General features: G+C 47.3%; 4 protein-coding genes across 7 annotated transcripts in view; all 4 read right to left on the bottom strand.

Moving 5' to 3' along the window:
* The window catches only part of pigs (phosphatidylinositol glycan anchor biosynthesis, class S), a 45,955-nt gene extending 40,015 nt beyond the window's left edge, over nucleotides 1-5,940 (bottom strand). The window contains exon 1 of the mRNA XM_068010817.1: nucleotides 5,859-5,940. Within this exon, the coding sequence (XP_067866918.1) occupies nucleotides 5,859-5,886 (28 nt within the window). The 5' untranslated portion in view covers nucleotides 5,887-5,940. The remainder of the gene's footprint in view (nucleotides 1-5,858) is intronic.
* Nucleotides 5,941-16,206: 10,266 nt separating this feature from the next.
* On the bottom strand, nucleotides 16,207-52,578 carry aldocb (aldolase C, fructose-bisphosphate, b). Of its 3 annotated transcripts, none has more exons than XM_068010814.1 (9): nucleotides 52,473-52,578; nucleotides 37,562-37,698; nucleotides 35,459-35,670; nucleotides 33,539-33,593; nucleotides 29,820-29,980; nucleotides 29,057-29,140; nucleotides 22,073-22,247; nucleotides 17,935-18,134; nucleotides 16,207-16,979 (listed from the first exon to the last, which is right to left on the bottom strand). In XM_068010814.1, exons 2-9 carry the CDS (start codon nucleotides 37,671-37,673, stop codon nucleotides 16,884-16,886), a joined length of 1,095 nt encoding a protein of 364 aa, XP_067866915.1. In that variant the 5' UTR covers nucleotides 37,674-37,698; nucleotides 52,473-52,578; the 3' UTR covers nucleotides 16,207-16,883. The 3 variants fall into 3 exon arrangements, with proteins under 3 accessions (XP_067866915.1, XP_067866916.1, XP_067866917.1); XM_068010815.1 differs by having other exon boundaries at nucleotides 52,445-52,572; XM_068010816.1 differs by having other exon boundaries at nucleotides 52,454-52,572.
* Nucleotides 52,579-79,735: 27,157 nt separating this feature from the next.
* On the bottom strand, nucleotides 79,736-124,049 carry spag5 (sperm associated antigen 5). 2 transcript variants are annotated; one of them, XM_068010005.1, is made up of 24 exons: nucleotides 123,657-124,049; nucleotides 122,049-122,241; nucleotides 120,645-120,764; nucleotides 120,385-120,477; nucleotides 119,777-119,911; nucleotides 114,859-114,978; nucleotides 113,023-113,115; nucleotides 110,572-110,706; nucleotides 108,332-108,425; nucleotides 106,638-106,785; nucleotides 106,458-106,520; nucleotides 105,562-105,736; nucleotides 102,611-102,723; nucleotides 101,734-101,908; nucleotides 100,442-100,532; nucleotides 99,810-99,893; nucleotides 91,596-91,679; nucleotides 90,899-91,022; nucleotides 89,169-89,301; nucleotides 87,958-88,059; nucleotides 87,330-87,482; nucleotides 82,578-82,652; nucleotides 81,385-81,465; nucleotides 79,736-79,870 (listed from the first exon to the last, which is right to left on the bottom strand). In XM_068010005.1, exons 1-24 carry the CDS (start codon nucleotides 123,947-123,949, stop codon nucleotides 79,784-79,786), a joined length of 2,964 nt encoding a protein of 987 aa, XP_067866106.1. In that variant the 5' UTR covers nucleotides 123,950-124,049; the 3' UTR covers nucleotides 79,736-79,783. The 2 variants fall into 2 exon arrangements, with proteins under 2 accessions (XP_067866106.1, XP_067866108.1); XM_068010007.1 differs by lacking the exon at nucleotides 110,572-110,706.
* On the bottom strand, nucleotides 124,033-129,571 carry LOC137346448 (uncharacterized). Its single transcript, XM_068009898.1, has 5 exons — nucleotides 129,507-129,571; nucleotides 128,268-128,337; nucleotides 127,224-127,373; nucleotides 124,154-125,134; nucleotides 124,033-124,041 (listed from the first exon to the last, which is right to left on the bottom strand). The coding sequence occupies exons 2-5, from the start codon at nucleotides 128,331-128,333 to the stop codon at nucleotides 124,033-124,035; spliced, it is 1,206 nt and encodes a 401-aa protein (XP_067865999.1). The 5' UTR covers nucleotides 128,334-128,337; nucleotides 129,507-129,571.
* Nucleotides 129,572-143,687: the final 14,116 nt, after the last annotated feature.

The following is a 143,687-nucleotide window of genomic DNA, read 5'->3' as shown; positions in this document are numbered from 1 at the left end:
ATTTTTTGTAAACTATTTAATATTCCCCTCCAACTGCCCGTCAATGCTAGGGTGAGCCAGTGACAGGAGATGAAATCCCTTACAATTTTCCACATCTCTGTGGAGGCACATCTGGCCTCATCTCCTCATCTGTCCTTGATAATGGAACAGAAAATCTCTGTCTCCCTCATGTTCCGCACTGCCATTCAAAAATTAAGCTATAATCTACCATTGGTGCAGCAAAGGTTCACTAGGTTGAATTCTTCAAGTGAGAACCAGACCTTATACAATAAGTTGAGAGGGGAGGTGAAGAGGAAACTAAAACTGGCAAAGAGAAAATATGAGAATAGAATGGCAGACAACATAAAAGGGAACCCAAAAGTCTTCTACCATCATGTAAATTGTAAGCGGGTAGTAAGAAGTGGAGTAGGATCTATTAGGGAGAAAGAAGGTGATATATTCTGAGAAGTGCAGGGCAAAGCTAATATACTTACCGAGTACTTTGTATCAGTGTTCACTAAGGAAGTGGAATCTGACAAAATATCGTTAGAAGCGGAGAGAGTAGAGGCAATGGATAGGGTAAAAATTGAGAAGAGAGAGGTACTGAAAAGGCTGGCTATGCTTGGGGTAGATAAGTCACCTGGTCCGGATGGCTTGCATCCAGGTTGCTAAAGGAAGTGGGGATGGAGATAGCAGAAGGGCTTGCCATAATCTTCCAATCTACCCTGAATATGGGGGAGGTGTCAGAGGATTAGAGAGTGGCAAATGTGACACCCTTATTCAAGAAAGGGTATAAAGACAGTTCCAGCAACGACGGACCAGTTAGTTTATCATTGGCAGTTAAGGTTTTAGAAAAAATCAACAGACACTTGGAGAGGTTCAAGTTAATTAAGGATAGCCAGCACAGATTTGTAAAAGGTAGATCATACTTGACTAATCTAAATGAATTTTCTGATGAAGAAACAGAGAAGGTTGATGAAGGGAATGCAGTGGATGTTGATTACATGGATTTTAAGAAAGTGTTTGATAAGGTGCCACATAAAAGGCCAGTTAACAAAATTGTTATGGAATAGGACAGTCAGTGTCCAATTGGATAAAAAAATTGGCTCAAGGACAGAAAACAGTGAGATGTCGTCAATGGTTGGTTTTCAAACTGGATGATGGTAGACAGCAGTGTTCCCCAAGGATCAGTGGTGGGACTGCTGTTTTTTATGCTATATATAAATTACTTGGATCTTGGAATAAAGAGTAGAATTTCAAAATTTGCCAATGATACAAACTTGAAGGTGTGACAAGCAATCAGGATATGCACCGCCTGCAAAGGGTGGTGGGGGGCACAGAGACAGACAGACAGACCTGAAACTTTAACTCTGTTTCTCTCTCCATTGATGCTGCCTGACCTGAATATTTCCAGCACTTTCTGTTTTTATTTTAGGTTTCCAGCATCTGCAGTATTTTGCTTTTATTATTATAGCAGAATGGGCAGACAGGTGGCAGATGTAATTTAATACCGACATGCTGATGCATTTTGTCAGAAGGAATGGGGAGAGGCAATATATACTTAATGGCACAGTTCTAAAGAGTGTGCTGGAACAGAGGGACCTGAGGGTGCATCTTTGAAAGTGGTAGGACATATTGAGACATATTGAGTGCTTAGTAAAGCATATGGGATCTTGGGCTTCATAAATAGAAGCATAGAGTACAAAAGCAAGGAAGTTATGCTGAACCTTTATATAGCTCTGGTTAGGCCCCAAATGGGGCATTGCGTCCAGTTCTGGTCACCACACTTTAGCAAGGGTGCAGAGGGGATTTACCGGAATGGTTCCAGGGATGGGAGATTTTAGTTAGGTTGGAAAAGCTGGGGTTGTTTTCCTTAAAACAAAGGAGTTTGATGGGAGATTTACTAGCAGTGTACAAGATTATGACAGGCTTAGATAAGTTATACAAGGAAAAACTGTTCCCGTTAACTAATGGTACAAGGACTAGGGAACACAGATTGAAGGTTTTGAGCAAGACATGCAGGGGGAATATGAAGAACTTTTTGTTACACAGTGAGTGGTCATGACCTGGAACTCGAGGGTGGTGTAAGTGGAGACAATCAATGACTTCAAAAGGAAATTGGATGGGCACTTGAAGGAAATAAACTTGCAGGGCTATGGGGATTGAGCAAGGTAATAGGACTGACTGGATAGCTCCATGGAGAACTGGCATAGACTCTAGGTTGATTCCTGGAATGAGAGGGTTGCCCTAGGATGAGAGGTTGATTACATTGGGCCATACTCTGGGTTTAGGAGAGAGAGGCAATCTCATTGAAATTCTCAAGATTCTGAGGGAGGACTTGACAAGGCAGATACTGAAAGGTTGTTTCCCCTGGCTGGAGAGTCTAGAACTAGGAGGCACAGCCACAGAATAAAGGGTCAATCATTTAAGACTGAGATGAGGAGCAATCTCTTCACTCAGAGGGTTGTGAATCTTTGGAATTCTCTCCCCCAGAGGGTTGTGGATGCTTTGAGTATATTCAAGAAAGAGGTCAATGGATTTTTGAACTCTCAGGTAATCAAAGGATATGGGGGAGTGGGCAGGAAAGCGGAATTGAGGCAGATCAGCCATGTTGGTATTGAATGGTAGAGCAGGCTCGAGGGGCCATGTGGCCTACTCCTTCTATTTCTTATGGAGAGGTTGTGGCCCCTGATCCTGGGCTGTTACTAAATCTGCTCTGTGGCTTTGGGGGGGGGGGGGGGGGGCGGGGTGGCTGTAATTTCATTTTCAACCCATGGGGTAGCATTTGTTCTTTGCTTAGTCGCTCCTCATGACAACAGTATCACAAGATCACACTGCAGAGTTTCATTTTATTGCTCTGTACTGCTATATAAGAAATAGGAGCAGTAGAAGCTCGTACAGCTCCTTGAGCGTGCTCTGCCATTAAATAAAATTATGGCTGACTTTTTACTTCAACTCCATTTTCCTGCCCACTCCCCATATCCTTTGATTACCTGAGAGGCCAAAGATCTGTCTATCAGGCTTAAATACACTCAATGATGGAGCATCCACAACCCTCTGGGGTAGAGTGTTCCGTAGATTCACAAATCTTTTAATGAAGAAGTTTTTCTAATCTGTCCTAAATGATCGACCCCTTATCCTGAGACTGTACCCTGTGTTCTAGATACCCCAGCCAGGGGAAACATTCTCTCCAGGTCTACCCTGTCAAGCCCCTTCAAAATCTTGTATGTTTCAAGAGATTACTCTCATTTTTCTAGAGCATAGACCCAATTAAGTCAGTCTCTCATCACAGGACAACCCTCTCATCCCAGAAACCAATCTGGTGAACTTTCGCTGTCCTTCCTTCCATATGGAGACCAAAACTGCACACAGTCTCACCAAAGCCCTGTACAACTGTAGCAAGACTTCCTTATTCTTGTACTCCAAACCCCTTGCCATAAAGGCTAACTTTCCATTTGCCTTCCTAATTACTTGCTGTACCTGCATGGTAGAATGTGATGCAGAAAGATGCCAACAGCATGGGTTCAATCCCCCTACCGGCTGTGGCAGTTTATGGAGGCTTGCCTCCTCGCCGTGCCCCTCAAGCTATATATTACTAACTGTCTCTCTCTAATGGAGAGAAATGTTTCTGGTCCTTTAGGACGATGGCTACAACCTGCATGGTAACTTTGTGTTCCTTGTATGAGTACACCCAAGTCTCTCTGAGCAACAACACTTCAAAGTTTCACACCTTTACAAAAAATATTCTGCTTTTCTGTTCTTACTCGCACTTCCCCACATTATATTCCATCTGCCACCTTGTTGCTCATTCATCCAACCTGACTATATCTCATTGCAGCTTTCTTCCATCCTCCTCACAGCTGACATTTCTACCTAGCTTTGTATCGTCGGCAGAATTAGATACATTACCCTCAGTCTCCTTGTCTAAGTCATTAATATAGATTGAAAATAGCTGAGACCCCAGCACTGAATCTTGGGGCACTCCACTAGATACAGCCTGCCAACTTGAAAATGTCCTGTTTATCTAGAATAGCGGTGTTACATTTGCTAACTTCCAATCTGCTGGGACTGTTCTCAAATCTAGGGAATTTTGGAAAATCAGAACTAGTGAATCCACTATCTCTGCAGCCACCTCCTTTAGAACCATAGGATGTAAGCCATCAGGTCCCGGGGGTTTGTTGGCTTTTAGTCCCTTCGGTTTCTCCAGTACCTTTTCACTGCTGATATTAACTACCTTAAGTTACTCACTCTTAGTAACTCTTTGTTTACCCTCTATTTCTGGTATGTAATTTGTGTCTACTACTGTGAAGATAGACACAAAACATTTGTTCAACATCTCTGCTATTTCCTCATTTTACATGATTAGTCCTCCTGAATCTGCCTCTAAGGGACCAACATTTACTTTAGCTACTCTCTCCTTTTCATATACCTGTAAAAGCTCTTACAATGTTTTTATATTCCTGGCTAGTCTACTCTCATATTCTACTTTTCCCTCATAAACCTTTTGCTGGATTCTAAAACACTCCCAATCCTCAGGCTTACTATTCTGTGCAACATTTCTTTTAATCTAATACTACCTTTAACTTCCCTAGTAAACCACTGGTGGATCTTTCTTGCTGAATTTTTTGTTTTTATTAATGGAATGAATTTTTGTTGAAAATTTTGAATTATTTCTTTAACCGTTTCCCACTGTTTATTTACTGTCATACCTATTTACCCAATCAACATCAGCCAGCTGTCTCCTCATAACCTATGTAATTGGCTTTGTTCAAGTTCAAAATTCTTGTTTGGGACTGCAGTATCTCATTTTCAAACTTAATGTAGAATTCAATAGTATTATGATCACCTTTTCCCAGAGTATCTTTTACTAGATTACTAATTAAACATGACTCATTGCACAATACTAGCTGTATCCCTAGTTGGTTCCACAATTTATTGTTCCAGGAAACTGTCACAAAAGCTTACTACAAATTCATCTTCCAGACCACCTTTGCCAATTTCATTTGTCCTGTGTCCATGAACATCCCCCACAATTATTACATTGCCTTTGTTTCAAGCTCCAATTATTTCTTGCCTAATACTCTGTCCAACAATATAATTAATGAGTGGGCCTAGAAACTACTGAAACCAGTGTTATCTGACCCTTAATCTCCACTTACAGACCTGAAACATTAACTCTGCTTCTCTCTCCACAGATGCTGCCAGACCTGAGTATTTCCAGCACTTTGTTTTTACTCCACTTACACTGATTCTACTTCCTGATCGTCTGAGCCAAGATCCTCTTACTACTGTCCTTATGTCATCCTCTATTATGGGGGCTACTCCTCCTTTTCCATTCAGTCTGTCTTTTCAAAATGAAAAAGAAAACTTGCATCTATGTGACACATTTCACAATCTCAGGCTGTCCCAAAGCCCTTTACAACCAATTAAGTACTTTTTAAAGTATAGTCACTGTAGTACAGTCACTTTTCAAGGGAAGATGCTTCACAGGGAGACAAATAAAATTAACAAAAGAAAATACATTGGCTTGATTTGTTCTTGTTATCTATTTTCAGTGACCAATATATTCTTGCTGAATGGAGCTGTTCAGGTGAATATCAATAAAGACACAGTCAGAAACACTGGGCACTAGCGGGATTTGGGGGAAGAGTAACTAGGTGGGGTAAAGGGAGAGGTATTGGGGGTGTTAGACACAGCAGGGAGACCAGGAAGGAGTGGTGAAAGGGTCATTGAGGCCCATGGGTGCTGGTTTACTGAAGGGTACTCTGGAGTTTATTGCTAATATTGGGGATGTCGGCCAAGCCTGCAAGAGAATTACCCGCATCACAACTCGCTTTGGGTGTTCCTGCCCACCTCCCATTTCCCGCACAGTATCACACCTTCAAATCTTGCTGCCGCTGCCGCCATCTTCCCTTCTGCTTCCTTGGCAACGGAAGTACTCCTGGACTGACAAGCCCATCAACCAATCAGCTTTACCGACGTCAGGCCACTCTCCACCAAGAGGATGATGGCGGGGGCGGGACGGGTGGGAGTTTCCGGAAATCGATTGGGCGGCAACATCCGGGTCCTGCTTTCAAATCTCCCGCGTTTATGGAGCTCGGCAATCTGCGCATGCGCTCGCAGATCACATGCTCCTGCCCGTTCGGGGGTCTCCGTGGGGTTGTTAAGGGAAACGTTGGGCTGAGGCTCGACCGACCTTGGAGGGCCGGCACTGTCTGCCTCGCCGGTAGGATCTAAACTGTTCATGTTTCTGCCCCGTGAAGTTTGAGGTAAATGAACGCTCAGTACTAGGTGGGCGTCTCTGGCATTGCTTCTGGGCGGTGAAGAGTGATCTGGAACCTCGGATGGTGGCGGTTGGGGGAGAGTGAGAGTGAAGGAGATGGGGGGACTTCGGAGATTCGGCTTTAGATCAAGGTATAGGCAATTAATTCCATTTAGTCGTCACTTTGTTATAACTTCTGACTTCACTTTTATATTTTGATTATAAATTCCTATAGTTTTTCTCTCTACATGGGATGTGGGCGTCACTGGCCAGGCCAGCATTTATTGCCCCTCCCTAATTGCCCTTGAGAAGGTGGTGGTGAGCTGCCTTCTTGAACTGCTCCAGTCCATGAGGGGTAGGTACACCCACAGTGCTGTTAGGAAGGGAGTTCCAGGATTTTGACCCAACGACAGTGAAGGTTTGGTGATATAGTTCCAAATCAGGATGGTGTGTGACTTGGAGGGGAACTTGCAGGTGGTGGTGTTCCCATGCATTTGCTGTAAAGGCAGGCTACCCAACCCGAACCTGACGGGACCCCACGACGTGTCGCTGTCGGGTCTGGTGGGTTCGGACACACACTATCACCACCTCAGGTAAGTGACTCTAATGTTAATTTACTTTTTGGAAATTAAAGGTAGTTTTGTTAGTTATTTTAAGCTTACCAATCTGAAATGAGGAATTAAGAGGGCTAAAAGGGGTCATGAAATATCTTTAGCAAACAGGGTTAAGGAAAATCCCAAAGCCTTTTATTCATATATAAGGAGCAAGAGGGTAACTAGAGAAAGGATTGGCCCACTCAAGGACAAAGGAGGAAAGTTATGCGTGGAGTCAGAGAAAATGGGGGAGATTCTAAACGAGTACTTTGCATCGGTATTCACCGAGGAGAGGGACATAACGGATGTTGAGGTTAGGAACAGATGTTTGATTACTCTAGGTCAAGTTGGCATAAGGAGGGGAAGTGTTGGGTATTCTAAAAGGCATTAAGGTAGACAAGTCCCCTGGTCCGGATGGGATCTATCCCAGGTTACTGAGGGAAGCGAGAGAGGAAATAGCTGGGGCCTTAACAGATATCTTTGCAGCATCCTTAAACACGGGTGAGGTCCCGGAGGACTGGAGAATTGCTAATGTTGTCCCCTTGTTCAAGAAGGGTAGCGGGGATAATCCAGGTAATTATAGACCGGTGAGCCTGACGTCAGTGGTAGGGAAGCTGCTGGAGAAGATACTGAGGGATAGGATCTATTCCCATTTGGAAGAAAATGGGCTTATCAGTGATAGGCAACATGGTTTTGTGCAGGGAAGGTCATGTCTTACCAACTTAATAGAATTCTTTGAGGAAGTGACAAAGTTGATTGATGAGGGAAGGGCTGTAGATGTCATATACATGGACTTCAGTAAGGCGTTTGATAAGGTTCCCCATGGTAGGCTGATGGAGAAAGAAAAAAAAAAGCGGGCTGTTTTGTCCTGGATGGTGTTGAGTTATTTTAGTGTTGTTGGAGTTGCACTCATCCAGGCAAGTGGAGAGTATTCCATCACACTCTGACTTGTGCTTTATATATGGTGGATAGGCTTTGAGATGTCTGGGTGCGTTACCTGCTGCAGAATTCCCAGCCTCTGACATGCTCTTGTAGCCACAGTACAAGCACACCAGAAATAGGAGTAGACCATATGGCCCATCGTGCCTGCTCTGCCATTCAAAACGATCATGGGTGATTTTAGGTTTTAACTCCTCTTTCCCACCTGCTTGCCATATCCCTTGATTCCCTGAGAGTCCAAAAGTCCATCTATCCCAGCTTTAAACGTATTCAATGATGGAGCATTCACAACCCTCTGGAGTAGAGAATTCAAAAGATTCACAACCCTTTGAGTGAAGTAATTTCTCCTCATCTCAGTCCTGAATGATTGGCCCCTTATCCTGAGACTGTGTCCCCGTGTTCTAGATTCTCCGACCAGCAGAAATAATCTGTGTCTGCCCTATCCAGCCCCTTTAGAATCTTATGTTTCAATGAGATCACCTCTCATTCTTCTAAACTCCAGAGAATATAGGCCCAATTTACTTGGCCTCTCATCATAGGACAACCCCCTCGTCCCAGGGACCAATCTAATGATCCTTTGCTGCACTGCCTCCAATGCAAATTTATCCTTTCTTAAATGAGGAGACCAAAACTTCCTTATTCCTGTACTCCAATCCCCTTGCAATTAAGTCCAACATGTCATTTGCCTTCCTAATTGCTTGCTGTACCTGCTTGCTAACTTTGTGTTCCTTGTACAGCACATCCAACTCTCTTTGAACATCGACACTTACAAGTTTCACACCTTTTAAACATATTCTGCTTTTCTTTTCTTGTGACAAAAGTACATATTTATGTAGCTGGTCCAGTTAAGTTTCTGGTCAGTGGTGACACATAGGATATTGATGCTGGAGGATTTAGTGCTGGTAATGCCTTAGAAACATAGATTTACGGTGCAGAAGGAGGCAATTCAGCTTGTGTCTGTGCTGGCCGAAAGAGCTATCCAGTCGAATCCCACCTTTCAGCTCCTAGTCTGTAGCCCTATAGTTTATGGCACCTCAAGTGCATATTTTTTTTTCAAATACATTGAGGGTTTCTGCTTCTACCACCCTTTTGGGCAGTGAGTTCCAGACCCATCACCCTCAGGGTGAAAAAAGTACTCCTTATCTCCCCTCTGATCTTTCCACCAGTTAGTTTAAATCTATGCCCCCTGGTTATTGATCTCCCTGCCAATGGAAATAGGGCCTTTCTATCCACTCTAACTAGGCCCCCTCATAATTTTATACATCGCAATTAAATCTCTCCTCAGCCTCCTCTGTTCCAAAGAAAACAAACTCAGCCTATTCAATCTTTCCTCATAGCTCAAATTCTCTGTTTCTGGCAACATCCTTGTAAATTGCTTTTGTACCCTCATGTCCTTCCTGTAATGTGGTGACCAGAACTGTGTGCGATACTTTTGCTGCCGTCAAATTAGTGTTTTGTACAGTTCCTGCATAACCTCTCTGCTCTTATACTCTAGTCCTTGGCCTGTAAAGGCTTTTTGACCACCCTATTTCCCTATCCTGCCACCTTTAAGAATCTGTAGACATATATTCCAAGGTCCCTCCGTTTCTCTATACTCTTCAGAATCTTACCAATTAAAGTGTATTCCCTACCTTAGTTTGCCTTCCCCAAATGCATTGCCTCACACTTCTCTAGATTGAATTCCATTTGCCACTTTTCTGCCCATTTGACCAGTCCATTGATATCTTCCTGCAGTCTGCAACTTTCTTCCTCACTATCAACCACATGGCTAGTTTTCCTATCATCTGCAAACTTCTTAATCATGCCTTCTATATTTAAGTCTAAATCATTGATGTATGCCATGAACAGGCAGGGACCAGTACTGAGGAGGTGCAGAGGGACCTAGATTTTCTGTGCATAAGTCATTGAAGGTGGCAGGACAGGTTGAGAGTGTGGTTAATAAAGCATACAGTATCCTAGGTTTTATTAGTAGCGGCATAGAGCACAAGAGCAAGGAGGTTATGTTAAACTTGTGTAAAACACTGGTTCGGCCTCAACTGGAGTATTGCGTTCAGTTCTGGGTGCTACACTTTAGGAAAGATGTGAAGGTATTGGAGAGTGAAGAGAATGGTTCCAGGGATGAGGAACTTCATTTATGAAGATAAATTGGAGAAGTTAGTACTGTTTTTCCTTGGAGAAGAGAAGGTTGAGAGGAAATTTGATGGAGGTATTCAAAATCATGAGAAATAGGGAAAAACTCTTCCCACTCGTGAAAGGATCAAGAACGAGAGGGCATATTTAAGGTAATTAGCAAAAGAAGCAATAGTGACACTAGGAACAACCTTTTCATGCAGTGAGTGGTTAGGATCTGAAATGCACTTTCAGAGAATGTGTTGGAGGCAGGTTCAATCGAGACATTCAAAAGGGAATTAGTTATCTGAAAAGGAAGAACATGCAGGGTTACAGAGAGAAAGCGGGGGAATGACATTGAGTGAATTGTTTATTCGGAGAGTTGGTGCAGACACGATGGGCTGAATGTCTTCCTTCTGTGCTGTAGCAATTCTAAGATTCTGTGAGCTCTGCAGAACCCCACAGGAAGCAGTCTTCCAGTCACAGAAACACCTATCAACCATAAACCTTTGCTTCCTGCCAGAGCTAATTTTAGATCTAACTTGCCACTTTCCCTTGGATCCCATGAGCTTTTAATTTACTGATCAGTCTGCCATATGGGACCTCGTCAGAAGCCTTGCTATAATCTATGCAAACCAGCATGTTCCTGTGAGGAAGAAGGATAAGTTTGGCAAGTTTAGGGAATCTTGGATAACGCAGGATATTGTGAGCCTCGTCAAAAAGAAAAAGGAAGCATTCATAAGGGCTGGAAGGCTAGGAACAGACTAATCCCTTGAGGAATATAAAAACAGTAGGAATGAACTTAAACAAGGAGTCAGGAGGGCTAAAAGGGGTTATGAGAAGTCATTGGCAAACAGGATTAAGGAAAATCCCAAGACTTTTTATACGTATATAAAGAGCAAGAGGGTAACCAGGGAAAGGGTTGGCCCACTCAAGGACAGAGATGGGAATCTATGTGTGGAGCCAGAGGAAATGGGCGAGGTACTAAATGAGTACTTTGCATCAGTATTCACCAAGGAGAAGGACTTGGTGGATGATGAGCTGAGGGAAGGGAGTGTAGATAGTCTCAGTCATCTCATTATCAAAAAGGAGGAGGTGTTGGGTGTCTTGCAAAGCATTACGGTAGATAAGTCCCCAGGGCCTGATGGGATCTACCCCAGAATACTGATGGAGGCAAGGGAAGAAATTGCTGGGGCCTTGACAGAAATCTTTGCATCCTCATTGGCTACAGGTGAGGTCCCAGAGGACTGGAGAATAGCCAATGTTGTTCCTTTGTTTAAGAAGGGTAGCAAGGATAATCCAGGAAATTATAGGCCGGTGAGCCTTACGTCAGTGGTAGGGAAATTATTAGAGAGGATTCTTCGGGACAGGATTTACTCCCGTTTGGAAACAAATGGACTTATTAGCGAGAGGCAGCATGGTTTTGTGAAGGGGAGGTTGTGCCTCACTAATTTGATTGAGTTTCTTGAGGAAGTGACAAAGATGATTGATGAAGGAAGGGCAGTGGATGTTATCTATATGGACTTTAGTAAAGCCTTTGACAAGGTCCCTCATGGCAGACTGATACAAAAGGTGAAGTCACATGGGATCAGAGGGGAGCTGGCAAGATGGATACAGAACTGGCTCGGTCATAGACAGAGGGTAGTAGAGGAAGGGTGCTTTTCTGAATGGAGGGATGTGATTAGTGGAGTTCCGCAGGGATCAGTGCTGGGACCTTTGCTGTTTGTAGTATATATAAATGATTTGGAGGAAAATGTAACTGGTCTGATTAGTAAGTTAGCGGACGACACAAAGGTTGGTGGAGTTGCGGATAGTGATAAGGATTGTCAGAGGATACAGCAGGATATAGATCGGTTGGAGACTTGGGCGGACAAATGGCAGATGGAGTTTAATTCGGACAAATGTGAGGTAATGCATTTTGGAAGGTCTAATGCAGGTGGGAAGTATACAGTAAATGGCAGAACCCTTAGGAGTATTGACAGGCAGAGAGATCTGGGCGTACAGGTCCACAGGTCACTGACAGTGGCAACGCAGGTGGATAAGGTAGTCAAGAAGGCATACGGCATGCTTGCCTTTATCGGTCGGGGCATAGAGTATAAAAATTGGCAAGATATGCAGCTGTACAGAACTTTAGTTAGGCCACACTTAGAATATTGCGTGCAATTCTGGTCGCCACACTACCAGAAGGACGTGGAGGCTTTGGAGAGGGTACAGAAGAGGTTTACCAGGATGTTGCCTGGTCTGGAGGGCATTAGCTATGAGGAGAGGTTGGATAAACTCGGATTGTTTTCACTGGAACGACAGAGGTGGAGGGGCGACATGATAGAGGTTTGCAAAGTTATAAGCGGCATGGGCGGAGTGGATAGTCAGAAGCTTTTTCTTAGGGTGGAAGAGTCAGTTACTAGGGGACATAGGTTTAAGGTGAGAGGGGCAAAGTTTAGAGGGGATGTGCGAGGCAAGTTCTTTACACAGAGGTTGGTGAGTGCCTGGAACTTGCTGCCGGGGGAGGTGGTGGAAGCAGGTACCATAAAGACGTTTAAGAGGCATCTTGACAAATACATGAATAGGATAGGAATAGAGGGATATGGACCCCAGAAGTGCAGAAGGTTTTAGTTTAGGCAGGCATCAAGATCAGCACAGGCTTGGAGGGCCGATTGGCCTGTTCCTGTGCTGTACTGTTCTTTTTACTTGGATCAAGCATGCTACCCTCATTGACCCTTTTTGTTATTTCCTCAAAAAATTAAATCAAGTTACAGATATGACCTTCCTTTAACAAATCCATGCTGACTGTTCTTGATTGGGTGTTTCTGTGACTGGAAGACTGCTTCTTGTGGGGTTCCACAGAACTCACAGAACCTCAGAATTGTTACAGCACAGAAGGAGGACATTAAGCCTATCGTGTCTGCACCAACTCTCCGAATGAGCATTTCACTCCGTGCCATTCCCCAACAATTTATACTCTGTCTCAGAACTTTTTTCAATAATTTGCCCACCACCAAGGTTAGGCTGGCTGGCCCGTAGTTACTCGGGTTATCCCTTCCTCCCTTTCTAAACAACGATACATGAGCAGTCATCCAGTTCCACGCCTGTAGCCAGAGAGGATTGGAAAATGATGGACAGAGCCTCCACTCTTTCTTCCCTTGGCAGCCTGAGATATATTTCATCTGGGCCTAGTGATTTATTCACTTTTAAGGATGCTAAACATTTTAGTATTTCCTCTCTCACTATGTTTATCCCATCCAATATTTCACATTCCCCCTCGATTACAATATCTGCTCTGTCCCTCTTTTTTTTTGTGAAAACAGATGCAAAGTTTTCATTAAGAACCATGCCTATGTCTTTCGCCTCCACACACAAGTTACCTCTTGTTGGAGATGTGTGTGGTGTGATTGTTTACTTACCACTTAACAGCCCATGCCTGAATGTCTTGCTGTATGCGGGCAAGGACTGCTTCATTATCTGAAGTTAGTTGCGAATGGAACTGAACTCCGTGCAATCATCAGCGAACATCTCCACTTCTGATCTTATGATGGGTTGAAGGTCATTGATGAAGTAGCTGAAGATGGTTGGGCCTAGGACACTATCCTGAGCAACTCCTGCATGATGTCTGTGGCTGAGATAACAACCACAACTATCTTCCTTTGATATGTATGACTCCAACCAGTGGAGAGTTCTTCCCCTAATTCCCATTGACTTTAATCTTACTAGAGCTCCTTGATGCCACACTGAGTCAAATGCTGCCTTGATGTCCAGGGCAGTCACTCACACTTCACCTCAAATTCAAATTTGTCTAAGTTTGGACCAAAGCTGTAATGAGCCAAGTCCTGGCGGAATCCAAATTGAGCCAGTGATGAAGTTCTTCCTGAGTAAGTTCCACAATAGCTGTGTTGATGACCCCCTTCCATCACTTTGCTGATGATTGAGAGTGGACTGATGGGGTGGTAATTGGCTAGATTGGATCTGTCCTGCTTTTTGTGGCAAGACATACCTGGGTAAGTTTTCATTTTGTCAAGTAGATACCAATGGTGTAGCCATACTGGAACAGCTTGGCTCGAGGCCTGGCTAGTTCTGGAGCGCAGGTCTTCAGCGCTAGAACCGGAAAGTTTTTGGGGCCTGTCGCCTTTGCTGTATCCAGTGTGCTCAGCTATTTCTTGATAATCAAGTGAACTGAATTGAATTGGCTGAAGACTGGCATCTGTGATGGTCGGGACCTCAGGAGGAGGCCAAAGTGAATCTTCCACCCAGCACTTCTGGCTGAAGATGATTGCAAATGCTTTGGCCTCATCTTTTGCACTGACTTGCTGAGTTCTGCCATCATTGAAGGGGATGTTTATGAACCCTCCTCCTCCAGTTAATTGTCCTCCACAATTCACAACTGGATGTGGCAGGACAGCAGAGCTTTGTATGATTGGTTGGCTGTGGGGTCACTTAGCTTTGTTTGTAGCATCTGCTGTTTAGCATGTATATGTTAGAGCTTCACCAGGTTGGCATCTCATTTAGGTGCCAATGCTGCTGCTGGTATGCTCTCCTGCACTGCACATTGAACAAGGGTTGATCTGCAGCTTGCACAAAAGGAAAATACTGGAGATGCAGGAAATATTCAGGTCCGTGCCGAGAGAAACAGTTAACATTTCAGGTCATGACCTTTCAGGTTCTAATGAAAAGGTCACAACCTGAAACATTAACTCGATTTCTCTCTCCATAGATGCTGCCAGACCTGTCAGCATTTTCTGTTGATCTCTGCTTGATGTAATGGTAGAGTAGGGATATACCAGGCCATGAGGTTACAAATTTTAGTGGAATATAATTCTGCTAATGGCCCACAGCGCCTCATGGATATCCAGTTTTGAGGGCTAGATCTGTTCTTAATCTATCCCACTAAGTACAGTAATAGTGCCACACCACATGTTCGGGCATATGTTCAGTGTGATGACAAGACTTTATCTCCATAAGTACTCTGAGGCAGTCACTCCTACAAATACTATCATGGACAGATGTATCTGACAGGTTGGTTGATGAGGATGAGGTCAAGCAGGGTCTTCCCTAGTGTTGGTTCACTTGTCACCTTGCGCAGGCCCAATCTAACAGTTATATCCTTGGAGCTCGGTCAGTAGTATTGCTAGCAAGCCACGCTGGCTGATGGACTTTGAACTCCCTCACCCCAAGTGCTCAATGGAAATGCATATTCATTGAGAATTGTGAAATATTTCTTTAAATGTTCTCTAACGATTTTCTACAGCAGACCTTTTAATCTGATTTGCCCATCCAACTTGCCCAACTCGCCCCACATACCTATGTAATTGCCTTTGAGACCCTTGTTTCAAAATGGCAATCATATGATAGCTCTTTCCCAGAGGATCCCTTACTGAGATAACTGAATTAACCCTGTCTCGTTACACAAGCCAAGATCTAAAATAGCTTCTTCCCTCATTGGTTCGATGAATGGTTTCCATGATCTCATCTTACAAACTACTATTGCCAATTTGATTTGTCCAGTCTGTGAAGAGTAAGGTTCTCCGGGATTACTGCATTGCCTTTGTTACAAGTTCCTCTTATTTTACCCGACTATCCCCAGAGTCTAGATGTGCTAAAAGCAAGGCTGAGGGTTTCGGCAGAATCGGGGCGGAGGTGGGAAATGTTGCACAGGTAGATATACAAGTGGATTTCTGAGGGATAAAACATGTGGTTTTAAAGCTCAACTCCAGGCTAGAGGGGCCACCATGCTTTCAGACAACCTTATTCTGTCCAGTGCGTGAGGGGGTAGAGAAATGGAAGCAATGGCAAAGTAGTTTGTGGCAGACAAAGTGCTGGCTTCAATCTACTTGACAGTAAATCAGAAGCTTTGCCTCATCCATTACTTGATATCAGACAGACAAGAAGAAAAGCTGGGAGTTATCAATGTATGTGTGTAAGATGATCTCATATCTGGGGATATTATAAACCCAGGGGCAATGTGCAGACAAGGAAGGATGACAATGCAGTAGTGGGAAGAGAAACTATTGCTGGAGTTGCATTGGTCATGTTCGACTAGATCCGAAGCACCAACCAAGGACATTCTCAGGCAAGGGTCACTATCACACAAAGGTCAAAGAAGAAAAGTGCACCAGCGTCAGGATTCACTGGAGGCTTTGCCCAGGGCTGTCTCAGTGCTGTGAGCAAGACATTGACTGGAGGAAGGAATTTGAAAAAAGAATTTGAGACAGAGAGAGGGGAAATGGTTAGAGATGGGAGTGATGACATCAGGTTTAAAAGAGAATGAATATTGTCAGAATATTGAGTTAATAAATATGAAATTTGAATTAACAAAAGACTAGAGTTTGTTCCATATCTTTATTCTAACTATATTTACCAGATGGAGTGAGTACAATAGAATTATATATCACAAAATACTTTTGAACACACTCAATGCTCCCACGTAGTCACAAGTATTCTGAATACACAAAAATACAGTGGGTTTCTGATTTGGGGCAGGGATAAAATGCAATGAGAACAGTTTGGAACCAATTCTGACTTGCGTGTTAGTTATAATTACCATTTAAATGTTGTGTGCAGTCACCTTTTTAGGTTGTCATGCTCACTTTGGAAGTCACAGCAACACATTCACATTGTGAAGAGGCAAAGTGCAGGTAAGCTCTGATCTACAAGTGATTATGCAGAGAGATTAGTTGTTCACCACAAGCCCAGCTGATTGAGGAGCAAGGCAACTAACAAAATCTTTTAAATCTTTCAAGGAAGTGATTAAACACCATTTGTTACATTTGAGGTTGCAGTACATCATTAGAGGGTATCAAAGTATATGAACCCGGTGAGGAGGTTGCAGAGCATGTGTTGCTGCCAGCACTTCTAGGGTTAAATCTCAGCTACACAGCAAAACAATGCAGGCAGTGAGGACACTATATACAAGGTAGCAGGTTGTGGGTCAGTTAATCACGAGAAGCCGAATGAGAATTTAAAACTTCCTTGCTTTTTTTTGTTTATTTGTATTTTCCTGTGGTTTCCTTTCAGTAGGCATGATTTTCTACATAGAGAGATTGGCCAGCTGCACCTTCACTCTCGCCACTTGACTCATACTGCCCGAGTGAAGCCAAACTGTTAACCTAAAAGTGAATAAAGCACAAAGTATGCTTAGTGTATTTTTTTTTAAAAAGCCAAAAAACCCATAAAACACCAATGATAAAATTGCAATGGTAAAAAAACAGGAGCCCTGGTAACACTGTCCTCTGCGCTACTGAAACAGCATTCTTGTCTCGACACACACTAAGTCCCATTTTCTCATCACCTGTGCTCACTGACCGACATTGACTCCTAGTCTGGCAACATCTCAATTTTAAAAATTCTCACCCTCATTTTCAAATCCCTCCATGGTCTTGCCCCTCCATAGCTCTTAACTCCCCCAGCCCTATACTCCTCAGATGTCAGCGCTCTTCCAATTCAGGCCTTGCTCATCCCCGATTTTAATCATTCCACCATCGGCAGCATGACTTCAGCTGTGTAGATCCTAGGTTTTGGAATTTCTTCCCTCAACCTGTCTCTGTCCTCCTTCAAGACACCCCTCAACACCTAACTCTTTGGCCAAGCTTGGTCACCAGCCCACATTGCCCTGTGCCTCAATGTAAAATTTGGTTTGATAGCATTCTTGTAAAAGCACCTTGGGACATTTTACTGCATTAAAAAGGTATAAAGGCAAGTGATGGTCTTGTTGTAAAGCTGATCCAGGTACTGCCTGCACCAGAGGACAGATCAGGAGGGTAAAAAGGTTCTTTAATCGAAAAATCAAAAGACTTGGTGTAACATTGGACCCAAGCCTGATCCAGTTGGTCATCACCAGATCTTCACACACGTGGTGTCTGGATAGTTATCAGGGTTGGATTCCCCAGCCGCTTTTACCACTATAATGCATTGAACAACTTCACAAACCAGGGATCAAACTAGTAGGTCTATATACCTACTGACTCACTGTGGAGACATAGGCATAGCTTTATAACCACCACCACCGCCCCCTGCTCCCCCAAATAATTATAGGCCTGCAGATCAGACAGGAACCAAGATTACCTCAGCACGCTTCATGAACTCATCCTGTGCTGCCTGCAAGCTCTCCTTCTCCCCGCGCCAGGCATTCAATGCGGAGGCCTGCAGAGCTCGGCCGTACGAGAAGGTCAGCGCCCATGGTTTTGGCAGTGGGCACTTGTTGATGGCATTGAGGTGAATGGTGGCTTCCTCCTCACTCTGCCCTCCGGACAAGAAAGTGACTCCTGGGGGAAAAGCAGAAGACAAGACCGTTAGAAGCTGCAGTGTCTAGATGTCTGTTTGACATGCAATGTGTGACTGCCATGTAATTTACAATACAGCTACTAGGCTGAAGAAGCTCAGTGCATCAACTTCAAACTCTTAGGTGACTTTGTATGAGTGGTCAGTGGGGTGCTATAGGAGACTAATATATTCATATCATAGCCCCATGACATTCATAAATCCAAGAGGTTTCTACTAGTCTGTATATCTTTAATAAAAGCAAAATACTGCAGATGCTGGAAATCAAATAAAAAATTAGAAATGCTGCAAATACTCAGCAGGTCTGGCAGCATCAGTGGAGAGAGAAGCAGAGAGTTAACATTTCAGGTCAGTGACACTTCATCAGAACTGGCAAAGGTTAGAAATGTAATAGGTTTTAAGCAAATAAAGCATGGGTGGGCAAGAGATAACAAAAGGGAAGGTGTTAATAGGACTGGATCACAGAATAACTGACCAGAAGGTCATGGAGCAAAGGCAGATGGTATGTTAAAGGTGTGTTGAAAGACAAAGCGTTAGTGCAGACAGGGTGTTAATGGACAGAAAAATGAACAGCCCTGGCCTAAAGCACAGTGGCGCAGTGGTTAGCACCGCAGCCTCACAGCTGCAGGGACCCGGGTTCGATTCCGGGTACTGCCTGTGTGGAATTTGCAAGTTCTCCCTGTGTCTGCGTGGGTTTTTTCCGGGTGCTCCGGTTTCCTCCCACAAGCCAAAAGACTTGCAGGTTGATAGGTAAATTGGCCATTAGAAATTGTCACCAGTATAGGTAGGTGGTAGGGAAATATAGGGACAGGTGGGGATGTTTGTTGGGAATATGGGATTAGTGTAGGATTAGTATAAATGGGTGGTTGATGTTTGGCACAGACTCGGTGGGCCGAAGGGCCTGTTTCAGTGCTGTATTTCTAATCAAACATGAAAAAAAACAGTGGGCAGGCACATGGTAAGAAAAATGAATGATGAATCAAAAAGAAAATGTCCATCACCAAGAGTGGCTCAGTAGCACCACTACCGATCTGGCTGAGTCCTAAAGGACATAGCTGCTAGACTGGGTCTGCGGCAGGTGGTGAGGGAACCAACAAGAGGGAAAAACAGACTTGACCTCGTCCTCACCAATCTGCCTGCCACAGATGCATCTGTCCATGACAGTATTGGTAGGAGTGACTACTGCACAGTCCTTCTGGAAGTCCCTGCCTTCACGTTGAGGATACCCTCCATCGTGTCGTGTGGCACTACCACCATGCTAAATGAGATAGATTTTGAACAGATCGAGCAATACAAAATTGGGCATCCATGAGGTGCTGTGGGCCATCAGCAGCAGCAGAATTGTACTCAACCACAATCTGTAGCCTCATGGCCTGGCATATCCCCCACTCTACCATTACGGTCAAGCCGGGAGACCAACCCTGGTTCAGTGAAGAATGCAGGAAGGTGTGCCAGGAGCAGCACCAGGCATCTCTCAAAATGGTGTCAATCTGGTGAAGGTACAACCCAGGACTGCTTGCATGCGATTGACAGAGCTAAAAGTGATCCTATAACCAACGGATCAGATCTAAGCTCTACAGTCCTGCCACGTCCAGCCGTAAATGGTCGTGGATAATTAAACAACTAACTGGAGTAGGTGGCTCCACAAATATCCCCATCCTCAATGAGGGAGCCCAGCACATCAGTACGAAAGATAAGGCTGAAGCATTTGCAACAATCTTCAGCCAGAAGTGCCGAGTGGATGATCCATCTCAGCCTCCTCCTGAAGTCCCCAGCATCACAGCTGCCAGTCTTCAGCCAATCCGATTCACTCCGCGTGATATCAAGACACGACTGAAGGCACTGGATACTGCAAAGGCTATGGGCCCTGTCAATATTCCAGCAACAGTACGGAAGACCTGTGCTCCAGAACTTGCTGCACCGCTAGCCAGGTTGTTCCAGTACAGCTACAACACTATCATCTATCCTGCAATGTGGAAAATTGCCCAGGTACGTATGTGCACAACAAACAGGACAAGTCCAATCTGGCCAATTACCGCCCCATCGGTCTACTCTCACTCATCAGTAAAGTGATGGAAGGTGTCGTCGACAGCGCTATCAAGCAGCACTTGCTTAGTAATAACCTGCTCTGTGACGCTCAGTTTGGGTTCTGCCAGGGCCACTCAGCTCCTGACCTCATTGCAACCTTGGTTCAAACATGGACAGAAGAGCTGAACTCGAGGTGAGGTGAGAGTGATTGCTCTTGATATCAAGGCAACATTTGACCAAGCATGGCATCAAGGACCCTTAGCAAAACTGAAGTCAATGGGAATTGTGGGGGGGGAACTCTCTGCTGGTCGGAGTCATACCTAGTGCAAAGGAAGATGGTTGTGGTTGTTGGAGGTTAATCATCTGAGCTTCAGGACATCACTGCAGGAGTTCCTCCGGGTAATGTCCTAGGCCCAACCATCTTCAGCTGCTTCATCAATGGCCTTCCTTCAATCATAAGGTCAGAAGTGGGGATTTTCGCTGATGATTGCAAATGTTCAGCACCATTTGTGACTCCTCAGATACTGAAGCAGTCAGTGTAGAAATGCAGCAAGACCTGAACAATATCCAGGCTTGGGATGATAAGTAGCAACTAACATTCGCACCATACAAGTGCCAGGCAATGACCATCTCCAACAAGAGTGAATCTAACCATCTCCCCTTGACATTCAGTGGCATTACTATCGCTAAATCCCCCACTATCAACATCCTAGGCGCTACCATTGACCAGAAACTGAACTGGAGTAGCCATATAAATACCGTGGCTACAAGAACAGGTCAGAGGCTAGGAATCCTGCAGTGAGTAACTCACCTCCTGACTCCCCAAAGCCTGTCCACCATCTACAAGGCACAAGTCAGGAGTGCGATGGAATACTCTCCATTGCCTGGATGGCTGCAGCTCCAACAACACTCAAGAAGCTTGACACCATCCAGGACAAAGCAGCCTGCTTGATCGGCACCCCATCCACAAACATTCACTCCCTCCACCACTGACGCACAGTGGCAGCAGTGTGTACCATCTACAAGATGCACTGCAGCAACTCGCCAAGGCTCTTTAGACAGCACCTTCCAAACCCATGACCTCTACCACCTAGAAGGACAAAGCAGCAGATGCTTGGGAACACCATCACCTGAAAGTTCCCCTCCCAGTCACACACCATCCTGACTTGGAATTATATTGCTGTTCTTTCACTGTCACTGGGTCAAAATCCTGGAACCCCCTTCCTAACAGCACTGTGGGTGTCCCTACCCCACACGGACTGCAGAGGTTCTCGAAGGCAGCTCACCACCACCTTCTCAAGGGCAATTAGGGATGGGCAGTAAATGCTGGCCTGGCCAGCGACACCCACGTCCCAGGCAACATCTGCAAAGAGTGTTACCGTTTCAGGTTGATGATCTTTGATGAAATGCTAACTGTTTTTCTCTCCACAGATGCTGCCTGACCAGCTGAGATTTGCAGCATTTTCTGTTTTTATTTGATTTCCAGCATCCATAGTATTTTGCTTGTTTACTCTGGTGACACACTGCTGGGGCAGGGGTATTATTCTTCTGTTAACTTTCTACCCTGAAAGTGTTGACCTCTTCAGTCACCATTTAATGCCGTGTGTGTCAGCTGGCTGCCAGGTGCATTGTGAATAACAGTATGACCATCTTCCATACCACGAAGGATAAATACTGATCCTCTGATTTGCATCATGCCTTCAAGCATTATCACTGCTCTCCACATTATAGCATTATAACACGGGACACGAGTATAATTCAAAAGGGAAGGAGTAATTTATACCCCGAGATCACTCATTGAAACTACAGAAACATTCCCTGCTCCTCATTTAATATCAGACAGCTCACGAACGAGTACCAAACTCATTAAATTCTTCAACTGAAATGCACATACCTGGTACAGCAGGTGGGACAGTGCGTCGCAGGGCAGTAACTGTGGAGATGGCAACCTCCTCGGGGCTGTACTTGGTGGGGCAGGCATGGCCAGCAGTCACCATGTTGGGCTTCAGCAGAGTGCCCTCAAGATAAATGTGGTGATCACTTAGGGCCTTATAGACTGCCCCCAACACCTGAAACACAGAAAATAAACACTTAATTCACAAAAAAAGTCTGGTACAGAGAAATGTCTCTCTTTTTCGCACCCCAGTCCCCTGCTAATTCTCTGATGGAGATTAACAGGAAGAAATTTGTCTGGGTCTGTTTTCCGGTTGTGAATTAGAGCTGCGCTCACACACGTGCCCAACCAGGAGGCCCAAAGACTGGCCCAAAACCTGGCCTTGTTGCAGTAGTTCAAGTGAGTTCCACAGGCAGCTCACCCACATCAGCACATGAATTTTATGCAACTTGCTGTACAAGTATTCCTCAGGAAAGGGGTGGGTGGGTGTGACCATGGCCAGCAGTGGTATGTGGAGCTGGGAGGGGTTCTCTTGGTCCAACTGGCTAAACGTGAATTCAAAAATAAATTGGACTAGCATTTTTAGTGTCAGCTAATTCCTAGGTGACATTCACATCAGGAAAAGCCCAATGGCTGCTCCACTCATGCAGGCCAATTTCTTAGAGGGGACCCAAAAGAGGCCAACAACCGTAAGGCCTCTCGTTAACATGTTCAGGACCGAATGCCTGTTTAGGTGGCTACTCCAGGTGCCTGAAAATTGGCCACTGCCAAAATTATATTGGACTTGTTTTTTCACAGAATTGCCACAGTGCAGAAGGAGGCCGCTCGGTCCATCATGTCCGCACTGGCTCTCCAAAAGAGCAATTCACTTAGTGCCATTCCCCCGCTTTCTCCCCGTAACCCTGCACATTCTTCCTTTTCAGATAACAGTCTAATTCCCTTTTGAATGCTTCAGTTGAAGCTGCCTCCACCACACTCAGACAGCATGCTCCAGACCTTAACCACTTGCTGAGTGAAAAGGTTTTTCCTCACATCACTTTTGCTTCTCTTACCAAATACTTTAAATCTGTGCCCTCTCATTCTTGATCCTTTCACGAGTGGGAACAGTTTCTCTCTATCTACTCTGTCCAGACCCCTCATGATTTTGAATACCTCTATCAAATTACCTCTCAGCCTTCTCTTCAAAGAAAAAAAAAGTCCTAACTTCCTTAATCTATCTTCATAACTGAAGTTCCTCATCCCTGAGACCATTCTCGTGAATATTTTCTGTACACTGTCCAATGCCCTCATGTCTTAAAGTGTAGCACCCAGAACTGGACGCAATAGTGCAGCTGAGGCCAAACTAATGTCTTATACAAGTTCACAGAAGCTGGCTAGTGAGTCATCAGAATTCTTATATAAAGCAGACCAGTTTCTTAGCTGAACACAGTGAGGGGACACAGTTGAAAAGAGACAGTTGCCTGAGTGAGAGATATCTGCCAGAGTGAATTTGGAAATTTTGTGCACGTGGGAATTCGGTGCAGAGCAGGGTTGGTGAGAGAGAGGGGGGGGGGGGGGGGGGGAAAGAGGGGAAGAGGGGCTCCTTTTCCTAGCTTTTTCAGCCTCTAGCAGTTGGTGAGTTGTCTTCCTCTGACTCCAAGGTAGGTGAGTACAACTTGCCATTACTTCAGCTTGAATTATTAATTAATTGACTCAAAAGATTGTACAGAGATGGCAGGGCTGGTTGTGTGCTGCAAATGCAGCATGTGGGAGTATGGGATTGCAGTGCATTCCACAGATAACCATGTATGTAGCAAGTGTCTGCAGTTGCACGACTTCAGCTCAGAATTGCTGAGCGGGAGACCAGAGTTGCAGACATTGCGGAGCATCAGGGAGTGGGAGTGTTACCTGGACACTTTGTTCCAGGAGGCAGTCATACCCCTTAGAGTAGGGAGAACATTAGAGATGGCCAATGGTCAGGGACAGGAGGGTGGTAAGTGAGACAGGTAGGGGGGAAATCAGCATGTAGTGATGGAGAAGCCTCAGCCCCTGACCTTGTCCAACAGGTAGGAGGTCCTTGCTACCAGTGTGGATGAAGAGAAGGACTGCAAGGTGGATGAACAGACTGACTATGGCACCATGGTGAAAGATGCCTATCCAGTGGGGGAGTGAAGAGGAATGTGGTAGTGATAGGAGACAGTACAGTCAGGTGGATAGATACGGTTCTCTGTCGTCACGACCGTGAGCTCCGACGGCTGTGTTGCCTGCCCGGTGCCAGGGTTAAGGACATCTCCTCGCAGCTGGAGTGGGAGGATCCAGTTGTCGTGGTCCATGTGGGAACTAATGACATTGGTAGAACCAGAAATAATGTTCTGCTTGGAGAATTTGAGGAGTTGGGTTTCAAACTAAAACATAGAACAAAGGTAATCATCTCCGGATTGTTACCTGAGCCACCTGCAAATTGGCACAGGGTCAAGCAAATTAGAAATCTAAATTTGTGGATCAAAGAGTGGTGTGGAAAGAAGGGGTTTTGATTCTTGGGGCACTGGCATCAGTACTCAGGGAAGAAGGAGCTATTCTGTTGGGATGGGCTTCACTTGAACCGGGCTGGAACCAGTGTCTTGGCCAATCGTATAACTAGGGCTGTGGGCAGGGCTTTAAACTAACAGAGGAGAGGGGAGGGTTTGGGTAAAAGGAAATTTAGAAATTTAAAGAGAGGGGTCAGGGCATCGGAGCAGGATCGTGATGTGGGTAACTCCCAACAGAATGGGACAGGAAGGGACAGAGTTTAACAAAAATTGTACATTGGCAAATAAGGTCATTGCAGGCAATAGAGGTAAAAATGAAATTAAAGTTCCTTTATCTGAATGCACGAAGCATCTGTAATAAGATAGATGAACTAGTGGCACAAAGAAGTAAATGATTTAGATCTAATTGCCATTACAGAAACATGGTTACAAGGAGATCAAGGTTGGGAAATAAATACTCCAGGGTACACAATATTTCAGACAGATAGAATGGCAAAGGAGGAGGGACTAGCCCTGATAGTAAAGGATGGCATTAGGACATTAATAAGAAGGGATCTGGCCTCAGAAGATCATGAAGTAGAATCAGTTTGGGTGGAAATTAGGAATAGCAGGAGCAGAAAACACTGGTGGGAGTAATTTACAGGCCCCCTAACAGTAGTTATAATATTGGACAGAACATTAAACAGGAAATTATTGGAGCATGTAAAAAAAGTAATTAATTGTGGGGCAATTTAATCTGCATATAGACTGGGACAATCAGATTGGCAACAGTGGTCTAGAAGAAGAATTTGTAGAATGTTTTTGTGACAGTTTCTTAGAGCAATACATTGTAGAACCAACTAGGGACAAAGCTATCTTAGATCTCGTATTGTGTAATGAAGCAGGGTTAATAAGCAATGACATAGAAAAAGATCTACTTGGAAATAGTGATCATACCATTGAATTTCATGTTAAGTTTGAAAGTGACATTTCAATCACAAACATGAATCTTAAAGCCAATTACGAAGGCATGAGGGGAGAACTGGCTAAGGTGAATTGGGTAAATAGACAGGAAAGTGTGGCAGTAAATGAACAGTGGGAAACATTTAAAGAAACAATTCAAAGGGTTCAACAAAAGTACACTCCGTTCAAAAATAAAAATTTGTCAAGAAAGACCCATCGGTGGCTCGCTCAGGAAGTTAAGGAGCGTATTGGACTAAAAGAGGCTTACAGTGTTGCAAAAAATTGTAGAAGGTCTGAGGATTGGGAGATTTTTTTAGAAACCAGCAAAGGGCCACCAAAAAGTTGATTAAAAACGGAAAAAACATAATGAGAGTCAACTAGCCAGCAATATAAGAACCAGATTGTAAGAGCTTTTATAAGCACATAGAGTCAGAGAGATACAGCACTGAAACAGGCCCTTCGGCCCACCGAGTCTGTGACGACCAACAACCACCCATTTATACTCATCCTACATTAATCCTATATTCCCACCATTCTCCTACCACCTACCTACACGAGGGGCAATTTACAATGGCCAATTTACCTATCAACCTGCAAGTCTTTGGCTGTGGGAGGAAACTGGAGCACCCGGAGAAAACCCACGCAGTCACAGGGAGAACTTGCAAACTCCACACAGGCAGTACCCAGAACTGAACCCGGGTCGCTGGAGCTGTGAGGCTGCGGTGCTAACCACTGTGCCACCCATAAAAAGGAAGACAGTAGCTAAAGTAGTAGTTAGTCCCTTAGAGGCAGGGACAGGAGAAATCATCATGAGGAAACAGCAGAGGCACTGAACAAATATTTTATGTCTGTCTTCACAGTAGAAAACACAAGTTCCATACCAGAAATAGGCAGTAACCTAAGGGCTAAAAAGAGTGAGGAAATTAAGGATATTGATATCAGTCGAGAAAAAGTATTGGAGAAACTTGAAGGACTAAAATCTGACAAGTCCCCAGGACCAGATGGCCTACATCCTAGGATTCTAAAAGAGATAGCTGCAGAGATAGTGGATGCGCTGACTATGATTTTCCAGAAGTCCTTAGATTCAGGAATGGTCCCATCAGATTGGAAGCTGGAAAATGTTACACCGCTTTTCTCGAAAAGCAGCATGAGAGAAAACAGGTAATTACAGGCCAGTTAACATAACTTCAGGCGTTGGGAAGATGCTGGAAACTATTATTAAAGATAGATGAACTAGTGGCACAAAGAGGTAAATGATTTAGATCTAATTGCCATTACAGAAACATGGTTACAAGGAGATCAAGATTGGGAAATAAATATGCCAGGGTACACAACATTTCAGAGAGACAGACAGAATGGCTATTAGGAAGGCAAATGGCATGTTAGCCTTTATTGCAAGGGGATTGGAGTACAGGAATAAAGAAATCTTACTAAAATTGTTCAGGGCTTTGGTGAAACTGCACCTAGAATACTGTGTGCAGTTTTGGTCTCCACATTTAAGAAAGGATATATTTGCACTGGAGGCAGTGCAGCAAGATTTACTAAATTGGTCCCTGGGATGAGGGAATTGTCCTATGATGAGAGGCTGAGTAAATTGGGCCTATATTCTCTGGAGTTTAGAGAATGAGAGGTGATCTAATTGAGACATACAAGATTCTGAAAGGGCTGGATAGGGTAGAAGCTGAGAGATTATTCACACTGGTCAGGGAATCTAGAACACAGGGACACAGTCTCAGGATAAGGGGACAATCAATCAGGCCTGAGATGAGGAGGTACTATTTCACTCAAAGCGTTGTGAATCTTTGGAATTTTCTACCCCAGACGGTTGTGGATTCTCCATCATTGAATACATTCAAGGCTGGGATAGATAGATTTTTGGTCTCGCAGGGAATTGAGGGACATGGGGAGCGGGTAGGAAAGTGGATTGAAGCCCAAGATCAGCCATGATCGTATTGAATGGCGGAGCAGGCTCGATGGGCCATATGGTCTACTCCTGCTCCTATTTCTTGTGTTTTGTGTTCAACATAACCTCCTTGCTCTTGTACTCTATGCCCCTATTAATAAAGCCCAGAATACTGTATGCTTTATTAACCTCTCTCTCAACCTGTCCTGCCACCTTCAATGACCTTTGCACATATACACCCAGGTCCCTCTGCTCCTGCACCCCCTTTAGAATTGTACCCTTAATTTTATATTGTCTTTCCATATTCTTCCTACCAAAATTAATCACTTCACATTTGTCTGCATTGAACTTCATCTGCCACCTATCCACCTATTCCACCAACTTATCCACGTCCCTTTTTCAGTTCTACGCTATCCTTCTCAGTTCACAATGCTTCCAAGTTTCATATCATCCACAAACTTTGAAATTGTGCCCTGTACATCAAGATCTAAATCATTTATATATATCAGGAAAAGCAAGGGTCCCAACACTGACCCCTAGGGTACTCCACCTTCCTCCAGCCCGAGAAACATCCATTAACCACTACTGTTTCCTGTCACTCAGCCAATTCCATATCCATGTTGCTACAGTCCTTTTTATTCCATGAGCTACAGGTTTGCTCACAAGTCTGTTGTGTGGCACTGTATCAAACGCCTTTTGAAAGTCCATGTACACCACATCAACAGCATTGCCCTCATCAACCCTCTCTCACCTCCTCAAAAAAACTCCAGCAAGTTAAACTTGATTTTCCCATAAATCCATGCTGGCATTCCTCATTTAATCTGCAGTTGTCCATGTGACTTAATTTTGTCTGGAATTATTCTTTCTAGAAGTTTCCCCACCACCTAAGTTAAATTGACTGGCTTGTAGTTACTGGGCTTATCTTTACATCCATTTTTAAACCAGGGTGTAATGTTTGCAATTCTCCACTCCTCTGGCACCACCCGAGACTAAGAAGACTGAAAAATTATGGCTAGTGCCCCCACAATTTCCATCCTCACTTCCCTCAGTATCCTTGCATGCATCTCATCCGGTCCTGGTTCTTTATCCACTTTAAGTACAGACATCCCTGCGGCATAGGGCATAGCTTTGTGAAATTGGTAATTTTTACCACTTTATTTCACCTGGAAAATTGCTACAATCCTGACTGATTTCTACCCTGACAACAACCACCTTAGATTTGAATCTGTCTGTTTCTCTTCTCTGCAGCATATCCAATGCTTGTATATCCTTCCCATGGACTTGTTAGCAATATCCACCGTTGGGTTGCCTCAGCAGTGTGTAAACATTGAAAATGATGGGGTTCCCTTGAGAGTCTGCTTCCACTTATTTTGTTCCATTAGTTTTATTCTTTGATTACATTATTTTCGGTCACTTTACTTTGATCGATTTTGCACTTCATTTGTCTTTAATATGCATCCTCTGTTTTTACCTGTTGCTGTCATTTAGTGTTAATCTCTGGCTCCAAGTTTTAGACTCTGATTTTGGTTAATTACATTATAACAGGGACTGCATTGGCTATAAAACACTTCAGACATTGAAGCTGTAGAATGCACTATATAAATCCATGTCTTTTTTTTTTTCCCAACCAACCTTTTCTGTGACATACTGGCATCGCTTCAGATCATGATCACCATCAGGAAGGATCTCCGGCTCCACAATGGGAACAATGCCATTCTACAATACAAGGAGGAAAAGTGGTGAAGACACGCAGAGACCCAGAACCCCACCACTCGAGGAATCACAACCTCCAAGTTGCTCATTAGTGGTGTTTTCCCCATTACCATCTTGCCTCCCAACACCTTGATTAACATTGCTGGATTGTTTCTCCATTAGAACATTAGAGGTGCCTCCAACATCCAAGGCAATCCAATCCCTCTCTGCCCCTTTTATTCCTTCCTCTCCTGAAGCCATCAATTCTTTTTTTGGTACAAACACCTTCCAGTACTCTGCCCAAGTGATCAATCTTCACTTGCCAGCCTAGTTAGGAATTTGGCAGATTACTCGGTCATGGAAGGGATCACAGACTTCTCAGCAGCATCACTGGATAGTGATCAGGCTGCTGATTTTTCCACTCCCTAATGCAGAAGTTCAAGGACATGTTTAACCACTCTGGCCAAGATGAGCTCATTTAGGACAGAACACAGGTCTTCCTAATCTGTAGGGTTGTTTCCACATTGGTTGTGTGCTTTACCAACAGAGCCTATGGGGAAGCTATTCTGCCTCATTATTTATGGCATGTTGAAAAAAGACTGAAATGTCCAATAAGGCTGGTTAGTGGCAACTAGAAACTGATTCTATAACCATCATCTGCAGTGCTGTATTGGTATTGGCTGACTATTTTGTTCCACTTTACCTGCTGGCAGATGCTGGCATATCGTGCCAGGACATTGGCATTCTCAGTGATAGCGAGGGAGGATGGGGTTGTGTCACTGATCTTCAAGACACAGCGCCACTTTGCAAAGTCTGCTCCATCCTTCTTGTACTGAGCACAGCGTTCGGACAGTCCATCCAGGCCTATATTGAAGGTTGAGGGCAGGTTGAGAAAGTGGTTAATTAAAGCATAGGGATCCTGGGCTTAATAGGGGCATAGACTACAAAAACAAGGAAGTTATAATAAACCTGTATAAAAGATTGGTTCAGCCTCAAATGGAGTATTTTGGGCAGTGTACTTTCGGAAGGATGTGAAGGCATTAGAGAGGGTGCAGAAAAGATTTAAGAGAATGGTTCCAGGGATGACTAATTTCAGCTGTGTGGATAAATTGAAGAAGCTGGCTCCTTGGAGAAGATGAGATTTGATAGATGGTCAAAATCATGACGGATCTGGACAGAGCAGACAGGGAGAAACTGTTCCCATTGGCTGAAGGATCCAGAACCAGAGGCCACGGATTTAAGGTGATTGGCAAAAGAAGCAACAGTGACATGAGGGAAAAAACTTTAGGCAGTGAGGGGTTAGGATCTGGAATGCACTGCCTGAGTGTGGTGAAGGCAGATTCAATGGAGGCCTTCAAAGAGAATTTAACAATTATCTGAAAAGAAAATTTGTAAGGCTACAGGGAAATGCAAGGGAATGGGACTAGGTGAGTTACTCTTGCAGAGAGCCAGCATGGACACAACGGGCTGAATGGCCTCCTTCGGTACTGTAACCATTCTATAAAACCAACAGACACTGTCAGCTGTTAAGCACTGCCCAGTTCAGATACGGATACCCACAGGAACAAAAACATGAATGCAAATCTATATATTATAAGATTTCTGTATTTTAATTCTGTAATGCAAGACAGGAAAAATCATATTAAAAGTTGGCCTCAGCCAGCTGTGCCTCTGGAAGGATCACATTCTTCTGTTCCAGCAGCAACTAATACAACTGGCTGCACAAATCAGACTTCAATGGAAACATCAGTCTTCATTTGTTAGTGAACAAGGGCCTTGAAATAAGAAAATGCATTGAAGCTGAAACAAAATTGCTCAATAGCTGGAATACTTGAGTGTTTAATTGGAGCACTCTCACCTCTTGTTGTGGGTTCAAGTCCCAGTCCAGAGTCCTGAGCATTTAAGCCAGGCTGACATACCCAATGCAGTACTGAGTGGCCATTGCACTTTTGGAAGAACTTTTTTTTTAAATACAGCGAGTGGAAATGACCTGGAACTCCCTGCCTACGAGGGAGGTGGAAGCAGAGATGATGAATGATTTCAAAACAAAATTGGATGTACACTTGAGGGAAATAAACTTACAGGGCTACAGGACTGACTGGATTGCTCGACAAAGAACTGACATGGGCTGAATGGTCTCCTACTGTGCCATTATAACTATGTTGATAAAGATCCCATCTGCCCCTCAATTGGATGTAAAAGATGCACTGACAATATTTGAAGAGCAAACGAACTCTGTGGTGTCCTGGGCAACATTTATCACACAACCAACATCACAAACACATTATCTGGTCATTATATCATTACTGTTTGTGGGACTCCTACATTACACCAGTGACTGGACTTCAAAAGTACTTAATCGGCTGTAAAGCCAGATAAATCAGTGGCTGAACTGGAATTCACAGATGGGTGAAGCATCATATCTGAAAGTGCTGAAAGGACAAAACAAATAGTCAGCTTGGTTCAGATGATAGCATTGTCAGTGCAAGATCATAAAATCCACCGCCGACAGATTCTAGGTTAGTAAAAACATAAAATACTGGAAATATTCAGGATCGGCAGTGTCTGTGGAGAGAGAAACAGAGATAATGTTTCAGGTCAGTGGCCTTTCATCAGAATGGGTCTGATGAAAGGTCACTGAGCTGAGACATTAATTTTGCTCTCTCCATAGACGCTGCCTGATCTGCTGAGTATTTCTAACAATTGCTGTTTTTATTTCATGTTTCCAGTATCCCCAGTATTGCTTTTGTCTAGTTTTTAAGTATTAGCCTAATATGATATTTATTTACACATTAATAAATACATTAACTTTTTGTATTATTTAAAGGTTAATTTTCAATTTAAGCATTACTAACCCATAAGTAGCACATACAAGGACACAGCTTTCTGTTCATAGCAACAGAGCATTTTGAATCCATACACTGAGGCTATGAACTCAAGGCAAAAGTGTTGGGAGAAACGTGAACTGCAACATCTGCCACCTCCAATGAGAAATACCACTAGATACAGGAATGAAAGCACATTCCCATTTATTCCATTAATATAATAAAAGCAAAATACTGCAGATGCTGGAAATCTGAAATAAAAACAAGAAATGCTGGAAATACTCAGCAGGTCTGGCAGCATCTGTGGAGAGAGAAGCAGAGTTAACGGATCAGGTATTTATTCCAACACTGGGTTCAGAGTGGGTCCTCTTTCCACCCCCACCCTGGCTCTGAAGGTGCTGGCACATGTTTACATACAGCTCTGTGGGAACCATCTGATACCTCAAACAAGCAGTGATTTGCAGAAGGATTCCTGCTCGTTCCCCCCACCCCCATATCCAAATACACATTGCCTTTCTAGGGCAGGGGGACTGAGGTCAGCATAGCTTCACCCTGATTGCTTTCCAATCAGGGTGAATTGGCAGAACTCAGAGACTTTCCTGGTCTATGGAAGGGCCACACCACATTCAGTTGCCAGTGATCGCCAGAGCTGGTGGACAGCCATAAAGGCGGGGCTTAAGAGTGGCGAGTCGAAGAGACTTAGCAGTTGGTAGGAAAAAAGACAAGCGCAAGGAGAGAGCCAACTGTGTAACAGCCCCGACAACCAATTTATCTGCAGCACCTGTGGAAGAGTCTGTCACTCTAGAATTGGCCTTTATAGCCACTCCAGACACTGCTTCACAAACCACTGACCACCTCCAGGCGCTTACCCATTGTCTCCCAAGACAAGGAGGCCAAAGAAGGAAGGGCTGCACTGGCTGGGGCATTTCTTGAGACAATAGGGAAGCCATTGCTTCTAGCTGGCTGCAAGTCAAGCTTAGTGTTGTGTTGGGATGAGAACCTGAGACCCACAGGTGCCAGCACCCTTCTCTGCCTCGTGGCTGCTCTATTTGAGCACAAAGAAATTTTGGGGGCAACCTATTAGATCCACACCAAACTCACTGAACGAAACAAGGCCACAATCAGCTCCTCTATCAGACATACAGTTCAGTGATAATAGTTACTGGAATGCAGAATCTGTTCTCCAGTGTCTCAGGGAATGTGCAGCCAGGTTCTAATGAAACAAAGGAACTTACCCCAGGAATGGTACTGGGAGGCAAGAGTGGGAATTGAGAATTTCAGTGGGACAGAGTAGACTTTAATCTTAATTAGGAATCCCAGAGATTACAAGTGACTGGGAAAGGCTGATAGTCTATTAAACAATAATGGTCAATATCTAGAATTCCAATCAGTTCATTCACAAATGGATAGTAATTGCTTTAACATATGCATATGTAAGCCCCATCCTTCCCTGTAATGTATCCACATTGTAGAACCTCTGGTGACAACCCCTTGCAACACACTTTACAGATCCTGCCCGCTCTAATCACACCACAGATCTTCTACCCTTTGCTGATTACACCACACAGATCCTGATCACACTACACAGATCGTCTACCTTGAGTGGTGGTTTCTCCGTTGGTTCCAGCCAAGGGGACAACACCTTTATCAACCTGGAAACAATATAGTTGTTAGTCTGAGAAGTCTTAGATTTCAAATAAAATACTGATTTATAATTTGTACCAAATGTTCAACAAAACATCTGAACTATTTTTAACACAAGGTGTTTTGCAAGATTTATTTATAAGAGTTATGTACCCTGCTGTGTTGTCTGACTTTGTACACTATTTCAGTGGTGATATTTCAGCCCTCTAAAAACAAATTCCTCCCTTTTGACTTACACATATCATTTGAAGATATGTACTAGCCAAACCTCTAGACTGGTGAAGGGTACATTACTGCTTGTGTGACACAGGACTGAGTATTTTATCAAATACACAGATTCTAGTACTCCACAGAAGGGATCACCCTCGACCTCAGACTGCAATAAAGACTGCAGCTCAGGAACCCGAATCCTAGATTGATTTTTGTTGGGCATGGGTATCGAGGTATATGGAGCAAAGGCAAGATTGTGAGTCGAGATACAGATCAGGCATGATCTTATAGAATGGCAGAACAGATTCAAGTTTCTTGGGCAAGTATACATGTACATCATTTACACATTGCCCATTTTAGTTTGGATTCAGGGAGATTGGATCCGCGAGCCGGCTTTCACTGTTAACACTACTAAATCTGACTCGCTTATCCCAGCAACACAATCTCATATATGATTTGTTCCCTGTTCACCAATCAATTCAACTTCTCAGCTTTACAAATTGCTGTAAGCTTTTGTAATATGCACCCATAAAAATATTGTATAATTAACAACTTATCTACCATCTTTAGCGTAATAAAACGCCCCAAGGCACTTAACAGGAGAATTATAAAATAAAATGACACGAGCCACCTAAGGAGATATTAGGTCAGATGGTTGCAGGGAGAGATAGGATCTGGCAACTAACTACTTACCTGTCACAAGAGAGACATGCACATAGAAACAGGAGTGGGGAAAGAGAAAGCAAAAAACACAAATTTGAATTATTTGGCACAGAGTACCTACAAACACTTGGACAAATAGCAAAGCTTACTAGTGTTCTGCTGCTAAAATATACCTTTTGAGCTACTTCTAGTCCAGCAGTAACCCTGTGAACACTTGGGAATTCACAAGTCTTGGTTCTGCCAAGCTATATCTGCATTCATTGGGTTTAAGTATCCCTACAGGAGGGAACTGTACATTGCTTAACAGGCAAACACAAATGTAGCTTTCTACATTTTAGCGACTTCACAAGTTGGATTAAAATATAAAATTCTGCATGCATGAACCATAAGTGAATGCAGGTTTGCGCTGGGAAAAAAAAAATCAATCAGTTTGCTCCAAACAAAATTAGGACTGCTCATCATGGGAGTGTGGCAGTGTATGACTTGCCCTTTGATTTTCTGTCCTCTCGTGGAGAAGTGCCAGGGTGAACTCGGCAACCAGGTACGATGGGCCAAGTGGCCTCATGTGCTGTAAGATTCCATAATTTCCTTCAGTGCTACTCTTAAGAGCAACTGATGTCTTAGCAGATGCAGGCCAGAATGCTCAGGGCATCAAGGTCAATGTGCCTTGACCAAAGAGAATAATTAAAAGTTATACTTCACAAAACTTGCACAGATGTTCCCAGTGGAACCCATGCTAGTTTGTCTCTACTTGACTAGTGAGACAGAGAATCCACCTCATGCTTTAGAGACAGTTTGAAAATCATTAGGATCAGTCATAGGCAGCAATTTGAAATCCAATCTGTACACATCACTTGTGCGGCACCTACTAATAATGAATTCAGATCCCCTTGCCCTACCCCCTCCCTCCAGGGGAAAGAGTGCTCACTTTTGCAACTCCCCAGTTAGTTGTCTGGTCCTTTGAAGTTCTCAAAGATGAACACAAATCCTGACTGTTTACCTTGATCCCCACGACAATGTTCTTGTCTTTGATCACATTTACAAAGGGTGTCCCATCATCAGTGCTTTGGTACAGAGTTTCGTGGAAGAAGATGACGCCTCCAATAAAGCTTTTGATCCGGTCATCAGCAGTCAACAAGATCTGCCGGTAGACACGTCGGTTTTCCTCCGTGTTCTCTACGCCAATCTGGTTCAGACGCTTAGCCATGCTTCCTAGGAAAAGGAACAAGAAGTTACTTATTAAATGTATAGGCTGTGTGATGGTACAGTGGACACATGCAGTGCAGTGTAGTACGAGGCTACACACACTAGGATCCAGGTACCATCCCAGATCTGTGCCGTGTTGGCTGGTCTCACCCAGAACAGTGTCATCCAATTGGTCTCAGTACCCTGGTATAAAGAGAACAAAAAAAAAAGACTCCCCTCCACAACTATATCCTCTATTGGAAACTGCACATCAGGTGAGGACAAAATCAGCTTTGCTACGATACTTCCTATAGTTGAATCGCCAGCCAAACCTCACCGTTTCAACTCACAAATGACAAACGGACAAGGTATTGAAATGGGGCCATAGCCCAGCAATGAGGGACCAGTTTTAGGAGAAAGATGAGAAACAGCAAATACAGATACGAACAGTTGTAGATACTAAATAATAATTTGATCCTATCTACTGGAAATACACACCCCAAATGAATGTAGTCTTTTTGCAGAACCACAATTCCCCTGCCATTAATTCAATGTTCAGTTTTTGGATTTCAAAACTTAAGCCAATGGTACATGCAGGGCTCTATTGCCTTTAGCTACATTTAGAATTACAAACTCCCAACTTAGCTTATTTCAGGAAAAGCAGAAACCCATGACAATCACCAGATCCATGGGTTCCACTTCTATATTCCCATGGTGGTGGAGAAGGGCACTGCATGAGAATGTACACAGGTGAGCAAGGTACACAGTCAATCTCCAAACCAGTGTCAGGTCAAAGTATCAAACAGTATTCTGATTAAAAGCACATCCCCATTAATTGCACAGATATTCACAGGTTTTAATGGCTTTAGGGCACAGATTCTCCCTAAAGACAGCCCACTGCCCAAAACAGGCAAAAAGACTTCATAACTTTTAATTCAAAGCTGCAGTTCATCAATGCAGTGATATGTTGCTAACCTCAAGTGACAGCTCAGCCAAGGACACTAAACCCAGGTGTCTGGATTCAATGTTCAGTGCTGGCGAAAGGGTGTATATTGTTGAATTCATTGGTTTACCTGGACTAGCACTTTAGATACACTCCTGTTTTACACGCTTATAAGTTCCTTGATATTAGACAGGGACTATGAGGTCAGGGTCTTTATTTTCTAAGATTGGTGTGGGTGCCTTTTTGCTGCTCTCAATAGCTCCATCCACTAATTTACTAGTCTTGCTTACTCAGATGCCTGGATTCAATGGCAAAATCATAGGCACAGAAAGAGGCCATTTGGCCCATCGCGTCTGCACCAGTCAGGAAAAAAAAGAGCCACCCAGCCTAATCGCACTTTCCAGCATTTGGTCCATAGCCCTGCAGGTTACGGCACTTGAGGTACACATCCAAGCACCTTTTAAATGAGATGAGGTTTTCTGCTTCTACCACCCTTTCAGGCAGTGAGTTCCAGACCCCCATCACTTTCTGGGTGAAAGAATTTTTCCTTATCTCCCCTCTAATCCTTCTACCAATCACTTTAAATCTATGCCCCCTAGTCACCGACCCCTCTGCTAAGGTAAATAGGCCCTTCACATCCACTCTATCCAGACCCCTCACAATTTTGTACATCTCAATCAGATCTCCCCTCAGCCTTTTCTATTCCAAGGAAAAGGACACCAGCCTATCCAATCTTTCCTCAGCTACAATTTTCCAATCCTGGTAATTTTTTTTTTTAATGTGAAGCCTGCTTACACACTCACTAAAGCTGGCAATAAAGCAGACATCAGTACACCTGTAAAGAGATGGGAACTTGAGACTAATTCTGTTGTATTGTCCTCCTTTACCAATACCCCCCCCCCCCCCCCCCCCCCACCCACAACCCCCACCAACAATAACTCACAAGCAGAAAACCAAAAGGTAGCAGACACTAACCCACAGACTCATCTGCAGCGAGAATTCCTTTGCCAGGGGTGGTGATCTGCAAAGCAATATCAGACAGCTCCTTCTTCTGGGCAGGGGTGAGTGCAGAAAATTGGTGCGTCATCTTCCAATGGTGTGTGTGGCCAAAGCTGTAAGAAAGGAATGTTAAAACCACAGGTCACTCCCATATCAGTAAATCAATGCACAGTGCTTCTTCCTCCCCAGCATTCTGTCTTCACCATCGGATAACTTTAAAAACAAACTGAATTTAGGTCACTTGGCACTTACACATTCATGGCAGCTGCTGGGAGACATTTAAAGTTCTCATGACAACCAAAACCTAATGTAATGCTGTCAGCAGGAATGCTGGTAGATTGGGCTGGTATTTGCAGTTGGTGTGTAGGGGATGGGACTCAGTGTGCTTATTTATTCTCCCCACTGCAGTAAAAATAGATTTCCAAGCTTACACATTCACAAGTGCGTTTCCCGGCACATGTACCATTTTGCAAAGTGACAAATCGTAATCAGAAAGATTAATGGAATGTTAGCCTTTATCTCAAGGGTTTAGAATACAGAGCAGAGGAAGTGATGCTTCAGTTGTATGGAGCATTGGTTAGACCCCCAACTGGAGCACTGAGTTCAGTTCTGGGCACCAGGCCTCAGGAACGATATCTTGGCCTTGGAAGGGGTGTATTGCAGATTCACCAGAATGATACCATGTCTAAGAGGTTTAGGAACACAACAGTAGGCCATTCAGCCCTTCGAGCCTACTCTGCCATTCAATTAGATCATGGCTGATCATCTCAATGCCACTTTCCCGCGCTATCCCCATATCCCTAGATGTCATTAGTATCCAGATATCCATCAATTTCTGTATTGAACATGCTCAATGATTGTGCTTCCACATCCCTCTGGGATAGAGCATTCCAAAGATTCACCACCCTTTGACAGAAGAAATTCCACCTCATCTCAGTTTTAAATGGCTTACCCCTTATTCTGAGACTCTGTCCCCTGATTCTAGACTCACCAGCCAGGGGAAACATCCTATCCACATCCACCCTGTAAGAATTTTTTTAAGTTTCAACAAGATCACCTCTCATTCTCCGAACCGCTAGAGAATACAGGCCTAGTTTCCTCAATCTCTCCTCATAAGACAATGCCGACATCCCACTCACTCTATGGCAAGTATATTCTTCTTTAGATGAGACAACCAAAATTGTATACAATACTCCAGGTGTGGTCTCACCAAGGCTCTATATAATTGCTGCAAGACTTCTTTACTCCTGTACTCAAAACTCCTTGCAAGGAAGGCAAATGGTATGTTGGCCTTCAGATTAGTTGCTGTACCTGCATGCTCGCTTTTAGTGACTCATGAACAAGGACACCCAAGTCCCTTTGGACATCAACACTTCCCATCTTCTCACCATTTGTGGAATACTCTGTTTTCCTACCAAAGTGGATAACTTCACACTTATTCACATTATATTCCATCTGCCATGTTCTTGCCCATTCACTTAGCCTGTACAAGTCCCCTTGAAGCCTCCTTGCATCCTCCTCACAACTTACATGCCTACCTAGTTTTGTGTCATCAGGAAATTTGGAAATATTACATTTGGTCTCCCCATCCAAGTCATTTATATAGGCTGTGAACAGCTGTGGCCTCAGCACTGATCCTTGCGGTACCCCACTGGTAACAGCAGTCCATCCTGAGAATGACCCCCTTATTCCCACTCTCTGTTTTCTGTCTGTTAACCAACTCTCAATCTATACCAGTATATTACTCCCAATTCCATGTTTTGTTTACTATCCTCCTGTGTGGGACCTTATCAAAAGCCTTCTGAAAATCCAAACACAACACATCCGCTGGTTCTCCTTTATCTATGCTACAAGTAACATTCTCAAAAAACTCCCAACAGGTTTGTCAGACATGATTTCCCTGGGGTTACATTTGCTACTTTCTAGTCTGCAGGAACCTTTCCAGGATCTATAGAATTTTGAAAGATAAACACCAATGTAGCCACTATCTCTATTGTCACCTCCTTCAACACTCTGGGATGCAGCTCATCTGGTCCAGGGGATTTATCAATCTTCAATCCAGTTAATTTCGAGTACTACCTCTTTATTGATACTAATTTCTTTTAGTTCCTCATTTTCACAAGTTCCTTGGTTCCCTAGTATTTTGGGGAAATTTACTGTACCTTCCTCCGTGAAAACAGACACAAAAGTGATTGTTTAGTTTCCCTGCCATTTCTCTATTCTCCATTATAAATTCTCCTATCTCCACCTGTAACGGACCCACATTTGTCCTTGCTCACCTTTTCCTTTTCACGTACCTAAAGAAGCTTTACAGTCTGTCTTTGTTTCTCACTAGCTTATATTCATATTCTCTTTTCCCTTTCTTGGTCCTCCTTTGCAAGATTCTAAATTGTTCCCAATCCTCAGGCTTACCACTTTTTCTGGCAACCTTATAAACCACTGCCTTTGATATAATTAAATTATGGAGGACAGGTTCCATAAACTTGGATTATATTCTCTAGTTTAGATCATTGAGCAGTGATCTAATGAAGGTGTTTAAAATGATAACGAATTTGATAGAGTAAATACAGAGAAACGATTTCCTCTGATGGGGAGGGCAGAATCGTAACAGTAGAGCTAGACTATTCCACACACACACCCACACCCCCACACGCGCTAATGGAAATCTGAAACACATTCTCCAAAATGACTGGATGCTGGGGTCAACTGAAAATTTTCAAAGCAGAGACAGATTTTTTATTAAGTAAAGGTATTAATAGCTATGGATCAAGGTGGGTAAATAGAATTGAGGTAAAGATCAGCAATGATCTAATTAAATGACAGAACTGGCTCAAGTGGCTGACTGCTGTTCCTGTGCTCCTGATTGCTGTTCATTTTTTTTTTTCCAAAATATACTTTATTCATAGAAATCTGTAAAAAATACTTTACCAAACAGTTTCAAACAGCACCAAGTCAAAAAATACAAACAGTGCAAAGGCAGTCCGTTACCTTCTATACAATCATGAGTTGCCTCACAACCCTTCCATTTCATTGTCATGCCAGATACATTTTTACATTTTACACTGATTGCTGTTCATTGGAAATTGTATGCATACGAATGTCAAACAACAACAGTATCAGGCTGAGCTGTGATGTCCTTCATGGATCAATAATCTGCTACCACTGTACAGTCAACCATAAAGAATCATCTCAACCTTTTATTCTTCCAGACTCAAACCACTGGAACTGCTTCATTTTTGTTATTTTTCATGCTTTCCATTCTACTTGCAATAACTTGCATTTATATATCGCGTCTTTTATGTAGAAATATTGACAAGGCACTTCACAGAAGCATTATCGAACAAAGTTTGGCACCGAGCCATTTTAAGTAGATATTAGAACAGATATTAGGTCACATGACCAAAAGCTTGATCAAAAAGAGGTAGGTTTTAGGGAGTGTCTTAAAAAGGAGGAAAGCAAGGTGGAGGAGTTTAGGGAGGGAATTCTAGAGCTCAGGGCCCAGGCAGCTGAAGGCACAGCCGCCAATGGTGGGGCGATTAACATCGGCAATGCGCAAGAGGCCAGAACTCGAGGAGGAGGAGAGAGATAGAGAGACAGATACAGCACTGAAACAGGCCCTTCGGCCCACCGAGTCTGTGCCGACCATCAACCACCCATTTATACTAATCCTACATTAATCCCATATTCCCTACCACATCCCCCCCTTCCCTCAATTCTCCTACCACCTACCTATACTAGGGGCAATTTACAATGGCCAATTTACCCATCAACCTGCAAGTCTTTGGCTGTGGGAGGAAACCAGAGCACCCAGAGGAAACCCACGCAGACACAGGGAGAACTTGCAAACTCCACACAGGCAGTACCCAGAACTGAACCCGGGTCGCTAGAGCTGTGAGGCTGCGATGCTAACCACTGCGCCTCTCAATAGATTTCAAAGGATTGTAAGACTAGTGCAGGTTACAGAGATAGAGAGGGGTGAAGCCATGGAAGGATTACCTATCCTCTTTTAGTTACTCTCACATTCTTATCACTGACTATTTGACCATTTCCTGTTCTTTCCATCTGTAATGTTTTCTACTTCTCAATAAGGGTTCCACACCTAAATTGCAGATTGTAATTTCTCAACAAATTTTGCCTGACCTGCTCAATGTTTCCAGTTTTCTGCTTTTGAAGTATCAGCTCCCCAGTTAGGCAATGCAACAGAGGTCAGCTGGTGCCATAGAACTGTGACTGGGATCCCAGAGGGCAATCAGTGCCTGTGGAACTGTGGCCCAATATAGAGTCACCATCCTCAGCAGAGATATGGAGAGGAAAAGGTTAATTTTTTTAAAACTACTTTTCTGCCTCTACCACAGCATTCTATGGAATCTAAACACAAAACATTCTCAGCTCTAAATTAAAATAGTGTATAATGGATTTGGAAGGGGTTTATTTTAGCAGAAGTTTGAATTTTATTTATATCCTGGCTGTGAAGCTTGGTTCCTGTTGCAATCTCACAGCCCCTGGACAAAGGAATTTTCTCAGCACCCATCACACTCATTTAAATTTATTGTCTCTGGTTCCCTTCCCAGTCACCACAGTCCTGGCTGGCAAAGGCTCAAGCATAGAACTGTGTAACTGAAATCTCCCTCATTAATAAAGGATCACCACTCTCAGCAGGCAGCCAGCATACACAGTATACCATTTTCTCAGAGATGCTCAGAGGCAGACATTTTACCTTTCTCCTGCAAAACAGGTTTGTCGCTGATTACTGGCATTCTGTTGCTGATCAGCTAAACCCTCATGAAGCACAGCTCTCAGATTCAGAAGCAGGGCGAAGAGAATGAAGTAACCCAACATGGTTTAAGAGTCAAGGAAATAGAGGGAAGAGAGAAAAAAGGGATCTATCTGGGCCAAACGCAAGTTGCCACAAATCATCGCACCAAATGATCAACAACTGGCACTTATATAGTTCCCTTAAATTTAGTAGAATATCCCAAGGCACTTCAACACTGAGACACAAAGTTATATTAGGACAGGTGACCAAAAGTTTGGTCAAAGTGTCAGGTTTTAAGGAGCATCCTGCAAGCAGGAGAGAGAGAGGGGTGGAGAAGTTTAGGAGGGAATTACAGAGCCTAGGGCCTAGGAAGCCGAATGAACAGCAGCCAGTGGTGCAGCGATTAAAATTAGGGTGCGCAAGAGCCCAGAGATCGCGGCTAGGGTCAGAGGTGGTTACAGAGATAGGCCATAGAGTGATTTGAAAACAAGGATGATAATTTTAAAAATCGAGGTATTGCCAAACCGGAAGCAAATATGGGTCAATAAGCACAGGGGTGATGGGTGAACGGGACTTGGTGTGAGTTAGGATTTGGACAGCAGAGTTTTGGATGAGCTCAAATGTATGGAGAGTGGAAGATGGAAGACCAGTCAGGAGAACATTGGAATTGTCAAGTCTGAAGGTAACGAAGGCATGGATGAGGGTTTCAGCAGCAGGTGAGCGGAGGCAGAAGTGGAGTCGGGTGATATTACAGGAGGTGGAAGTAGAGAGCTGGTGATGGAGAGAGTATCGGGTCAGAAGCTCAGCTCATGGTCAAGTAGGACAGGGAGGTTGTGAACAGTCTGGTTCAGCTTTGTACAGTCGCCAGGGAGAGGGATGGAGTCCGGGTCTAGGGAACGGAGTTTGTGTTGGGGACTGAAAAAAATTGCTTTGATCTTCCCAATATTTATTTGGAGGAAATTTCTGCTCATCCATTAGTGGATGTTCGACAAGCAGTTTGATAAATTAGACACAGTAGAGGGGTCAAAAGAGGTGGCGGAGAGATAGAACTGGGAGTCATCAGTGTACAGGTGGAACCAAACCTGTTTTCAGATGATGGGAGATAGGAGAGGGACAAGGATAATCCTTGGTGGAGCCCAGAGGTGATGGCATGGGAGCAGATAGGGGAAGCCACTGCAGGTGATTCTCTGGCTATGAACGAATAGATAAGAATGGAATCAGGTAAGTGCAGTCCCACCCAGCTGAACAACAGAGGAGGATGGTACAATTAATGGCATCAAAAGTTTCTGATAGGTCAAGGAGGGATAGTTTACCATGATCACAGTAACAGAGGATGTCATTTGTCACTTTAAAGGCCATTTTAGTACTGTGACAGGGGCGGAAATCAGATTGGAACGATTCAAACATGGAGTTGCGAGGAAAATGGGCACAGATTTCAGAGGTGACAGCACATTCAAGGATTTGAGGGGTAAAGAGGTTGGAGGTAGACTGGTAGTTTACAAGGACATGGGCCAAGGGTGGGTTATTTTGAGGAGGTGATGATGGCCAATTTGAAGGGGCGAGGGACAGTACCTGAGGAGAAGGAACCATTAACAATATTAACTAACATTGGGGCCAGGAAGGAAAGTTGGGTGGTCAACAATTTGGTAGCAGTCAGATCAAGGAAGCAGGTGGTGGATCTCTGGCAACAGTTTGAAGTGACCCTGAGGTGAGCTTCTGACTACATATGCCCACCATCACTAAGACTGCCTATTTCCACCTCAGTAACATCACCCAAATGCACCTCTGCCCATCTGCTGCTGAAACCCTCATCCATGCCATTGTTATCTCTAGACTTGCCTACTCTGATGCATTCCTGGCTGGCCTCCTACATTCTACCCTCCGTAAACTTGAAATCATCCAAAACACTGCTGCCCGTGTCCTAACTTAGACCAAGTCCCATTCACCCATCACCCCTGTGCTTGGTGACCTCCATTGGCTCCTGGTCAAGCAACATCTTGATTTTAAAATTCTCATCCTTGTTTTCAAATCCCACCATTGGCCTCACCCTCTCCCTATCACTGTAATCTCCTCCAGCTCCACAACCCTCCGAGAGACCTGCATTTCTCCAATTCCGGCCTCGTCAGCATCTTTCAGTGCCTAGGCCCTAAGCTTTGTAATTCCCTCCCTAAATTCCACTGTCTCTCTACCTATCTTTCCTCCTTTAAAAATCTTCTTAAAAATCTACCTCTTTGTCCAAGCTTTTGGTCAGCTGCTCGGATATCTCTTCCTGTATCTCAGTGTCAAACATTTTTTTATAATGCTCCGGTGAAGTGCCTTGGGACGTTACATTAACGGCACTATATAAATACAAGTCATTGTTGTCTTGGACAAGATGAGCTTAGAGAGGTCATGAGATGAGTTAAGAGAAACTAGATAAAGATGCAAGTTCAGGACTAGGGCAAGAGGGAACCTTAGGGAAAGAAAAACACCAAGTAAACAAGGACAATTTGCATTTCCTCTTACCCTCCCCTCCTACTTTTCCCTTTTTTGATAGCATTGCTGAGATAGGGCGGCACAGTGGCGCAGTGGTTAGCACTGCAGCCTCACAGCTCCAGCGACCCGGGTTCAATTCTGGGTAATGCCTGTGTGGAGTTTGCAAGTTCTCCCTGTGTCTGCGTGGGTTTTCCCCGGGTGCTCCGGTTTCCTCCCACAAGCCAAAAGACTTGCAGGTTGGTAGGTAAATTGGCCATTATAAATTGTCACTAGTACAGGGCTAAATTGTGGCGAGTCGAAGAGACTTAGTAGTTGGCAGGAAAAAAGACAGAGGCGCAAGGGGAGAGCCAACTGTGCAACAGCCCCAACAAACAAATTTCTCTGCAGCACCTGTGGAAGAGCCTGTCACTCCAGAATTGGCCTTTATAGCCACTCCAGGCGCTGCTTCACAAACCACTGACCACCTCCAGGCGCTTATCCATTGTCTCTCAAGATAAGGAGGCCCAAAAGAAAAAATAGGTAGGTGGTAGGGAAATATAGGGACAGGTGGGGATGTGGTAGGAATACAGGATTAGTGTAGGATTAGTATAAATGGGTGGTTGATGATCAGCACAGACTCGGTGGGCCAAAGGGCCTGTTTCAGTGCTGGATCTCTAAATCTAAACTAAAGAATAACAGGTGCACACTTGTACCTAGCCCAGTGGCCAAAGTACAGGGCCGGGATTTTACGCTGGGCAGACAAGAGCTGGCCACCGACTGAAAGGTTGGTGGCAAAGCCGCTTCCACTTTGCCTGGGGATCCGTTCCGTATTTTACGGGTCCTCATACTTTAATTGTTCCAAGGCGGGACTTCCACCCGCTTGAGGGAGGAAGTCCTGCCTCATTTAGCTGCCAGCCAATCAGATGGCTGGCAGCTTAGTCCCAGCAGCGCCACCGGGAGCGGTGGCCACTACAGGGACTGCAGCCCAGCCGACCGCAGCAGAAGACATGGAGCTGGGAGTTAAGGTAAGTTTTGGTTGCCTCACCGGAGGTAATCGGTCGAGCCCCAGCGAGGCAAGGGTGGTCGGATGGAGGTGGGGGGGGGGGGGTGAGGAAGGAAGAGTGTTAGAGTAGTGGGGGGCGGCCCTCCATGGGCACCCTATGCCCGATCATCAGGCCGCCCCCTCCGCCTAGTTCGCCCAGGTGGCTTTTCCCGGCTCCAGGACGCCTGCTTGCCATGTGTAAAATCCACATGGAGGCAGGCGAAGGCCCTTACGTGGCCGTTAAGTGGCCACTTAAGAGCCTTGATTGGCCTGGGGCAGACGGGCTGTTTTTCACCTCTCTTTCCCCACCCCCCCCCCCCCCCCCCGCCCCCCAAAAGCAGGTCAGGAGAGCCGCCTGCTCTATTTTACACCACCTCCCTGCCACCATCCGGCTTGCTGGGGTGGTGTAAAATTCCAGCCCAGGAGTCAGTACAGTGGGTATCAGCAAGCTGTTGGACAGTTGGAGTGGGGAGGGTGTTACAGCTGAACCCATTTGCTATTACTGAGACTGTTATTGCTATTACTGAGACTTGGTTGAGGGAAGGGCATGATTGGCAACTAAATATCCCAGGATATCGATGCTTCAGGCGGGATAGAGAGGGAGGTAAAAGGGGTGGAGGAGTTGCATTACTGGTCAAAGAGGATATCACAGCTGTGCTGAAGGAGGGCACTATGGAGGACTCGAGCAGTGAGGCAATATGGGCAGAACTCAGAAATAGGAAGGGTGCGGTAACAATGTTGGGGCTGTACTACAGGCCTCCCAACAGCGAGCGTGAGATAGAGGTACAAATATGTAAACAGATTATGGAAAGATGTAGGAGCAACAGGGTGGTGGTGGTGATAGGAGATTTTAATTTTCCCAACATTGACTGGGATTCGCTTAGTGTTAGAGGTCCAGATGGAGCAGAATTTGTAAGGAGCATCCAGGAGGGTTTTCTAGAGCAGTATGTAAATAGTCCAACTCGGGAAGGGGCCATACTGGACCTGGTATTGGGGAATGAGCCCGGCCAGGTTGTTGAAGTTTCAGTAGGGGACTACTTTGGGAATAGTGATCACAATTCCGTAAGCTTTAAAATACTCATGGACAAAGACGAGAGTGGTCCAAAAGGGAGAGTGCTAAATTGGGGGAAGGCCAACTACACAAAAATTCGGCAGGAGCTGGGAAATGTAGATTGGGAGCAGCTGTTTGAAGGTAAATCCACATGTGATATGTGGGAGGCTTTTAAAGAGAGGTTGATTAGCGTGAAGGAGAGACATGTTCCTGTGAAAATGAGGGATAGAAATGGCAAGATTAGGGAACCATGGATGACAGGTGAAATTGTGAGACTAGCTAAGAGGAAAAAGGAAGCATACATAAGGTCTAGGCGGCTGATGAAAGACGAAGCTTTGAAAGAATATCGGGAATGTAGGACCAATCTGAAACGAGGAATTAAGAGGGCTAAAAGGGGTCATGAAATATCTTTAGCAAACAGGGTTAAGGAAAATCCCAAAGCCTTTTATTCATATATAAGGAGAAAGAGGGTAACTAGAGAAAGGATTGGCCCACTAAAGGACAAAGGAGGAATGTTATGCTTGGACTCAGAGAAAATGGGTGAGATTCTAAACGAGTACTTTGCATCGGTATTCACCGAGGAGAGGGACATGACGGATGTTGAGGTTAGGAACAGATGTTTGATTACTCTAGGTCAAGTCGGCATAAGGAGGGAGGAAGTGTTGGGTATTCTAAAGGGCATTAAGGTGGACAAGTCCCCAGGTCCGGATGGGATCTATCCCAGGTTACTGAGGGAAGCGAGAGAGGAAATAGCTGGGGCCTTAACAGATATCTTTGCAGCATCCTTAAACACAGGTGAGGTCCCGGAGGACTGGAGAATTGCTAATGTTGTCCCCTTGTTTAAGAAGGGTAGCAGGGATAATCCAGGTAATTATAGACCGGTGAGCCTGACGTCAGTGGTAGGGAAGCTGCTGGAGAAGATACTGAGGGATAGGATCTATTCCCATTTGGAAGAAAATGGGCTCATCAGTGATAGGCAACATGGTTTTGTGCAGGGAAGGTCATGTCTTACCAACTTAATAGAATTCTTTGAGGAAGTGACAAAGTTGATTGATGAGGGAAGGGCTGTCGATGTCATATACATGGACTTCAGTAAGGCGTTTGATAAGGTTCCCCATGGCAGGCTGATGGAGAAAGTGAAGGCGCTTGGGGTCCAAGGTGTACTAGCTAGATGGATAAAGAACTGGCTGGGCAACAGGAGACAGAGAGTAGCAGTAGAAGGGAGTTTCTCAAAATGGAGACGTGTGACCAGTGGTGTTCCACAGGGATCCGTGCTGGGACCACTGTTGTTTGTGATATACATTAATGATTTGGAGGAAAGTATAGGTGGACTGATTAGCAAATTTGCAGACGACACTAAGATTGGTGGAGTAGCAGATAGTGAAGGGGACTGTCAGAGAATACAGCAGAATATAGATAGATTGGAGAGTTGGGCAGAGAAATGGCAGATGGAGTTCAATCAGGGCAAATGCGAGGTGATGCATTTTGGAAGATCCAATTCAAGAGTGAACTATACAGTAAATGGAAAAGTCCTGGGGAAAATTGATGTCCAGAGAGATTTGGGTGTTCAGGTCCACTGTTCCCTGAAGGTGGCAACGCAGGTAAATAGAGTGGTCAAGAAGGCATACGGCATGCTTTCCTTCATCGGACGGGGCATTGAGTACAAGAGTTGGCAGGTCATGTTACAGTTGTATAGGACTTTGGTTCGGCCACATTTGGAATACTGCGTACAGTTCTGGTCGCCACATTATCAAAAGGATGTGGATGCTTTGGAGAGGGTGCAGAGGAGGTTCACCAGGATGTTGCCTGGTATGGAGGGCGCTAGCTATGAAGAGAGGTTGAGCAGATTAGGATTATTTTCATTAGAAAGACGGAGGTTGAGGGGGGACCTGATTGAGGTGTACAAAATCATGAGAGGTATAGACAGGGTGGATAGCAAGAGGCTTTTTCCCAGAGTGGGGGTTTCAATTACTAGAGGACACGAGTTCAAAGTGAAAGGGGAAAAGTTTAGGGGGGATATGCGTGGAAAGTTCTTTACGCAGAGGGTGGTGGGCACCTGGAACGCATTGCCAGCGGAGGTGGTAGATGCGGGCACGATGGAGTCTTTTAAGATGTATCTAGACAGATACATGAATGGGCAGGAAGAAAAGAGATACAGAACCTTAGAAAATAGGCGACATGTTTAGAGAGAGGATCTGGATCGGCGCAGGCTTGGAGGGCCGAAGGGCCTGTTCCTGTGCTGTAATTATCTTTGTTCTTTGTTCTTTGTTCTTGTTCAACCCAACAAAAGCAAAAACAGTGACTGATGTTTACCCTTTCATTAGCTTAGGGCACAATGGCCAACTGGCTGAGAGCAGCTAACTTGGCACAGACCAAATTAACCAGTTCCATATCATTCCCACAGTTTATCCCCTCAAATCACCCACACCACCAGCAACAGATCTATACCCACCAGGATCTCACCCTGGTGTTACACAGCTCAAACACTCTCCAGATACAATCTAATGTTAAATTTGAACAACGCCACATTGTTCTACAAAGTCAGAAAGTATAGGGGCGGGGGGGATAAAAAGGGTCGAGAAAGGGGCAGGGGGGATAAAAAGGGTCGAGAAAGGGGCAGGGGGGATAAAAAGGGTTGAGAAAGGGGCAGGGGGGGATAAAAAGGGTTGAGAAAGGGGCAGGGGGGGATAAAAAGGGTCGAGAAAGGGGCGGGGGGGATAAAAAGGAAGTTTCTGTATGAATCAGAGAAGACAATGGGCATGTGTACATGGAGCTATATCAGCATGCAGTGAGGTGGCTATCAGGCCTGGAGACCCTCAGGGAAAACCAGCTCTTGTCCATTGTTACTTAGTGTACACAAGTGGTTGGAAATTAGCTGAGTTTGCGAATACCAAGCCTGTGAAGGGGAAGGGAAGGGGTGTTGCAAATCTGGAATAGCAAAAATACTATGGGATTAGAAAATTGGGTCTGACAAATGACAGACATTGTTTAAACGAATAAATACAAACTGATGTGATAGAAGAAAAATATAAGCTAAACAGAAGAGAAAGACTTTCATTTTTACAACTCCTTTCACGATTGACATCCCAAAACACTTTATAACCAATTAAGTAGTTTTGAAATGAATAATAGTTAGTAGTTTTGAACGATAGTCACTGTTGTAATGTAGAAAACATGGCAGCCAATTGGTCCCACAAACAACAGTATAGTACTGACCAGATAATCTGTTTTAGCGGTCGAGATATACTTAGTGGCCAGGACATGAGGGAGGATCCCTGCTCTTGTCCTTTATGTCTTTTACATCAACCTCAGAAGACAGATGGACTCTCAGTTGAAAGAGTCTTATCTGAAAGACAGCACCTTCAGCTGTGCTGCACACCCTCAGGACTGCCCTCCAGTAACACAGCATGCTCTCAGGAATGCACTGGTGTGTCAGCCTGGATTATGTGCTCACGTCTCCGCCATGGGACTTCAACGTACAACTTTCTGACTCAGCAAAAAGACTGCTACCCATTGAGCCATGGCTGACACCAATACAGTTAGTGGGAAACTCACCGAAACTATTAGCACAGTGGGCAGCTGTCGAAAAGCAACAAGCAAGATCTTCTTTGGGTAGCCAGAGAGATAAGCCTATGCAAAGCCTGGTCTAGTTCCCTGGAAGGACTGGACAGTTTGTTACCCTACTACAGTATGAATATACAAGACCTCAAGGTATTTGAGCTTCTACTGTGTACAGATAACCTGAAGTAATAATAGATTGGACATAGTGAAGCTCTACAAAGCAACTGTGGAAAGCCCAATTATATTGAACAACTGGATATTTGGCAGAGAGAATAACTGGAGAGTGAGCAATAATATTTTAACAATTCTGGGGCAGGCCAACAGCCTGTGATGTCTCTTTATTACATATTTCCCACATTCCTGTGAGATATCTGGCCCAATATTTACTATGCAAATACCCCAACACTATTCAACTTCACGGAGATCCTGGGGTGACCGCATTAAATGAAAAGGGCATTTTGGCACAGCATGTGTCAGAACCCGGCTACTCCCTCCCCTATTGCGACTGCTATGCAGGTGACTGCAATATCCTTGTGGTTCAGATGCCAGAAGTGCTGATGCGGGCTTTAATCACACATTTCATCTTCACTGACTCTCAAGGTCATGAAGTGAAATCAGCAACATGCTATCTGGGCATTTGGAACTTCAGTCCATCAGCAACAACAAAGCAAGGGCAAAGATAAATTACTCAGTGCAACAAATTCAATTTGCACAAGATTTCCCTACAGGTCATCTCCACATCTAGTATAGATGAGGAAACATTAACAAGCAGACATTTAGGTTCCTTAAACCAAGTGAGTTTGAAGAAATGTCCACACTTCACACAACACATCCCTCAATCAACAATTGTCAAATAATTCTCAGGCAAGCCACAAGGATTTGGGAAAATCCCAACATCTTGGGAAATTGAACTGTCTGGGGCAATAGGGAGGCACACTCTGCAATTGGAGGGGAGATAATACAACTTATTCAAGACACTGTACTCTGTATCTAACCCCGTTTTTTTTTCAACCCCGTGCTGTACCTGTCCTGGGAGTGTTTAATGGGGACAGTGTAGAGGGAGCTTTACTCTGTATCTAACCCCGTACTGTACCTGTCCTGGGAGTGTTTGATGAAGACAGTGTGGAGGGAGCTTTACTCTGTATCTAACCCCGTACTCTACCTGTCCTGGGAGTGTTTGATGGGGACAGTGTAGAGGGAGCTTTACTCTGTATCTAACCCTGTACTGTACCTGTCCTGGGAGTGTTTGATGGGGACAGTGTAGAGGGAGCTTTACTCTGTATCTAACCCCGTGCTGTACCTGTCCTGGGAGTGTTTGATGGGGACAGTGTAGAGGGAGCTTTACTCTGTATCTAACCCCGTACTGTACCTGTCCTGGGAGTGTTTGATGGGGACAGTGTAGAGGGAGCTTTACTCTGTATCTAACCCCGTACTGTACCTGTCCTGGGAGTGTTTGATGAAGACAGTGTAGAGGGAGCTTTACTCTGTATCTAACCCTGTCCTGAGAGTGTTTGATGCCAAGGCTTGCGCAGGTGAGGTTGACCTCGTTGCCACATGGACATCACATCCAATGAGCACTGGTCTGAGTTTACTGTGTATCATTCACTCTGCTAATATCTAATAAATGATGTTGCGCAAAGGTGTGTAGATATAATGTGGGCCATTTGAGTGTGAGTGGTGGGTTCGGTTGTCTGCTGGTCTGTCTGTGTCGCTGTCCAATGGCCGACTCAGTTTCAACCTTATTGAAAGTCAAGATTCGCAAGCAAGAAAATTTTAAAATAATTTAAGTTAAACATTCAGTTAAAACACTAACCGCAGACTCACGGCCACCAAAACAAATCATTTTAAAGTCATCCCCTTCCTACAATTGTAAATGAAACAGCAAGTGATTAAAAGTCTCATTGAAACCAATCCAGACTGAAGCGCAGGCTTTACTGTCTGTAATTAATTCTATTTAAGGCCATTTGCAGACCTGGACCAAATACAAATACAAACCCCTCTAACCCTTCACTCTGCTTCTCACCGAACACGACTCCGTCTTCTCTTTCTTTCTCACTCCAGCTCCGATTCTGCTGTGTCCCCAGCTGGATTAGTCCTGAATGCGGTTTTCTACGCTCCGCCTCCGGTTTAATACAGCGATTGTGATGCCGCAGAGATACGTGACTGGCGCAAACTCCGCCCAGAGCCGCGACGGCGGGGACGGGCCCAGCGCACACCCACAAACCAACCCAGAGACCATTCAACACACAGTTAAACCCTCCCCTAAACCCATCAAATTCAAACCTCGGCATACTCGTCCCAACCATCCCATACAGGCATAAAACAACCCACAAACCATCCAACACAGGCGTAAACTCACCCCAGACTATCCAACACAGACATAAACTCACCACAAACCATCAAAAACAAGCATAAACTCATCCCAAACTATCCAACAGAGGCATAAACCAACCCTAAAGCACGCAACACAGACCTAAACTCATCCCAAACTATCCAACAGAGGCATAAACCAACCCTAAAGCACGCAACACAGACCTAAACTCACCCCAAACTATCCAACACAGACATAAACTCACCCCAAACTATCCAACACAGACATAAACTCACCCCAGACTATCCAACACAGACATAAACTCACCACAAACTATCCAACACAGACATAAACTCACCCCAGACTATCCAACACAGACATAAACTCACCCCAGACTATCCAACACAGACATAAACTCACCCCAAACTATCCAACACAGACATAAACTCACCCCAGACTATCCAACACAGACATAAACTCACCCCAGACTATCCAACACAGACATAAACTCACCCCAAACTATCCAACACAGACATAAACTCACCCCAGACTATCCAACACAGACATAAACTCACCCCAAACTATCCAACACAGACATAAACTCACCCCAGACTATCCAACACAGACATAAACTCACCCCAAACTATCCAACACAGACATAAACTCACCCCAAACTATCCAACACAGACATAAACTCACCCCAAACTATCCAACACAGACATAAACCCACGACAAACTATCCAACACAGACATAAACTCACCCCAAACTATCCAACACAGACATAAACCCACGACAAACTATCCAACACAGGCATAAACTCACTCCAAACTATCCAACACAGGCATAAACTCACCCCAAACTATCCAACACAGACATAAACTCACCCCAAACTATCCAACACAGGCATAAACTCACTCCAAACTATCCAACACAGGCATAAACTCACCCCAAACTATCCAACACAGGCATAAACTCACCCCAAACTATCCAACACAGGCATAAACTCACTCCAAACTATCCAACACAGGCATAAACTCACTCCAAACTATCCAACACAGACATAAACCCACGACAAACTATCCAACACAGACATAAACTCACCCCAAACTATCCAACACAGGCATAAACTCACCCCAAACTATCCAACACAGGCATAAACTCACTCCAAACTATCCAACACAGACATAAACTCACCCCAAACTATCCAACACAGACATAAACTCACCCCAAACTATCCAACACAGGCATAAACTCACCCCAGACTATCCAACACAGGCATAAACTCACCCCAAACTATCCAACACAGGCATAAACTCACTCCAAACTATCCAACACAGACATAAACTCACCCCAAACTATCCAACACAGACATAAACTCACCCCAAACTATCCAACACAGGCATAAACTCACTCCAAACTATCCAACACAGGCATAAACTCACCCCAAACTATCCAACACAGGCATAAACTCACTCCAAACTATCCAACACAGACATAAATTCACTCCAAACTATCCAACACAGACATAAACTCACCCCAAACTATCCAACACAGGCATAAACTCACTCCAAACTATCCAGTACACCCACCCCCACACCATATGACACCCAAAAATTCTCCCCAAACCATTCAGCACCCACAAACCGTCCAACACAGGGATAAACAGTGACCCCTCCCACCACCCCCAAGCCATCCAATACTCAAATAATTGATTTTTTTAATGAAGCAACAGAGCAAGTTCATGAAGGGAATGCGATTGATGTTGTCGATATGTATTTTAAAGAATTGTTTGACAAGGTACCACATAAAGGGCTTGTTAACAAAATTGAGGCTCATGGAATAGGAGGGGCAGTGTAACTCTGGATAAAAAAATTGCCTTAAGGACAGAAAACGGTGAGTCATGATAAATGGTTGTATTTCAAACTGGGGGATGGTAGACAGTGGTGTTCCCCTGGGACCACTTTTCTGTATATTTAAATGACTTGGATATTGGATTGTAGAGTAAATTTCAAAATTTGCTGGTGTTACCAAACTTGGAGGTGTGGCAAACAGTGAGGATGATACCAATCAACTGCAATAGGCCATAGACTAGCAAAATAGGCAGACAAGTGGCAGATGGAGTTTAATACAGACAAGTGTGAGATGATGCATTTGGCAGAAGGGATAGGGAGAGGCAATATAGACTTAATGGCACAGTTGTAAAGAGTGTGCAGGCACAGAGGGACCTGGGGGTTCATGTGCATTGATCATTGAAGGTGGCAGGACACATTGAGAGAGTAGTTAGCAAAGTAAATGGGATTTTGGACTTCATAAATAGAGGTATTGAATACAAAAGCAGAGAGGTTATGCTGAACCTTTATAAAGCTCTGGTTTGGCCCCAACTGGAGTATTGTGTCCAGTTCTGGTCACCACACTTCAGGAAGGATGTGAGGGTCCTTGAGAGGGTACAGAGGAGATTTACCAGAATGGTTCCAGGGATGGGGGATTTTAGCTACAAGGTTAGGTTGGAGAAGCTGGGTTTGTTCTCCTTGGAGCAAAGGAGATTGAGGGGAGGTTTGATAGGGGTGTACAAGATTATGACAGGTTTAGATAAGGTAGACAAAGAAAAGCTGCTCCCATTAGCTGACGGTACAAAGACTAGGGGACACAGATTGAAGGTTTTAGGCAAAAGCTGAAGGGAGGATGCGAGGAAGAACTTTTTTATGCAGCAAATGATAATTGGCTGGAAATCGTTGCTTGCAAGCTGGTGGAAGTGGAGACAATGAATGATTTCAAATGGAAATTGATGGGCATTTGAAGGAAATAAACTTGCAGGACTGTGGGGATAGAGCAATGGAACGGGAATGACTCGACTGCTCTACAGAAAGCCAGCACGGACATGATGGCCGAATGGTCTATGACTTGAAAAGGGCGAACGCTGCATCACAAATCATCTACAGAGTAAAACTCCCTCTACACCTTCCCATCAAACATTCCCAGGACAGGGAAAGCATGAGTTAGAATAAAGTACCCTTTCCACGATTCCGTCAAACAGAACTGGACACTGTGCCCGAGGTGGGTCTGACCAGAACTGGACACTGTGCCCGAGGTGGGTCTGACCAGAACTGGACACTGTGCCCGAGGTGGGTCTGACCATAACTGGAGACAGTGCCCGAGGTGGGTCTGACCAGGACTGGACACTGTGCCCGAGGTGAGTCTGACCAGAACTGGGCACAATGCCCGAGGTGGGTCTGACCAGAACTGGAGACAGTGCCCGAGGTGGGTCTGACCAGGACTGGACACTGTGCCCGAGGTGGGTCTGACCATAACTGGAGACAGTGCCCGAGGTGGGTCTGACCAGGACTGGACACTGTGCCCGAGGTGGGTCTGACCAGGACTGGACACAGTGCTCGAAGTGGGTCTGACCAGGACTGGACACTGTGCCCGAGGTGGGTCTGACCAGGACTGGACACAGTGCTCGAGGTGGGTCTGACCAGGACCGGACACAGTGCTCGAGGTGGGTCTGACCAGAACTGGACACAGTGCCCGAGGTGGGTCTGACCAGGACTGGACACTGTGCCCGAGGTGGGTCTGACCAGGACTGGACACAGTGCTCGAGGTGGGTCTGACCAGGACTGGACACTGTGCCCGAGGTGGGTCTGACCAGAACTGGACACAGTGCTCGAGGTGGGTCTGACCAGGACTGGACACAGTGCCCGAGGTGGGTCTGACCAGGACTGGACACTGTGCCCGAGGTGGGTCTGACCAGGACTGGACACTGTGCCCGAGGTGGGTCTGACCAGGACTGGACACTGTGCCCGAGGTGGGTCTGACCAGGACTGGACACTGAGCCCGAGGTGGGTCTGACCAGGACTGGACACTGTGCCCGAGGTGGATCTGACCATAACTGGACACAGTGCTCGAGTTGGGTCTGACCATAACTGGACACAGTGCTCGAGGTGGGTCTGACCATAACTGGACACAGTGCTCGAGGTGGGTCTGACCATAACTGGACACAGTGCTCGAGGTGGGTCTGACCAGAACTGGACACTGAGCCCGAGGTGGGTCTGACCAGAACTGGACACTGAGCCCGAGGAGGGTCTGACCAGAACTGGACACTGTGCCCGAGGTGGGTCTGACCATAACTGGGGACAGTGCCCGAGGTGGGTCTGACCAGGACTGGACACTGTGCCCGAGGTGGGTCTGACCAGAACTGGACACTGTGCCCGAGGTGGGTCTGACCAGGACTGGACACAGTGCTCGAGGTGGGTCTGACCAGGACTGGACACTGTGCCCGAGGTGGGTCTGACCAGAACTGGACACTGTGCCCGAGGTGGGTCTGACCAGGACTGGACACAGTGCTCGAGGCGGGTCTGACCAGGACTGGACACAGTGCTCGAAGTGGGTCTGACCAGGACTGGACACTGTGCCCGAGGTGGGTCAGACCAGAACTGGACACAGTGCTCGAGGTGGGTCTGACCAGGACTGGACACTGTGCCCGAGGTGGGTCTGACCAGGACTGGACACAGTGCTCGAGGCGGGTCTGACCAGGACTGGACACAGTGCTCGAAGTGGGTCTGACCAGGACTGGACACTGTGCCCGAGGTGGGTCAGACCAGAACTGGACACAGTGCTCGATGTGGGTCTGACCTGGACTGGACACTGTGCCCGAGGTGGGTCTGACCAGGACTGGACACTGTGCCCGAGGTGGGTCAGACCAGGACTGGACACTGAGCCCGAGGTGGGTCTGACCAGGACTGGACACTGTGCCCGAGGTGGGTCAGACCAGGACTGGACACTGAGCCCGAGGTGGGTCTGACCAGGACTGGACACTGTGCTCGAGGTGGGTCTGACCAGAACTGGACACTGTGCCCGAGGTGGGTCAGACCAGGACTGGACACTGAGCCCGAGGTGGGTCTGACCAGGACTGGACACTGTGCCCGAGGTGGGTCAGACCAGGACTGGACACTGAGCCCGAGGTGGGTCTGACCAGGACTGGACACTGTGCCCGAGGTGGGTCTGACCATAACTGGACACAGTGCTCGAGGTGGGTCTGACCAGAACTGGACACTGTGCCTGAGGTGGGTCTGACCAGGACTGGACACTGAGCCCGAGGTGGGTCTGACCAGGACTGGACACTGTGCCCGAGGTGGGTCTGACCAGGACTGGACACTGTGCCCGAGGTGGGTCTGACCATAACTGGACACAGTGCTCGAGGTGGGTCTGACCAGAACTGGACACAGTGCTTGAGGTGGATCTGACCATAACTGGACACAGTGCTCGAGGTGGGTCTGACCAGAACTGGACACTGTGCCCGAGGTGGGTCTGACCATAACTGGACACAGTGCTCGAGGTGGGTCTGACCAGAACTGGACACAGTGCTCGAGGTGGGTCTGACCGGAACTGGACACAGTGCTCGAGTTGGGTCTGACCAGAACTGGACACAGTGCTCGAGTTGGGTCTGACCATAACTGGACACAGTGCTCGAGGTGGGTCTGACCGGAACTGGACACAGTGCTCGAGGTGGGTCTGACCAGAACTGGGCACAGTGCTCGAGGTGGGTCTGACCAGAACTGGGCACAGTGCTCGAGGTGGGTCTGACCGGAACTGGACACAGTGCTCGAGGTGGGTCTGACCGGAACTGGACACAGTGCTCGAGGTGGGTCTGACCGGAACTGCACACAGTGCCCGAGGTGGGTCTGACCAGAACTGGGCACAGTGCTCGAGGTGGGTCTGACCGGAACTGGACACAGTGCTCGAGGTGGGTCTGACCGGAACTGGACACAGTGCTCGAGGTGGGTCTGACCAGAACTGGACACAGTGCTCGAGTTGGGTCTGACCATAACTGGACACAGTGCTCGAGGTGGGTCTGACCGGAACTGGACACAGTGCTCGAGGTGGGTCTGACCGGAACTGGACACAGTGCTCGTGGTGGGTCTGACCATAACTGGACACAGTGCTCGAGGTGGGTCTGACCAGAACTGGACACTGTGCCCGAGGTGGGTCTGACCATAACTGGACACAGTGTTCGAGGTGGGTCTGACCAGAACTGGACACAGTACTCGAGGTGGGTCTGACCAGAACTGGACACTGTGCCCGAGGTGGGTCTGACCATAACTGGACACAGTGCTCGAGGTGGGTCTGACCGGAACTGGACACAGTGCTCGAGGTGGGTCTGACCAGAACTGGACACAGTGCCCGAGGTGGGTCTGACCAGAACTGGACACTGTGCCCGAGGTGGGTCTGACCAGAACTGGACACAGTGCTCGAGGTGGGTCTGACCGGAACTGGACACAGTGCCCGAGGTGGGTCTGACCAGAACTGGACACAGTGCCCGAGGTGGGTCTGACCAGAACTGGGCAAAGTGCTCGAGGTGGGTCTGACCAGAACTGGGCACAGTGCTCGAGGTGGGTTTGACCAGAACTGGACACAGTGCTCGAGGTGGGTCTGACCAGAACTGGACACAGTGCCCGAGGTGGGTCTGACCAGAACTGGGCAAAGTGCTCGAGGTGGGTCTGACCAGAACTGGACACAGTGCTCGTGGTGGGTCTGACCAGAACTGGGCAAAGTGCTCGAGGTGGGTCTGACCGGAACTGGACACAGTGCTCGTGGTGGGTCTGACCAGAACTGGGCAAAGTGCTCGAGGTGGGTCTGACCGGAACTGGACACAGTGCTTGAGGTGGGTCTGACCAGAACTGGGCAAAGTGCTCGAGGTGGGCCTGACCAGAACTGGACACAGTGCCCGAGGTGGGTCTGACCGGAACTGGACACAGTGCGTGAGGTGGGTCTGACCAGAACTGGGCAAAGTGCTCGAGGTGGGTCTGACCGGAACTGGGCAAAGTGCTCGAGGTGGGTCTGACCGGAACTGGACACAGTGCCCGAGGTGGGTCTGACCAGAACTGGGCAAAGTGCTCGAGGTGGGTCTGACCGGAACTGGACACAGTGCTTGAGGTGGGTCTGACCAGAACTGGGCAAAGTGCCCGAGGTGGGTCTGACCAGAACTGGACAAAGTGCTTGAGGTGGGTCTGACCAGAACTGGGCAAAGTGCTCGAGGTGGGTCTGACCGGAACTGGACACAGTGCTCGAGGTGGGTCTGACCGGAACTGGACACAGTGCCCGAGGTGGGTCTGACCGGAACTGGACACAGTGCCCGAGGTGGGTCTGACCGGAACTGGACACTGTGCCCGAGGTGGGTCTGACCAGAACTGGACACAGTGCTTGAGGTGGGTCTGACCAGAACTGGGCTCAGTGCCCGAGGTGGGTCTGACCAGAACTGGACAAAGTGCTTGAGGTGGGTCTGACCAGAACTGGGCTCAGTGCCCGAGGTGGGTCTGACCAGAACTGGGCACAGTGCTTGAGGTGGGTCTGACCAGAACTGGGCTCAGTGCCCGAGGTGGGTCTGACCAGAACTGGACAAAGTGCTTGAGGTGGGTCTGACCAGAACTGGGCTCAGTGCCCGAGGTGGGTCTGACCAGAACTGGACAAAGTGCCCGAGGTGGGTCTGACCAGAACTGGACACAGTACTCGAGGTGGGTCTGACCAGAACTGGACACAGTACTCGAGGTGGGTCTGACCAGAACTGGAGACAGTGCTCGAGGTGGGTCTGACCAGAACTGGACACAGTGCTCGAGGTGGGTCCGACCAGAACTGGAGACAGTGCTCGAGGTGGATCCGACCAGAACTGGAGACAGTGCTCGAGGTGGGTCTGACCAGAACTGGACACAGTGCTCGAGGTGGGTCCGACCAGAACTGGACACAGTGCTGGAGGTGGGTCCGACCAGAACTGGACACAGTGCCCGAGGTGGGTCTGACCAGAACTGGACAAAGTGCCCGAGGTGGGTCCGACCAGAACTGGACACAGTGCTCGAGGTGGGTCCGATCAGAACTGGACACAGTGCCCGAGGTGGGTCTGACCAGAAATGGAGACAGTGCCCGAGGTGGGTCTGACCAGAACTGCACACAGTGCCCGAGAGGGTCTGACCAGAATGGGACACAGTGCCCGAGAGGGTCTGACCAGAACTAGAGACAGTGCTCGAGGTGGGTCTGATCAGAACTGGACACAGTGCCCGAGACGGTCTGATCAGAACTAGACACAGTGCCCGAGGTGGGTCTGACCAGGACTGGACACAGTGCCCAAGGTGGGTCTGTCCAGAACTGGACACAGTGCCCAAGGTGGGTCTGACCAGAACTGCACACAGTGCCCGCGAGGGTCTGACCAGAATGGGACACAGTGCCCGAGAGGGTCTGATCAGAACTGGACACAGTGCCCGAGGTGGGTCTGACCAGAACTGGAGTGCCCGAGGTGGGTCTGTCCAGAACTGGACACAGTGCCCAAGGTGGGTCTGACCAGAACTGCACACAGTGCCCGCGAGGGTCTGACCAGAATGGGACACAGTGCCCGAGAGGGTCTGATCAGAACTGGACACAGTGCCCGAGAGGGTCTGATCAGAACTAGACACAGTGCCCGAGGTGGGTCTGACCAGAACTGGACACAGTGCTCGAGGTGGGTCTGACCAGAACTGGACACAGTGCTTGAGGTGGGTCTGACCAGAACTGGAGTGCTCGAGGTGGGTCTGACCAGAACTGGACACAGTGCCCGAGAGGGTCTGACCAGAACTGGACACAGTGCCCGAGGTGGGTCTGACCAGAACTGGACACAGTGCTTGAGGTGGGTCTGACCAGAACTGGAGTGCTCGAGGTGGGTCTGACCAGAACTGGACACAGTGCCCGAGAGGGTCTGATCAGAACTAGACACAGTGCTCGAGGTGGGTCTGACCAGAACTGGACACAGTGCTCGAGGTGCGTCTGACCAGAACTGGAGACAGTACTCGAGGTGGGTCTGACCAGTACTGGACAAAGTGCCCGAGGTGGGTCTGACCAGAACTGGACACAGTGCCCGAGGTGGGTCTGACCAGAACTGGACACAGTGCTCGAGAGGGTCTGACCAGAATGGCACACAGTGCTCAAGGTGGGTCTGATCAGAACTGGGCACTGCGCTCGAGGTGGGTCTGACCAGAATGGGACACAGTGCTCGAGGTGGGTTTGACCAGATCTGGACAGTGCCCGAGAGGATCTGACCAGAATGCAACACAGTGCCCGAGAGGGTCTGACCAGAACTGGAGACAGTGCTCAAGGTGGGTCTGACCAGACCTGAGCACAGTGCTCAAGGTAGGTCTGACCAGAACTGGGCACAGTGCCCGAGGTGGGTCTGACCAGAACTGGGCATAGTGCCCGAGGTGGGTCTGACCAGAACTGGACACAGAGCTCGAGGTGGGTCTGACCAGAATTGGGCACAGTGCTCGAGGTGGGTTTGACCAGAACTGGACACAGTGCACGAGGTGGGTCCGACCAGAACTGGGCACAGTGCTCAAGGTGGGTCTGACCAGAACTGGAGACAGTGCTCGAGGTGGGTCTGACCAGAACTGGACACAGAGCTCGAGCTGGGTCTGACCAGAATTGGGCACAGTGCTCGAGGTGGGTTTGACCAGAACTGGACACAGTGCACGAGGTGGGTCCGACCAGAACTGGACACAGTGCCCGAGAGGGTCTGATGAGAACTAGACACAGTGTCCGAGAGGGTCTGATGAGAACTAGACACAGTGCCCGAGGTGGGTCTGACCAGAACTGGAGTGCCCGAGGTGGGTCTGACCAGAACTGGACACAGTGCTCGAGGTGCGTCTGACCAGAACTGGACACAGTGCCCGAGGTGGGTCTGACCAGAACTGGAGTGCTCGAGGTGGGTCTGACCAGAACTGGACACAGTGCTCGAGGTGAGTCTGACCAGAACTGGACACAGTGCCTGAGGTGGGTCTGACCAGAACTGGACACAGTGCTCGAGGTGGGTCTGACCAGAACTGGACACAGTGCTCGAGGTGGGTCTGACCAGAACTGGACACAGTGCTCGAGGTGGGTCTGACCAGAACTGGTGCTCGAGGTGGGTCTGACCAGAACTGGACACAGTGCCCGAGGTGGGTCTGATCAGAACTGGACACAGTGCCCGAGTTGGGTCTGACCAGAACTGGACACAGTGCTCGAGGTGGGTCTGACCAGAACTGGACACAGTACTCGAGGTGGGTCTGACCAGAACTGGAGACAGTGCCCGAGGTACGGTGTGACTTGTACTCTACTTTTTGTTTGCAGCATTCAACATCCTATTGGGTTTGTTGATTGTTGTTCTGCATTGGTTGGGCATATTGAGTTTTGATGCTAAGATTCCTCGGTCTCTTTCAACCTTAACCTTTGCTGTTTCTGCACCATTCATGGATTCTGTGTGTTGTCCTATTTTTCCTTCTCACATGCAATACTTTATCCTTGTTTGCACTATGTTTAATCTGACATTGTTCTGCCCACTCACATATTTTGTCTAGCTTATTCTATAACTTCCAGTTCAATGCACTGCCCCAGGGCTGTCTGCTGCTCTCAATGTTTATTAATGAAAGTATTTGATAAAATTTAGTTTGTGGATTAAACGAAATTAGATGGGGCAGGGAGAGGGATGAACTTGTGGGATACGTACAGATAATTAGTTAAGTGGGTGGGTGAATTCTAAGTGAAATTTCTTATTGGGAGATAATACATATTGATGCCAAAAATAGCAAATGTGATTGGAGAGTAAAGGGTATGTTATTAAATGAGACCCACTGACATTCTGTAGCCAAAAAGAAATATCTTTCCACACAATTTAAAACTATATTAATTTCACCAGGCATAATGTTGTAGATTGGTTTCTAAATAGAGGTATATTTCCCCCACTTTCACTCTCCCACCCTGATCCCTCTGCAGCAATTGGGTAAAGGGAGCTCTTGGATTAGAGATCCACTGTCGTGCCAAATCCCAAAGGCTTGCGCTAAAGGTTTACGGTGCAACAGAGTGTACCAGTCACTGTGACATGGTTCTTCCACAGCATGATTTCAAAGTTCTCCCAGGTGTCTTTGCCAACATCTTTCCCTCAACCAACATTATTAAAAATGATTATCTGGTCATTATCACATGGCTGTTTGTGGGATCTTGCTGTGTGCATTTTTGGCTGCCACGTTTCCCTACATTAAAACAGTAACTACACTTTAAAAGTACGTCATTGACTGTATAGTGTTTTGGGACAGCCTGGAGTTGTGAAAGGTGCTATAGAAATGCAAGTCTGTCTTTCTTTCATATTTTTGAGTAACCCGAGTGGGAAGCAGTGGCTGTCCATAATGCATCCAGGAGAGATGACAAGTTAAATCGAGGTGTAGCTAGTGGGCAAAGCAGCCTGGGTTTTAAAACTGTTATATCAGAGGGCGCGAACGAGCCCAATAGGGAGCAGAGCCGAAGACCCACAGTTAATAGAGGCTGCGGGGAGTCAATGGGAGTCAGAGCAAACGGGTTCAAGAAAAGAGGGAAAAAAATCAAAGTGTAACATCACAGAAAAGACAAGTGATTGCTTGGTGAGTATTTCACTTTTTATCTCTCTGAAGTAGGACATTCATTTAAACTGGGAGCTAAGAAATTAAATCGGAATGAGTGTAACAGTAAGTGAATTAATAAGAGTATTAGCACAGAGCAGGTCTGAGGCATTAATTAAAATTAATAGTTCAAACAAGGCACTAACTAGATTCTAAAAGAGGGAACAGAGATTTCGTTTAGATCATGGATGAGCAGCTGAGACCTGTTGCTTGCAATTCCTGTACCATGAGGGAGCTTCATGTGTCTTGGGGACCACGTGTGTAGGAAGAGTTTCCAGCTGCTTGAACTGGAGGGGCAGCTGCAGTCACTCGGGAGGATGAGAGTCTCCTGCATCGTACATTCTGAGGTGGTCACCCCACAGGCAGTAAGAGTTCAGGATAGTGGATGAGTGGCCATCCGGAAGAGTAGGAAGAGGCAGGAAGTGCAGCGGTCTTTGGGGTGTGTGCCACTCTCAAACTGGTACTTGGCATTGGAGAATGCTGAGAGTGACAACACCTTAAAGGAGTGCAGTCCAGACCATGGCACCAATGGGCAAGAACTGCACAGGAGGGAACAGCAAAGTGTAGAAATGCAGTCCTTACAGGAGATTCCATTGTTAGGGGGGAAGACAGGGGTTTCTGTCACCATCACTCTGAGTCCTGCAATGCTGTGTTACCTCCCTCATGCCAGGCTAAAGGAGATCATTGACAGGGTGCAGGATACTCTTCAGGGAGGAGGAAGTGAACCAGAAGCTGTGGTACAGGTTGGTACCAACGACTTAGGCAGCCCAGTTATTAAGGTCCTACCGCCAGACTTTCAGGAGCTAGGGAGGAAGTTAAAAGTAGGACCTCAAAGGTAATAATTTCTGGAGTATTCCCACTGCCACCCACTAGTGAGAGTAGAAATAAGAAGATGGGGAGGATCAATGTGTGGCTTGAGGTATGGTACAGGAGGGAGGGTTCCAGATTCTTGGGGCATTGGGACCAGTTCTGGGGCAAGAGGCACATATTCAAAAGGGACAGATTGCACCTCAACATGACTGGAACCACTATTCTCGTGGGAAGATTTGCTAGTGTGGTTGGGGAGGGTTTAAACTAAATTGGCAAGGGGATGGGCACCAGCATATAGAAGTAGGAAAGAGGAATAAAGTGCATAAAGGAGTGAGTGTGTTGCATAGTTCTAGGGAAGGAAGTAGTATCATATTAGATAGGAGCAGACCAAGAAAGACTATGGGGAATACAAGGCCAGGTTTAGAATGCATGGATGCAAACGCACAAAGTGTGGTGAATAAGGTTGGGGAGCTACAAGCACAAATAGCCATGTGAGAATATGGTGTAGTGGCAATAACAGAAACGCAGCTGAAAAGTAGTGAGGACCGGGCGCTTAATATTCAAGGATATAAAGTGTTCAGAAAAGATGGGGAAGGAAAAAAAGGGAGATGAGGTGGCAGTACTGATTAGGAAGACATTGTGGTGTTGGAAAGAGAGGATGTCCTTGAGAGGGCAAGGACAGAATCCATTTGGTTAGAGTTGAGAAGCAAAAAGGGGATGGTCATGCTACTGGGGGTATTCTACAGGCCTCCAAATAGAGAGAGAGAGGGAGAGAGAGACAGAGGAGCAAATCTGCAGGGAAATCACAGAGATGTGCAAGAACTATAGAATGGTGATACTGGGGGACTTTAATTATCCAAATATTGTTTGGGATATTGTTACAGTAAAGGGTAAGGAGGTGAAGGAATTTTTGAAATGTGTTGAGAACTTCCTTGATCAGGATATTCTTGGTCCAACTAGGAAGGAGGTATTTCTGGATCTGGTGCTGGGGAATGAATGGGCAAGTTGACCAAGTGGCTGTAGGGGACACTTGGGTAACTGTGCTCATCATATTATAAGGTTTAGATTAAGCAATGAAACAGGGCAAGGAACAATCTAAGGTAGAACTTCTAAATTGGAAGAGGGTTAACTTCAATGGGATTGCTGGATCTGGTGCTGAGGAATGAAGTGGACCAAGTGTCTGTGGGGAAGCACTGTTTAGACCAGTAATGGAGGAGAGCAAGGAACAATCTCAATGGGATGAGAGGGGATCTAGCCAGGGTAAAATGGAACCAAAGATTGACAGGAAAAACTGTAACGGAACAATGGGTGTTCTTTAAGGAGGAGATGTTTAAGGTACAGGCTAGGTAAATCCCAACAAGGGCGAAGGGAAGGGAACTAAAGCCAGGGCTCTTTCGATGATGGGGCAGATGGAGAATATGATGAAACAAAAAAAAGAGGGTGTATGATGCATGTCGGGTGAATTCTTCAAGCGAGAACCAGGCCAAATACAATACGTTGATAGAGCAGGTGAAGAGGAAAATACAACTGGCGGAGAGAGAACATGAGCACAGCATGGCAGCTAACATAAAAGGGAACCCAAAATCTTCTACCGGCAGGTAAATAGTAAGTAAGAGGTGGGGTCAGTTCTGTTAGGTACAAAGAAGGTGGTATCTGCTTAGAGGTGCAGGATAAGGCTAGAATACTTAATGAGTCCTTTGTATCAGTGTTTACTAACAAAGAGGATCCTGATAAAAGTATCAGTAGAAGTGGAGATGGTAGAGGTAATGGACAGGGTGAAAATTGATAAGCAGGATGTACTGGAAAGGCTGGCTATGCTTAGAGTGGATAAGTTGCCTGGTCTGGATGACTTGCATCCCAATTTACTAAAGGGGGTGAGGGTGGAAATAGTGGAAGGGCTTGTCATAATCTTAAAATCTTCCCTCGATACAGAGGAGGTGCCAGAGGATTGGAGAGTGGCAAATGTGACACCCTTATTCAAGAAGGGGTGTAAGGACTGTCCTAGTAATTACAGGCCAGTTAGTTTAACATCAATAAAAACAGGCTGTAAGCCTATTACATTTCTAACCTTTGCCAGTTCTGATAAAAGGTCACAGATTTGAAATGTTACCAGACCAGCTGTGTATTTCCAGCACTTATCGTTTTTATTTCAGATTTCTAGCGTCTGCAGTATTTTGATCTTAGTTTAACATTAATGGTGGGTAAGGTTTTAGAAATAATAATCAGGAAAAAAAATCAACAGACACTTGGAGAGGTTTGAGTTATTTAAGGATAGCCAGCACAGATTTGTAAAAGGCAGATAATGCTTGACTAATCTAATTGAATTTTTTGATGAAGTAACAGAGAACGTTGATGAAGGAAATGCAGTGGATGTTGTCTATATGGATTTTAAGAAAGAATTTGACCAAGTACAATGTAAAAGTATGTACCTGTGAGGCAGGGAGGAAGTTGTCATGCGAGGGAGCCGTGGTTTACTAAAGAAGTTGAAGCGCTTGTCAAGAGGAAGAAGAAGGCTTATGTCAGGATGAGACGTGAAGGCTCAGTTAGGGCGCTTGAGAGCTACAAGCTAGCCAGGAAGGATCTAAAGGGAGAGCTAAGAAGAGCAAGGAGAGGACACGAGAAGTCATTGGTGGATCGGATCAGGGAAAACCCTAAGGCTTTCTATAGGTATATCAGGAATAAAAGAATGACTAGAGTTAGATTAGGGCCAATCAAGGATAGTAGTGGGAAGTTGTGTGTGGAATCAGAGGAGATAGGGGAAGTGTTAAATGAATATTTTGCGTCAGTATTTACAGTAGAGAAAGAAAATGTTGTTGAGAATACTGAGATTCAGGCTACGAGGCTAGATGGGATTGAGGTTCACAAGGAGGAGGTGTTATCAATTTTGGAAAGTGTGAAAATAGATAAGTCCCCAGGGCCAGATGGGATTTATCCTAGGATTCTCTGGGAAGCCAGGGAGGAGATTGCAGAGCCTTTGTCCTTGATCTTTATGTCGTCATTGTCGACAGGAATAGTGCCGGAAGACTGGAGGATTGCAAATGTTGTCCCCTTGTTCAAGAAGGGGAGTAGAGACAGCCCTGGTAATTATAGACCTGTGAGCCTTACTTCAGTTGTGGGTAAAATGTTGGAAAAGGTTATAAGAGACAGGATTTATAATCATCTTGAAAAGAATAAGTACATTAGAGATAGTCAGCACGGTTTTGTGACGGGTAGGTCGTGCCTCACAAACCTTATTGAGTTTTTCGAGAAGGTGACCAAACAGGTGGATGAGGGTAAAGCAGTGGATGTGGTGTATATGGATTTCAGTAAGGCGTTTGATAAGGTTCCCCACGGTAGGCTATTGCAGAAAATACGCAAGTATGGGGTTGAAGGTGATTTAGAGCTTTGGATCAGAAATTGGCTAGCTGAAAGAAGACAGAGGGTGGTGGTTGATGGCAAATGTTCATCCTGGAGTTTAGTTACTAGTGGTGTACCGCAAGGATCTGTTTTGGGGCCACTGCTGTTTGTCATTTTTATAAATGACCTGGAAGAGGGTGTAGAAGGGTGGGTTAGTAAATTTGCAGATGACACGAAGGTCGGTGGAGTTGTGGATAGTGCCGAAGGATGTTGTCGGGTACAGAGAGACATAGATAGGCTGCAGAGCTGGGCTGAGAGATGGCAAATGAAGTTTAATGCGGAAAAGTGTGAGGTGATTCACTTTGGAAGGAGTAACAGGAATGCAGAGTACTGGGCTAATGGGAGGATTCTTGGTAGTGTAGATGAACAGAGAGATCTTGGTGTCCAGGTGCATAAATCCCTGAAAGTTGCTACCCAGGTTAATAGGGCTGTTAAGAAGGCATATGGTGTGTTAGCTTTTATTAGTAGGGGGATCGAGTTTCGGAGCCACGAGGTCATGCTGCAGCTGTACAAAACTCTGGTGAGACCGCACCTGGAGTATTGCGTGCAGTTCTGGTCACCGCATTATAGGAAGGATGTGGAAGCTATGGAAAGGGTGCAGAGGAGATTTACTAGGATGTTGCCTGGTATGGAGGGAAGGTCTTACGAGGAAAGGCTGAGGGACTTGAGGTTGTTTTCGTTGGAGAGAAGGAGGAGGAGAGGTGACTTAATAGAGACATATAAGATAATCAGAGGGTTAGATAGGGTGGATAGTGAGCGTCTGTTTCCTCGGATGGTGATGGCAAACACGAGGGGACATAGCTTCAAGTTGAGGGGTGATAGATATAGGACAGATGTGAGAGGTAGTTTCTTTACTCAGAGAGTAGTAGGGGCGTGGAACGCCCTGCCTGCAGCAGTAGTAGACTCGCCAACTTTAAGGGCATTTAAGTGGACATTGGATAGACATATGGATGAAAATGGAATAGTGTAGGTCAGATGGTTTCACAGGTCGGCGCAACATCGAGGGCCGAAGGGCCTGTACTGCGCTGTAATGTTCTAAGTTCTAAAAGGTGGGGTACCAAAATTGAGGCTCATGGAATAGGAGGATCAGTGTCAGTTTGGATAAAAAACATTAGCTTGACAGAAAACAGCGAGTTGTGGTAAATATTTGTTTTTCAGACTAGAAGATTGTAAACGGTGATGTTCCCCAAGGTTCAGCACTAGAACCACTACTTTTTTTAGATATATATAAATGACTTGGTTATTGGAATACAGAGTACAATTTCAAAACTTTCTGGTGATACCAAACTTGGTGGTGTGGCAAACAGTGAGGATGATTCAAATCAACTGCAACAGGACATAGACAGGCTAGCGGAAAGGGCAGACAAGAGGCAGATGGAATTTTATATAGAGAATTGTGAGGTGATGCATTTTGGCAGAAGGGATAGGGAGAGGCAATATACACTTAATGAAACAGTTTTAAATGGAACAGAGGGATATGAGGGTTCATGTACGTTGATCCTTGAAGGTGGCAGGACATATTGAGAGTGTAGTTAGTAAAGCATATGGGATCTTGGGCTTCATAAATAAAGGTATTGAGTACAAAAGTAGAGAAGTTATGCTGAACCTTTATAAAGCCCTGGTTAGGCCACAACTGGAGTATTGTGTCCAGTTCTGGTCACCACACTTTCGGAAGGGTGTGAAGGTCCTTGAGAGGGTGCAGAGGAGATTTACCAGAATGGTTCCAGGGCTGGGGGATTTTAGTTACAAGGTTAGATTGGAGAATCTGGGATTGTTCTCCATGGAGTAAAGGAGATTGAGGGGAGGTTTGATAGAGGTGTACAAGATTATGGCAGGTTTAGATAAGGTAAACAAAGAAAAGCTGTTCCCATTAGCTGAAGAGGGTTAGAAGGTTAGGGGATGTGGATTGAATGTTTTGGTAAGAGACGCAGGGGGAATGTAAGGAGGAGAATTTATTACACAGCAAGTGGTAATGACCTGGAATAAAAACAAAAAATGCTGGAAATATTCAGCAGGTCTGGCAGCATCTGTGGAGGGAGAAGCAGAGTTAACTTTTCAGGTTAGTGACCTTTCTTCAGAATGACCTGGAACTCGCTGCCTATGAGGGTGGTGGAAGCGGAGATGATGAATGATTTCAAATGGAAATTGGACGGGCAATTGAGGGAAATAAACTTGCAGGACAACAGGGATAGAGCGGGGGAATGGGACTGAGTGGATTGCTCTGCACAGAGCTGCCATCCACTCGATGGGCTGATGGCCTCCTATTGACTGTATAACTGGGAGGAAGGGAAACTGTGGGAGGTTAGGGGTGAGATATAGGGAAATTTCTGTTTTCATTCGATAGTTTTTAAAATAGTTTCAATTAAATGGAACATGTCCTTTGTCAGCAAGTTTTAAAATAGCAGGCTCAGGTGGTAATATGTCTGGGAAATTAGTGAATGCCTGTATTCAGAAACCAATTAAGGTAAAGTTCCTTTGCTGGGTGCCACAGCTTATTTGAAATGTTAATGTATGTAGATTGACAGTGATGTAGATGACATTATTCGCCGAGAACATGGAGCCCTTAAGGGAGCCTTTTATAAAGGAAAAATCCAATTTAAGGCAATTTCCAGAGATTCATACCTTACCTCAGAAGGCATTAAATCTTTTAACTGATTTCTTGAAAAAATGGTTGTAATATGAGAGACAGCACTTGGCAAGTATCACAGCTTGGGCTACAGTTGTTAGTTTTCAGATCTGTCAAAAGCATCCAAGACGAGTGGCTGGAAATGCTTTGAGACATCCTAAGGTTGTGAACAGTGCTTTATCCATGGAAGTTCTCACAGCCTTCTATAATATAGGGGCCGGACCTGACAGTATTAACCACCCTGTTCACATGCAACAATTCATCTGGAAAGTGTACCATAGCAACACTGAGTGCTGATCATACAGTTAGAATTGTTTCAAGGTCCGGCAAATTGGAGTTAACAGTAGCTCCATACCAGCAGCTTGCATTTATATATCACCCTTAACATAGTGAAACATCCCAAGGTGGTTTACACGAGCAATTATCAGACAACCGACAACATCGAGTCAGAAAAGGAGATGTTAGGACAGGTGTCCAAAAGCTTGGTTAAAGAGCTAGATTTTAAAGGAGTGTCTTAAAGGAGGAGAGCTTTAAGAGAGGCTAAGGGAGAAAATTTCCGAGCTTAACCTTAAAACCTTAAAAAATATTGTTGTATGGACAACAGGGTCAGATGAGGGTTAGAGGGGATAAACTGAACAAAGACACATATGGGAAAGATGGGATGAGAGATGGAACAAGTCACAAATTTATGCTCCTGGATTCTCACCCAGGGGAATTCAGGCAGCAGCAGCAAAGAAGGACTAAAAAAGAGAGAAAATAGATTATGAGCGTAAACTAGCAAGAAATATAAAAACAGACAGTAAAAGCTTCTACAATTATATAAAAAGGAAGAGTAGTTAAAATAAACATTGGTCCCTTAGAGGATGAGACTGGAGAATTACTAATATTGGGAAGCAACAAAATGGTAGAAACTTTGAGCAAGTATTTTGTATTTGTCTTCACGGTAAAAGACACTAAAAGCATCCCAATAATAGTAGAAAATCAGAGGGCAAAGGGGAGGGAGGAACTTAGAACAATGATTACTAGACAAAAAATACTAAGCAAACTAATGGGACTAGATGCTAACAAATCCCCTGGACCTGATGGCCTGCATCCCTCGAGTCTTTAAAAAATTGGCTGCAGAGATAGGGGATGCATTGGTTGTAATCTTCCAAAATTCCCTGGATTCTGGAAATGTCCCAGTGGATTGGAAAACCACAAATGTAACACCCCTGTTCAAGAAAGGAGGGAGACAGAAAGCAGGAAACTATAGGCCGGTTAGCCTAACATCTGTCGTTGGGACAATGCTAGAATACATTAAGGAAGTAGTACCAGGACATTTAGAAAATCATATTACAATCAGGCAGAGTCAACATGGTTTTATAAAAGGGAAATCATATTTGACAAATTTGTTAGAATTCTTTGAGAATGTAACAAGCAGGGTGGATAAAGGGGAACCAGTAGATGTAGTATATTTGGATTTCCAAAAGGCATTCGATAAGGTGCCACATAAAAGATTACGGCACAAGATAAAATCTCATGGTGTTGGGGGTAATATATTAGCATGGATAGAGGATTGGCTAACTAACAGGAAACAGAGAGTCAGGATAAATGGGGCATTTTCAGGTTGGCAAACTGTAACTAGTGGAGTGCCACAGGGATCAGTGCTGGGCCTCAACTATTTACAATCTATATTAATGACTTGGATGAAGGGACAGAGTGTATTGTAGCCAAATTTGCAGACGATACCAAGATAGTTAGGAAAACAAGTTGTGAGGAGGACACAAAGTGTCTGCAAAGGGATATAGAAAGTGAGTGGGGAAAAATTTGGCAGATGGAGTACAATGTGGGAAAATGTGAGGTTATTCACTTTGGTAGGAAGAATAGAAAAGCAGAGTATTATTTACGTGGAAAGAGACTGCAGAATGCTGTGGTACAGAAGAATTTGGGTGTCCTACTTGAAATACAAACAATTAGCAAGTAATTAGGAAGGCAAATGGAATGTTGAAACTTATTGCAAGGGCGGATGGAGTATAAAAGTAGGGAAGTCTTGCAAGGCGTTGTTGAGATCACACCTAGAGTACTGTGTACAGTGTGGCCTCCTTATTTAATGAGGGATATACTTGTATTGTACTTGTATTGGTGTGGAAAGAGATGCAGTGGTTTTTGTCAAGGTTCATCCCAAGCAGCTCTGTAACACAGGAGTCTGTGCTCTACGGGCTGTTCCCAGGGACGCACACCGAGACAAACATCAACTGCTGCTGGAGGACTATCAATTCGGTGAAAGACGCCCTTTGGTCTGCCCGAAACTTGCTGGTCTTCCAGCGCAAAGAGTTGTCCACCACCGAATGTTGCAGACTGGCACATTCCAAGGTCCAGGACTACGTGCTGAGGGACGCACTAAAGCTTGGGGCAGCCGCAGCAAAGGCTCAATAGGGAAAGACCACAGTGTAAGGTTCCCCCACCAAGCTGGACTGAGGGGCTGGAACCATGGGAAGCCCCTCGAACTGTATCGTTAATATTCTCAATTGCTGTAAATGTAAAACTGTAATTGACATGACAATTGTGAAACGGAAGGGTTGGGAAGAAACTCATGACATTATTGAAAGAAACTGATCTCTTTTGCAATGTTTGTATTTTTTCGTGCTGTTTGGAAACTGTTTGGCAATGTAATTTTTACAGAGTTTTATGAATAAAGTATATTTTGGAAAAAAAAAAATACTTGTATTGGAGCCAAAACCTATTACATTTCTAACTTTTGCTAGTAATGATGAAATGTCACAGACCTAAAATGTTAATTGTTTCTCTCTCCACAGGTGCTGCCAGACTGCTGAATATTTCCAGCATTTTCTATTTTATCAGATTTCCAGCATCCACAGTATTTTGCTTTTGTATGGAGGTCAATTGATACCTTATAAAGAGATTGTTTGGTGTTAGAAGTAGAATTGAGGCTAACAAGAGATTAACAGTACTGCTTGACTTCCAATTCCCTCTCCCCCAGTGGAGGTCAGAGAATGAATTTAGTGTTTCTTAAAATAGATCAGCAGGAGGAACCCAATATTGAATAAATGGATTTGGCCTCTGGAATGACTGGGGCTGATTCACCTATATTCACAGTGGACTTTATGTTTTTACAGTTTGGGCTGCAATCATTTACAGGATAATGTTCCGGTCACTTTGAAACATTAAAGATTACTGTGGATTTATGTGGTATCTGTCGTATGATGTGGTAGATTGAACAAAGGGTTGTTACTGAATTAGTATGTGAATCATGCTGTATATCTGATCACAGGTAGTGATGTAACGTGTGTGAATGCCTTGTGCAGTCTCTTGGAAGATGTAAGCCATAGCAGTAAGACGTGTTTAATAAAGCTCCTGTTTCTTTTAACCCATCTGAGTCTTCAGATATTCTGTACTAGATTAGCAGTAAGCAGAATATTACAGTGTCAAGCGAAAATAGAAATCTTCATGAGTGACAGGCAAGGCTCAGTTTTTGCCTGAATTAATATGGGTAAAGCGAGGAGAAACTCAGATGGATCAGTATGTAAGTGCACCTTGTGGGAGCACTGTGAGAGTCAGCACCCATGGAACCCCTACCCCAGTGCAAGGCAGTGTCTGTGGAATGTGTATCCTAGTGACAGCCAGTGGGACCCACATTCCAGTGCACTCCTAGCGGGCTCCCACATTTGACCCTTTGTAAACTTGTCATCCAAATCTCTGCTGCCTGTGTCCTAATTAGTACATCAAGGAAAGGGAGCTTGACGTACTAGCTGAGAAATCTGCTAAGGTGTTCTCTACCATGGTCTACCGCAAACCTCCCTTCACTGGTCAGTACACACATCAGGATTCTTACAGTTCCACACACTATAAGTTTGGTCTTATCGGCTACCTCGTAAATAGGGCCCGAGCCATTTGCTCACCATGCAAGCTTGATGCTGAAACAGGGCAAATCAAAGACATCTGTGTGACAATGGCTACCCTGATCAGATCATTTCTCACTGTCATTTCCGGCCCTGAAATCTACCTCAGATTACCCTGGAAGGGTAATGTATCCCAAACATTTGAGCAACAGGTGAAGTTATCTGTTTCACGCTGCTACTATGCAGTAGCAACACTTGTGCTGTTCGCCACTAACAGGATGCTGGCGTCAAGCCAAAAAGACGTCCTGCCCATCACACAAATGAGTAATGTTATATATGAATTTCAATGCCAGTGTGATGCTAGGTATATAGGCTGTACATCTCAAAGACTGGTAGATCGAGTCAAACAACATGTCCCTTCCGCTGTTTGCAATGGACAAGGTACAGACCATACCCAACCAGCCCATACTTGCAAAAGTTAAAACACAGTCATAGAGATACAGCACTGAAACAGGCCCTTCGGCCCACTGAGTCTGTGCTGACCATCAACCACCCATTTATACTAATCCTATATTCCCTACCACATCCCGACCTTCCCTCAATTCTCCTACCACCTACCGATACTAGGGGCAATTTACAATGGCCAATTTACCTATCAACCTGCAAGTCTTTGGCTGTGGGAGGAAACCGGAGCACCCAGCGAAAACCCATACGGTCACAGGGAGAACTTGCAAACTCCACGCAGGCAGTACCCAGAACCGAACCCGGGTCGCTGGAGCTGTGAGGCTGCAGTGCTAACTACTGCGCCACTGTGCCGCCTGTGTCCAACATTAGATGTGATTTTGCGATTGGACAACATTTGCTAAATAATCCGCAGTGTGCTAAGAATTACGCTGACAACCAATTTAAGATTGTCAGTCGGGCTCTCAGTGTGGCGCATTTGCGCGTACTGGAAGCTACATATATTAATACACAGGGTCCTGTTCTTTGTAGACAGAAAGAACATGTACATAGATTGCGCCTGTTTCAGCTAAACAAAATAAGTGACGGCCATTTGCTGGTTCATTCCTCAGGGTAATGCCTTGATTAATCAAAGCCAAGCTGCCTGGTTTAAATTTCAAACAAAGCTTCGCAGTTAACTGTCAGTCACCATAAACTGGTGCATTCTCCATGGCAAGGCCTGTACCAATCTCTTGCCAACCAATCAGCACTTTCTTCTCATACATTATAAATAAAGGCTGAAAAGACCCCTAGACACCTTTCTCACTTGGTCATAACAACCCTCTCAAGGACCCTCACATCCTTCCTCAAGTGTGGTGACCAGAACTGGACACAATACTCCAGTTGGGGCCTAACCAGAGCTTTATAAAGGTTCAGCATAACTTCCCTGCTTTTGTATTCAATACCTCCATTTACGAAGCCCAAGATTTGCTAATTACCCTCTCAATATGTTCTGCCACCTTCAAAGATCAATGCACATGCAATCCCTCTGTTCCTGCACACTCTTTAGAATTGTGTCATTGAGTATATATTGCCTCTCCCTTCTGCCAAAATGCATCATCTCACACTTACATAAGACCATATGAAATAGGAGCAGGAGTAGGCCATTCAGCCCCTCAAGCCTGCCCCACCATTCAATAAGATCATGGCTGATCTGCCCCAGACCTCAACTCCTCTTTCGTGCCAGCTCCTCATAGCCCTCAACTCCCTGATATTTCAAAAATGTATCTACCTCCTCTTTAAATACTTTCAGTGATCGAGCCTCCACAACTCTCTGGGGTAGAGAATTCCAGACATTCACGACCCTCAGAGAAGAAATTCCTTCGCATCTCAGTTTTAAATGAGTGTCCCCTTATTCTGTAACTGTGTCCCCTTATTCTGTAACTATGTCCCCTAGTTCGAGATTCCCCCACTAGTGGAAACATCTTCTCAACATCTACCCTGTCAATCCCCCTCAGAATCTTGTACGTTTCAATAAGATCACCCCTCATTCTTCTAAACTCTAATGAATAAAGGCCTCACCTGTTTAGCCGTTCTTGATAAGTCAACCCCTTCATCCCAGGAATCAGCCTAGTGAATCTCTTTTGAACTGCCTCCAATGCTAGTATATCCTTTCTTAAATACGGGGACCAAAACTGTACACAGTACTCCAGGTGCAGCCTCACCAACACCCTGTACAGTTGTAACAAGACTTCCCTATTTTCAAACTCCAACCCCCTAGCAATAAAGGCCAAAATTCCATTTGTCTTAATTACTTGCTGCACTTGCATGCTAACTTTTTGTGTTTTATGCACAAGAACACCCAGATCTCTCTGTGCTGCATTTTTTTGAAGTCTCTCTCCATTTAAATTCTATCTGCCACTTGTCTGCCCATTCTGCTAGCCTATCTATGTCCTCTTGCATTCAATTGGTATCATCCTGTTTGCCACACCTCTGCAAATTTGTACTCTGCATTCCAATATCCAAGTCATTTATATCAAAAAAAAAGTGGTCCCAGCAGTGAACCTTGGGGAACACGACTGTTTACCATCCTCTAGTCTGAAAAACAAACATTTACTATGACTTGCTGTTTTCTGTTGTAAAACCAATTCTTTTTTTAATCCAAGCGGACACTGGCCCTCCTATTCACTGAGCCTCAATTTTGTTCACCCATCTTTTATGTGGTACTTTGTCAAATGCTTTCTTAAAATCCAGGTAGACATCCATTGCTTTCCCTATATCAACCTTCTCAGTTACTTCATCAAAAAATTTAATTAGATTAGTCAAACACAATCTGCCTTTTACAAATAAAAACAAAAAATGCTGGAAATACTCAGCAGGTCTGGCAGCATCTGTGGAGAGAGAAGCAGAGTTAACGTTTCAGGTCAGTGACCTTTCATCAGAACTGGCAAAGGTTAGAAATGTAATAGGTTTTAAGCAAATAAAGCGGGGGTGGGTCAAAAGGTAACAAAAGAGAAGGTGTTGATAGGACAGGGTCACAGAGAATAACTGATCAGAAGGTCATGGAACAAAGGCAAAGGGTGTCTTAATGGTGTGCTGAAAGACACAGGGTTGGTGCAGAGAGGGTGTTAATTGACAGAAAACTGAACAGCCCTGGCCAAAAGCACATACATGAAACATGCCTTTTACAAATCTGCGCTGGCTCTCCTTAATTAACTCAAACCTCTCCAAAGTGCCTGTTGATTTTTTCCCCCTGATTATTGTTTCAAAAACCTTACCCACCACTGATGTTAAACTGAGTGGTCTGTAGTTATTAGGACAGTCCTTACACCCTTTCTTGAATAAGGATGTCACATTTGCCACTCTCCAATCCTCTGGCACCTCGCCTGTATCCAGGGAAGATTGGAAGATTATGGCAAGTCCTTCCGTTATCTCCACCCCCATTTTCCTGAACACCTGGGATGGAACCCATCCAGACCAGGCGAATTATCCACTCTATTGCCAGCCTTTCCAGTCCATCCCTGTCCATCAATTTTCACCCCATCCATCACCTCTACCATTTCTGCTACTAATGATATTTTGTCAGCATCCTCTTGCTTAGTAAACACCGATACAAAGTAGAGTATTCTAGCCTTGCACTGTGCCTCTAAGCAGATCACCTTCTTTGTTCCTAATAGGACTCATCCTGCCTCTTACTATACACTTCTATTTATATGCCAGTAAAAGGTTTTTTGGGTTCCTTTTACGTTGACTGCCATTCTGTTCTTATATTCTGTCTTTGCCAGTATTGTTTTCCTCTTCACTTCCTCTCAACTTATTGTATTTGGCCTGGTTCTCATTTGAATTTACTTGACATGCATCATATTCTCTTCTAACATTATCCCAATAGATATTTGGGTAATTAAAGTCCCCCAATATCACCACACTTCTTGCATATCTCCCTGATTTCCCTGCAGATTTGCTCCTTTATTTCACATTATTTGGAGGCCCAAAGAATACCCCCGAGTAGTGTGATCATCCCCTTTCTGGTTTTCTACTCTAACCAAATGGATTCTGTCCTTTGCCCCCTCAAGGACATCCTATCTTTCCAACACCACAATGCCTTGCCTAATCAGTACTGCCATCCCATCTCCCTTTTCACCTTCCCCATCTTTTCTAAACATTTTGCATCCCTTAATACTAAGCACCCGTCCTCACCATTTAATGTTAAGTTTTGCATTTAGCATTTAACTTAAAAAGATCAATCCTTAAAATGAAAATTAAAAGAACTAGAGCAATAAAAGGCCTTTCTACCCATCACACTCCACAGCAGATACTGTATGGCAAGCTCCCTCAATCGTTAGCGATTGTAACAAATAACAGGTCAATCTTGTGGAATTTTGAATCCGTTTTATTTTATGCTGAAAAACAATATTCTTCCAAACAAGACAAAAAGCCACAGGAAGTGATCGCAGGAAAGAAAATAAAGAACTAGCCTGAACCAGTGGTACTGGAAGGTGAATTGCAGAACATGAAGTATAAACAGTAATTAAATGATCACACACACCAACCAGAAGTACAACATTTATATATATTTATAAATAATACCTTGCACATCATTTACAGTTTGAAAGTATCTTGGGGCCTCAGCACAGCATGAACTGGGTCAGGGTTACACAATGAAGACCAACAGACACTCCAGCATCAAGCTCCAATCTTGAGTTAAAGTTAAGAGCATCAAGATGGATTCACGGTCATTTTCAAGTTTTTTTTTTAAAAAAGGTTGTAAACGCTGGGCCTAAAGGCAGAACTTTTAAATTTCAGAGCGGTGATTTGTCACTGAATTGATCACATACAGGAGGAGGAGGAGGAGTCAGAAAATGGAGCTGCCATTTTGCCCCACCCTTCACTGCTGGCTACAATTGCTGTTCATTCCTCCACCACACCCGCCCCCCACCCCCAACCCGCACCCCATGACCGGTGGATGAAACAGCAGCACCAAGGGAGACACGCTACTCTCCCACATCTTCTCCAAGATAGTGCAGGAGAGACCTCAGCTCCACCGAGCTGGCAACAACATCAGGCACCGACAGGAGAACCTGAAACACAAAAAGGAAAATAAAATATGTAAAACCTGCACAAAAGCTGGAAAACAAAAATCAAACCAAATGCTAGAGATGCAAGGCAAGTCTATCAGCGTCTGAAAATAAAAGGTTGGATTTCAGCTGGAACCAGGGTACAAGATCCCTTTAGTGTCCTTTTTATTTTAGTGCCAGGAGACCGATCTTTGGCTGCATCGGGATGGGAATCTCACCAACCGTCTGCTAGCAGCAGTTACCATATTAATTGGATTCTAATTTCAGGCTCTCTCTCTAAAGTAGGTAATCAGATCATTATCCTGGGAATTCCCAATCCCAATTCCACTCCCCACCCACCCCCCCCCCCCCCCCACCGCAGCTAGGGGAAACTGCCTCTCAGCAACTAAGAAAGGTTTATAGTGAAGAGACCATAAAAATAAACAGCACCACAATTTCTGGCAACTGTGGAACACAAACCCATGCTCCCAATGTGGCACCTTAATCCAGTGCTTTAGATCACTCAGCCATGTTACCACACATCTCTCACTATACAGTCAGGAAAGGGATCAAGGACTTAGTTAACAAAATGGGCAGGAGGTATTTTTCAAATGCTGAGACAAGCCAACAAATTGCTTAATATTCACAGCTTAAGAGGAAACAATTCCAAAACTAGCTCATATGAATCTGAACTGCCTAATATCTCAGACCCACTTTTTCCTTAATTTGCATGAAAGCAGCATTTCAAAACACAATCAAAATAACCCAATTTTCCCAAAAAGAATGGTCAAAAGATCCTGAAGCATAACAGCACGACGTGAAGCACAGGGGAGTCCTCCCAGTCTCATCAACATTTAACTCTCAACCAAAAATCAGATTAACTGGCCATTTACCACATTGTTAATGGGATCTTGCTGTGTTGAAGATGGCCATTATGCTGGCCAACATTAGTGCCCGCATTTCAAAAGTAATCTCCGGCTGTGAAGCACTTGGGAACATCCTGAGTAAAATGTATATGGCATGAGAAATGAAATGGAAGGGTTGTGAGGCAACTCATGATTGTAGTGAAGGAAACTGACCTCCTTTGCACTGTTTGTAATTTTTGACTTGGTGCTGTTTAGAACTGTTTTGTCATGTATTTTTACAGATTTTTATGAATAAAGTATATTTTGGAAATTAAAAAAAAACTTAGGAACAAGGTGCCGAACAACCAACCAAGTCCTTTTACCTTCTGGGTTAGTGAGAGCCTCCACGTGTATGCAGCAGCTCGAGGCACAATTGACAGCAACTCCTCCTTAACCAATACAGCCAGGAGAGCAGTCAGCAGAAAGGTGTTTCTGGCTAGTGAACATCCCCATCACAAGTTAGGCCTCATTAGCAAACACAACCAGAGACGTGGAGAGGGATATATCACTTGGATTTTTTTTGGGACTAATGAATTGAAAGTTTCCTTAACCCTTTTGACCACTGCACACACCCTGTCTCCCTCAAAACCAAGTCTAACCATCATCACTCGTGCCCACCTCACAATAACTTACTATTCTGACATGTTCAATCAGGTCATCGAGTTTGGCCAGCTCTGCCTCTGCTTTGTGATAATTCTGTTCCAGGATAGCTCTCTAGATATGGGGAGAAAGGGAGCAGGTGTTACTGACAATGCACATACCTGTTGGTCTTGTACTGAACCTCACACAGGTCCTTTAAAATTGAAAACCTGTGGTAAAGCACTCTGGGTTAATGACCATCTTCTGTGCAGTAAATGATACTGGCTGACATGTCAGGAAAGCCTCACCCTCAGTGATATTGTCACTAAATCAATCATTCTCTATCAGGAATCTTATTCTTCCATCTGGTCAGGCTGGCCAGATGTGGATACAAGTTACAACAACAACTTGCATTAATACAACGCCATTAAACAAAGGAAAATATCTCAATGAGACAAAATCTGAGACCGTGTCATGTTGGGACAGGTGACCCAAAGCTTGGTCAATGAGGTAGATTTTAAGGAGTGTCTTAAAAGGAGAGAGAGGCGGAGAGGTGAGCAAATGAATTCTAGAGCTTAGGGCCCAAGTAGCTGAAAGTCTGGCCACCTATAGCAGAGTGATGAAAATGGAGGATGGGCAAGTGGCATTTCAGATTATCTGTGCAGTCAGGGCGAATCGAATCCTCCTACAAGTGCAATAATGATGCTGTGGGTTTGGGGATCTGCACCTCCAGGAGCCCAGGAAGCGTCAGCTACTAGAAGTAGTGTGCAACAGCAATTGTCTCACAACAGGGCTACCCAAATAAGTGCAACAGGAACATGGCAAATTTAACATACTTTAACATATTTGGGATCGAGAAACCCAGGGGAAAGATCAGGGCTCAGACTGCAGGACACTGCAAAACTTGAACAGGAGAGAGATAAATGGGGAACTACTGATCTGAAACTCAGGTTTTAAAAGACTGAGAGAGAAAGGAGTTGCAGATTAAAGGTTGCGGGGTTCAGAGGAGCGAGTGCAAGCAGAACAGAGAGGATGCAGGGAAGTGGAACAGGGTAAAAAGGGAGTATTTAGAATTTGGGAGGAACACAAGGAGAGAAATCATGAGCATTGACCACAAGTGAGAAAATGCACAAGAGGCTGAAAGAATCAGAGAAAGAAAGAGAGGCAGAGAGGGGGAATGCATGTAAAGGAGACAAGAAATGCAGGCTGCACTGCTCAGCCACATAATTCAGCAAGCTGTTACTCACATGTCTGTTCATTTTCACCTTCAGTTCCTGGATGTCATTCTCCTTCTGTAAATCAGCCTCTCGCAACTTTCTCACCTTGAATTATAAAAATAAATCTCAACACTACGATCACTCGTTTCCTTGCTTTGATGAAATGAGGGGTCTGTCTGGGACCAATGGAGATGGTGCAGTTTATTTCTATCTGTACTGGGGGAGGGGCAGCGACTTGGGGTTTGGAAGTGCCATTCTACACATGGTGGTCGTTAGTCAACTGCCCTCTGAAGCTCTCTGCCCGAGCTTACAATGAGCGAAGGGCACTTGGTCAGGTAGCTGAGGGCAACTGGCCACTGTATTTTATTCATAAAATAGGAAGTGGGTGTCATGGAGAGTCAAAGAGGTACAAAGCAGAACTGATTAAAACCTCCATTGATCCAAATTGGATACTTCTGTGTTCCAGCAAACGCATCTTGGCTGACACAATGACAGAGTCCCAGTCTTGAGGAGACTTCATAGACCCACCTCTGCCAGGCAAGGGGCAAATATACATTCCACATTTCATTTACTGGTGGACAAGCACATGGACTACAAGAGTGAGCTGGCTTGGCTGTACAACACTGCAGGGCTAAACTATAAATACAGGCAGCAGTTCCTTCAGATCGCTGACCCATAGGGTTAACCGTGACTATTAATGATATAATTGCAAAACTTTGGAATAGTGGTTACTTTACTGGATTCATAATCCCCAGAACACGAGTTCAAATACTACTCTGGACGTCGAGAATTTGGAATTCAGTTTAATTAAATTCAGATAATAAAAAGCTGGTCTCAGTAAAAGTTTTTTTTTATTCATTCATGGGATCTGGGTGGCACTGGCCAGGCCAGCATTTATTGCCCATCCCCAATTGCCCTTGAGAAGGTGGTGGTGAGCTGCCTTCTTGAACCACTGCAGTCCATGTGGAGTAGGTACACCCACTGTGCTGTTAGGGAGTTCCAGGATTTTGACCCAGCGACAGTGAAGGAACGGCGATTATAGTTCCAAGTCAGGATGGTGTGTGACTTGGAGGGGAACTTGCAGGTGGTGGTGTTCCCAACCATCTGCTGCCCTTGTCCTTCTAGTTGGTAGAGGTCGCGGGTTTGGAAGGTACTGTCTAAGGAGCCTTGGCGAGTTGCTGCAGTGCATCTTGTAGATGGTACACACTGCTGTCACTGCGCGTCAGTGGTGGAGGGAGTGAATGTTTGTGGATGGGGTGCCAATCAAGCGGGCTGCTTTGTCCTGGATGGTGTCAAGCTTCTTAAGTGTTGTTGGAGCTGCACCCATCCAGGCAAGTGGAGAGTATTCCATCGCACTCGTGACTTGTGCCTTGTAGATGGTGGACAGCCTTTGGGGAGTTAGGAGGTGAGTTACTCGCCGCAGGATTCCTAGCCTCTGACCTGCTCTTGTAGCCACAGTATTGAAATGGTTACTCCAGTTCAGTTTCTGGTCAATGGTAACCCCCACGATGTTGATAGTGGGGGATTCAGCAATGCTAATGCCTTTCAATGTCAAGGGGAGATGGTTAGATTCTCTCTTGTTTGAGATGGTCATTGCCTGGCACTTAAGTGGCAAGTAACATTCGCACCACACATCATCCCAAGCCTGGATATTGTTCATGTCTTGCTGCATTTCTACATGGACTGCTTCAGTGAATGGTGCTGAACACCGTGCAATCATCGAGTCATAGAGAGTTTTACAGCACAGAAACAGGCCATTCGGCCCATCCTGTCTGTGCCGGCATCCTGTCTGGTTATTGACCCCTCTGCTAAGGGAAAAAGTTTCTTCTTATCTAACCTATCAATGCCCCTCATCATTTTGTATACTTCAGTCAGGTTCCCCTCAGCCTTCTCTGCTCTAAGGAAAACAACCCTAGCCTATCCAGTCTCTCTTCATAGCTGAAATGCTCCAGCCCAGGCAACATCCTGGTGAATCTCCTTTGCACCCTCTCCAGTGCAATCACATCCTTCCTATAGTGTGGCGCCCAGAACTGTACACAGTACTCCAGTTGTGACCTATCTGCAAACAACTCCACTTCTGACCTTATGATTGAAGGAAGGTCATTGATGAAGCAGCTGAAGATGGTTGGGCCTAGGACACTACCCTGAGGAACTCCTGCAGTGATGTCCTGGAGCTCAGATGATTGACCTCCAACAACCACAACCATCTTTCTTTGCGCTAGGTATGACTCCAGCCAGAGAGTTTTCCTCCTGATTCCCATCAACTCCAGTTTTGCTAGGACTCCTTGGTACCCTACTTGGTCAAATGCTGCCTTGATGTCAAGGGCAGTCAATCTCGCCTCACCTCTGGAGTTCAGCTCTTTTGTCCATGTTTGAACCAAGACTGTAATGAGGTCAGGAGCTGAGTGGCCCTGGCGGAACCCAAACTGAGTGCCACTGAGCAGGTTATTACTGAAAAAGTGTCGCTTGATGGCACTGTTGATGACACCTTCCATCACTTTACATGATCGAGAGTAGATTGATGGGGTGGTAATTGGCCGGGTTGGATTTGTCCTGCTTTGTGTGTATAGGACATACCTGGGCAATTTTCCACATTGCAGGGTAGATGCCAGTGTTGTAGCTGTACTGGAACAGCTTGGCTAGGGGTGCGGCAAGTTCTGGAGCACAGGTCTTCAGTACTATTGCTGGAATATTGTCAGGGCCCATAGCCTTTGCAGTATCCAGTGCCTTCAGTCGTTTCTTGATATCATGCGGAGTGAATTGAATTGGCTGAAGTCTGGTATCTGTGATGCTGGGGACTTCAGGAGGAGGCTGAGATGGATCATCAACTCGGCACTTCTGGCTGAAGATAGTTGCAAATGCTTCAGCCTTATCTTTCGCACTGATGTGCTGGGCTCCCCCATCATTGAGGATGGGGATATTTGTGGAGCCACCTCCTCCAGTTAGTTGCTTAATTATCCACCACCATTCACAGCTGGATGTGGCAGGACGGCAGAGCTTAGATCTGATCCGTTGGTTGTGGGATCGCTTAGCTCTGTCTATTGCATGCCAAACAGCGTAAGCAGCATGCAAGTAGTCCGGTGTTGTAGCTTCACCAGGCTGACATTTTGAGGTTTGCCTGGTGTTGCTCCTGGCATGCCCTCCTGCATTCTTCATTGAACCAGGGTTGGTTTCCTGGCTTGATGGTAATGGTAGAGTGGGGGATATGCCGGGCCATGAGGTTACAGATTGCGGTTGAGTACAATTCTGCTGCTGCTGATGGCCCACAGCGCCTCATGGATGCCCAGTTTTGCATTGCTAGATCTGTTCAAAATCTATCCCATTTAGCACGGTGATAGTGCCACACAACACGATGGACGGTATCCTCAATGTGAAGGCGGGACTTCGTCTCGACAAGGACTGTGCGGTGGTCACTCCTACCAATACAGTCATGGACAGAAGCATCTGCGGCAGGCAGATTGGTGAGGACGAGGTCAACTATGTTTTTGCCTCTTGTTGGTTCCCTCACCACCTGCCGCAGACCCAGTCTAGCAGCTATGTCCTTTAGGACTCGGCCAGCTCGGTCAGTAGTGGTGCTACCGAGCCACTCTTGGTGATGGACATTGAAGTCCCCCACCCAGAGTACATTCTGTGCCCTTGCCACCCTCAGTGCTTCCTCCAAGTGCTGTTCAACGTGGAAAAGCACTGATTCATCAGCTGAGGGAGGGCGGTAGGTGGTAATCAGTAGGAGGTTACCTTGCCCATCTTTGACCTGATGCCATGAGACTTCATGCGGTCCACAGTCAATGTTGAGGACCCAGGGCAACTCCCTCCCTACTGTATACCACTGTCCCGCCACCTCTGCTGGGTCTGTCCTGCTGGTGGGACAGGACATACCCGGGGATGGTGATGGCGGTGTCTGGGACATTGTCTGTAAGGTATGATTCCGTGAGTATGACTATGTCAGGCTGTTGCTTGACTAGTCTGTGGGACAGCTCTCCCAACTTTGGCACACGCCCCCAGATGTTAGTAAGGAGGATTTTGCAAGGACGACAGGGCTGGGTTTACCATTGTCGTTTCCGGTGCCTCGGTCGATGCCGGGTGGTCCGTCCGGTTTCATTCCTTATTGACTGTAGTGATTTGATACAACTAAGTGGCTTGCTGGGCCATTTCAGAGGGCCTTTCAGAGTCAACCACATTGCTGTGGGTCTGGAGTCACATGTAGGCCAGACCAGGTAAGGACAACAGATTTCCTTCCCTAAAAGGATATTAGTGAACCAGATGGGTTTTTACGACAATTGACAATGGTTTCATGGCCATTAGACTAGCTTTTTAATTCCAGATTGATTAATTGAATTCAAATTCCACCATCTGCCATGGTGGGATTCACACCCATGTCCCCTGGGTCTCTGAGTTAATAGTCCAGTGACAACAACATTATGCTACTGCCTCCCCTTAAAAGTCACCGTGAAGCTGTTAGATTGTTGCAAAAACCAAACTGGTTCACTAATGTCCTTTAGGGAATGAAATCTGCCATCCTTACCCAGTCTGGGCTTATGTGACTCCAATCCCACATTAACATGTTTGATTCTTACTTGCCCTCTGAAGTAGTCCAGCTAGCCACTCAGTCGTTTGACTCAGGGATGGGCAATAAATCCTGGCCTTGCCAGTGACGCCTACAGCCCAAGAAAGAATATTGAAAAAAATAAATTCCACACCCCCGCACCCAGCTACTGCATTTGGAACTGTGCATCACACAGGGTGATCACCGTCTCACACAGAACACAACAATGAGTTTCTTACTTGGTGTTGAAGCTGTACTTTCTCTTGAAGCCAGTTCATGTCCAGTGCTCCCTCCGAGTCCTGTAGTTTGGTCAGTTCCTCACGGTAGGTGTGGGCCTCGGTCTCAGTACGCTGGAGCTCCCGTTTTAAACCAGTGACTTCTTCCTGCATGGCCTGCATTACACCAAATCTCTCCAGTTTACTTACAGCCACAATTTTGGGACCAGACAGTTCTTACCAAGGTCTCACCTCATTTGCAGCCATCATTTTTTCCCTGATCTTTTCTTTGCCAGTTTGAACTGTGAGTTTTAGTCCTCTATTCAACCATGGGGCTAAATCCCCATCTACACTGTCCCCATTAAACACTCCCAGGACAGGTACAGCTCGGGGTTAGATACAGAGTAAAGCTTCCTCCTTCTACATTGTCCCAAAAATGTGTATTAACCACAACCCCAGCACGTAGATGTGACCTCCCCATTGCCCATTAAATGCCATATTAAGGCTTCACTGAACAAAACTACCAATTTTTAACTACATGGCCACTGGACTGACTGCAAACTCATTGGATAGAAATAGTTTTGATCCCCTCAGCCTGCTGGATTTGAAAGAACGAGTTGAACACTGCTTTACAAATTAAACAAAATCTTACCAGAAACTCTGTGTGTTCCTTGAAATTAGTCTCCATCTGTTTATTGAATTCAAGGATTGTCTCATCCTGAAGACTTAGAGCTTTCTCCAACTCAGAGTTTGTCTGAGAAATAGAATAACACCAGTCAGCCTTGAAATTTACTCTTGCATCACACAAAGAATTGATCCTAATTAAACTGTAACTGGTAAAAACCACAGTGAAGCTGCTAGGAGCTTGAATCATTGCTTCCAGCTATAATTAAACTGATCAGCCACGTTCAGTGCCCTCTGCATCACAGGCAGAGGTCAGTGAGTCTGCAATGCAACATCACTGCAGTGTGGCACCTCTGAGCCATTGATTCATTCCAGGAACATTCGAGCACTCCATCCCCCTCCCAATTTCCTACAAGCTTGACAACGATGCTTAAACTCAGGAAAAGCTGGTCAATCAGTATGTATAGAGGCAGCATAGAGTCTGCTTTGGATGAAAAACTGAAAAATAAGGTACATATTAATAAAGTTGGGAAGAAAGTCCCCAGTAGAAACAGTAGAATGAAGTAAAATCATTTTTGATGAGGAGTAGACAAAAGAATTAAAGAAATTGGAAAAAGAAATGGACATGTTAATAGCTGAGGAAGGAAGAGATGGATAACATGGGAGTCAGGTATGTAAATAAAGGAAGGTGAAACGAGGATATAGCCACAGTTGAGGTCAATGTTCAGACCAGAGGGTTGCAGGGTGCCTAAAGAGAAAGATGCAGCATATTCACGAAGCTGGTGTTAAGCTTCACTGGAGCTGTGAACCTGAGCAGACACGTCGGAGAAGGAATGTAGGGAGCGGGGAGTTAAAATGGCAAGCCACTGGGAGTTTAGAGTCACTTGTGAACAGTGCAGAGATGCATGTACAGCATATACACTGAGGCTTCACAACCATCATCAAATGTGAAATATTACCAGCAGAAACCTGTCACTCCAGAATTGGCCTTTATAGCCACTCCAGGCGCTGCTTCACAAACCACTGACCACCTCCAGGTGCATATCCATTGTCTCTCGAGATAAGGAGGCCCAAAAGGAAAGGACCAGCAGAAAATTAGTTCCAACCCTTGCACAGAATTGTCTGCACTCAAGTTTCACATTTGTACTTGTGTGTGTTAGTCTGAGTGTAGGTCTCGATATAGACACACGCTTGAACCCACCACATGACTATTTTGTTCAAATGTATTCTGATTCACACCTTAACTTGTGCCTGAAGATCTCGATTCAGCCTCCTGTTCTCAGTTTCCAGGACTCCAACCTTGTCCTGCAGGCTCTTCAATTCCAACCAGTTCTTGCTGTACGTGGCCTTCCGCTGCTCCCTCACTTTAGAGCTGAGAAAGAGCAAAATGGATGAACACTAAGGCCTATGGAAGAAGCTTTAAATCACAATCAGGGATAACTCCAGAGGTCAGACTGTGGGTGGGGAGGTGGGGGCCGAGAGGAATCGCTGCACAGAATTCCAGTACAGGCGAGTTCAGACTGTGCCCAGTAACGCCTACACGACACAGGCCTTGGCCTAGATGCATATCCTCCCTCTCCATTTCCAACAACTGTCCCAGCTCTCTCAGGATACAGTGACTTCACTGCGTTGCACCATAAACCAGAAAAAAGCTGGATAGCGACACGTGCAGTTAAAAAGTGCAGTGCAAGCCGATGGGCTGATCTGATGTGGAGATGTACAAGTCCCTACAATTTTGCCTCCGAAAGTCAGGACTTGTTGGTTGGTAGGTGGTGAGGGCGAGAGAGCTGACCCCCAAGCGCTGACACGAGGTGCTGCTCATTCTCCCAATTTTTGGCCTGTTTTGGAATACTGTTCGTCCATGAAACATGGACCCAGAAACTGCCCAGCAAGCAGCTAAGCCACAGGGACCAGAAGGACCCAGGGTTCCACAGCTCCAGTCTGTGCTAAATTTGCCAATCACAGCTTGGACACTCCAGCTGGCCTTAGTGTTCATGGGATAGGCAAACGAGGAGAGAAGCCAGTTACAGCCAGAGTTCCTGCTGCTGATGCTTATCCAGGAATCCCTGCAAACAGGATCAAGTTTCACCGAGATGGCCACAGGATAGAACTCACTGACTCACACACGGAGGAACAGTCTGAGTGAGGGACCAGAGCCCACCAACTGGTATAAACAGTCACTCACCAAGTCAGTATTCCAGCACACTGTGCCAGATGTCAATCTCAAATTTCACTCGTCAGTCGAGAAGGAACATGCAACTCTACAGCTTCCATCACAATTTCAGGACATCTCAAAGTGCTTTGGAGCTAATGAAGTACTTTTTGAAGTGTGGTCACTGTTGTAATGTAGGAAATGTGGCAGCCAATTTGCACGCAGCAAGTTCCCACAAACAGCAAGTTCCCACAAACAGCAATGAAATCAATGACCTGATAATCTGTTTTAAGTGCTGGTCAAGGGATGAATGTTAGCCAGGATACTGGGGAGTTGTTCCTGTTGTTCTTTGAATAATGCCTATTGGATCTTTTACATTCACCCGAGAGAGCAGACAGGGCCTCAGATAACATCACATTCAAAAGACAGCACCTAGGATAGTGCAGCACCGCACCCCCCTCGACAGTCCCACCCGCCAACAGTCCTGCCCCTGACCCCCACCACCCCCACTGCTCACCCCCCCCGATAGCCCTGCCCCTCCAATTGTGCTGCCCTCCCTCAGTCCTGCACCAGTGTTAACCTACACTTTGTGCTCAAGTCTCTAAGCGGAAGCTGAACCCACAACCTTCTGACCTGGAAGTGAGAGTTTTCCCACTGAGCCACAGCGGACACCGATCAGTACCAGTAATACAGAGCTACAGAACGAAAGCCACACCCAATCTGCATGCTGCTAAACACTCACACCAGAACCGTTTTAGCATTAGCCAGAACGCAGCGGTTTGAAAGGGACTGCTGACATTTCAGGCACTGGACTTACATCTCCTGCTGCAGGTCCTGTAGCTGCTGCTGCATTGCCCTCTCGGTGAGCGATTGTACATCGAGGAGCTTCAACAGGGCCTCACGCAGATTGGCCACAGTCAGCAACAGGGTATCTTCAACTTCTAGATCGAAAACAGAAATATCAACCTGGGTAAAAACTGCACTGGGCACAAACAGGGAGGCTGCAACCAAACTAGCTCCCCATTGGTGCAGAACGGGACACTTTAGCTGGACCCAAGACTTTGCCGACTCTGGGCTGTCTGCCAGCACAAAAGGGCAGTTGCAGCATTTTGGCACGAGATGTCATAGCACACTCAGACAGATTGAAATTTCACAGTGCAATATTAGCAAACAATTGATTCATATCAAACCCCTTGACACCCTGCTCCAGGCCAAGGAATTGATCATTTAAAAATAAACAAGACAGATGAGCAGGCAGGGGAGATGGGAGAGATCAGATCAGGTTCAGCTATGATGCCAGTGTCAAGGATAACACATGAATGGCTGCTTCAGAAGTTCGTGGAGGGCTGCTGGGGCCAAACCAGAGGATAACAGCAGAAATGTCCCGAGACAATCATTATCTGTATTCTGCACGAACCAAGAGGGGAAGTGGAAGTCTGTTCCAGCCAGCCCTATTCTGCAGCTCAGAACCTATCAGTTTATTCACCCAATGCCAACTGCACCAAAAACCTCACCCGTTTTCTTGGGAATTATGGGCTCAACTCTTGTGAAGGCACCACGACAGCTTCCAATATCAAGAGAAGCTCCTGTGTCACACTCTGCGAAAACAGAGACAGAGTTAAAAGTTACACAAACACTTTGCTGTACAGAGCACGGACACATCTGCAGACCGTCTCAGGGCAGAAACAGGACACAGAGCAGAAATGGGACAGTGGAAGGCAACCACACACAAGGTTTCCAAGAGATCTTTACAGGAGGGAGAGAAGTCAGCGGGTTGAGATAGGAAATGCCACAGAGAGTGGAGCTGTAACAGCTGGTGACTGCTCTGATTTCCCCCCCGCCCCCTTGATGGCAGAGTGCAGGATGGGGGGGATCAGTCAGAGGAATAAGTAGTGTGGGCAGGGGTGGGGACAGGTCATGTGGGAGACTTATAAACACTGGAGATTTGCAATCCAACGCATTGGGATGGTACAGTCAACAGACACAGGCTGGCACAGGATTACAGTTTCTAATAAGCATACAAGGGAATCAGAATATTGCATTTTACTCCAATATGATCAGTCAGAAGGTTTGTAAGACAGCAGCACTACTCAAAGTCAAACTGAATTTAACTCAAAAATGAAGGGTGCCAGCTGGAATCTCAGGGGAGCCATTGCCAAGATATCCTCACACATCTTGCAATGGCAATAACTTCATCTTTTAACAAGTGAATTTTGTGCTCATCAGATAAATAACATTCATACTTCCACTGTGGGCACTACACGCCACACCAGTCCCAGGGCAGGTACAGTACGGGGGTTAGATACAGAGTAAAGCTCCCTCTACACTGTCCCCATCAAACACTCCCAGGACAGGTACAGTACGGGGTTAGATACAGAGTAAAGCTCCCTCTACACTGTCCCCATCAAACACTCCCAGGACAGGTACAGCACGGGGGTTAGATACAGAGTGAAGCTCCCTCTACACTGTCCCCATCAAACACTCCCAGGACAGGTACAGCACGGGGATTGGCTCCTCTGTGATTGGGAATACTGAGTGCTGAGTGCATCAACGAGGTGCAGCTGACAGTGCTGGTGGCAGTTGGAGGTTGCAGAGGTGGAGAGAGGAGCTACACTGAGCAAGGGAGAGCTTCTACAAACAAGCAGAGGAAAACTCCAACAACAATCACCTTTAAAAGAGAAGAAAGTGACATTCTTTTTTTGTTGGAAACAAGGCTTTGTCTGGAGGTGGGTGCTGAACACCAGTAATTTACTTTGGACTGTTGGGGGAGGAACAAGTGGCTGGAACAACAAGGGGTGGGGCTGCCAATTCAACAGGAATCTGTGCTGCTGCAAAAGCACACAGGAAAGCTCCCTCCCCACCCCAATTTGCCAAACCTGGGTCAGCTGAAGCTGCCCAGCTAAACAGACGGAAGGGGATAGATAGTGCCTGGGCAGCTTCAGCTGACCCAGGTGAAGACGACTCCCCCAACCAGAAGACCGGAAGACCAACTTCAAAGACTGTTTGTTTTAAGTGTACTGTGAGCACCACCTCCAGAAAGCAAGTCATCCCTTCCAGCCTGCCTTTGCCTCTCCTCTCTTACCTCAGCCTCTCCACTAACCTGTTGTTTGTTTGTTTGTCTTTTCAAATTTTTCTGTGAATCTGTTATTTAGTGTGCAAGTCCACAATTTGGTGTGGGTTTAGCTCTTGGACCCATGGCAAGCCCTTCATCACCGGTGGCGGGGCCCTCTACTACCTACGCAGCTGCAGCTTCTGTGGCTGCCCACGTGGCCCCGTCACCCTTTAAATTATTGACATGCAGCCATGGGGTGAAGAGCTATCCCCACCCCAACATGTCTATTGAGGCCTGCGTTAAGGCAATGGCCGTGGTTGTCGGCCCCTCGGCCATTGTTGCGGCCTCAAAAATGTATGGGAAGGCTGTGTTCTTTTTGAAGACCGAGCGGGCGGTGTCCCTGGCCCTGAGTAAAGGGCTCACTGTGGGGGGGACCTTCCTGCCAGTGGACCCTCTGGGGGCCACTGCGCATCGGATAATGTTGTCCAACGTCCCACCCTTCATTCCCAGTGAGCTCCTCCTCCACCACCTGCACCATCTGGGGGAGGTGAGGTCGGGGATCACCCCAGTCCGGCTTGGTCTTCGGGAGCACAGCCTCCAACATGTCTACTCCTTCCGCCGCCAGTTATTTATGCAGCTGGCGCGGGAGGAGGACACGGAGGGCCAATTTAATGTGGAGTTCCAGGGGACGGCCTACCGCGTCTTTTGGACCTCGGACGGGGCGCGGTGCCACGTCTGCAAGGGGGTGGGGCATGTTCGGAAGAACTGCCCCAACCTCCCGGCCGCCAGCTCCACCTCGGCGGCCCAGAGTGGTTCCACAGCACCTCCTCCCACTCCCCCCGCACATCCAACAGACACCGCTCAGTCGGTTCCGGAGGCTGTGGTTTTCACAGCCTCTGGCGGGGAGGGGAGCGTCCGTCCGAGCGGAAGGAAGACGCGGGGAAAAAAGAAACATCGTGAGGCGCGTCCCCTGGACACTTTGACTCAACCCGAGCCTGAGCTCAGCCCAAAGCCCATTCCCATGGAATCCACCTGTCCCAGGGCTGGGCTCAGGCCCAGGGTGACTAAAAAAGGAAAAAAGGGTGCGGAGGCGGAGGCCTCTGATGACATGGAGGTCTCTGAGTCTCCGCGCCCAAGTGCGAAAAAGAGGAGAAGGCACCCCTCCACAGAAATAACACAGGGCCCTGAGGTGCAGGGCCCATCTGTTGGAGGGGAGCTGCCTCCTGTTTCTGGTCCTCAGGTGCCCCCTACCGCCACCACCAAGGCTGCTAAGTCCGGGCAGGTGCTCCCTATTCCTCAGGATGGAGGGGAGGGGATGGCCCCGGTACGTGAGGCCCCTCCTGAAGGAGTAAGTGGGGCCCTGCTTGTGGTGGGGGAGCCTGGGGAAACCGCCCATTCCGCCACTGCTACTGGGTCGGGTGTCCTGAATGAAGGGGAGGGCGAGGCCCCAGAGGGTCGGGCCTCCCAGCCGGAGTCCACCACCAACCAGGAGACACCCGACCCAGTTATAACTGAGAATGCTGCCCCATCTGCTGGGCCTGTGGGTGCTGGCGGAGCGGGAGATGGCCTCCTCTCGCCGCCTCCAGTCTCGGCTCCGGCTGGTTTCCCGGAGTCCGGAACTTCTGTCTCCCCTGGACCAGTCATTGGCCTGGGGATGGAGGTGGAGGGGGGTCCTGAACCGCTGGTGCCTACAGGCTCCAGTTTCACAATAGAACCCAGAGAGGACTCCTCCGCCATCGATCCTGGGGGTGGGATCGTGACGGAGGCGGGACCAGCTGGCGCGGCCGGGACGTCCGCCCCACAGTGTGTGGTGGATGTGTCGGCCGCTGGCGGTGACGACCCGGAGGAGGATGGGGATTCGGTGCGGGGCACGGAGGATGATCTTGATTCCATCGCCAGTGAGGTGGTGGAGTCCCTCGTGCCTCCCACCGAATCTCCTCTCATCCCCACGGCGGAACTCCGGGATTTCCTCGCGGCTTGCAGAGGTTGCCGCAATAAAGTTCAGCTGGCCCTCGACCGTTGGTCGAATCTGGCGCTGATCATCCAGTCCGTCCGTGCCGCCCTTAAGATAGCGGGCAAGCGCGCGGACGTGAAACTGGTTGAGAGGCGCCGTTTTAATGTGTTCCTCAATGGGTTGCTGGGGGAGTGGAGGGCCAGGTGCACTTCCACTCCCTCCTCACAGTGAGCTGTTGGTGACGGGTTTTACGTACCTTTGACATGAAGATAACCATAGCCAGCCTCAACATCAACGGCAGCAGAGGGGCTCACCGCAGATTTCACAATCTCTCAGTCCTTAGGGAAGGGAGATACGCGGTGAGCTTTCTGCAGGAAACCCACACCGTTCCGGGAGACGAAGCCACCTGGCTCCTGGAGTGGCAGGGTGGGGTCTACATGAGTCACCTCACCCCTATTTCTAGTGGGGTGGCTATCTTGTTGGCCCCGACTTTTCAGCCGGAGATCTTGGGGGTCAAGGAGCTAGTGCCGGGCCGCTTGCTCCACCTCGCCGTTCGCCTGGGTAGCGTGCCGCTCCACTTTGTGAACGTGTACGCGCCCAGGCCCGGCGCTTTGCAAGCGCGCTTCTTTGAAGAAGTGTCCGCTCTCTTGAGCTCCATCGATAGCGGCGAGTGCATCATCCTCGGGGGGGATTTTAACTGCACCCTCGAGGTGGGGGATCGCTCCGGTCCCCAGCGCGGCCAAGCGTCGGTGGAGAAGTTGAGGGGACTGATCAGCTCCCTTAACTTGGTGGACGTCTGGCGGAATCTCCATCCCGACTCCAGCGCCTTCACGTGGAGGTCTGGAGGAGGGGGGTCGCGAATCGACCGCCTCTACATTTCGCAGGCGTACGTCTCCCGCGTCTCGGCGGCCTCCATGCGGCTGGTGCCGTGCTCGGACCACCGCCTGGTGTGGGCGGAGTTCACTCCGCTCCGCACGCGGGCGGGGTCCGCGTACTGGCACTTTAACAACCGGCTGCTGGAGGACGTGCGATTTCGGGACTCGTTCTGTCGATTCTGGGCCGACTGGAGAAGGAAGCAGGGGGGCTTCCCCTCCTTGAGGCTATGGTGGGATGTGGGCAAGACTCACATCCGCGTCTTCTGTCAGGAGTACGCGAAGGGGTCGACCAAGAGGCGGGAAGCCGAGGTCGGGCGCCTTGAGAGGGAGGTGCTCGACTTGGAATCCCGCCTCGGTCATGCCGTCGCGGACCCGGCCCTGTGGCAGGCGTACAAAGAGAAGAAGGGCGCGCTGAGGAACCTGCAGCTCATAGGGTCCCGAGGCGCGTACGTGAGGTCGCGGATCCAGATCCTGGAAGATTTGGACCGCGCCTCACCCTTCTTCTACTCGCTGGAAAAATGGCGGGGGGTCCGTAAGCAGCTCGTTGAGCTGCTGGCCGACGACGGATCCTCCATCACGGATCCTGAGGGAATGGGCCTCCTGGTCCGGACGTATTACAGTGCGTTGTTCTCTCCGGATCCGTCCAGCGAGGATGCGCGCAGAGTTTTGTGGGAGGACCTGCCGCAGGTCAGCCCGGAGGGCGCCGAAGGATTGGAGGCTCCGCTCACGTTGGCGGAGCTGACTGGCGCCCTCCACCAGCTCTCGAGGGGCAAATCCCCAGGGCTGGATGGGTTGACCGTGGAGTTCCTCAGGGCGTTCTGGGACGTCCTGGGGGACGATTACGCGCGGGTCCTGGGGGAAAGCCTGGCGACCGGGGAGATGCCCCTCTCGTGGCGCAGGGCGGTCATCGTCCTGCTGCCGAAGAGGGGCGATCTCCGCCTGCTTAAAAACTGGCGTCCGGTCTCCCTCCTCAGCACGGATTATAAGATCTTTGCCCGGGCTATGTCTACCCGCCTGGGCTCCGTGCTGGCCCACATGATCCACCCCGACCAGTCCTACACGGTCCCGGGCCGGTCCATCCAGGACAACATCCACCTGGTCCGGGACCTGATCCATCTTTCCCAGAGGACTGGTCGGTCGGTCGCCTTTCTCTCCCTCGATCAGGAGAAGGCGTTCGACAGGGTGGATCACGATTACCTTTTCGGGACTCTGCGCGCTTTCGGACTCGGGCCGCATTTCGTGGCCCGGGTCCGACTTTTATACGCCGCCGCAGAGTGTCTAGTCAAAGTTAACGGGTCCTTGACGGCGCCCCTTCGATTTGGGAGAGGAGTGCGTCAGGGGTGCCCCATGTCCGGCCAATTGTATACCATCTGCGTGGAGCCCTTCCTGTGCCTGCTTCGCAGGAGGTTGACGGGATTGGCTCTGCGCGAGCCGGCCATGCGGGTCGTCCTCTCGGCTTACGCCGACGACGTGCTCCTCGCAATCACAGATCCCGTTGACTTGCGGAGGATGCGCGACTGCCAGCAGACCTTTTCTGCCGCGTCCTCCGCGAGGATCAATTGGGAGAAATGTTCCGGACTCCTGGTTGGTCAGTGGCGGGTGGACTCCCTGCCGGAGGAGATGACACCTTTTGCGTGGAGCACCACGCACCTCCTCTATCTGGGAGTCCACCTTAGCCCCGCTGAGGAAGCCTGGCCGGCAAACTGGCAGGAGTTGGAGGCGAAAGTCACCGCTCGGCTGGGGCGCTGGACAGGACTGCTCCGAGTGCTTTCCTACAGGGGCCGAGCGTTGGTCATAAACCAACTGGTGGCCTCCATGCTGTGGTACCGGTTGGTCACTTTGGCCCCGCCCCCTGTATTTGCCACCAAGATCCAGAAGAAACTCGTCGATTTCTTCTGGGGCAAGAGGAAACACTGGGTCTCTGCCGCGGTCCTGAGTCTCCCGATCGAGGAGGGCGGTCAGTCGCTGGTGTGCGTCCGCACCCAGGCTGCGACTCTCCGCCTTCGGACCCTGCAGAGATACCTGTACGTCGAGCGTCCTCCCAGATGGTGTGCGCTGGCGACGTATTTTTTCCGCCAGTGTCACTGCCTTCAAGACGACACGCAGCTCCCGGTGGAGTCCGTTAGCCGCGCCACTCTGAGGGAGTTGCCTGTCTTTTACCGGGATCTTTTCCGAGTCTGGAACATGGTCGCCTCCAGTCAGGGCGCTCCCCCGCCGGCGGAGGAGAGCGCCTCGGCTGTCCGGGCGGCTGACTCCGGGGACGGTCCGGCGGGCGGAGGAGTAGCCGAAACCCCCGGGACGCCCCTCACTGCGGGTGGCGAGGGGGCTCGGGAGTGCGGAGCGATCCCGGCCGAGCTGACCCCCGCTGGGCCGGAACTGCTCATCGGACCCAGGCCCCGAAACCCTCCTCGGGAGCCGGTCCCGCACAACCCGAGCCGCCTCTCGGGAATGCCCTCCGTGCCATTCCAATCGGCGCGGAGGGGTTTCCTGTACGGGCTGCTCCTGCACACTTTCCACTTCCTCGCCCTCGTCAGCCGGCCGGACACGCCCTGGCGGTCCGCGTTGCCATCTGGCGGCGAGGGGAAACCCCGATGGAGGTCTCTCTACGCGGGAGTCTTCCCCCTTTACATCGGGGACCTGGGGTGGAGGGTGCTGCACAGAGCAGTCCCGTGCAATAGGCTTTTAAGTAGGTTCACGGACTCCCAGGCCAGCTGTACTTTCTGCGGCCTGGACGAGTCCGTGTTCCACATTTATACGGAGTGTGCGAGGTTGCAGCCCCTATTTGAGTATCTGAAGGGGCTGCTCCTCAAATTCTGGCTGCACTTCAGTCCCACGCTCCTGATCTTTGGGCACCCGGTGCGGAGGGGCTTGGGCCGGGAGGAGGATCTCCTCGTCGGTCTGCTCCTGGGCCTGGCCAAGGTGGCAATTCACAGGTCCAGGTTGCGGGCCGTCGGGGGTTCCGTCCTCCCCGATTGCCTGCCCCTCTTCCGCGGTTACGTTCGCGCCCGGGTGTCCCTGGAAAAGGAGCATGCGGTGTCCGCTGGTACGCTTGAGGCCTTCCGCGACCGGTGGGCACCGCAGGGACTGGAGTGCATCGTCGACGCCGAGAATGGCATTTTAATTTGAGTTTTTTGTTTATTTATCTGTTTTAATAAAGTTATTTTATAACTGTAAATATGTACATAAAGGGGGCCTGAGGGATAAAGGCCCCCTCGATGTGAAAAATATAAAAGGGGCCTGGGGTATAAAGGTCACCTTGTGGGGAAAAAAAAAAAACGGGGGTTAGAAAAAAAAAGAAAAAAAAAAAAAAAAAACAGGTTAGATGTAGAGTAAAGCTTCTTCTCTACTGTTCCATCAATTATTTCCAGGTCAGGAACAGCACAACTTTCATTTATATAGCACTTTTAACATCGAGGGCAAAAAATTGGTTACGTAAAAAAAAAAAAAAAAAAAAAAAAAAAAAAAAAACGGGGGTTAGATACAGAGTAAAGCTCCCTCTACACTGTCCCCATCAAACACTCCCAGGACAGGTACAGCACGGGGTTAGATACAGAGTAAAGCTCCCTCTACACTGTCCCCATCAAACACTCCCAGGACAGGTACAGCACGGGGTTAGATACAGAGCAAAGCTCCCTCTACACTGTCCCCAAACACTCCCAGTTAAGACTCACAAGCACCAGGAACCCTCCAGAATATTGTCCTGACAGCCAGTTTTCATGTGTGAGCTTCACTGACTACTTGCTGTTGTAGGACATCGCAGTTGACCCCGCAATGAGAAAAAAAAGTATAAAGACAGGCTGCAGCTGGTTATTTCACTGATGCCAGGTTATTTGTGGCAGCATGTTACCTGGTGGTTTCGATATTGTTGGCTCAATGGGAACAAAGGCACTGTGGTCACTCCTGATGTCACACGGAGCCCCTTCCTGACACTCTGAAACAGAGGGTAGGAATAGAAAAGACAAAGCTCAGCATGCAATAACTAGCCAACAGTACAGTTCCATCCCAAAAGCAAAATAGATTTCTTAAACACTCCTAAAGGTGCTGCCTCATCATGAGATTCAGTTTCACAACTGCCCTCTGGTACCTCATCCAGTTTCCAATGCTCCATGTGTGAACTGAGACAGCTGAGTGTTAGAAACTACAAGGGACTCCACAGCTGAGACGAACACTGTTGGCATGCAGTACGCATATACAGTTTCCAGCCGGAGAGATTGGGGAATGATTGGGAGGTTCGCTATGGGCTATCTGCAAATCAAAGCCCTCACATCACTGCCTTGAGAGGACGACCGTCACTGTGGCACTCATTTGGTTTCATTCTATTCTGTGCACTGAGAGTCATGGGCCAAGACTTAAAGTTTGAGACTTAAAGTCCCCTTACAGGAGACCTTCACCCCATCAATCTGGGTAGGAATCAAATCCAGAGAAAATGCGCAGTGTCTCACCCACCCGGCATTCCAATCCCCTCCCCCGTGGATTTACCTTTGCTGGATTGGACCGTTTCCTGTTCCTCCTCCTTTGTTTGGGATGCAGGGGGCAGTTGGTCAGTCCCAGTAACGGTCACAGGACGATTCTTGAGTAAACAAAGCATCGAATATCAGAAATTTCAGGTAAGACACGGATAACAAATTTACCAATTTAATGTCAGCAGAGAGACAGTGCCAGTAACCTGGGATAGTTCAGTGATTATTGCAGCTGTTAAGTTGCTTAATTGAACCACGTAACCGTGCTCGATACTCCTCTCAGCTGTCTCCAGACTAACTATCCTTCCTTTGTTCCTCCGAAGGGGCTACAGTTCCCCAAGCAGCCCCAATACCAGAGCTGTGGTAAGCCTGCTCGGCTGTGAACTTAAACAATGAGAATTAGCAGGCTATTAGACAATGGAGGGCATCACAGCCAAGCCAATGGTCAAACCTGTCCACTTTGGTGCAGAGGTCACTGGGCTGTGATCAGTGCATCAATCTACTCACGCCCCCAGGCAACAACTTGCATTTATAAAACACCTTTAACGTAGTAAAACGTCCCAAGGCACTTCACAGGAATGTAATCAGACAAAACATGACCGAGCCGCGCAAAGCAATATTGAGACAGGTGACTAAAACTCTGGTGTTAAGGAGCATGTTAAAGGGAGGAGAGAGAGACGGAGAGCTTTAGGGAGAGAATTCCAGAGCTTTAGGATACAGGCAGCTGAAAGGCTGAAGGCACAGCCGCCAATGGTGGAGCGATGGAAATGGGGGCTGCTCAAGAGGCCCGAATTGGAGGAGTACAGAGTTGAGGGTTGTAGGGCTGGAGGAGGTTAGAAATAGGGAGGGGGCGAGGCCACTGAGGAATCTGAAAACAGGGATGCAAATTTTAGAGTTGAGGCATTGCTGGACTGGGAGCTAGGTCAATGAAGACAGGGGTGGGTGATGGGTGAATGGGGCTTGGTGTAAGTTACAATAGGGACAGCAGAATTTTGGATGAGCTCAAGCTTGAGGGTGAAAAATGGGAGGTTGGCCAGGAGCGTGTTGGAATAGTCAACTCTAAAAGGTAACAAAGGCATGGATGAGGGTTTTTTGCAGCAGGTGAGCAGAGGCAGGGTGGAGACAGGTGAAGTTATAGTGGTGGAAATAAGTGGTATTGGTGATGGAGAGGACGGTGATGAGTTGAGGTGACGTCCAAGGTTGTGCATTTTCCAGAGTGTCACTGGGCAGCGATCAGCACGCTGACCCATTTTACCAACTAGGTTGCTGGGAGCCCGATCTGCTTGTGAGCTGGGGAGACAGGAGACCCACCTGCTGCCAATTCTTCATCGTGGTCTCAGCTGACCTGGTAACATCTTGTATTTGACCTTTCAGAGCCAAGACCTCCACCATGGCCTGGTTCATCTGCTCTCCCATCTCCAGCAACATCTCTCGTGCATCCTTCTTAACTGCATCCAGATTCCTTTGGAAGCAGTCACACTGAGCTCTGGTTGAAAGAGAAAATAAACATTTTTACTGGTGCAGCAATGAGAATTGCACAAGATTGGGGACTAGAAGTCTTGTTCAGTCCTTGTCGGAGAATTCTAACACAGCAAAGGTCACCTCCCAAATGCCAGGACATTGATTCCAAAACACTTCATTCACGGTTTACTGACACCAACCACCCACCTCTCCTCAATGTCTGATAACCTCCACTGCTCCCTGTAACTTCAGTCCACCTTAACCCCCAGCTTATCGGCATTGATCTGATGCACAGCAACATCCTTTCGCTTGTTTAAATTGCTCAGAGTTTCACCCTGCCCTACTTCGAAACATCTCCTTCTCCAGCCCCAGAACCCCCTCTTTCTGCCTCCCTTAAATCTTCCTGCACCATCCCCACCCTTGGCTCCACCATGCAGCCTATACTTGGAAATCCCTCCTCACCCTGACTACATCTCCCCACATATAGTAGCACCTCAGGCACCTCCACCTAACTCTCACTCAGTGTTCACTCCTCCCCAGGAGTTTTGTGGAGCAATTAGATGCTTATTGTCCTACTGTGCAATGACATTTCAATAAAACTCTCGGGATCACCAAAGGATTCCACCCATTTGTCTAGCTGGTGATTCCATGATTCCTAACTATAGTCAGCTAACAAACTCTGACCTAGGCAGACACACATGCTTTGTCTGCCCGCTTGCTCACTCACCGCAGCTCCTCACATTCCAGGTTCCGATTGTGGAGGAGACGGACCTGTTCACTGAGCTGCCCCTCCGTCTCCATCAGCTGCTCGCGGGCCACCTTCAGCTCCTGCTCCATAAACTAACACGAGAGAACAGAACAACAGGATATTCAAAGGTTTACTCTCTCAATACTGTAACACAATCAAGCTCGATAAGTATCAAGTACTTCTCCTCACCAACTGCAAGCCCAGTGACTTCACCCTCCCTGTTTTTGGTTCATGTTACACCAAATATAAAAATGACAGACAGGAAAAGCCCTTCTGCTCCATCCAGCCATGTCATCTTGGAAAACTCACCAAGGCTCCTTCGACAGCACCTTCCAAATCAGTGACCTCTACCACCTGGAAGGGCAAGGACAGCAAATAGTGCCTGTGTGGAGTTTGCAAGCTCTCCCTGTGTCTGCGTGGGTTTTCTCCGGGTGCTCCGGTTTCCTCCCACAAGCCAAAAGACTTGCAGGTTGATAGGTAAATTGGCCATTATAAATTGTCACTAGTATAGGTAGGTGGTAGGGAAATATAGGGACAGGTGGGGATGTTTGGTAGGAATATGGGATTAGTGTAGGATTAGTATAAATGGGTGGTTGATGTTCAGCACAGACTCGGTGGGCCGAAGGGCCTGTTTCAGTGCTCTATCTCTAATCTAAAAAAAATACATGGGAACACCACCACCTGCAAGTTTCCCTCCAAGTCACACACCATCCTGACTTGGAACTATATCGCCATTCCTTCACTGTCACTGGGTCAAAATCCTGGAACTCTCTCCCTATCAGCACTGTGGATGTACCTACACCACATGGACTGCAGCAGTTCAAGAAGGCAGCTCACCACCACCTTCTCAAGGGCAATTAGGAAGGGCAATAAATACAGGCCTAGCCAGCAATGCTCATATCCCATGAAAGAATATATTTATATTAAAGAAATCACCTTACACACACTCCCTACCCACACAGAGCTACAAGCTCTCCCGGATAGGCAAAACAGAAAACCCAGGGTCATTTAGGGGGAAAAACAATATCTGTAAAATTCTCTTGCAACCCCCTGAAGATAATCAAAACTAGCCTGCGAGATCACTCTAGCCCTGATATAGGTCACAGGGTGACCTTTTGTATGATTTGATTCTCAAGTCCCAAAGGGGGAGCTCTGGCTGGAATGCACCTCCATAGGTGTTGAATACACTCGGGTATCTCACCCAGTGACCCAAAGTATCGACAGACTAATTACACCATGTCTAATCCCCGTCTCACCCGCACTCAGCCCATACCTTCCACCGGGAGTCCCTCTATCAAAACCTCCCATCTTGAAAATCTCAGGTTCATTTACTACTAAATAATCCGGTGCAGCAGCCTACATGTTACAGCATCTTCAACATAACCACGCATTCCAAATTACTTCATATAAAGGATGGAAGGGTCTAAGGTTTCTATGAGACCAAAGAGGTCAAAAGTCAGGTTTTGATGAGACCTTTGAAAATGGGAGGAGGAGGAGGAGGAGAAGGAGGGGCAGAGGGGATGGAAGAAACTGAAAGTAAGTTGGAGAGGTTCAGCAAGAGAGAATTCCAGCATTGAGTGGTACGGTGGCAGAGGTGAAATCAGTTAGTGGAGTGGAAAGTGGGAGGATACAGTAAACTAGTTGGGAGATCAGAGGGTGCAGAGTGCTACCTAGGACTGGAGGAGGTTGCAGGAGGAGACTGGAGTAAGGAATAGAGGGACTGACTGGATAAATCAATGCTTTATGGAAGCTGGGGCTGGGTGGGGTGGGGTGGTGGTGGATTAGCAAGTTTGGGAGACAAGGCAACAACCAGGAGAGCAGCACCTAGCACAGGATAAAGCACACAGGGCAGGGGCAAGTTGAGTTTGTGAGAGGTGGAGTTCAGCACAGAGAACAAAACGGAGTTTGACAGGGAGGCAGATGAGGATTTCAGCAACAGCAGCTTTTAAACCAAGAGCAGAAAGCTGAGCACAGAGTGATTACCAGCCCCAGTTTACAGGTTGTGAAGCAGTGCACAGACTCTTACACTTTGAGCTAGTTGGACAAGAGATGTTTGAAGGGGCCGTGAGCTTCTAAAAGCTCATCTGTGCTGATAATTGGAGCACAACCCAGTTTCCCAGGAGAAGCTCCAAAGATTCAGGCCATCACTCTGGAGTGCAGGCCAGAAGTAGGTTAGGCTAAAAATGACAGGAGTCCATCTCAAAGGACATGGGGATGGGAGAAGGGGGAGGTAAAGATACAAACCCAGATACTGACTGTTGAAATGTCCCACCATCCCCCGCTGAGGCTTTGCAATCTTGGTAATTTTAGTCAAATAAAAGGTATAATTTAAAAGCAGACACAAGAGAACCAAAGAAAATGGAAATAAGGAGAAAAAAAAAGAGGTCACGAAAACAGCAGGGTCTAAATAAAGAATCAGAGAGCAGTGCTCAGATATAATCAGCAATACCCAGGGGGAGGGGAGGAGGGAGGGGAAGGGGGAGGAACAGCATCTCCACTCTTCACTGCTCTGAGCATCTTCAAACGATCACCTACCTGTTGCTGCTGCGGTTTCACCTCCAGTCAAATTCTGGAGTCCAAGACCCTGGACCAGAGCTGGGCTCAGCCCCCTACTCCCACCCCCAATCATCTGGTCATCAGTAACCCCTCCTGCCACAAAAATCCCAGCTCTGCCACTGCACCAGTTCCCTTTCCTCAAATGTCTTTGCTCATCTTCCTCCATCAGGGAGTACATCACGGGTCCAGCATGCTCTAACTGGAAGTGGCTGCAGTTTCCACAGGCACACAGCGAGGGTTCAGGTGTTAACAAGTCACACTGCCCAGCCCTGCCTGAAGAGGAAACTTCACACCAGTACTGGGATTAAATAAACTTGAACTACACATCTGCCCTCCCATGCAACACACCACCCTCTTGCAGTTTCTCAGTTTACCTCACTGTTGTCTGCGATCAGTGCAGCCTGGGCCTGGATGTCGGAGAGTTCCTGCAGCTTCTCATCCTTCAGCTTCACTGCCTTGGTCAGGTGGGTGACGTGAGCCTGAGACCCCGCCAAAGACGACTCCATACCTTCCTTCTCCTGTTTCAGTTTATCCACAGCCTCCTCCAGACTGAGGGAAAAACACAACACAACAGTTAAGAAAAGTTATAAACCAATTTAAAAAAGCTTTGCACAAAAAGTGACTAAAGGAAGGTACAGAACCTGCTCTATATTCCAATTTTTAAAAAAAGTCAATCTCAGTTTTGAAATTTTCAATCGACTCCCAGCATCCACAGCTTTTTGGGGAGAGTTCCAGATTCCCACTCCCCTTTATGTGAAGAAGTGCTTCCTGACATCACCCCTGAACGGCCTGGCTCCAATTTTAAGGTTCTGCCCCCTTGTTCTGGACTCCCCCCTCCAGAGGAAATAGTTTCTCTCTATCCATCCTACCGAATCCTTTAATCATCATGAACCCCTCAATTAGATCCATTGAGTACAGAAGATTATGAGTTGAATACAAGCCTTGTCTATGTAACCTGTCCTCATAATTTAACGCTTTTAGCCCCAGGTATTATTCTGGTGAATCTGCCCTGCACTCCCTCCAAGGCTAGTATATCCTTCCTGAGATTATGGTGCCCAGAATTGAATGTAGTTACTCCAGATGGGATCCAACTAGAATTTTAGGTAACTGACCTAACTTCAACCCATTATATTCCCGTTCCCTCGAGATAAAGTCCAACATTCTATTAGCGTTTTTGATTCGGGTCTGTTTGGCTCAGTACCATATACACGATTTGTGTCTCAAAGTGGCTTATGTAGGCAAACATACAAATCATTCTGCATATTATCACCTTTTTATGTTCTCCCTTAGGGCATCTACCAGCTCCTTGCTCTGTGCTTTGCAAGTCTGCAACCTAGAGTGGGTCAAGGAAGACATATTCATATGGTTACAGCCATGAATATTTACTACTGCACAATCTCACCACAGAAGCGAATATGCAACTGCACCTTTTGAGACAAAACGGACTCACTTCTCTGTCTTCTCAGCTAGTGCCGCCTGTGAGAGTTTCAGTGAGGCCTCGGTCGTAGCCAGGTCCACAAAGTATCTGCTGTTGTCCTTCATCAGCTTGTCTCGTTCCTCCTCCACTTCAGCTACTTGATCAGTCAGGGTTGCCAGCCCTGGAACAGGTATCAAAGGGTTAACCAAAATCACCAGTGCCATTCACACTCCCTCTTACTCAGCAGCAAATCAGTGGTTCTCCTTCAAAACAAACCGTTTGTGACAGACTATCTCCCATGCTCGGGCACATGTGTGACTGGGGTGGGTAGGCTGAAGTATTGCACATTCACTGAATTCCAGCACTTAGCATGTGCAGCCCAGTTTGCTGCCTGGATAAAGCAGAGAGCTGCATTTATGTAGCTCCCACTGGGGTGGGCAGTGGGGCAGAAGGGTGCTAAAGAGGGGGAAATTGATGTAGGGTGGAACGGGAAGAAGCGAATCGACACTTCACGATTTGCATTTCCATTGAAGTAATGGAAATTACAAACAGGAGGTGGTGTCAATCGGGGATGGGTGCAGGGGGAGCTGTCAATTCCAATTCACTGTCATCATTCTGCGCTACCAAGTAGCGATTCTACCTCCACATCAAGCTGATGGTTTATAAGGTCTGTGTTCTCAGCACCTTGCTATATGGCTGTGAAATATGGGCAACTTACAGCTACCAGGAAAAGCAGCTCAATAATTTCTATCTTCGCTGTCTGCGGTGCATTATGGGTATATCCTGGCAGGACAAAATCACAAATGTAGCTCTCAAAGGCAGAGCTCCCGAGTGTTGGCACTAATCAAACAGAGGCGGCTTTGGTAGATCGGACACGTCCGCAGGATGGAAGACAGTCACATACCCAAGGACCTTATGCACGGTGAGGTAGCAGGGGTCAGACAACTAGTGGGGAGCCCAATGCTCCGATTCAAGGATGCTTGCAACGTGACATGAAGGCCCTAAGTGTCGACTAACGTACCTGGGAGTCACGAGCTGGTGAAAGAGGGAAGTGGCAACATATCCTGTGGACTGGTGTACACTACCACGATGACCAGTTGCTACAGCAGCTTGACAACAGGCACCAACATCAAAAACAACAACTCAGTGTTACTTGGCAGCTTCACATGTGGCACTTGTGGCAGAACCTTCCTCTCTAGGATTGGCCTTCACAGCCATCAGCAAAGATGCATCAAGAGAAGACACCCCACCTAAATGAATTGTTTACTCCGTGTCCATCATCTTTCATAGATGGAAGGATGTCAACACTTTATGCATCTGTCCCAAAACGCTTCACAGTCAGTGAAGACAAACATGCCAATCATTCTGCACGCAGCAAGATCCCACAAAGTGCAACAAAAATGAGCAGCCAATTAATGCGTTTTTTTTGGTGGCCTGATTTGAGGGAGGATTGTTGATTAAAGCTTTGGGAGAGCTCACTGCTCTGCATATTTTTAACAGTCTGCTGGGCTCCTCCAGATGACTACACTTCTGCCACTGCAGCTCCCCCACATTGGGAATGCCAGCTTAAATCCCTGGAGATTTGAACCCACAACCTTCTGACTCAGAGGCGAGTGTGAGTCTACCCAATGAGCTGCAGCTGACATTTACATTTAGTCAAACAAGGTAAAGAATCCACAAGTGACCTGGATAGAACGTCTGTAAAGTGCCACCATCTCACAACCTACCAGATTTCAGCTGCAGATTCTCACAGTTCAGGCGTTTGACCTTGTCCAGTGCATCGCGGAGTCCGTAGGCAGATTGCTCCAGCTCCTGCTGCATCTGGGCCACAAGAATATTTACACACACTGGACATTTAAATACAAGCCAGGATCTTAAAACAAGGAGAAAATGGTAAAAGGCACCGATCCCATCTGCCCTGCGTGGCAAAGATGATTTGTGGGTTTATTTCCTGAATCCCATCTCAAATTAAAAGATCCTCATGGGAAATGGTGTCTATGTTGCCAGAGCAGAGGCTGCTGAACAGAAGAGATCCCAGTACAGGTTCATTAAATAATAAATGAGAACAAAGATCAAGTTAAGGCTACATTGGATCTTTACTAGAAAAAGGAGAAATTTGCAAGGCTATGGTGAAAGAGCAGGGAGCAGTGAGACTAATAGCTCTGAATATCTTCCAGCACAGGTACGATGGACCAAATGGCCTCCTTCTATGATGTGTGATTGTATGGCACTGGGTTGTAACCTGGTGCCAGTGGAGCAGGGAACTAAAGTCTAACTGCAGCAGCTCTGCATAGTGCCACTGCCAGACATTGCAATAAGCACCCAACAACCTACCAGCAGGGTCAAACCAGCAGTGTCCAATACATTAGCCACGTAACTGGGAATCCTGATGCAGTTTATTTCTGATTAGTTCATTAAAAAAGAATAATAGACACAGTCATTGGTCTTGCGATCTCAATACTCAATGGCATAGCATGTGCCGGTGAATCACAGAATTGTTACAGTGCTGAAGGAGGCCATTCAGCCCATCGTGTCTGCACTGGCTCTCTGAAAAAGCAATTCCCTCAGTTCCATTCCCCCACTTTCTCCCTGTAATCCTGCACATTCTCCTTCTCATAACTGTCTAATTCCCCTTTGAATGCTTCAATTGAACCTGCCTCCACCACACTCTCAGACAGTGCATTCCAGACCTTAACCACTCACTGCGTGAAAAAGTTTTTCCTCGTGTCACTTTTGCTTCTCATACCAAATACTTTAAATCTGTACCCTCTCGTTCTTGATCCTTTCACGAGTGGGAACAGTTTCTCTCCTTCTGCTCTGGCCAGACCCCTCATGATTTTGAATACCTCGATCAAATCACCTCTCAGCCTTCTCTTCTCCAAGGAAAACAGTCCTAACTTCTCCAATCTATCTTCATAATAGAAATTCCTCATCCCTGGAACCATTCTCGTGAATCTTTTCTGTACTCTCTCCAATGCCCTCACCGCTTTCCTAAAGTTCGGCGCCCAGAACTGGATGCAACACTCCAGCTGAGGCCGAACTAGTGTCTTATACAAGTTCAACATAACTTCCTTGCTCTTGTACTCTCTGCCCCTATTAATAAAGCCCAGGATACTGTATGCTTTATTAACTGCTCTCTCAACCTGTCCTGCCACCTTCAATGACTTACGTACATATACACCCAGGTCCCTCTGCTCCTGCACCCCTTTAGAATTGTACCCTTTATGCTATATTGTCTCTCCATGATCTTCCTACCAAAATGAATCACTTCACATTTCTCTGCATTGAACTTCATCTGCCACCTGTCTGCCCATTCCACCAACTTGTCCATGTCCTTTTGAAGTTCTACGCTATCCTCCTCACAGTTCACAATGCTTCCAAGTTTCGTATCATCTTCAAACTTTGAAATTGTGCCCTGTATACCAAGGTCTAGGTCATTAATATATATCAGGAAAAGCAAGGGTCCCAACACTGATCCCTGGGGAACTCCACTACAAACCTTCCTCCAGCCCCAAAACATCCATTAACCATTACTCTTTGTTTCCTGCCACTCAGCCAATTCCGTACCCATGTTGTTACCGTCCCTTTTCTTCCATGAGCGACAAGTTTGCTCACAAGTCTGTTGTGTGACACTGTATCAAAATTTAACCTTTGTGTTTGTTGACAAAATGGAGATGAAAAGCGAATGGGAGAGTGTTTTTTGATCATTGCGGCTGCTTTACCTCCTTGGTTACTGGATGGTGGGAGATGTTTATTAAATAAATCTACGCATGAACTACAGTTACCTTATTGTGCGAGAGGAGTTTTCTACAAGAGTCAGTGCATGTGGCTAAAACAGTGTCACCATAGCAACTTCCATAGCTAGTCACTGATTTTTATTGAACAACACTGGTTCAAAACCATTTACTCCAGTTTTAATTCAGAGTGGCAAGTGATGGGGACTGTGTCAGAACGGAAAAGCACTCACATTTGCTATCTTCCATTCAGCCTCATCCGCCCGTTTCCTCAGTGCTGCTCGCTCTTCCAGGGCGCTCCCCATTGCCTGGGTCATGGTTTGGAGCTGGATTGTGCTCTGGCGGGAGAGATCCCTGGCGACCTCCAGCTGTGCAGACACAAGCCACATTTAGAATGAAACGCTGTGGAGACACTTTCTAATTCAAGGACTGGTTGTGAGTTTTTAATTGGACAGGAAATTGGGTGCACTGCTCCTACTAACTACTCTAACGGGCTATGGAGAGTTGCCCTAGTTGTGGTCTGAGAGAAGGTCATCCTCAGGTCTCTGACTTGAGGAGGAGGAAGAACAGATGCTTCATTAATGACCTTCTTTCCATCATAAGGTCAGAAGTGGGGATGTTGGCTGACAATTGCACAGTGCTCAACTCTATTCACAACTCCTTCAGATAATGAAGCAGTCCGTGTCTGCATGCAGCAAGACTTGAATCACAGAATCGTTACAGTGCAGGAGGCCGCCATTTGGCCACGTGTCTGCACCGGTTGTCTGAATGAACACCTAATGCCATGACAACATTCAGGCTTGGGCTGGTAAGTGGCAAGTAAACTGGCTGGGCAACAGGAGACAGAGAGTAGCAGTAGAAGGGAGTTTCTCAAAATGGAGACGTGTGACCAGTGGTGTTCCACAGGGATCCGTGCTGGGACCACTGTTGTTTGTGATATACATAAATGATTTGAAGGAAAATATAGGTGGGCTGATTAGCAAGTTTGCAGACGACATTAAGATTGGTGGAGTAGCAGATAGTGAAGGGGACTGTCAGAGAATACAGCAGAATATAGACAGATTGGAGAGTTGGGCAGAGAAATGGCAGATGGAGTTCAATCCGGGCAAATGCGAGGTGATGCATTTTGGAAGATCCAATTCAAGAGTGAACTATACAGTAAATGGAAAAGTCCTGGGGAAAATTGATGTAGAGAGATTTGGGTGTTCAGGTCCATTGTTCCCTGAAGGTGGCAACGCAGGTCAATAGAGTGGTCAAGAAGGCATACGGCATGCTTTCCTTCATCGGACGGGGTGTTGAGTATAAGAGTTGGCAGGTCATGTTACAGTTGTATAAGACTTTGGTTCGGCCACATTTGGAATACTGCGTGCAGTTCTGGTCGCCACATTACCAAAAGGATGTAGATGCTTTGGAGAGGGTGCAGAGGAGGTTCACCAGGATGTTGTCTGGTATGGAGGGCGCTAGCTATGAAGAGAGGTTGAGTAGATTAGGATTATTTTCATTAGAAAGACGGAGGTTGAGGGGGGACCTGATTGAGGTGTACAAAATCATGAGAGGTATAGACAGGGTGGATAGCAAGAAGCTTTTTCCCCAGAGTGGGGGATTCAATTTACAAGGGATCACGAGTTCAAAGTGAGGGGGGAAAAGTTTAGGGGGGATATGCGTGGAAAGTTCTTTACGCAGAGGGTGGTGGGTGCCTGGAACGCGTTGCCAGCGGAGGTGGTAGACGCGGGCACGATAGCGTCTTTTAAGATGTATCTAGACAGATACATGAATGGGCAGGAAGCAAAGAGATACAGACCCTTAGAAAATAGGCGACAGGTTTAGATAGAGGATCTGGATCGGCGCAGGCTTGGAGGGCCGAAGGGCCTGTTCCTGTGCTGTAATTTTCTTTGTTCTTTGTTCTAAACAGTCACACCACAAAAGTGCCAGGCAATGACCATCTACAACAAGAGAGAATCCAACCATCCCCCCTTGACATTCAATGGCATTATTATCGCTGAATCCCCCACCATGAACATCCTGGAGATTACCATTGACCAGAAATCAGCCATATAAATACTGTGGTTACAAGAGCAGGTCAGAGGCTGGGAATTCTTCAGCGAGTAACCCACCTCCTAACTCCCCAAGGCCTGTCCACCATCTACAAGGCACAAGTCAGTGTGATAGAATACTCTCCACTTGCCTGGATGAATACAGCTCCAACAAGAAGCTCGGCACCATCCAGGACAAAGCAGGCTGCTTGATCAGTACCCCATCCACCATTGTAAACATCCACTCAATGCACCACTGGCATGGCAACAGTGTGTACCATCTACAAGATGCACTGCGAAGACTTGCAAAGACTTCTGCGACAGCACCTTCCAAACCCCCGACCTCTACAACCTAGAAGGACAAGGGCAGCAGATACATGGGAACATCACCACCTGCAAGTTCCCCTTCAAGTCACACACCATCCTGACTTTGACATACATCAGCTGTTTCTTCCTCAGCACTGTGGGTCGACCTACAACACTTGAACTGCAACAGTTCAAGAAGGCAGCTCACCACCACCTTTGAGGGATGGGCTATAAAAGGCTGGCTTTGCCAGTGATGCCCACATGGCGAGGATAAATAAATAAATTTAAAGTTGAGAGACACACAACAGTGCAATTCTTTATAAAGAGGAGCAAGTTATCACTGACCTGTAGACGAAGTTTCTGCTGATTCTCCGCCATCTGGTGATAGGTGCTTTCTGCGGTCTCTGCCACCATCTCAAACTCTCCACATAAAGCATGCTGCCAGCGCACAAGAGGGAACAAATTCAGATCTCAAGTACAAGCCATCAACTCGAGTGCAAGTTCTACACTGTGTGCCTCGCGCATGAACTGGAAAGCACAGCTCTCTTGCTGGTCACTGGCTAGAGCTGGCCATCCTGATAGGCAGTGCTGGCTCCCAGGCAGGGAGCAGGACGCTGAGGTCCCGGCCACAAACTGTACCCAGGCCATCAGTAAGCCCAGGTTCAATTTTGCCAGGCCACTTGCATTCATATATAGCACCTTGTCAAACCTTTCAAACACCCCAAAGTGCCTCAGCCACAAAGAACAGGAAGAGCAAAAGGCCATTCAGCCCCTCCAGCCTGTTCCACCATTCAATCAGATCATGACTGATCTGTACTTCAATTCCATTAATCTGCCTTAGCTCCATATCCCTTAATACCCTCACACAACAAAATTCTATCAATCGCAATCTTGAAAATTCCAACTGACCCCCAACATCCAAGAGTGAAGTGTTCCAGATTTCCACTCCCCTGGTGTCGAAAAAGTGCTTCCTGATTTTACTCCTGAACATACTAGCTCTAGGTTATGTTCCCTTGTTCTGGACTCCCAGTTTCTCTGTACCTACCCTATCAAATCCTTTCAAAACCTCAACTGGATCTGCTCTTAAATCATAGATCATAGAGAGATACAGCACTGAAACAGGCCCTTCGGCCCACTGAGTCTGTGCTGACCAACAACCACCCCTTTATACTAATCCTACATTAATCCCATATTCCCTACCACATCCCCACCTTCCTTCAATTCTCCTACCACCTACCTACACTAGGGGCAATTTACAATAGCCAATTTACCTATCAACCTGCAAGTCTTTGGCTGTGGGAGGAAACCGAAGCACCCGGCAGAAACCCACGCGGTCACAGGGAGAACTTGCAAACTCCGCACAGGCAGTACCCAGAACCGAACACGGGTCACTGGAACTGTGAGGCTGCGGTGCTAACCACTGCGCCGCTGTGCTGCCCTCTTGGCCTTATAAACTCAGGAATACAAACCAAGTTCACGCAACCTGTCCTCAACTACAAACTCTTTAACCCTGGTATCATTCTGGTAAATCTGCACTGCACCCTCACAGCCAGCAGATTGCTCCTGAGGTGCAGTGCCCAAAACTAAATGCAGTTCACCAGACTGAATCTAACCAAGGCTCCGTGCAGCTGCATCATAACTTCCTGAACTTTGTATTCTAGACCCCTTGAGATAAAGGCTAACATTACTCTTGCCTTTGTTCTGTGAAGAGAAATGACCGAGCTGAGCAGGAAGATTGGCAAGAGCACTGTATTGGGAAGGTGCTGTCAAACATAAAGCAGCAGCTCCCTCTGTGTCTGTGGTTTGATAGGAGGAAGAAACGTTGGGATACAAAATGATGAGTGCAAGCTTTTTTTAAAACTATATTTTAAATCCAAATAATAAGCATTTAAATGCTCAGCGTGTGGGCTGGATCCAATATATTATTTCTTGCAATCAAACCTGCTTTTGAACAGGGTGATGTTAATTATGTAGACTATCCAGGAACTGCCCTTGACATCTCCCCCTTGAGTTACACCAAAGTGCCAGTAAATTTCTGCAATTTAACACTAATATTCACACAGTGTAATTTTAAGGGTTGAAAGTCAGAATTTTAAAAAAAGCTTGGACAGCACTTTCCAAATCTGCCACATCTACCATCTTAACCGACAAAAGGCAGCATCGTCCCCCACCGACACTCACCTGTTCAACGCTGGCATCCTGCAAATAATCACACATTCGTCGCCAAGTCGTCAGGTCTAACTCCAGCTGACTGACCCTGTCAGCACAGCTCACAGAGAGATCACGGCAGCACTGATCCACCTGTGGCAGGAAGGAGAAGCACAGAGGGAGCTCATTCTGGGACTCACTGTACAAACTGTGCATGATTTTTTTTTAAATGAGTTGCCGGCATCTCATGCAGGTGTCCTACAAGTCTGGAAAGTCCATTATGCAAAGCAGCTGCATGGTGTTGGGGTTTCTCTCACCTCACCCTGGGGTACAGCTCACCAACAGGCAGCATCCTCCTTGCCCCCAACTGCACATCGCTATACTTCATGTAGCACCCTAGGCAGGAAGGGGGTCATTCCCTCGGAGTGCTACCCAGGCTGCAACCACAGATGCGATAGGACAGTGGATTCTTGCCTCCAGTTCTGGGCAGCGGTAGTACTACTGCCAAGTCTGATCATGTCCTTACCCAGTGTCCACACATGCAGTGTCCGAGTAAGAATTCAGCCCAAACAAAACTGACCCAGAGAGCAGTTAGGGACTAAAAGCCAACAAATCCCCTGCAGTTAATGGCCTGGCCCACACCCTAGGGTTCTCAAATAGGTCGCTATATAGATAGTGCATGCACTATTTGAGATTCTGTCCCAGCAGATTGGAAGGCAACAAATGTAACACCGCTATTCAAGAAAGGAAGGAGAGAACATAAAGGCCTGCTACCCGACCCGAACCCGACGGGACCCGATGACATGTGTCAGGGTCGGGTCGCTCTTCCAGGTCCGGTTTTCGGGCTCAGGTCGGGCCGGACACACAGTAAGTATTGCATTTTGCTCTGCTGGTAAGTGTCAAAAGTTGAAAAACTTACCTGAGCTGGGAGTCCGGGACGTCAAGACGGGAAACTCTGAGTCTGCACAGTGAGCAAGTGAACGTCTCTATGACGTCATCACACTCATGCTGCAGCTTCCTGCAGATTCAGAGTCACAAGGTAGGTAAAGTGAACATTCCGGTGGTCGGGTCAGGCTCGGGAAAAAAATGGAGGGACTCAGGCCGGGTCGGGCTCAGGTCCGATGTGGTTTTGTAGCATTCGGGTCGGGTTTTGTTTTCCCCTGACCTGAGCAGGCCTTTAAGAGAAAGCAGGTAAACTACAGGCCAGTTAGCAAGACGCAATTCATCGTAAAAATGCTGGAATCCATTAAGGAAGTGATAACAGGGCACTTAGAAAATCAAACTATGATTAGGCAGAGTCAACACGGTTTATGAAAGGGAAATTGTGTCTGACAAATCTATTAGAGTTTGGGGATGTAACTAGCAGGGCAGATAAAGGTGAACAATGGATGTAGGCTTTCCAACAAGCATTCGATAAGGTGCCACGCGAAAGGTTATTGCACAAAATAAGGGCTCATGAAATTGGGGTGATATTTTAGCATAGAGGTTTGGTTAAAGGACAGAAAACAGTGTAGGATTAACATAAAAAGGGAATTCAAAAGTCTTCTATAGGCATATAATTAGTAAAAAGGTAGGAACAGGAGTGGGGCTGATTAGGGACCATCTGTCTTTACCAAAGAAGATGCTGCCAAAATCATAGTGAAAGAGGAACTAGTTGAGACACTGGATGGGCTAAAAACTGATAAAGAGGAGGTATTAGAAAGGCTTAAAGTTGATAAGTCACCAGGACCGGGTCAGCTGCATCCGAGGATCCTGAGGGAAGTAAGGGTGGAAATTGCAGAGGCACTAGCCTTAATCTTCCAATTCTCCTTAGATACAGGGTGGTGCCAGAGGCCTGGAGAATTGCAAATGTTATACCCTTGTTCAAAAAGGGGTGCAAGGATAAGCCCAGCAACTACAGGCCAGTCAGTTTAACCTCGGTGGTGGAAAAGCTTTTACAAATGATAATCCAAGACAAAATTAACAAGTCATTTGGACAAATGTAGAATAAGGAAAGACAGCACAAATTTGTTAAAGGCAAATTCTGTTTAACTAGCTTGCTTGAGTTTTTTGATGAGATAACAGAAGGTTGATGAGAGTAATGCTGTTGATGTGGTGTACGTGGATGTCCAAAAGGCATTTGTTAAAGTGCCACATAAAGCGCCAACTATGTCAGCAAAGTTGAAGCCCCATGAAATAAAAGAGACAGTAGCAGCATGGATATGAAGCTGGCTGAGTGACAGGAACAAAGAGTAGTGGTGAATGGATTTTTTTGGACTGGAGGAAGGTATACAGTGGGGTGCCCCAGAGGTCAGTGTTAGGACCACTGCTTTTTTTGATCCATATTAAAAACCTAGACTTGGGTGTGCAGGGCACAATTTCAAAATTTGCAGATGACAAAAACTTGGAAGTATTCTGAACTGAGGAGGATAGTGATAAACTTCAAAAAGGTCGTAAGCAGGCTGGTGGAATGGGCAGACACGTGGCAGCTGAAATTTAATGCAGACAAGTGTGAAGTGATACATTTTGGTAGGAAGAACGAGCAGAGGCAATATAAAATAAAGGGTACAATTCTAAAAGTGGGTGCAGCAGCAGAGGGACCTAGGGGTACATGTGCACAAATTGAAGGTGGGCAGGGCAGGGCAGGGTGAGAAAGCTGTTAATAAAGCATACAGAATCCAGGCCTTTATAAATAGAGGTAGAGAGTAACCATTCTAATTTCTATGATTCTAACCAGGACAAAGCAGCCCGCTTGATCAGCAACCCATCCACCACCATAAATTTTCACTCCCCCGCACCCCAATTACCGACGCTCAGTGCCAGCAGTGTGTACCATCTACAAGATGCACTGCAGCAACTCACCAAGGCTCCTTAGACAGCACCTTCCAAACCTGCGACCTCTACCAACTAGAAGGACAAGGGCAGCAGATGCATGGGAACACCACCACCTGCAAGCTCCCCTCCAAGTCACACACCATCCTCACTTGGAACTATATCACCGTTCCTTCACTGTCGCTGGGTCAAAATCCTGGAACTCCCTTCCTAACAGCACTGTGGGTGTATCTACCTCACATGGACTGCAGCGGTTCAAGAAGGCAGCTCACCACCACCTTCTCAAGGGCAATCAGAGATGGGCAATAAATGCTGGCCTGGCCAGCGACACCCACATCTCATGAACAAAAAGAAACACATTTTCAGGTTGGCAGGCTACTAATGGAGTGGTGCCAGGATCAGTGCTGGGCCCTCAGCTATTCACTATCTATATTATTGACTTAGATGAAGGGACTAAGATCAATGTTTCCAAGTTTGCTGATGATACAAAGCTAAATTGGAAAGTAGCTGTGAGGACACAGGGTGTCTGCAAAGGAATATAATTAACATGCAGGTACAAGTTAGGAAATCAAATGGTATGTTGGCCTTTTTTTAACAGAGGTTGGAATAGAAGAGTAAAGAAGAGTAAATAGGGCCTCGAGACCATACCTGGAGTGGTGTGAACTGTTTTGGTCAAAGGAAGGATATACTTGTCTTAGAGGGCGTGAAACAAAGGTTCACTAGTCTGATTCCTGGGTTGAGGGGATTGTCCTGTGAAGTAGACTCGGCCTATATTTCTAGAATTTCGAAGAATGAGAGGTGATCTTATCAAAACATAAAATTAAGGGGCTTGACAGGGAAAATGCTGGGGTGCTGTATCCCCCGGCTAGAGGGTCTAAAATTAGTCTAGTCTCAGGATAAAGGGGTCAACTATTTAGAACTGTAATGAGGAGAACTCAGAGTTGCGAATCTTTGGAATTCTCTCCCAGAGAAAGATGGTGATGCTGATGTAGTGTATATTCAAGAGAGAGGTTGAGGAGTGTAGTGATCCCACTGAGAGCAGCCAACTGAGCACTGACTGCCCATAAACAACTTGCATTTATATAGCAACTTCAACATAGTAAAAACATCCCAAGATCCTTCATAGGAAAAGAATCAGACAAAATTTGACCAGGCCACACAAGGAGATATTAGGACAGGTGACCAAAAGCTTGGTTAAAGAGGTAGGTTTTAAGTAGAGAGAGGTGGAGAGGTTTAGGGAGGGAATTGCAGAGCTTAGGGCCCAGGCAGCTGAAGGCACGGCCACCAATGGCGGAGCGATTAAAATACGACCTTCTTAGTTTGTATGGGTCAGTGCCATGAGTATTACATCAGCCCACAGCTTCTTTATCATCAGGAACGGGCACATATTTATATCGAGTAACAAAACACTCCAAGGTACTCTGGTGGAGAAATTGGGGTTGTTCTGTTTACAGCAGGGAAGGTTAAGGGGAGATTTACTAGGAGGTGTGCAAAATCAAAAGAATTTTAATACTTTCCCTTTGTTTACTCTGCCTCCAGCAGCAGCAGGGTTGGTAACCAGAGGACACACAGATTTAAAGATAATTGGCAAAATAACCAGCAGAGAAATAAGGAGCTTCTTTTTGTTTTACACAGCGAGTTGTTGTGATCTGGAACGCGCTGCCTGAAAGGGCGGTGGAAGCAGATTCAATAGTAACTTTCAAAAGAGAATTGGATAAATACTTGAAAAGGCAAAATTTTCAGGGCTGTGGAGAAAGGAGAATGGTACTAATTTGAAAGGTCTTTCTCAGATCGGCACAGGAATGATGGGCCGAATGGCCTCCTCGTGTGATTTTACAGGCAATCGAAGAATAGCAAGTGAGAACTGGGACCACAGATGAAATAGGTTTGGAGGAGGTGGCAGAGCAGGCAGCAATGGGAGAGAATCAGCAGAGAGAGTGAGGGGACATCATTCACAGTGGAGCAGAATAACAAACACAGTACAGCCATGTTGGAACAGAGGTCAGTGAGCTGGAGAAGATTGCAGAAGTAGAATGGAGCGAGGCAATGGAGGTACATGATGAACAGGAAGGAGGAGGTGAAGGGAGGAAAGGGTGAAGGAACAGGAAGGAGAGGCAGTGATACGTTCAGTGGTACTCACAGCTTCCTTCTCTCTCAGCGCGGTTTCAGCAAGCGTCCTAGACTCCGCGCACTCCCGGAATGCTCGTTGGGTTCTCTCCCTCATTGTGTTCATCATCTCCATGTTGCTCTTCAGCAATTTTCTCATCTCCTGATACTGCAGCAAGAGACAGAAAGCATCTTACGCTGGGTGCAGAGGAAAAGAAAACGCATCACACCATGTCATGCCAACTGCAGGGTTGGGGGAAGAAACCTCATTAGATTTATTAGTAAACGTCTTATGTTTCTGACCTCTAATTCTGGCTTCCCTACAAGCGGTAACATCTACGCCTACCCCATCAAACCCTTCCATAGTTTTAAAGGACTCAATCAGGTTACCCCTCAGCCTTCCCTTTTCTAGAAGTGAAGTGTGTCCCAACCTGTTCAGTCCTGGTGGGTGGAGACCGGAGTTCCAGCTCCAAATTCTGGGTTGCTATCCAGCAGGATCCTCTCACCTGTTGGATGTGGGTGCAGATTATGGGAGATACTCTTCCCCCACACGTCCCATTGATGCACTCGGCAACGGGGGCAGGGCAGGGCAGCCGAATAAAACTTTTAAAAGGTGACGATCAATCCAGTTAAGCTGCTCACCTGCTTGTGCATTCTCAATCGCTCGCTCTTCATTTCCTCATATGCTCCATCTGCACCAGCCAGACATTCTCCAACCTCTTCAACCAGCAAATTCTGCCAAGGAAATTGCAGAAACTCCTCACAACCTTGCAAAGGAGATGTAACAGGGACAGGCAGATGCGCAGCCAGTCAAACACTTGTTTCTCAAATCAACAATGTTGCCTCCATGAAAACTAGCAGGAGCAGCCAAGCACTCCCGTGAGCAGTTTGTGGTTACTTACTTGCTGCTTGCGGCTATTACAGATCGCACTGCAGAGCTGCTGGTACTGCTCTAGACTAAGCTCCAGCTTTCGCACTGTGCTGGTATGTTGCAGGTACAAGCTGTGGTAATGGTCCTCTACCTGTTGACACACAGAACAATAGCAGTTAAACATTTTTAAACGCCCAGCTACTGTCTGCTGGAGAACGAGTCCATGCTCATCCGTTAGGTGATGAGGAGTAGGGTGGGTGGCAGTAGGTGAATAACACAGCCCCACTAGATGGTAATCTGCAGACCTACATTAGCATGATCCCAGTTAGGGGATTCAGTCCCAATACTGGGACAGGAGGGCTCCAGTGCACTCGTGGCTGCAGAACAATCCCACACAGGTGGGAGATACATGTCAGGATTTGGACCACAATGTGAGGATGGATGATAACTGTCTTTACTGTAGCCAAAAGGCCAGTTAGTCTGATATGACGGGAGGATTTTACAGGCTCCCAGAACCCATATGGTGACAGGGAGGGTGGGAAGCAGGATGGGACTCAGCAAACTGGAGTCTCCTGCTGGACGTCAACCCGGAATTCCAACACCGAGCTCCAGTCTCCACCCGCCGGGACTGAAACCAGGACGTTTTCACTCCAAAGCGGAAATGCTCCCACTCAGCCAGATAATTACTTCCAGAGCTGAGCACACACACTTCCAGTACCTGTAAGAGATTTCTTATCTCTTTCACCTTTTAAGTGGTAGAGTTTTGGTTAATAAAGGAAACTGGAATTCCACACAATGACAGTTTCAAAGAATTGCCCCCAAATGAAGATTGAGAAGTTACGTTAAACTAGGATTGAGCTTTGATTAGACCAAATGGATATAGAGACACTGCAGAGGATGAAAAAAGGTTTACAATGTTGATACCAGAGCCAAGAGGTCATAACTATCAAAGAAAGATACACGAACTGAGGCACTTTTCTCTCGAGAAAAGATGATTAAGGGGTGACATCAGTAGATATAGAGAAAATGTTTCCAACTGTTGAGGAGTCCAGAACTAGGGGTCGTAAATAAGACAGTCATTAATAAATCCAATCGGGAATTCAGGAGAAACTTCTTTCTCCAGAGAGTGGTGAGAATGTGGAACTCACTACCACAGGGAGTGGTTGAGGTGAATAATATCGGTACATTTAAGAGGAAACTGGGAGAAACCAGCAGACAGTAGCAGAAAAGAAATGAACAGAAGGATATACTGATAGGGTGAGATGAAGTAGGGTGGAGGAGACTCATGTGGAGCATAAACACCAGCAAATTCAATTAATTGGTTTCCAAGACAACCAATTACGAATGACAGCAATCTCTGTCGTGATACCCACCCCATCTCAGAGAGGAGCCTAAGAGTCATGAATTTATCTCCAGGAATGCTCAGAGTGCTTACCTCAGGGGCCTGGGAACTGTCAGTCTGGGCGAAGGTCTCCCTCAGATCAGCTGGCCCAGCACGAAGGCCCATACCCTTACTCTTGGACAAGTCACTCAGCTGGCTGGACAAAACCTCATTGATGAGCAGGGCCGTCTCCAGACGACGCTCCAGATCCTCCCGGGGAATCGACTCCAGATCCTCTCTGCAAAATCTGTGGAGAGCAGAATGGAAAAGAAGTTACAGGCTTGTCAATTCAGGGTCAAGGCACTGGGCGGCAGCCATGATAAAAACCTTATGTTTCTAGTTGTGCAATGCCTCAGGGTGTGCACTGTCAGAATGAAGGGCCTCCCGCTCCGAGTGAGAGCACAATATTGTGGACACAGGAAAACGGGGATCTGCAACTCCAGGAGCCAGTGAAGCTCTCACTACTGGTAGATATGCGAGTCTGCAGGCGTGACCGTGTGTCACTCAATACTGATATCCAAATAAGGAGTGAGACACAAACATAGCTGGTTTGATAGAGCAGATGTACCCACTGGCCACAGCATTGACACACATATCTTTGGACATTTTTCTTGAACTAAGGATAGGTTCAGTCCAGAGACACAGTGGCCCATGTCAGAGATTCATGTCCCAGAGAAGCCTTCCCACTTTCTAACACATTGCAGACAAGAACCGGTAATTGTGAATCCCAAGGCAGTAGGATCCAAATTCCCCATTTTCCTTTTTCCAGTTCCACTTGTTTCCTTACCCAGAAATCAACATCTTCAACTTAACCACCCAAAAAACAACCCCCCCACCCCCCCCCTCATGGTTATTGAACATCGCGCTCCCATCAGTCTCAATGTGCGAGGGAGTTAGGGAGCACTGCTGTGGCACACGCACATTGGCACTAAGCACCAATCACTGAAGGACAGAACCTGAGCTCCGCATGCCCTTCGGACACTCCAGGATTCTAAACTGACATAACACAGAGCATGACCACAAAAAATAAAGAGAGAATAAAAATAAAGAGGTGGGGGTGATATTTGTATTATAAACCACCCCCTCCCAGTCTCATCATGCAGCATGAAGCACTGTCCACTGGAGGCCCCTCAAACTACACATTCGATCAGAGCATGGAATATTTTAGAGACATTTGCAATAACTTCAAATATACCAATGCTCTTCAATGCCCATGTCCCGAGAGTGCATTTATGGTGAGGCAAGTATTTACTGCCCATCCCAAGCTGTCCTGATGGTGGTGGTAGTGAGGCACCCTCTTGATGCAGTGAGTAGGTGTTTTGAGCTGAATGAGCTCTGAGAGCAGTTAAGAGTCATCCACATTGATGTGGGACTGGAGTCACATACAGAGCATACCCATACCATGCACGCACATACCCAGACTGGGTAAGGACAACAGGTTTTCTCCCTTAAAAGGATATTAGTGAACCATTTGGGTTTTTAAACAACAATCCAACAGCACAATGGTCACTTCTACTGATCCCATCTTTTTAGTTTCAAAATTTTAAAACTGAACTCAAATTTTCAAATGGACAGCATGAGATTTGAACTCGCGTTCTCTGGATTACTAGTTCAGTAATTAAACCACTACATGGCTGTACCTTAGAGTTTCTCTCAACTTACTTCCATAGTAGAGAATCTGTGAGCACGGCACTGTCCATCACTTCAATCTGGATACCCTCCGACCCTGATGTATTGACATCTTTCTCGGCAAGGCTGACAGGGGTCATGCAGGTCGAGGCGCAGCGTGTTCCCATGGGAGTAATCGCTGTGCCAAAATCTCGACAGGTGACGCGGCTCCTGCCTGTTTCTCCTGCCAGCAGTCTCCAACTGTCTGTGGGTGTTTGCAGGCTCCCATTATGGACGAGGCATATCAGGGCACATGGTTGCGGGGCTGGCATGGGGCTCGTGCCCATGTCCACCTGCCCTGTGCCCACCTGCCCCACCTCGACCTGACCTGCGCCCACCTCTACCTGCCCTGTGCCCACCTGCCCCACCTCTACCTGTCCTGTGCCCACCTGCCCCACCTGGACCTGCCCTGCACCCATCTGGACCTGCCCTGCCCCCACCTGGACCTGCCCTGCCCCCACCTGCCCCACCTCGACCTGCCCTGTGCCCACCTGCTCCATCTCCCCGATCTCCACATCTGTCTTTGTCTGACATGCGTCCACCTGCCCCACCTCCTCTGCACCACCCTCCACCTGCCCCATCTCCTCTGCACCGCCCTCCACCTGCCCCACCTCCTCTGCACCGCCCTCCACCTGCCCCACCTCCTCTGCACCGCCCTCCACCTGCCCCACCTCCTCTGCACCGCCCTCCACCTGCCCCACCTCCTCTGCACCGCCCTCCACCTGCCCCACCTCCTCTGCACCGCCCTCCACCTGCCCCACCTCCTCTGCACCGCCCTCCACCTGCCCCACCTCCTCTGCACCGCCCTCCACCTGCCCCACCTCGACTCTGGGCAGATGCCCCGTGCTTGCTCCCATAGGCTCAATGCCAGACAGTGTGGAGAGTCCATCAACTAATGCCAAGTGCTTAAGCGACACTTCCGCGAGACCCTCATCCACCTCCATTTCAGGGACAATGCCACAGGAAGTGTCTGCCATTACCCGAGGGTAACTGCACTGAAATGCATCTGGCCACCCTGCCATCTCTAGATTTGCAGGCGGAGTGCTCCCAGTGCCCGCCTTGGGCACAGGACCTGTCAATGTCTGTCCAGCTGCAGACTTAACAGGAGTTGACGATCTGTGCCCCACAAGCCCCGAGGTTATGGTAGTGTCACCAATCAACAGCTTGGCATCCTCCTGTGCTTCAATGGCAACTGGTTCCCCCTTTAGTGCAGGGCAGGTAAGTGCTCCCCCATGTACACTGGCTGGAGCTGAATCTGCGCCTTCTGTGGGCAAGCATTCGGGAATCGTGCTGTGGAGTCCAGATGCAGCAGAGAGTGACCGTGTCCCTCTCAAGGCATTCGCTTTGGGGGCTGTGTGTGTCACCAGTGGAGTCAGGCCCCTTGCCTGGGGAACATTAACGCAGTCCTCTTCCACAAAGATTTTCTGGCAGAGATCTTCGTAGACCAGCGAAGAGACCTGCAGGCCATCATCCTGCAAATGCAAAGCAAAGACTCTCAGAAGAAAACCAGAGACTTTTGCCAAAAACAAATGCTGGAACTGCATGGTCAGCACTGCAGAACGTCAAGAGAAACAGGAACATAAGACTTGCATTTCTAGAGCTCCTTTCACAGCCTCAGGATGTCAAAACACTTACTTTACAGCTGATGAAGTACTTTTAAACTCCTGTCACTATAATAATGGGGGCGGGGAACATGGCAGCCAATGTGCACAGCAAGCTCCCACAAACAGCAATGCAATGAACATGTGCGACAGTGCAGACAGGCAGTAACCAGCCGACTGCTGATTTTACACCTGACAATTTTTATTTCTATTGACTTCAATGGTGCTGTCTTTCCAATAAGCTGTTAAACGGAGGCCCCATCTCCCTGCGGCACAAGCTCCCGGCACTAGTCGATGAAATGGGGAGTTCTCCCCAGTATCCTGGCCTATATCCCTTGACCAACATTAAGTTTTAAAAAAAGGATTGTTTTGAAGGGTTTATCAGTGGGTCATTATCTCTTCGCTGTTTGTGGGATCTTGCTGTGTGCAGATTGGCTGCTACATTTCCCACATTACGACTGATGAACTGCAAAGCTCTTTGGGACACCTGGAGGTTGTGAAAAGTGCAAGTTTGTTTACCTATTTCCTAACCTTTGTAAGAGTGAATTTCTTTGTGACTAGGGTCACAAGTCACTCAGAAATTCAAAAGAAACTTCTTTACCCAGAGAGAGTAACGAGAATGTGAAACCCACTACGACAGGGAGTGGTTGACACCAATAATATAGATGCATTGAAGGGAAGTTAGACAAGTATAAAGGGAGAAAGGAATGGAGGGTTACAATGATAGATTTAGATGAGGAAAGATGGGAGGAGGTGCGAGTGGAGCATAAACGCCAGCATGGACTAGTAGGGCCGAAAGGCCTGTTTCTGTGCCGTATATCTTATGTTAATCTCTTACTGTGGAAGAAACCGAACCTTACAACACAAACTGAGCAATAGGAGAGGGGTGTCCAGCATCAAACGCCCTCTCCTTGGCCAAATGGCAAAGCCGTACCAGAGTCCTTAGCGTGAAATGTTTAACCTGCACTTTCAACTAATGAACAGATCTCTGTTTCCCCTGACCACCCCCCTGACAGTGGGGTGCAGTGGAACTGATTGGATAACTTGGGTAATAAAAGCAAAATACTGCAGATGCTGGAAATCTGAAATAAAAACAAGAAACACTGGAAATACTCAGTAGATCAAGCAGCATCTGTGGAGAGAGAAGCAGAGTTAACGTTTCAGGTCAGTGATCTTTCATGAGAATCAGAGTTCTGAAGAAGGGTCACTGACCTGAAACGTTAATTCTTTTTCTCTCTCCACAGATGCTGCCAGATCTACTGAGTATTTCCAGGATAACTTGGGTGTTCTGATCCCAAATTGCTCCATTTAGGTACCAGTCTCTGTGGTGACAGCTTAAAGCAATGTAGGACCTGTGTACCCAAGGTATACTGTCAGTTCTATAGCACAGGAGAAACACCAGTTTAACATAACACAAGAAATAGGAGTAGGAGTAGACCATTCAGCCCCTTGAGCCTAATCTGCCATTTGATAAGATTATGGCTGATCGGATTGTGGCCTTAACTCCACTTTCCTGCCATCCCCCCATGACCCTTGTAGATCAAAAATCTGTCTAACTCAACCTTAAATATATTCAATGACCCAGCCTCCACTGCTCTCTGAGGAAGAGAATTCCAAACATTAATGACCTTCAGAGAAGAAATTCCTCCTCATCTCCTTCTTAAAAGGGAGAAACCTTATTTTGAAACTGTGCCCCCTCACCACAAGAGACAAAAACTCAAAGCATCGACTGAGTGAAATGCACCATGCAAATTCTCCCTGGGTTCACCTGTTATTCCAGGTATTCAAGGCATTAGTCGAGATACAGATCATCCACGATCTGACTGAGTGGCAGAACAGGCTCAAGGGGCTTAAACGGCCTAACTCCCGTTCCTATGTTTAAGGGGGTCACCCAGCTCAATTGCACTGAGCAACACTGACAGCACGGCACCCGTCCTACTGCCAGGTTACCCTCACTCACCTGCAGATGCATCCTGCGGATCAGTGGAGTCAGGTTCGTCCCGGGCACAGCCACTGAGCGTCTCTTGCTAATTGAGTTTATCAGGTCCCGCTGAGCACTACACTGAGTCAAAACTTCCTGCAATGGGACTCGCACGGACTTCTTGGTCGGCTACATGGGAAGCAAAGAAGTTTCAGTGCAGATGGGGGAACAAAACAGTAAAATTCAGATATCATTGGAACAGAAACAAAGACAAATCCACAGATTACTGCCCATGCCCGACCACACCCCCACCCCAATGGTGCTGGTTTTCAGATCCAAAGGTGCCAGGAGCCCTCTGGTACTTTGCACAGCAGCCATTCTTCAGGTAAGAGTCCAGTCATCCGCAGGATATTCAACTGCAAGGGGTATCACAGCTGAGCCCTAAACTCTGGAATTCTGTCCCTAAACCTCTCCAACTCTCTTTACTCAGCTTAAAACCTACCTCTTTGACTAAGCTTTTGGTCAAATATCTCATGTGGCTCCTTGTTAAATTATTGTCTGATTTATGCTCGTGAAGCACCTTGGAACGTTTTACTACATTAAGGGTCCTGTATAAATATGTTGTTGCTGCTGATCGTGACTTCACCTGGTGTTGGAAGACATACTTGCCTTTCCAGCTGGATCACTGTAGATGAAGTCTGGCCGATTCTTGTACTCCCCCATCCAGGGCACTGAGGCCAATGATGTTCAGCCCTCTGCACAACAGAGGCTGTCTTTGAGCCGAGACCAGAGGGAGAATCCAGGACTTTTTCATTGATACAGCTCAGCCTTGTGGCAGGACATGGCACAGGGAATTCATTCACAGAATGCAATTACTTTTTGCGTGAACATTTTTACTAGTTGAACCTTTAAAAATAACATTCTCAGGACGTGGACTTCATTGGAAAGGTTGAGATTTATTGCTAATGAAAAATGACGAGACCAGACTGCAAACATGCAGCCCCACCTTCAACCCCAACTACTCACCCCCCACCACACTAACCCAAACATCAAGCCGCTGTAGGGATGTCGGACAGTACGTACAGTTTGAATTTCCTCGCCCTCATTCTCCGAGGATGATGATTTCACTGATCTCCTTGCCTGGAACATTTCCCTAGAATATGAAACAGAGCAGAAAAGAGTCAGGAAATGGGCAACAGCTCGAGTGAACATCTAATCACTGTGGGGGTAAGAAATAATGAATGGTGGTGGGGGGATGCAGGGCCTGGGGTGAGAGAGCAGCAGGTTTGGGCAAAAGATGAGGGGGTCGAGGGGACAGCGGGGAGGGGGGGGGGGGTGAAGGGACAGCAGGGAGGGGGGGGTGAGGGGACAGCAGGGAGGGGGGGGTGAGGGGACAGCAGGGAGGGGGGGGTGAGGGGACAGCAGGGAGGGGGGGGTGAGGGGACAGCGGGGAGGGGGGAGGTGAGGGGACAGCGGGGAGGGGGGAGGTGAGGGGACAGCGGGGAGGGGGAGGTGAGGGGACAGCGGGGAGGGGGGAGGTGAGGGGACAGCGGGGAGGGGGGAGGTGAGGGGACAGCGGGGAGGGGGGAGGTGAGGGGACAGCGGGGAGGGGGGGGGTGAGGGGACAGCGGGGAGGGGGGGGGGTGAGGGGACAGCGGGGAGGGGGGGGTGAGGGGACAGCGGGAGGGGGGGGTGAGGGGACAGCGGGGAGGGGGGGGGTGAGGGGACAGCGGGGAGGGGGGGGGGGGTGAGGGGACAGCGGGGAGGGGGGAGGTGAGGGGACAGCAGGGAGGGGGGGGGTGAGGGGACAGCGGGGAGGGGGGGGTGAGGGGACAGCGGGGAGGGGGGGGGTGAGGGGACAGCGGGGAGGGGGGAGGTGAGGGGACAGCGGGGAGGGGGGGTGAGGGGACAGCGGGGAGGGGGGGGTGAGGGGACAGCGGGGAGGGGGGGGGTGAGGGGACAGCGGGGAGGGGGGGGGTGAGGGGACAGCGGGGAGGGGGGAGGTGAGGGGACAGCGGGGAGGGGGGAGGCGAGGGGACAGCGGGGAGGGGGGAGGGGGGGAGGGGGGGAGGGGGGGGGTGAGGGGAAGGGGGGGGTGATCAGGCCACAATGGGAGCAGTCAGGGGCCCGAGCGAGATGGTTTGGGTCCTGGGGGGGGGGCGGGGCCTCAGGTGTAATCAGCTCGAATTCCACAGGAGCCCCGAACACAGACTGAGAGTCTCCCCCCCCCCCCAAACCAACCCCCATGTCACTCCGTCCCTCCCTCACTCACTCCCTCCCTCATTCCCTCCCTCACTCCCTCCATCACTCTCCCTCACTCACTCACTCACTTCCTCCTCCCGGTGTTTCCGCTTCTCCCGCGGTTTTTTTCCTCCGAATTCAAATGTAAACCGCTCCGTCGTTCATTGGTTCCCCTGGCGTCGCTGCGTCCTGATGTCATCACGCTGCGTCAACGCCTATTGGTACGGGCTAGTTGCCAATGACAACAAGGATACCCGCTGGGCTGTTAGCCGAGGAGGGTGAAAGGAAGACAAGAGTTGACTCTTGCCGCCTTCTAGCAGCACTCCCCCCTATCGGCCGGAGGTCAGACAGCTCCCAGAGTGTGGAATGTTGAAATCAAAGTGCAATAAAGTATGTGCAACGTCAACATATATTTATGTATCACCTTTCATGGCCGAAGACCATGTTAAATCTGTTTCACAGCCAATTAATTACCTTTGAAGTGTCACCATGAGAGTCATAGAGTGATACAGCACTGAAACAGGCCCTTCGGCCCACCGAGTCTGTGCTGACCATCAACCACCCTAATTTATACTAATCCTACTTTAATCCCATATTCCTACCACATCCCCGCCATTCTCCTACCACCTACCTACATTAGGGACAATTTACAATGGCCCGCAAGTCTTTGGCTGTGGGAGGAAACCGCAGCACCCGGCAGAAACCCACGTGGTCACAGGCAGTACCCAGAACCGAACCCGGGTCGTTGGAGATGGGAGGCTGCAGTGCTAACCACTGCGCCACTGTACTGCCCTACCTAAATGCAGCTTCCAATTTACCAATGATAGAAATTTATAATTTGGTGGTATTGAACATAACACAGTGCTTATCTTCAAATTGAGTCGTGGGATCTTTAACATTTACAAAAACCACTGGGACAGGGAGACATGGCTGCCGATTAACGTCAGAGCTCCTCAAGCCTGCTCCACCGTTCAATGAGACCATGGCTGATCTGTATCTTAACTCCGTCCACCCATTTTGGCTCCATATCCTTTTACATCTTTCTCAAGGAAAAATTCATCAATCTCAGATATAAAATGATTAACTGAGCTAGCATCGATTACATTTTCTACTTCCCTCCCGTGATGGAGCCACTCCTGCCCTATTGCAGGCTGTAGCAGTGCAAACAACATCAGCACCTGTTCCTTTCTGATCATTTGGGATGGATTCATTGCTGGTGGTCTGCTGTCATGATCTAACAGTATAGTGTAGGCTCCAGGGATCCTCCCGTTACCGTTTCTGACCAATAGAGACAATCCATAAACTCGTTACCTTATCACAGCCCTTCATAATCATGAAGCTCTCTATCATAATAACACGTCACCTCTTCAGCACCAGTAGAAATAAATCCCAACTTCACTAGTCTCTCCTCCTAAAGCAGCCTCTCATTCCTCAGCACGTTCTGGTGTAAGGATGCTCTTGCCATGTTTATCCCTTTTAGTTTTAAAGAGAGAAAAACATGCATTTATATAGTGCCTTTCACAACCATTGGACATGTCAAAGCACTTTAGAGCATATGAAGTACCCTTGAAGTTTTTTTTATTCGTTCATGGGATGTGGGTGTCGCTGGCTAGGCCAGCATTTATTGCCCATCCCTAATTAGAGTCAGAGAGTCATAGAGTTATACAGCACAGAAACAGGCCTTTCGGCCCATCGTGTCTGTGCCGGCCATCGAGCACCTATCTATTCTCATCCCATTTTCCAGTATTTGGTCCGTTGCCTTGTGTGCTCTGGCATTTCAAGTGCTCATCTAAATACTTCTCAAATGTTGTGAGGGTTCCTGCCTCTACCACCTCTTCAGGCAGTGTGTTCCAGATTCCAACCACCCTCTGGGTGAAAATAAATGTCCTCAAACCCCCTCTAAACCCCCTGCCCATTACCTTAAATCTATGCCCCCTGGTTATTGACTCCTCCACTAAGGGAAAAAGTTTCTTCCTATCTATCCTATCAGTGCCCCTCATAATTTTGTATACCTCAATCAGGTCCCCCCTCAGCCTTCTCTGCTCTAAGGAAAACAATCCTAACCTATCCAGTCTCTCTTCATTGCCCTTGAGAAGGTGGTGGTGAGCTGCCTTCTTGAACCGCTGCAGTCCATGTGGGGTAGGTACACCCATAGTGCTGATAAGAAGGGAGTTCCAGGATTTTGACCCAGTGACAGTGAAGGTATGGCGATATAGTTCCAAGTCAGGATGGTGTGTGACTCGGAGGGGAACTTGCAGGTGGTGGTGTTCCCATGCATTTGCTGCCCTTGTCCTTCTAGTTGGTAGAGGTTGCGGGTTTGGAAGGTGCTGTCAAAGGAGCCTTGGTGCATTGCTGCAGTGTATCTTGTAGATGGTACACACTGCTGCCACTGTGTGTCGGTGGTGGAGGGAGTGAATGTTTGTAGATGGGGTTCCAATCAAGTGGCTGTTTTGTCCTGGATGGTGTCGAGCTTCTTGAGTGTTGTTGGAGCTGCACCCATCCAGGCAAGTGGAGAGTATTCCATCACACTCCTGACTTGTGCCTTGTAGATGGTGGACCGGCTTTGGGGAGTCAGGAGGTGAGTTACGCGCCGCAGGATTCCCAGTCTCTGAGCTGCTCTTGTAGCCACAGTATTTATATGGCTACTCCAGTTCAGTTTCTGGTCAATGGTAACCCCCAGTATGTTGATAGTCCGGGATTCAGATATCGTAATGCCATTGAATGTCAAGGGGAGATGGTTAGATTCTCTCTTCTTGGAGATAGTCATTGCCTGGCACTTGTGTGGCGTGAATGTTACTTGCCACTTATCAGCCCAAGCCTGGATATTGTCCAGGTCTTGCCGCATTTCTACACGGACTGCTTCAGTATCTGAGGAGTTGCAAATGCTGCTGAACATTGTGCAATCATCAGTGAAAATCCCCACTTCTGATCTTATGATTGAAGGAAGGTCATTGATGAAGCAGCTGAAGATGGTTGGGCCGAGCACACTACCCTGAGGAACTCCTGCAGTGATGTCCTGGAGCTGAGATGATTGACCTCCAACAACCACAACCAACAAGTGTAGCCATTGTTGTAATGTAGGAAGAACTTTCACCTATATAGTGACCTCAGATGCCCCAAACACTTTACATAGGAGTTACATCAAGTCTGCAGCACAGAAACAGACTATTCAGCCCATCTGCTCCGTGCCTCTCCCCACCTTACTTCATCTCCCCCTATCAGCATCTCCTTCTATTCCTTTCTCCCTCATTTACTTGTTTAGCTTCCCCTTAAATAATTTTGAGGTGTGGCCATTGTTGTAATGTAGGGAAAGGTCAGATAACAGCCAGGAAAATGGCTAACTGAGTATTGCAAACTCAGTCAACCTTCTCTAGGAAATACATCTGAATCTTCAACCGAGGATTCTCCACCACTGTGGTTTACTGGGCCCTCAGCCGTGTGCGACCCATTTGCCACTCTATTGCCCTCATCCCTTGCCCTCCCTCCCAGAACCATGACAAGGTTCCCCTTGTCCTCACTTTCCACCCCACCAGCCTCCACATCCAAACGATCATCCTCCACCATTTCCACCACCTCTTGCGTGATGCCATCATCAAACACATCTTCCCCTCCCCTCCCCTCCCCTGTCAGCATTCTGAAGAGACCCTTCCCTCCCTGACATCCTGGTCCACTCTTCCATCACTCCCGGCACCTCGTCCCCTTCCCACGGCACCTTCCCCTGCAATCGCAGGAGGTGTAGTACCTGCCCTTTTACCTCCTCTCTCCTCACTATCCAAGGGCCCAAACACTCCTTCCAGGTGAAGCAGTCATTTACTTGTACTTCTTTCAATTTTGTCTACTGTATTCACTGTTCACAATGTGGTCTCCTCTACACTGGGGAGACCAAACACAGATCTGCGACCGCTTTGTGGAACACCTCCATTCTGGTTGCTTGCCATTTTAATTCACCATCTTGCTCTCATACCCACATTTCTGTCCTCGACCTGCTGTACTGTTCCAGGGAAGCTCAACGCAAACTCGAGGAACAGCACCTCATATTCCGATTCGGCACTTCACAGCCTCCTGGACTTAACATTGAGTTCAGACCATGACCCCATTTTGATTGTTTTTTTTAAACCAATGCCGGTCTTTAACTTGTTTTTTCATGTTTTTGCTTTTGGACAGAGCTGTTCATTATTTTGTCATTAACACCCTCTTTGGACAAATGTTTTGTCTTTTATTACAACTATTATCACTCCCTTTGCCTTTTATTCCATGACATCTTTATCATTTAATCTCTCCTGCCCTCTGCCCTATCACACACCCTCCGTTTTGTTCTTCTTCCCCTCCTCCCCCCTTTCAATGGCATAAAACCATCACATTTCTACCATCCTTCAGTTTGGAAAATGAGTCATATACAACTCGAAACATTAACTCTGCTTCTCTCTCCACAGATGCTGCCAGACCTGCTGAGTATTTCCAGCACTTAGTGTTTTTATTTCACATTTCCAGCATCCGCAGTATTTTGCTTTTATTTTCTGCCTCTGAGTACGTTTGGATGTTTGATGTTTGCACCAGCAGATGGTGATACAGGACTACAGTGCAGTGCCGTGGGCACAGAACAGATGAATTTGTCTCTGAATCCTTATGGTGAAGTCACATACGTACTGTTAGGATTCAGGCCATGAGCTGCAGTGAAGATTCTTTCAGTCAACTAAACCCCAGCACTGTCAGGCCAGAGACTGGGACAATAGTAGAACAGATTAACAGCAGGCCTTTGGTCTAAATGCATTGCCCATTTAACACTGAGTGACAGACACCAGAAAGAAAGAAGGTTTGATTTATTCAGAGTCGTTCCTATCCCCAGGATGTCCCAAAGGGCTTCACAGCCAATGAAGTATTTTTGAAGTGTAGTCACTGTTGTAATGTCTGAAACACAGGAGCCAAATTATGGACAGCAAGATCCCACAAATGACCAGATAAATTGTTTTAATTCAGTGATGTGAGCAAAACAACTTCTTTTTCAAATAGTGCCAGGGGATCTTTAACACCTTCTTACAGTGTCAAATGGGGCCTTGCTTTAATGTTTCATCTGAAAGACGGCACCTCCAACAGTGCAGCACTCCCACAGCACTCAGAGCACCTAGATCAATACTCCAGTGAGAGTCAGTGTGTGTGGGACCCGTACCCCAGTGAGAGTCAGTGTGTGTGGAACCCGTACCCCAGTGAGAGTCAGTGTGTGTGGGACTCGTACCCCAATGAGAGTCAGTGTGTGTGGAACACATACCCCAGTGCGAGTCAGTGTGTGTGTGACCCGTACCCCAGTGAGAGTCAGTGTGTGTGGAACACATACCCCAGTGCGAGTCAGTGTGTGTGGAACCCGTACCCCAGTGAGTGTCAGTGTGTGTGGAACCCGTACCCCAATGAGAGTCAGTGTGTGTGGAACACGTACCCCAGTGAGAGTCAGTGTGTGTGGGACCCGTACCCCAGTGAGAGTCAGTGTGTGTGGAACCCGTACCCCAATGAGAGTCAGTGTGTGTGGAACACGTACCCCAGTGAGAGTCAGTGTGTGTGGGACCCGTACCCCAGTGAGAATCAGTGTGTGTGGGACCCGTACCCCAGTGAGAGTGTGTGTGTGGGACCCGTACCCCAGTGAGAGTCAGTGTGTGTGGAACCCGTACCCCAGTGAGAGTCAGTGTGTGTGGAACACGTACCCCAGTGAGAGTCAGTGTGTGTGGGACCCGTACCCCAGTGAGAGTCAGTGTGTGTGGAACCCGTACCCCAGTGAGAGTCAGTGTGTGTGGAACCCGTACCCCAGTGAGAGTCAGTGTGTGTGGGACCCGTACCCCAGTGAGTCAGTGTGTGTGGAACACGTACCCCAGTGAGAGTCAGTGTGTGTGGGACCCGTACCCCAGTGAGTCAGTGTGTGTGGAACACGTACCCCAGTGAGAGTCAGTGTGTGTGGGCCCCGTACCCCAGTGAGAGTCAGTGTGTGTGGAACACATACCCCAGTGCGAGTCAGTGTGTGTGGGACCCGTACCCCAGTGTGAGTCAGTGTGTGGGAGACCCGGACCCCAGTGTGAGTCAGTGTGTGTGGAACCCGTACCACAGTGAGAGTCAGTGTGTGTGGGACCCGTACCCCAGTGAGAGTCAGTGTGTGTGGGACCCGTACCCCAGTGAGAGTCAGTGTGTGTGGGACCCGTACCCCAGTGGGAGTCAGTGCGTGTGGAATCCGTACCCCAGTGAGAGTCAGTGTGTGTGGGACCTGTACCCCAGTGAGAGTCAGTGTGTGTGGGACCTGTACCACAGTGAGAGTCAGTGTGTGTGGGTCCCGTACCCCAGTGAGTCAGTGTGTGTGGGTCCCGTACCCCAGTGAGAGTCAGTGTGTGTGGGACCCGTACCCCAGTGAGAGTCGGTGTGTGTGGGACCCGTACCCCAGTGACAGTCAGTGTGTGTGGGACCCGTACCCCAGTGCGAGTCAGTGTGTGTGGGACCTGTACCCCAGTGAGACTCAGTGTGTGTGGGACCCGTACCCCAGTGAGAGTCAGTGTGTGTGGGACCCGTACCCCACTGAGAGTCAGTGTGTGTGGGACCCGTACCCCAGTGAGAGTCAGTGTGTGTGGAACCGTACCCCAGTGAGAGTCAGTGTGTGTGGGACCTGTACCCCAGTGAGAGTCAGTGTGTGTGGGACCCGTACCCCAGTGAGACTCAGTGTGTGTGGGACCCGTACCCCAGTGAGAGTCAGTGTGTGTGGGACCTGTACCCCAGTGAGAGTCAGTGTGTGTGGGACCCGTACCCCAGTGAGACTCAGTGTGTGTGGGACCCGTACCCCAGTGAGAGTCAGTGTGTGTGGGACCCGTACCCCACTGAGAGTCAGTGTGTGTGGGACCCGTACCCCAGTGAGAGTCAGTGTGTGTGGAACCGTACCCCAGTGAGAGTCAGTGTGTGTGGGACCCGTACCCCAGTGAGAGTCAGTGTGTGTGGAACCGTACCCCAGTGAGAGTCAGTGTGTGTGGGACCCGTACCCCAGTGAGAGTCAGTGTGTGTGGAACCCGTACCCCAGTGAACCTGTGCCAGGAGGTTGTCAGCGCCATCAGGAGAGCAGCAGAAGAAACTGCCATAAAATTGTGTCAGTGGAGATTGCTGTGGACTCAGTTACTTCTTCTGCCTACGGGCTGAGTTTGTTACTCAGTTCGTTGAGCGGAGGCAGTGATGTGTGGAGCTGAGCAGAATTCCAGCATCTGGATGGATTGCTGTGACGGAATCTGTGGCAGGGTAATAAATTTCATACAAAGAAAAACTTAATTAGCTTCTGAGTCTCTCCCAAATACACGATTGATCAATGAAGCAGGATGACAAGGCCAATTAATGCAATTAATTCATAAATAATTGAGAATATGTGCACAACCTGGGTGCTGCAGCTGATAGTCTGGATTCTGTGCACTGCTCAGGATATTCCGGGCTCAGCTTCCTAGATATTTGGACTCTGAAGAAATCAATCAATATGGGGATTGGGCCGGAAAGAGAATTTGAGGTCAAAGATCAGTCATTACTGAATGGCGGAGCAGGCTCGAGGGTCTGAATGGCCTACCCCTTCATCTGCTTCTTACATTCTTATATACTTATCCAACTTAAGTTAGGGATTAGAGTTCTCTCTCAGTTCTGGTGTAATTCTAGTAAATATGTTTTGCACCTTCTCTGTGAACAATTCAGATCTCCCTATTGTATCAAAGGATATCGAGCAGGGTTGCACAACTTTTTCGGGCAGAGGGCCGCATTACGATTTTTGCTCGGCTTGGGGGCCAGTGAGCAAATTTCAAAAAATAAAGGCACGAAAAAGTTAATCTTACTAATAGAAACAACAACAAATCTGCATTTTTGTGAAGAAGCTTTAAATGAGAAGACTAATTTACTGACTTAGTTTCTCGTCACTATATTGAAAACTGATTTCGTGACATAAGTAGTCAATCTCTGTCCACATACGTGATATATCAATGCAGAGTATTCTGGATAGGTTTCCATCAGTCAGGAGTAATCTTGATCTCTCCCTCTGTCCATCTCTCTCCATGTTCCACCCTCTCTGTGTCGTCATCGCTCTGTGTTCCCCCCCCCCCACTCTGTCCCCCCTCTCTCTATGTTCCACTCCTCTCTGTTCCCCCTCCCTCTCAGTTCCCCCCCTCTCTCTCAGTGCCCCTCTCTCTCTGTTCCCTCTCCATCTGTACCCCTTTTCTCTCTGTCCCCCCTCTCTCTGTCCCTCCCGTCCCCCCTTCTCTCTGTCCTCCTCTCTCTATGTCCCCCTCCTCTCTCTGTTCCCCCTCCCTCTCAGTTCCCCCTTCTCTCTCTGTTCCCTCTCACTCTGTACCCCTTTTCTGTCCGTCCCCCCCTCTCTGTCTCAGTTCCCCTTCTCTCTCTGTTCCCCATCTCTCTCTGTTCCCTCTCTCTCTCTGTGTTCCTCTCTCTCTGTGTTCCTCTCTCTGTCCCCCCTCTCTCTCTGTTTCCCCCCTCTGTCCCCCCTCTCTCTCTCTGTTCCCTCTCTCTCTCTCTCCCATTCTCTTTCTGTTTCCTCCTCTCTCTGTTCTCTTTCTCTCTCTGTCCCCCCCCCTCTCTGTTCCCCCCACTCTCTCTCTCTGTTCCCTCTCTCTCTCTGTCCCCCTCTCTCTGTTTCCCTCTCTCTCTGTCCTCTTTCTCTCTCTGTCCCCCCCCACCCCACCCCACTTTGTCCACCCTCTCTCTCTCTTCCCCTCTCTCTCTCTGTCTCTCCCTCTCTGTCTCTGTCCCCTCTCTCTCTGTCTGTCCCCCCTCTCTCTCTGTCCTCCTCTCTGTCTCTGTCCTCTCTCTCTCTGTCTCTCCCTCTCTGTCTCTGTCCCCTCTCTCTCTCTGTCTGTCCCCCCTCTCTCTCTGTCCCCCTCTCTGTCTCTGTCCCCTCTCTCTCTGTCTGTCCCCCCTCTCTCTCTGTCCCCCTCTCTGTCTCTGTCCTCTCTCTCTCTGTCTGTCCCCCCTCTCTCTCTGTCCCCCTCTCTGTCTCTGTCCTCTCTCTCTCTGTCTGTCCCCCCTCTCTCTCTGTCCCCCTCTCTGTCTCTGTCCTCTCTCTCTCCGTCTCTCCCTCTCTGTCTCTGTTCCCTCTCTCTCTCTGTCCCCCTCTCTCTGTTTCCCTCTCTCTCTGTCCTCTTTCTCTCTCTGTCCCCCCCCACCCCACCCCACTTTGTCCACCCTCTCTCTCTCTTCCCCTCTCTCTCTCTGTCTCTCCCTCTCTGTCTCTGTCCCCTCTCTCTCTGTCTGTCCCCCCTCTCTCTCTGTCCTCCTCTCTGTCTCTGTCCTCTCTCTCTCTGTCTCTCCCTCTCTGTCTCTGTCCCCTCTCTCTCTCTGTCTGTCCCCCCTCTCTCTCTGTCCCCCTCTCTGTCTCTGTCCCCTCTCTCTCTGTCCCCCCTCTCTCTCTGTCCCCCTCTCTGTCTCTGTCCTCTCTCTCTCTGTCTCTCCCTCTCTGTCTCTGTCCCCTCTCTCTCTGTCTGTCCCCCCTCTCTCTCTGTCCCCCTCTCTGTCTCTGTCCCCTCTCTCTCTGTCTGTCCCCCCTCTCTCTCTGTCCCCCTCTCTGTCTCTGTCCCCTCTCTCTCTGTCTGTCCCCCCTCTCTCTCTGTCCCCCTCTCTGTCTCTGTCCTCTCTCTCTCTGTCTGTCCCCCCTCTCTCTCTGTCCCCCTCTCTGTCTCTGTCCTCTCTCTCTCCGTCTCTCCCTCTCTGTCTCTGTCCCCTCTCTCTCTGTCTGTCCCCCCTCTCTCTCTGTCCCCCTCTCTGTCTGTCCCCTCTCTCTCTGTCTGTCCCCCCTCTCTCTCTGTCCCCCTCTCTGTCTCTGTCCTCACTCTCTCTGTCCCCCTCTCTGTCTCTGTCCCCTCTCTCTCTGTCCTCTTTCTCTCTCTGTCCCCCCCCCGTACCCCGCTTTGTCCACCCTCTCTCTCTCTTCCCCTCTCTCTCTCTGTCTCTCCCTCTCTGTCTCTGTCCCCTCTCTCTCTGTCCCCCTCTCTCTCTGTACCCCTCTCTGTCTCTGTCCCCTCTCTCTCTGTCCCCCTCTCTGTCTATCCCCCCTCTCTCTCTGTCCCCCTCTCTGTCTCTGTCCTCTCTCTCTCTGTCTCTCCCTCTGTCTCTGTCCCCTCTCTCTCTGTCTGTCCCCCCTCTCTCTCTGTCCCCCTCTCTGTCTCTGTCCTCACTCTCTCTGTCCCCCTCTCTGTCTCTGTCCCCTCTCTCTCTGTCCGCTTTCTCTCTCTGTCCCCCCCCCCCGTACCCCGCTTTGTCCACCCTCTCTCTCTCTTCCCGTCTCTCTCTCTCTCTCTCCCTCTCTGTCTCTGTCCCCTCTCTCTCTGTCCCCTTCTCTCTCTGTACCCCTCTCTGTCTCTGTCCCCTCTCTCTCTGTCCCCCTCTCTGTCTGTCCCCCTCTCTCTCTCTCCAACAGTTACACTGAGTGGGAGCGCTCAGCACAGCAGCTTTGTGGCTGTTCAGTTTATTTAAAAACATGGTGCCGAGTTTCACAGTTCAGCTGCCGAAGCAGGAACCAACTTCCCAACATTGAACAGATTTGGGTTTTCCAGCGGGTTTTTTAAAAAGTTGGAAAACCCTGAATCTGTCAAACTTGGGAAGTGCGATCTTGCTTCAGCAACTGTGAAACTGACAGCGTGATGTTTGTAAAAAGGCTGCTCTGCAAGAAGACATTGGGAAATTTCCCATTTCCAGTTACCGAGCCCTGGCGAGGATGAGGAACAGCCCTGAGTACAGTTTACACCTGCAGACCAGATGGAAACATTTGGTGGGCCGTATCCTGGCCCAAAGGCCGTATGTTGGACAACCCTGGTAAAGAGGAACTGGGGAAGGTGCAAAGAAAGATTTATTAGATTGATACCAGAACTGAGAGGTTATAACTATCATGAAAGATTGAACAGACTGGGGCTGAGAGAATGACCTGATAGAGGTCTTTAAAATTATGAATGAATTTGATAGGGTAGATGTGAAGAAGGTGTTTCCATTTGTGACAAGACCAGGACTAGGGGCCATAAATATAAGATAATCCCTAATAAATTCAAACAGGAATTCAGGAGAAACTTCTTTCCCCAGAGAGTGGTGAGAATGTGGAACTCACTACCACAGGGAGTGGTTGAGGTGAATAGATTAGATTAGATTAGAGATACAGCACTGAAACAGGCCCTTCGGCCCACCGAGTCTGTGCCGAACATCAACCACCCATTTATACTAATCCTACACTAATCCCATATTCCTACCAAACATCCCCACCTGTCCCTATATTTCCCTACCACCTACCTATACTAGTGACAATTTATAATGGCCAATTTACCTATCAACCTGCAAGTCTTTTTGGCTTGTGGGAGGAAACCGGAGCACCCGGAGAAAACCCACGCAGACACAGGGAGAACTTGCAAACTCCACACAGGCAGTACCCGGAATCGAACCCGGGTCCCTGGAACTGTGAGGCTGCGGTGCTAACCACTGCGCCACTGTGCCGCCCTGTAGTATCGATACATTTAAAGGGAAGTTGGATATTGCAACAGTCCGTGCCTGCATGCAACGTTCAGGTTTGGGCTGATAAGTGGCAAGTAAACTTTGCTCCATACAAGTGCCAGAAAATGACCATCTCCAACAAGAGAGAATCTAAATATCTCCCCTTGTCATTCAACAGCATCACCATCACTGAATTCCCCACTATCAACATCCTGGGGGTTACAATTGACCAGAAAATTAACTGGACCAGCCATATAAATACTGTGGCTACAAGAGCAGGTCAGAGGCTGGGAATCCTGCAGCAAGTAACTCACCTTTTTTTTTGTTCATGGGATGTGGGTGTCACTGGCCAGGCCAGCATTTATTGCCCATCACTAATTGCCCTTGAGAAGGTGGTGGTGAGCTGCCTTCTTGAACCTCTGCAGTCCACGTGGGGTAGGTACACCCACAGTGCTGTTAGGAAGGGAGTTCCAGGATTTTGACCCAGTGACAGTGAAGGAACGGCGATTATAGTTCCAAATCAGGATGGTGTATGACTTGGAGGGGAACTTGCAGGTGGTGGTGTTCCCATGCATTTGCTGCCCTTGTCCTTCTGGTTGGTAGAGGTTGCGGGTTTGGAAGGTGCTGTCTAAGGAGCCTTGGTGCGTTGCTGCAGTGCTTCTTGTAGATGGTACACACTGCTGCTATTGTGCATCGGTGGTGGAGGGAGTGAACATTTGTCGATGGGGTTCCAATCAAGCGGGCTTTGTCCTGGATGGTGTTGAGCTTCTTGTGTGTTGTTGGAGCTGCACCCATCCAGGCAAGTGGAGAGTATTCCATCACACTCCTGACTTGTGCCTTGTAGATGGTGGACAGGCTTTGGGGAGTCCCCTCAAGGGCAATTAGGGATGGGCAATAAATGCTGGCCTTGTCAGCGACAACCACATTTCATGAACAAATAAAAAAAAGTACATGAGGGGGAAAGGAATCGAAGGTTATGTTGATAGGGTGAAATAAAGGCAAGTGTGATGAGGTCCATGTGAAACAGAAATCCTGGCATGCATCAATTGGGCCGAATGGCCTGTTTCTGAGCTGAACATACCTTGGAATATTTTGTAATTCCATCAATAATTCATGGAAAACTGGCACAATGTGAAGCTGCAATCAGGGAAATTTTACAATATCTAAAGTGAGTGATACTCAAGCCAGAAAAATCCTCTCAGACAAACAGAGAATATCGAGCAGGGTTCAGTGAAAAACATTTAAAAAATGCTCAAAAAATTACAACTTGTGGGCCAGAAAAATGATTTTCTTTCCTGCTGGTCCTGAGAATCTGGTTTAGATTTGGAGAAACTTCCTCGAACAAGTGCAGCTGTGGGATATTTGTGATCAATGTGTGGACATTATTGAGGCACAGTCAGACAGAGCACCCAATGGTCAGCTGTGGAAGATTGCAGAGACTCAGCTGTGTTGTAATCACACATGCAGAACATGCTTCCGGCCATAATTCCACCATCCTATTAAGCCACCTAATTGATCAGTGGCCAGATTAGTACTAGGGCGAGTGTGGAGAAACCTCAGGTCTGGTACATTAACCGTTCAACAAATCATTCTGCCCTTTTATTATCCTTTGTCCTGAACAAAGAGCACGTTCAATATTTGCACTGCCACTAACATCCCCTTTGAGTGAATTTGTAGCAAACTAGGGTGCATTTTGTGCTGTAAGCCCTAAACATTCACAACTGAATCAACACTGTCCCCCTAGAGGTGGCACAGTGGCGTAGGGGCAGCACCGCAGCCTCACAGCTCCAGCGACCCGGGTTCAGTTCTGGGTACTGCCTGTGCGGAGTTTGCAAGTTCTCCCTGTGACCACGTGGGTTTTCGCCGGGTGCTCCGGTTTCCTCCCACAGCCAAAGACTTGCAGGTTGATAGGTAAATTGGCCATTATAAATTGCCCCTAGTATAGGTAGGTGGTAGGGAATATGGGATTACTGTAGGCTTAAATGGGTGGTTGTTGGTCGGCACAGACTTGGTGGCTAAAGGGCCTATTTCAGTGCTGTATCTCTGAATAAATAAATAAATAAACTCAACCATGATGGGAGTCCTCCAACAATTCACAAACATTGAGCAGCAATACACAAGAAAACAAGAAGGCAAGAAATGGGAGCAGAAGTAGACCATTCGGCCCATCAAGCCTGCTCCGCCATTCAAGATGATCATGGCTGATCTTGGGCTTCAATTCCACTTTCCTGCCCACTCCCCATATCCCTTGATTCCCTACGAGACCAAAAATCTATCTATTCCTGCCTTAAGCAGACTGAGTGAGACTAGCGGTGTTTAAAAAGAGCAGCGACAGCGGGAAAGAAGGAGACTGAGTGAGACTGGCAGTGTTTAAAAAGAGCAGCTAGAGCGGGAAAGAAGGAGACTGAGTGAGACCGGCGGTGTTTAAAAAGAGCAGCAACAGCGGGAAAGAAGGAGACTGAGTGAGACCGGCGGTGTTTAAAAAGAGCAGCGACAGCGGGAAAGAAGGAGACTGAGTGAGACCGGCGGTGTTTAAAAAGAGCAGCGACAGCGGGAGAGGAGGAGACTGAGTGAGACCGGCGGTGTTTAAAAAGAGCAGCGACAGCGGGAGAGGAGGAGACTGAGTGAGACCAGCGGTGTTTAAAAACAGCAGCAACGGCACGCCTGAGTTTTGAAAAAAAGCCAACAGTGACATCACAGGAGAGTTGCAAGATGATTGGTTGGTGAGTAGCAGCTGTTAGAATATCTTCAAAAATTAAGGGGTAAGTTGTTTTTTTGTTGAAA

Source organism: Heterodontus francisci, chromosome 30 (assembly GCF_036365525.1).
Source record: "Heterodontus francisci isolate sHetFra1 chromosome 30, sHetFra1.hap1, whole genome shotgun sequence".
NCBI classification, from domain to species: Eukaryota; Metazoa; Chordata; class Chondrichthyes; order Heterodontiformes; family Heterodontidae; genus Heterodontus; species Heterodontus francisci.
This window is presented reverse-complemented; position numbering and strand designations above follow the sequence as displayed.

Excerpts from the sequence above, each read along its gene's own strand:
- aldocb (XM_068010814.1), bottom strand. The coding sequence starts at position 37,673 with ATGACGCACCAATTTTCTGCACTCACCCCTGCCCAGAAGAAGGAGCTG. Across the intron at positions 35,671-37,561 it reads CGCTGCAGATGAGTCTGTGG|GAAGCATGGCTAAGCGTCTG; the intron begins GTTAGTGTCTGC and ends TCCTTTTCCTAG. Across the intron at positions 29,141-29,819 it reads ATGCCAGCATCTGCCAGCAG|AATGGCATTGTTCCCATTGT; the intron begins GTAAAGTGGAAC and ends CTTGTATTGTAG.
- LOC137346448 (XM_068009898.1), bottom strand. The coding sequence starts at position 128,333 with ATGTTCCAGGCAAGGAGATCAGTGAAATCATCATCCTCGGAGAATGAG. Across the intron at positions 127,374-128,267 it reads AGGGCGAGGAAATTCAAACT|CCGACCAAGAAGTCCGTGCG; the intron begins GTACGTACTGTC and ends CTTCCCATGTAG. Across the intron at positions 125,135-127,223 it reads TCCGCAGGATGCATCTGCAG|GATGATGGCCTGCAGGTCTC; the intron begins GTGAGTGAGGGT and ends TTGCATTTGCAG.
- spag5 (XM_068010005.1), bottom strand. The coding sequence starts at position 123,949 with ATGGGCACGAGCCCCATGCCAGCCCCGCAACCATGTGCCCTGATATGC. Across the intron at positions 122,242-123,656 it reads ACAGATTCTCTACTATGGAA|ATTTTGCAGAGAGGATCTGG; the intron begins GTAAGTTGAGAG and ends TGCTCTCCACAG. Across the intron at positions 106,521-106,637 it reads CTAGCTGAGAAGACAGAGAA|GTTGCAGACTTGCAAAGCAC; the intron begins GTGAGTCCGTTT and ends GACCCACTCTAG.